We start from the raw sequence: 128,717 nt of genomic DNA, 5'->3' as shown, positions 1-128,717 counted from the left end.
CTCTGGGGTGCTGAGGGCCCGCAGGTGCCTCCGGAGCGGGATGGAACCGGGATTGACCCGTTCCGTGCTGGTTTTTGCCAGGAGATGAAATCCCGCCTGGATCCGGCCGCGCTGGGACTGCCCGAGGTGTGTGACCCGTCCGGAACCGGGACAAGGTGGGGGTTGTGGGGGGCAGCCCCTTAATTCGGGGTTCAGCCCCGTGGGATGTGGGGTTTTACCAGCTGCGGGTTGGGAAAAAATGGGAATATTCCGGGGGGGAAGAAGGAATTCTTGCCTTTGGGGCAGGGAAACTGAGGCACGGAGTGAGCGCCGCCCTGCCCTGCGGTGCTTTGGGGGTTCCCAGCTGAGTTATCCATAAATCCCATGGGAAGGATCTCGGGAAGGGAGAGTTTGACCCCGAGGGGGACGCGGGGGCTGTTCCCGATCCCTGAAAATCGCTGGGAAAGGGAATCGGGGGGTGCCGAGCGGGGAACAGGGAGCGCTTCCCGGATTTGGGGAGCGGCAGCGGCACCTGCGGGAAAAGGGTTAACAGGGCCAAGGATCCGCTCGGCCGAGTGGTTCCTGGTTCCTTTGGAGTGCGGGAGACGAGAGGGAAAGGGGGAACGGGCGCGGGGCTGGGACCCCCTCGGGAATCGCAGGGAAATTGGGAATTTCCGCCTTGCACCGAGCTCACCCCCCTCCCGTCACCCGCAGGTAGGTCCCGGGGTGACCCGGGGTGACTCGGGGTGACCTGGGGACAGCAGGACCCCTCCCCAAAGTCCCCTCTGAGCCCCCCGACCCCACCCCAGGGCCACCACCCGGCCCCTTCCCCGTGGTCCCCCCACGGCCCTCGAGGCGCTGCCGGGTCCCCCCGACACCCCCGGTTCGGGCGGGGATCCCCCGCCGATCGTTCCCCGCCGGTCCCGGACGATCCTGGGAGAACATCGGAGCCCCCACCCGGCTCCAAACCCCTCCGGGAATCCCGGAATTCCCAGCGGGAATCCCTCCCCACCCCGGACATGAGTTTGGCCGTTCCCAGCTCGGAGCAGCTCCCGAAATGCCCCGCCCGCCGTTATCCCGCTGTTCCCGCGTCCCGGTCGGGAGCCAAACCCGCCGCTCCGCCACCAACAACATTTCGGTGCTGTCCCCACGATCGGGATTTGAATGGGATTTAGGGGAATTTGTCCAGGAGGGATTTAGGGATTTGGAAGATGTCCCCAGGACCGGGATTTGAAGGGGGATCTCTCCCCAGGATTGGGATTTGGAGGGGGGATCGAGATTTGGGGCTGGAGCTGCCCCCAGGATCAGGATTTGGGGGGGGACTGTCCCCGGAACTGGGATTTGAGGGGGAGCTGCTGCAGGATCGGGATTTAGGGGTGAAGATGTCTCCACGATCGGGATTTGGAGGGGGGAATCAGGATTTGGGGCTGGAGCTGCCCCCAGGATCAGGATTTGGGGGGAACCGCTGCAGGGTCAGGATTTAGGGGGGAAGATGTCCCCAGGATCGGAATTTGAGGGGGGATCTGTCCCCAGAATTGGGATTTAGGCATGAAGATGTCCCCAGGATTGGGATTTGAGGGGGGATTTGTCCCCAGGACCGGGATTTGGGGAGAACTGTCCCCGGAACTGGAATCCTGGGGGGAGCTGCTGCCGAATTTCCCTTTCCCTGCTCCAGAGCTCGGATTTGCATCCTGAGATTCCCAGGGAAGCTCCTGCACATCCCGGTTGCTTTTCTGCCCCTGGATGAACCCGGGAACCCCAAAATCTGCGTGGGGGGAACCTCGTGTGTTCTTGGGAAGAGCCGTGCCTGTGGTTTTCCCCCGATGGCCACGCTCCTCTCTCTCCTCATTTTTTTTATGATTCCATGTTTATTATCCCACGTTTGTGGCCGATCCCCGGCAGATCCAAGGGCAGATCCACAAAGGAAAATGGTTTTTTTTGCTTTTTTTTGTTTTAAATCAGCTGACCGGGCTGGGAATGTAAAAACAGGAAAAACGGCTGAGCTCATCCCAGCTCATCCCAGCTCATCCCAGTCCTCTCCCTGTCCCCAGCGGGGTGAGTCTGCCCAGGGCAGGATGTGCCAGCCTGGGAACGGTGCTGGGATTTGGGGATTGTGGGACTGGGCTGGGGCACAGGGATCGGGGGGATCCACCAGGAGCAGCCCAGGGTCCAGGAGGGGAGCCCAGCAGGAGCAGCCGGCTCGGGGTGCTCAGGGGGTGTCGGGGTTCTGGGGTTCCCAGAGGATATCGGGGTTTTGGGAAGGGGTGTCGGGATTCCCAGGGGTTTCCCAGTCTTATGTGGCCTTTTAAGGGGCCATAGCCAGGCTGAAATCCCCCAGATCCCATCTCAGATCCCACCCCAAAACCAGCTCAGATCCCATCTCAGATCCCACCCCAAAACCCACTCAGATCCCATCTCAGATCCCATCCCAAACCTCGCCATGTTCCCATCCCACAAACTCTCCCAGCCCCATCCCAAACCCACCCCAAGATCCCACCCCAGATCCCCTGGTCCCTCTGAAGCCCCCTGGCCCCTTCTCCCCACTCTGGGGGGGTTTATCCTCCCCTCAGGGGGTGGGAATTTGGGGGCTCGGATGAGCTGCACCCTTGCGGGGTCTGCCTGGGGTGGGAGGTCCCATTCTCATTCCCAATCCCATTCCCATTCCCATTCCCAATCCCATTCCCAATCCCATTCCCATTCTCATTCCCAATCCCATTCCCATTCCCATTCCCTCTCCCATTCCCATTCCCAATCCCATTTTTCCACTTTCCCATTTCCTCTCCCATTCCCATTCCTGTTCCCATTTTCCCATTCCCATTCCCAATCCCATTTTTCCACTTGACCATTTCCTCTCCCTCTCCCTTTCCCAATCCCACTCCCATTCCCTCTCTCATTCCCATTCCCTTTCCCATTCCCATTCCCTTTCCTATTCCCATTTCCTCTCCCATTCCCATTCCCATTCCCAATCCCATTTTCCCATTTTCCCATTCCCATTTCCTCTCCCATTCCCAATCCCAATCCCATTTTCCCATTTTCCCATTCCCATTCCCATTCCCATTCCCATTCCCATTTTTCCACTTTCCCATTTCCTCTCCCATTCCCATTGCTCTTCCCATTTTCCCATTCCCACTCCCGTTCCCTCTCTCATCCCCATTCCCTTTCCCATTCCCATTTCCTCTCCCATTTCCATTCCTGTTCCCATTTTCCCATTCCCATTCCCTCTCCCTCTCCCATTCCCAACCCCATTTTTCTACTTTCCCATTTCCTCTCCCATTCCCATTGCTCTTCTCATTTTCCCATTCCCATTCCAATTCCCTCTCTCATTCCCGTTCCCATTCCCTTTCCCATTCCCTTTCCCATTCCCATTTCCTCTCCCATTCCCATTTCCTCTCCCATTCCCAATCCCAATCCCATTCCCATTTTTCCACTTTCCCATTTTCTCTCCCATTCCCATTCCTGTTCCCATTTTCCCATTCCCATTCCCTCTCCCATTCCCATTCCCATTTTTCCACTTTCCCATTCCCTCTCCCATCCCCTCCGCTCTCCTCCCGGCCGAATTCCTCCCAGTTTAATGAATAACCACGAGAGCTCAGCCTCGGCCGGGGCTGGATTTTGAGTTTCCCCCACCCCGGGGGCTTTGGGGACCCTCCAGCACCTCGGGGACACAAGAACACCCCCCTGCTCCGGCTGAGCCCTCCCAAAATCCCCTCAGGGCTGGGCTGGACCCCCCCCCGACCCCTCCACGCCCCATTCCCGCAGCGTCCGGCCCTGAGCGGCACCGGGAGCCCCCAAAAATCCTGGAACCTCCCAAAGTCCTGGAGCCCCCCCAAGCCACCCCAGAGCCCTGCGGGGGGATCCCCACGGAGCTCCCGCCCCCGAGGCGCCGCTGCGTGTCCGTCCTGGAGCCCGGCACGTTCTGGGATGAGGATGATGGGAGGATGAGGAAGGGCGAGTCCCCGGCGTGGCCCTGCGGAGATCCGGGGCGCTGCGGAGCTCCCTGGACCCTTTCCGGAGGCACAGCTGGGAGCCGGGCAAGGAGCCGCGGGGCATCGCGGGCTACGGGCAGCTCAGGTACGGGGGGACCCCCGCGCCACCGTGCCCCCCAAATCCAGACCCCAGGGGGGTCTTCCGAGCCCCCCAAACCCAGGGGTTGGGATCCATCCATGCCTGGGTAGGGACGCCCCGAATCCAGCGGGGTCGGGGGTCTTCCTGCATCCCTGAGCCCCCCAAATTTGGGGATTGGGATCCATTCCTTCCTGGGTGGGGACACCCCCAAATCCAGCGGGATTGGGGATCTTCCTGCACCTCCAAACCCCCCAAACCCAAATTGGGATCCATCCCTGCTGGGGACACCCCCAATCCCGACCCCCAAATTCAGTGGGGTCAGGATCTTCCTGCATCCCTGAGCCCCCCGAATTTGGGGATTGGGATCTATCTCTGCCTGGCTGGGGACACCCCAAATCCAGCAGGGTTGGGGGTCTTCCGCCCCCCAAACCCAAATTGGGACCCTCTGTGCATCCCTGCCTGCGTGGGGACACCCCCAACCCCGACCCCCAAATCCAGTGGGTTCAGGGACCTTCCTGCATCCCTGAGCCCCCCAAATTTGGGGATTGGGATCCATCTCTGCCTGGGAGGGGACACCCCAAATCCAGCGGGATTGGGAATCTTCCTGCACCTCCAAACCCCCCAAACCCAAATTGGGACCCTCCGTGCATCCCTTCCTGGGAGGGGACACCCCAAATTCCCTGCTCACCCTTGGGGACCCACTTTGGGGGTGCCCCCCGAGCTGATTTTCCCCGTGTCCCCCCCCAGCAGGAGCCCCGAGCTCGGTTCCAGCGCGGAGCAGCTGGGGGGGCTGTGCCAGCGCCCCCGGGACCCCCGGAGAGCCCCCCTGGTGCACAGCAGTGACGAGCTGGACTCGCTGCTCTCGCAGGACGAGGAGGACGAGGCCGACGTGAGGAGGGCGCAGGTGGGACCCTCCTGTCACCCCGGGGTCACCCAGAGCCGGGGGAGGGGAGCGCTGGGGGAAAGTCACATCCTGGGGGCTCTGCTGTCCACCCTGGGGGGATTTGGCATCGTCCTGGTGGCGTCCTGGTGGCTTTGGCAGCATTTGGGGTCAGCCTGTCACCACTTTGGGTGGCTTTGCCATCATCCCAGGTGCCTTTGCCATCATCTTGCAAGACTTTGTCACCAACTTGAGTGGCTTTGCCACAGCCCTGGTGGCTTTGCCATTGCCCAGAGTGACTTTGCCACCATCCTGAGACACTTTGTCACCACCTTGAGTGGCTTTGTCACCGTCCTTGTGCCTTTGCCATCACCCCAGGTGGCTTTGCCATCGTCCTGCTGGTTTCCCATTGCCCAGAGTGACTTTGTCACCATCCTGAGACACTTTGTCACCATCTTGAGTGGCTTTGCCACGGCCCTGGTGGCTTTGTTGTCACCCTGAGGGGTTTTGTCATTGTCCTGAGTGGCTCTGGCATCATTTGGGGTCAGCCTGTCACCGCTTTGGGTGGCTTTGCCATCATCCTGCTGGTTTGCCATTGCCCAGAGTGACTTTGTCATTGTCCTGCAAGACTTTGTCACCATCTTGAGTGGCTTTGGCAGCATTTGATGTGAGCCTGTCGTCACTTTGGGTGGCTTTGCCATCATCCTGAGAGACTTTGTCACCACCTTGAGTGGCTTTGCCACGGCCCTGGTGCCTTTGCCATTGCCCTGAGTGACTTTGCCATCATCCTGCAAGACTTTGTCACCATCTTGAGTGGCTTTGCCACTGTCCTGCTGGTTTGCCATTGTCCTGAGAGATTTTGTCACCATCTTGAGTGGCTTTGCCACAGTCCTGGTGGCTTTGTCACCGTCCTTGTGCCTTTGTCACCGTCCTTGTGCCTTTGCCACCATCCCGGGTGCCTTTGCCACCGCTCAGAGCGCACAGGACGCTCCTTCCCTCTGGCAGCCGCTTCCCTTTGGGCACCGATGTTGGGGAGGGAGGGTGGCGGTGCCACCACCACTGTCGCTGTCCCTGCCGGCAGGAGGACGCCAGGAGGCTCCCGGCGCCCCGGGCCGGGCCGCGCTCCCGGGGCTGGTCCCGTTTCAAATCCGCGTCCCTCGGTGTCATCGCCAGCGTCCCCGGCGAGGAGGGTGAGTCTGTCAGTCTGTCCGGGGGACAGACACCCTCGTGTCCCTGCTCCGACCTCCCCTCTAACGACCCAAAATCGATGGCGCCGCCGCCGCAGTTCATTAGTTAATTAGTTAATTATCACCCCCTCCATCCCCAGCTCCTCGCGACCCTTTTTAAATTCCTTTTTCGCTTTTTCCAGCGGCCGAAATTCCCCCGTTCGCCTCCCAGCAGAGCCTGCTCGGCGGGTGAGTCCCCCGAGTGTCCCCCGAGTGTCCCCCGAGTGTCCCCCGCGCTGTCCTGTCCCCTCCCCGCGCCTGTCACAGCCCATTCCCGTCCTCATTAGGGAATCGTCACAGCCGGGGCTGGCCCGGAGCCCCACAGGGACAGGGATGGCGACAGGGATGGGGACAGGGACAGGGATGGGGACAGGGACAGGGATGGGGACAGGGATGGGGATGGCGACAGGGATGGGGACAGGGACAGGGATGGGGACAGGGACAGGGATGGGGACACGCTGCCCTGCCCAAAAATGGGGCTTTTCCCCCCTTCAAAAGTGGCTCTGAAGGTGATTTGTCCCCGCCCGAGGGCATCTTGTCCCCCCCGCCTCGAGGGTGATTTATCTCCGAGGGTGGCTTGTCCCCCCCCAAATGGGGATTTGTCCCCCCCAATGGGGATTTGTCCCCCCCAATGGGATTTGTCCCCCTCAATGGGGATTTTTGTCCCCCCAAATGGGGATTTGTCCCCTCCAATGGGGATTTTTGTCCCCCCAAATGGGGATTTGTCCCCCTTCAGGGGGAATTTGTCCCCTCCAATGGGGATTTGTCCCCTCCAATGTGAATTTGTCCCCTCCAATGGAGATTTGTCCCCCCCAAAATGGGAATTTGTCCCCTCCAAAGAGGATTTGTCCCCCCCATAATATGAATTTGTCCCCTCCAATGGGGATTTGTCCCCTTCCAAGCGCGGCTTTTGTCCCCCCCCGAGGGCCGATCTGTCCCCTCCAAGAGCTCTTTGTCCCCTCCGAGGATGTCCCCAAGGAACCGGGACCCCCTCGCCGCTCCCCAAATCGGGGGGCAGAGACACGGGGGGACCCGGGAAGGGGACAGAGGGGACACAGAGGGGGCAGGGAGGGGACACAGGGGGCTCTGTGGTGGCAGCGGGGAGGGGACACGCTCGCTCCTCCCCGCTGGCGGCGGGGACAGAGCGGGATTGTCCGGCGGGATTTGTCCAGCGGGATCCTCCTCCCGCAGCACCGGGAGCCGCGAGCGGCTGGCGGGGGAGGCGGGGACCCCCCCGGGCCGGGAAGGGACCCCCCTGGACAGGACCCTCAGCTTCATCCGCAGGATGACGGGCAAGACAAAGGTAACGGGGGGAAAAACGGGAAACGGCGGCGGGATGGGCTCCCGCGGGCGCGGCGGGACAACGGAACAACGGGGGAAGGGGATAACGGGATAACGGGATAACGGGAAAATGGAATAACGGGATGGGTTCAGGGATGCTCTGCCGTGCCTCAGTTTCCCGCGTCCCGCCCGGCTCCGTTTGCCGGATTTTGGGATTTAAAAGAAAGGGAAACGCGGGATGTGCTCAGGGAAGGGATCCCGAGCGCATCCCCCCCGCTCATCCCGGCCTTTCCTGCCGCCAGCCCTTCCTCGGGAATATTCTCCTGCTGCTCCTTCCCTTCCCGTGCCTCAGTTTCCCATCTCCCGCCCCTTCCTGAGGCGCTTTGGTGACTCGGGGGATGGGGGTTCCCCCTCAATTCCTCTCTCAGGGCGGGGGAAACTGAGGCACGAGGGGACCCAGCAGCCGGCCGTGGCTTTGTCCCCGCTTTTGGGGGGGGTCAAACCCCGCTCGCCCCCCCCCTCGGGCGGCCCCGATTTGCCGCCAAGCGGAGCCGTTAATCCCTGACCTCCTCCTCCTCCTCCTCCTCCTCCCGCTCTTCCCGCCGGATCAGCCGCCAGCTGTTCCCATCTGGGGCGGGGGGGGGAACCGGGTTCCAAATCCCGCCTGGGATCCGGAACCGCCCGGGGGGAACGGCTCCAACCTCATCCCGGCATCGCAGCAGGGCCGGAACGCGCTGAAATCCGGCCTTCCCTGCCGTGTTTACTGGGATTCTTTGATTGTTTGGTTGGGATTTTTTAGCAGGGAAAAGGCCCCTGGAAGTCGGGGTGAGCTTTGGGGGGTGGGGAAGGGATCGGTCCCGGCTGGAAAAGCAAGACACGGAAGAAATATTCTTCCCAAAACGGTTGTTTTGGGGAAAAAAAAAAATAATAATTGTGAAAAACTTCACCCGTGTGGAATGGGCACCCCCGCACCCCCAGGATGTTACCGGGGATTCCCAATGGGAGGTTCTGGGGTTGGGGTCACTCCGAGGCGACCGGACCCCACAATTTCGTTTCCCCTCGGCCTCTGGGGGGGTTTTCCACAGCGGATCCCTCCCGGAGCATCCGGGGGCCTCTCCGGGGTTCCTCCGGTGGTTTTTGGGGGAAGGAGGAGGAGGAGAAGTCCCGGTGTATCCGGGAGGAAACGGGGATGGGGAATGTGGGTGAAAGGGGGACCCTGAGCACGTCCTCCCCACCACCCCGAGGGTTTGATTCCGCTTTGGTGACCAGGAGTTAATTAAAATCCGCAGTTTAATTAAAACCCGGCCTTGGCAGGCCCGGGAATGAGTCAGGAATGAGGCCCGGGAACTTCCATGGATCTGTCCCCATCCCGGCCTTGGCACGTGGGATATTTTCCTGGACCCAAAGAATATTTTCCTGAGTCCCAGAGATGTTTTCCTGAATCCCAGAGAAGTTTCCCTGGATCCCAGGAATATTTTCCTGAATCCCAGGGATATTTTCCTGGATCTCAGGGATGTTTTGAATCTCGGGGATGTTTTCCTGAATCCTATGAATGTTTCCCTGCATCCCAGGAATATTTTCCTTGATTCCAGGGAAGTTTTCCTGAATCCCAGGGATATTTTCCTGAATCCCAGAGATGTTTTCCTTGATCTCAGGGATATTTTCCTGTATCCCAGGCATATTTTCCTGTATCCCAGGCATATTTTCCTGGATCTCAGGGATGTTTCCCTGGATCCCAGGAATATTTTCCTTGATTCCAGGGAAGTTTTCATGGATCCCAAGGATATTTTCCTGAATCTCAGGGATATTTTCCTGGATCCCAGGGCTGTTTTCCTGAATCCCAGGGATTTTTCCCCAGGAATGCCCATCCCACCCTCCCGACGGTTCATCCCGCCCCCTCTCCCCGGGATTTTTGGCGCCGTTCCCGTTCCACAGCCGCTGTTTTTCCCCGGGGAAACTGAGGCAGCCGGGAGCGGTGACACCTCTCGTTGGCACCGCTGGATTTTCTTGGTTATTCATTAATCGCAGCCCTGCCGGTGGCGCTGCCGTCGCCGTCCCCTCGGTGTCCCCTCGGTGCCACCAGGCTGGGAAATGAGGGATAAAATGAAATTTAACTCCTCTGCATGCCGGAACCGCCGGGGGTGGCTTTGTCCTGGGGCTCCCCAGGTGACACTTGGGGACTTTGGGATCCCCCAAAAAAGCCACAGCTGGGATCAGGAGCGTTATCTCAGATCGATCCCATAAATCCTGGCTTATCTCGGCCGAGTTAATGTTCAACCGGGTGACGCCAGCCCGGTTCCCGCTGCCAGGGCCTCTTCCAAGCCGCTGTTTTACGGGGAAAAAGCGACATTTTCCCCAAAAATAGCACTTTTATCCCAACTTTCCATCCCCAGGGAAGCGGCAGCACCCGTGGAGGGGCTCTCCCGGGAAGGGCCCAGCCTGGAATTGCTGCAGTTGGGAGATAAGAGGCCAAAAACATGGAGGAGAGCAGGGTTGGGATTTGTGTCACCCCAAAACCGGAGCTTTGGGGCGCGCAGGGGCTTTGGGATGGGCGGAATTCCACGGGATTTGCTGCTTCCTTTTGGGATTCCTGTCCTGGGGCCGCGCTGGGGGCGTTCCCAAAGGTCGGGGCTTTCCAGAGAGTGTGCGAGGGGGGAAACTGAGGCACGGAGAGGAAGGGCTGGACTTGGGGCCGCATCCGGGCTGCTGGGGCCGGAGCAGGGGGGGCTCCGAGGGGCGACCCCGCGGGATGCTGGGGATGGTCCGAGGTGATTCCGGGCATTGATCCGAGGGATGCAGGAGCGCAGATCCCTCGGGATGCTGGATTCAGATCCCGGAGGATGCAGGAATACAGATCCCTTGGGATGTTTGATTACAAATCCCCCGGGATTTTGGATTCGGATCCCTCGGGATGTTGAATTCAGATCCCTCGGGATGTTGGGCACAGATCCCTCAGGATTTTAGATTCAGATCCCTCAGGATTTTGGATTCAGACCCCTTGGGATGCAGGATTAGAGATCCCTTGGGATGCTGGGACACAGATCCCTCGGGATGCAGGGATTCAGATCCTTTGGGATTTTGGATTCAGATCCCTCGGGATGTTTGATTACAAATCCCTCGGGATGCTGGGAATTCAGATCCCTCGGGATGTTTGGTTACAAATCCCTCGAGATTTTGAATTCAGATCTCTGGGGATGTTGGGATTCGGATCCCTCGGGATGCTGGACTACAAATCCCTTGGGATGCAGGAATTCAGATCTCTGGGGATGTTGGGATTCAGATCCCTTGAAATGTTGGATTACAAATCCCTCGGGATTTTGGATTCGGATTCCTCGGGATGTTGGATTCGGATCCCTCGGGATTTTGAATTCAGGTATCTGGGGATGTTGGGATTCAGATCCCTCGGGCTGTTGGGTTCAGCTCCCTCCAGACGCTGCTCTGCCGTGCCCGGAGCTGCGCTGGGTCCCGGCTCCGCTCCCTCGGGAGCCGATCCCGGAGGAGGGCGCGGTGCCGGTCCCGGGGGATGCGGATACCGGGGGGCGGGGGAGGCTCCGGGGCGCCGATGCCGGGAATCCCGGCCGGATCCCGGGGACCCCGCGCGAACAAAGGCCCCGCGGGCAGCACGAGGCCGGGGGGCGGCGCCACCCGCCCCCGGGAGGGCGGGACCGGCGGGGACCGGGCAGGGACCGGGAGGGGACCGGGAAGGAGCCCGGGAGGCACCGGGAAAGCACCGGGAGGGAGCCGGGAGCGCTCCCTGGATTATGTCCCGTATCGAGTCGCTGTCGCGAGTCAGGAGCAATCGCGCCAAGGTGGGTCCCGGCCAGCGCAGCCCCCCCCGAGCGGGGTCCCCCCCTCTTTTCCAGCCCCTCTTGGGGTGCGGGGGGCTCTTCCCTCCCTGCTCCTGTTTGGGGGGCAGGGAGGGGTCGCCCCATCCCTCACCCAAACTTGGGGGGCTCTGCCCTGCTCCAGGCGGCCGCGGGGATTTTTGGGGTTTTTTGGGGGGATTTTGGGGTGATGCTCGGGGTGTGGGGGTCCCGATGGAAATGGGGGGCGGAGGGCGGGGAGGGGTCGAGGGTCCCTCCAGCTGCTCCCCATTGTGCATCGGGGGGTGCTGACTGCAACAAGGACCCCCCTACAGCGCAGCTCCGGGGACCCCCATGTGTGTGTGTGTGTCCCCCTGCCGACCCCTCCCCAACTTCTCCGCCGCCCCAAACTTGGCCCCGACTCTTCCTCATCCTCCTTTCCGCTCCGGGTGACGCGAGGATGAGGATGAGGAAGTCGCCTTCCCTTCTCGCCAGGCGGCGGGGGGGGGGGGAAAGAAATTTTAGGGACCCCCCCTTCCCCTTCCGCACCCCAATTTGAGATAAATTAGAAACAAAGCCCGGCAGGAGAAGGAGGGGGGAGTTCAAGGATGGGGAAACTGAGGCACGGGAGCGTGGCCGCGGCTCCGACCCCCGTGACCGGGCATGTGGCAATGCCGGCGTGGCGAAACCTCGGGGGGGGCCCGCGGGGCTTTGTGTGCTCGGGAAAAGCATTTTTGGGGGGTTGGGGGCGATGCTTTGTGCCCCCCCCGCGCCTCAGTTTACCCCAAACCCGAGATTTTTTGGGGACTTTTTTTGGATGCTCTGAGTCGTTCGAGCAGCGGGGGGGAGGTTTGGGGGTGCCCCCACCCCCGGAAAGGGTTTTTGGGGGGGGCTCTGGGGCGGTTTTTGGGTGGTTTTGTGGAAGGGGGAAGTGGTTGTTGGTCCCTGCGCCTCCCCCGTGTGGGGTGAGGGGGGGGGGAATGATTTTTTTTGGTTTTTTGGGGTTTTTTTGTTGTTTAAAAAAAGTTTCGTCCCAGACGTTTTGGCCACACCCAAGCCCGGGGCGGGGGGGGGGGTCAGGGGTGACCCCTCAACCCCCGAGGAAAGAACGACCCCAAAAAATCAGTGGGACCCCCCGGTCTCATCTGGGAGGGGAAATTTGGGGACCCCCCGCGGCTTTCCGGGGGATCCCATTTGGGGGGGGGGCTCCTGTCAGCGACCCTGAGCCCCCCAAACATCCCAGGGAGGGTCCCCGCTACCCCAGCTCCCCCCTAAATCCTGGGGGGTTCAAATCCCCGAGGGGGAAAATTTGGGGGTTCCGGGGGTCTGGGGGTGTTTTTTTGGGGGGGGGGGAGGATTTGCTGCGAGTCCCCCCCCGTGTTTCCCATCCCGGCCCAGCGGGGTCTTTGTTGCCTCGGCCGGGGCTTTGTTCGCCGCCGCTGTCCCCAAAACGGGGGGAAGTTGTCCCTATAAAATGGGGGGAGCACCGTCCCTAAAAAGGAGGAAATTCCCCCCAAAATGCGAGGCTCGCTCCCCGCAGCTCCGTGACGCCGTTTTGGGGTTCAGCTCTATCAAATCTCGCTGAGTTTTGGGGTGGGGGCTCCTCCATTTCACCTTCCCCATAAAATCCAGGCCGGTTTTAGGGTGAGGGGTCTGAGACCACCCCGAGCTCCGCGCGGAGTTTTTGGGGCCGGAACGGGAACCCAGAAAAAGCCCCGGCTCTATTTAAAGCGCTGAAACTTCCTCCGCCCTCAGCTCTCCGGAAGAGCGGGGACCCCAAAATTCCCCGCACGGAGCAGCCGCGTGTCCCCCAAAACCCGGTTTGTGCAGCTTTTGGGGTTCGGGGGGGGCTTTTTGGGGGGTTTTGGGGGTCGTGGTCACTTCTCTTCCTCCCCCATCCCCGTGGTTTTTAGGGTTGCTCCGAGACCCCCCCAAATTTGCAACAGAAGGGATGCGGGATTAAATTATCCCAGGGTGATTTTTGGGGGTTTTTTTGGGGTTGTGCGGGTGTGACCCCCCCAGTCTGCTGAGGGTTTGGTTCGGGGGGTTCGGGGGGGTCCCGGGGCGGGCAGGAAGCGGCGGCGGCGGCTCCCGCCTTTGTCTGGCGCGGTTCGGTTTCCTCCTCGAGCCGGGGGGGGGCCCAAAATGGGGAGAAAAACACGGAAATTGGTGCGGGGAAAAAAAAGGAAGAAAAACGGTCAAAAAAAAAAATGATCGAGCTAAAAAAGTGTGGGGGAAATCGCGGAGAAAAAAAGGGAAAATAAGGTTTGAAAAAAAGGGAAAATAAGGTTAAAAAAAGGGGGAAATTAACAGCGGGGAAAGCGGTAAAGGTGGGGAAATCAGTTAAAAAGAAAAAGGCGATTAAAAGGGGGATATAGAGATAAAAAGGGGAAAAAAGGGGGGAGGTGGGATAAAAGAATGATAAAAAAAGGAAAGAAAAGCAGGAAGATAAAAGAGGAAAGTGAAGGAAAGGAGAGGGGGAAAAAAAAGGGGGAAAAGAATAAAGGGGAGCAAAGCAAAAAGCAAAAAAAATGAAAGGAAAAGAAAGGCAAGCAAATAAAGGGAGGAAAAAAAGAAAAGAAAAGAACAAAAAAAAACCAACAAAACGGAGGAAAAGAAAAGCAAAGCAAACAAAACCGGCGGAGCAAAGGGAAAAATCAAAGGAAAACAAACAAGCGGGCGGGAACAATCGCGCATGGGGCGGATGTCGCGGCCGGGCTCGGGGGGAGCGGCTCGGGGGGTCCGGGATGTGCTGCTGCTCCTGCGCCCCCTTCCCGGCCCGGGGAGAGGCGGAGGGACCCCTGAGGCCACAGCGGGTGAGACCCCCCCGCGACCCCCGCCGGGGTCTGGGGACACCGGGTGACAATGGGGTGCCCAGCGGTGGGGTGCATCTCCTGAGCCCAGGGGTCCCAGAGGCGCCCGAGGGGTCCCAGAGCGTGCCCGCGTCACTGCTGGGTCCCAGAGGTCCCATCCCTGTCCCAACCGAGGGGTCACAAAGGTGCCCTTGGGGTCCCAAAGGTGCCTGTGGGGTCCCAAAGATGCCAGTGGGGTTCCTGTCCTGATTCCCGGGGTCCCAAAGGGGCTCATGGGGTCCCTGTCCCAATCCGAGGGGTCCAAAGGTGCCCATGGGGTCCCAGAGGTGCCCATGGGGTCCCAAGGGTGCCTGTGGGGTCCCAAAGGTGCCAATGGGGTTCCTGTCCCGCTCTGAGGGGTCCCACTCCTGGCCACGGGGTCCCAGAGGTGCCCATGGAGTCCCTGTCCCAATCCGAGGGGTCCTAAAGGTGCCCATGGGGTCCCATTCCTGTCCATGGGGTCCCTCTCCTGATCCCCGGGGTCTCAGAGGTGCCAATGGGGTCCCTCTCCTGCCCAAGGGGTCCCAAAGGTGCCAATGGGGTCCTAAAGGTGCCAATGGGGTTGCTGTCCTGATCCCTGAGATCCCAAAGGTGACCAAGGGGTTCCAAAGGTGCCCTTGGGGTCTCAGAGGTGCCCTTGGGGTCCCCCCCGTTCTCCCCCCCAGGCTCCCCCCGGGGGTCCCTCAGCCCCTCCCCCGCCCTCAGAGGGGGGGGATGGGCAGCAGGGACGGACAGCGGGACCCCCCCTCGGGGATTGGAGAGCAGGACTGGGGGGTCCCGAGGCGCTTTTTGGGGGGCTGCTGGTTGGCACCGCCCGGTGCCAGGCACGGTTGGGACCGCGGGGGTGCCCGGGGAGGGGGGGGACACAAAGGCCTCTCTGTGCCCGTGGGGGGGGCCACGGGGGGGGGGGGGTCCGAGGCCAGCACGGCGACACTCGGGGGGTGGATTGGGGGGTGTGACACCCACTCGCTCCCCTTTTCCATACGGGAAAAAACCCCAAAACCGACCCCCCCCTGTCCCCAAAACCATCCCCGTCTTGGGGGGGGGTTCAGCCACCTCCTCACTTTTTTAGGGGGGAAAAAAAGGGGGTGATGGGCTAAAAATAGCTGCTGGGGGGGGCACAAGAGGGGCAGCGTCGCCCCCGCAGCCCGTCCCCATTGGGGCTGGCACCGGGGGGCGGGGGGGGGGGGATCTCACCGGCATCGCCTCCGGTTCCCGTGGCAACGGGAGATGCAGGGAAGCGGCGGCGAGCGCAGGGAGCGGGGTGGGCTCTCCCCATCCTCCGGGCTCCCCAGCGAAGGCCCGGCAAGCACGGGGGACCGGCGGCTCGCCGCGGCCATGAGCCGCGTACCGAGAGGAGCGGCGGGGCGGCCCCGGTGCCGCAGCCCCGTCAGGCGTCCGGTGCCAATGTCCGGGCAGGGCAAGGACAAGGAGAGGATGAAGGAGGGCAAGGAGAAGGACGCGCGTTACACCAACGGGCACCTGTTCACCACCATCTCCGTGTCGGGCATGACCATGTGCTTCGCCTGCAACAAGAGCATCACGGCCAAGGAAGCGCTCGTGTGCCCCAGTGAGTGCCCGGGGGCATGGCAGGGCAGAGGGAGGGGAATGCCAGCTGGGTGTGCCCTGCAGGGGTTGCCAGGGGGGATTTGCCGGGGGGGATGTGGCAGGGCAGGGTTGGCACCGTGGCATGGCTGGGGTGGCATTGCCAGGGTGGATTTGATGGGGTGGCTTTGCTGCAGTGGCACTGCCAGGTTGGATTTGGTGGGGTGGCATTGGTGGGGTGGATTTGATGGGGTGGCATTGCCAGGGTGGCATTGCTGGGGTGGCATTGCTGGGGTGGCATTGGTGGCGTGGGTGGCATTGCCAGGGTGGATTTGGTGGGGTGGCATTGCCGGGGTGGATTTGACGGGGTGGCTTTGCCAGGGTGCCATGGCTGCAGTGGCTTTGCCAGGGTGGCATTGCTGGGGTGGCTTTGCCAGGGTGGATTTGATGGGGTGGCATCACTGGGGTGGCTTTGCCAGGTTGGCTTTTCAGGGCAGAATTTCCACGGTGGCATAACTGGGGTGGCTTTGCCAGGGTTAGCATTGGCACAGTGGCTTTGCTGCAGTGGAATTGCCAGGCTGGATTTTCTGGGGTGGAATTGCCAGGATGGATTTTCTGGGGTGGAATTGCCAGGATGGATTTTCTGGGGTAGAATTGCCAGGATGGATTTTCTGGGATGGAATTGCCAGGCTGGATTTTCTGGGGTAGAATTGCCAGGATGGATTTTCTGGGGTGGAATTGCCAGGATGGATTTTCTGGGGTGGAATTGCCAGGATGGATTTTCTGGGGTGGCTTTGCCAGGATGGATTTTCTGGGATGGAATTGCCAGGCTGGATTTTCTGGGGTGGCTTTGCCAGGATGGATTTTCTGGGCTGGATTTGCCAGGATGGATTTTCTGGGATGGAATTGCCAGGATGGATTTTCTGGGGTGGAATTGCCAGGATGGATTTTCTGGGATGGAATTGCCAGGATGGATTTTCTGGGATGGAATTGCCAGGCTGGATTTTCTGGGGTGGAATTGCCAGGCTGGATTTTCTGGGGTGGCTTTGCCAGGCGTTTCTGGGGGTGCCAGGGGATTTCTGGGGTGGAGTTGCCAGGGTGGATTTTTCTGGGGTGGCTTTGCCGCAGTGGGTTGGTTTTTTTGGGTTGAGATGTTTTTTTGGGTTTCCTGAGGAGGCTTTTTTTGGGATGACTTTTTTTGGGGTGGCTTTGCTGGGGCGGAATTGCTGGGGTGGCTTTGCCAGATTGGATTTGCCGCAGTGTTGGTTTTTGGGCCTGGGGCTTTTTGGGATGACTTTTTTTGGGGTGGGATGATTTGTTTTTGGGGTGGTCTTGCCAGGACGACTGAGCCATGGTGGCTTTTTTGGGGTGGCTTTTTTGGGATGTATTTTTGGGGTGGCTTTGTCAGGATGGCTTTTTTGGGATGTATTTTTAGGGTGGCTTGGGGACCCTGCCGGTGGCGGGATGGCTTTTTGGGATGTATTTTTAGGGTGGCCTCACCAGGGTGACTCTGCCATGGTGGCTTTTTTTGGGGTGGCCTTGCCAGGATGGTTTTTTTTTTGGGATGGTTTTTTTGGGGTGGCTTTTTTGGGGTGGCTTTACCAGGATGACAGTGCCATGGTGGCTTTTTTGGGATGTATTTTTGGGGTGTATTTTTGGGGTGGCCTTGCCAGGATGTCTTTTTGGGGTGGCCTCACCAGGGTGACTCTGCCACGGTGGCTTTTTTGGGATGGCATTTTTAGGGTGGCTTTAGCAGGATGATTGTGCCATGGTGGCTTTTTGGGATGTATTTTTGGGGTGGCCTCACCAGGGTGACTCTGCCATGGTGCCTTTTCCAAGATGACTTTTTCGGGGTGGTTTTCCCGCATGGGCACCGCAGTGCCCGTTCCCAGAGCCCAGTTCCTGCCGGGTTTGCTGCCTGGAGCAGGAGACGGTTCCTCCATCTCTCCACCCTGGCACATCCCAGCTCCCCGGCGCTGGTGGCCCCGCTCTGGCGTGGTGCCCTCGGCCTCGGGGCAGCTGCTCCGTGGCAGCTGCAGCTCCGGCTGCTCCTCACCCACCCTCATTCCCACCACATCTGCTGCCGTCGCTCTGCCAGGAGCCGGGGAGGAGGGGTGGCAGGAGGGTCCCCGTGGCCTTTTTGTCACCTCTCGGTGTCCCCCAGCCTGCAACGTCACCATCCACAACCGCTGCAAGGACACGCTGCCCAACTGCACCAAGGTGAAGCAGAAGGTGAGCGCGGTGCCAGCGGGGGCTGAGGGAGCCGTGGGGAGGAGGGGACGGGGGATGTGGCACTGGGGACACGCGAGGACAGTGACAGTGACGAGGACGGTGACGCTTCTGCTCCCCCGCAGCAGCAGAAGGCGGCGCTGCTGAAGAACAGCTCAGCCCTGCAGTCGGTGTCCCTGCGCAACAAGAGTGAGTGGGGGGAGCTTTCCTTTCCTTTCCTTTCCTTTCCTTTCCTTTCCTTTCCTTTCCTTTCCTTTCCTTTCCTTTCCTTTCCTTTCCTTTCCTTTCCTTTCCTTTCCTTTCCTTTCCTTTCCTTTCCTTTCCTTTCCTTTTCCTTTCCTTTCCTTTCCTTTCCTTTCCTTTCCTTTTCCTTTCCTTTCCTTTCCTTTCCTTTCCTTTCCCCTTTTCCTTTTCCTTTCCTTTTCCTTTCCTTTCCTTTCCCCTTTTCCTTTCCTTTCCTTTCCTTTCCCCTTTTCCTCCTTACCTTACTTTTCCTTTCCCATTTCCTTTTCCTCTTTTTTTTCCTTTCTTTTTCCTTTTTTCCCCTTTCCTTCCCTTTCCTTTTTTTCCCCTCCTTACCTTACTTTTCCTTTCCCATTTCCTTTTCCTCTTTTCCTCTTTTCCTTTTTCCCCTTTCCTCCCTTTCCCTTTTCCCCTCCTTTCCCCCTCCTTTTCCTTTTCCTTTTCCTTTTCCTTTTCCTTTTCCTTTTCCTTTTCCTTTTCCTTTTCCTTTTCCTTTTCCTTTTTCCTTTTCCTTTTCCTTTTCCTTTTCCTTTTCCTTTCCCTTTCCCTTTTCCTTTCCCTTTCCCTTTCCCTTTTCCCCTTCTTTTCCCCTTCTTTTCCCCATCTTTCCTTTCCCTCCCCTCCCCTGCATCCCTGCCCAGCCTGGGGGGTGACAGGGGGGTCCCAGCACTGTCCCCCTCCCCAGATGCCATCCGGGAGCGCCCCAACTCTGCCATTTACCCCTCGGAGAGCTTCCGGCAGACGCTGCTGGGGCCGCGCCGCGGCCGCCCCTCCTTGTCGCTCTCCAAGAGCGTCTCCACCACCAACATCTCGGGGTAAGGACAGGGGGGAGCCGGGGGTGTCCCCATCGTGTCCCCAACATGACCCACCCCCTCTCCAGAACGTTCAACAATGGCTTTTTTTGGGGGGGGGCGGAATTGCCGGGGTGGCTTTGCCAGATTGGATTTGCCGCAGTGCCTTGGTCAGGGCGGCTTTTTTGGGATGACGTTTTTGGGGTGGCCTTGCCAGGACGACTGTGCCATGGTGGCTTTTTTGGGGTGGCTTTTTTTTTGCCAGGATTTCTGTGCCATGGTGGGATTTTTGGGACAGATTTTGGGATGGCTTTGCCAGGATGACCGTGCCATGGTGGCTTTTTTGGGGTGGCTTGTGATGGTGGCTTTTTGGGAGTTTGGGGGTGTGGGGGGGGGGGGGGGGGGGGGGGTTTGGGGGGGTTTTGAGGTGGCCTCACCAGGATGACTGTGCCATGGTGGCTTTTTGGGGATGAATTTTTTGGGGTGGCTTTGCCGGGATTGCTGTACCATGGTGGTTTTTTTGGGACAGATTTTGGGGTGGCTTTGCCAGGATGACCGTGCCATGGTGGCTTTTTTGGGGTGACTTTTTTTGGATGACCGAGCCATGGTGGCTTTTTTGGGATGGTTTTTCTGGGATGGCTTTGCCAGGATTGCTGTGCCATGGTGGCTTTTTTGGGATGGCTTTTCCCCATCACATCCCCATCACGTCCCACCCCCTCTCCAGGAATTTCAACGATGACTCTCCCCTGGGCATCCGGCGGATCCTGTCCCAGTCCACGGATTCCCTCAACATGCGCAACCGGACGCTCTCGGTGGAGTCGTTGATCGACGAAGGTGGGGACACCCCCGGTGACACCGTGAGGGCACAGGGGAGGGACACGGGGGCTCCATGTCCCCGCTGATGTCACCTGCAGGCCCTGACGTCATCCTGAGCCAGCTGCTGAGCGACCTGGAGGCGGATGGGAAGGAGTTTGAGGCGGATTCCTGGAGCCTGGCGGTGGACAACAGCTTCCTGCAGCAGCACCGCATGGACGTCATGAAGCGGCAGGACGTCATCTACGGTGAGGGGACAGAGGGACAGGGACACGGGGACAGGGATAAAGGCATGGGGAATGTGATATACAGGGGTGGGGATGCAGAGATGAGGGACGCGGGGACAGGGGACGCAGGAAGAGGTTGGAGAAGCGGGAATGGGGACGAAGGGACAGGGAGGTGGGAATGGGGACACAGGGCCAGGCTGGGTGGCTGTCCCTGGGGTCCTGCTCCCTCTGGGCTGCTGTTGGGGTGTTGTTCCTGTCCCTGGGGGTGTTGTTCCTGTCCCTGTCCCCATGCTGTGTCCCTGTCCCCAAGAGTGCTGTCCCTGGTGTTGTGTCCCTGTCCCCTAGAGTGCTGTCCCTGGTGTTGTGTCCCTGTCCCCAAGGGTTCTGTCCCTGGATGTGCTGTCCCTGTCCCTGAGGGTTCTGTCCATGGGGCCGTGTCCCTGTCCTTAGGGGTTTTGTCCCTGGGAGTCTGTCCCTATCCCCAGGGGTGTGTCCCTGTCCCCATGGCGTGTCCCTGTCCCTGTGGCATGTCCCTGTCCCGAGGGTTCTGTGCCCGGGGGGCGTCCCTGTCCCCGTGGCGTGTCCCTGTCCCGAGGGTTCTGTCCCCATGGTGTGTCCCTGTCCCCATGGTGTGTCCCTATCCCGAGGGTTCTGTCCCCGTGGCGTGTCCCTGTCCCCATGGCGTGTCCCTGTCCCCGTGGCATGTCCCTGTCCCGAGGGTTCTGTCCCCGTGGTGTGTCCCTGTCCCCATGGCGTGTCCCTGTCCCCATGGCGTTTCCCTGTCCCCGTGGCGTGTCCCTGTCCCGAGGGTTCTGTCCCCATGGTGTGTCCCTGTCCCCGTGGCGTGTCCCTGTCCCCATGGCGTGTCCCTGTCCCCGTGGCGTGTCCCTGTCCCCTGGTGACCCCGCCGTGCCCCCGCAGAGCTGATGCAGACGGAGCTGCACCACGTGCGGACGCTGAAGATCATGGGCGCCCTGTTCCGCAGGGCCATGCTGGAGGAGCTGCAGCTGGACCCCGGCACCGTCCAGCGCATCTTCCCCTGCCTGGACGAGCTCAGCCACATCCACGAGCGCTTCCTGGCCCAGCTCCTGGAGCGGCGCCGGGAATCGCTGGCCCAGGACAGCAACAAGAACTTCGTCATCGACCGCCTCGGCGACATCCTCGTCACCCAGGTGGGCAGAAAATCAGGATTTGGGGGGGCGGGATGCGGGGAAATGAGGGTTTTGGGGGACATGGCGGTGGGGATGGTGGAGGGGACGTGCTCACTGATGTCCCCTCGTTGTTCCCACCGCCAAGTTCTCGGGCCCGAGCGCGGAGCAGCTGCGCAAAGCCTACGCCGAGTTCTGCAGCAAGCACACCAAGGCGCTCAAGGAGTACAAGGACCTGCTGGCCCGGGACAAACGCTTCCAGCAGTTCATCAGGGTGGGCTCCCTGGGGACCCCCGGGCTGGGGAGCGGGGTCTGCATCCTCTGAGGGACCCCTGGACTGGGGATCAGGGTCTGCATCCCCCTAGGATGGGAGCTGGGGTGTCCATCCTCTGGGGGACCCTGGGATGGAGTTTGCGGTCTTCATCCTCTGGGGGATCCCCGGCATAGGGTTTGGGGTCTCCATCCTCTGAGAGACTCCTGGGATAGGGATCAGGGTCTCCATCTTCTGGGGGGACCCCTGGGATGGAGATCAGGGTCTGCATCCCCGTAGGATAGGGGTTGGGGTCTCCATCCTCTGGAGGACCCCTGGGCTGGGATTTGGGGTCTCCATCCTCTGGGGGACCCCTGGCATAGGGTTTGGGGTCTCCATCCTCTGAGGGACTCCTGGGATAGGGTTTGGGGTCTCCAAGCTGTGGAGGATCCCTGGGATGGGGATTGGGGTCTGCATCCCCCCAGGATGGGTATTGGGGTCTCCATCCTCTGGAGGACCCCCAGGATGGGGATCAGGGTCTGCATCCCCCTAGGATGGGAGTTGGGGTCTCCATCCTCTGGAGGACCCCTGGGCTGGGATTTGGGGTCTCCATCTTCTGGAGGACCCCCAGGATGGGGGTCTCCACCCCCCAGCACATTCCAGTGGAAAACCCTTCTCCCGCCTCCTTGCCTCAGTTTCCCCAACTTGCGTCCCTCCCTCACTGAGCTCCGGGGGTCTCTGCTTTGCAGAGAGGGGGGGGGTCCCTGCTGATGGGGGTCTCTGCTTTCGGGGGGGCCCTGCTGACAATGCTGACAATGTGTCCCCCTCCCTTCAGCGGGTGACACGCTCCCCCCTCCTCCGCCGCCACGGCGTCCCCGAGTGCATCCTGCTGGTGACGCAGCGCATCACCAAGTACCCGGTGCTCATCGAGCGCATCCTCAAGAATTCCAAAGGTACCTGGGAGGGGCTGGGAGGGGCTGGAACCCACCCGGAGCGTTTTGGGGTGGGGCCGGAATTCCACGATGTCAGCACCCAGGGCACCCCTCTGGCTGTCCTGAGCAGCCCAGACCCTGCCAGGGGGCTCAGGGACCGTGGCACAGAGCCCACGATGCCCCCGTGGGTTTGATTATGACCCGTGGAGCAAATTACCAACCTTGTATGAAGATCAGCAAGGCACAACAGTTTGAGTAGAATATTAGTGAAGCTATCATGGGGTGGAAAAGTAGATTTTGGGGTTTTTGGTATGGGGGGTTTAGGGGGCAAGATGGAGGGATCTGGGTGTGTCCAGCCTTTCTCTTTCTTCTTCTTGGCCTCCATCTCCTGCTGTGATTGTGGCACTTACAGATTGGTTTAGAGTAGAAGCTCACTGTCTAACACAGGTGATAGGTATTGGGAAGTAATTGTAAACATTGTATATGTAGTTTTTAGTATAAAGACATAACACAGCCCTGGGGGCAGGCAGAGTGCCTGGAACTGTCCAGCTGGACAGCCCTCGGCAGGACAGGAGTAAATTTTTTATAGCTAAGATAAAATAAACAACCTTGAGAGCGAGAAATGAAGAGCCCTGACTCCTTCTTCAAGCGCCGGGCTGGGAAAAGAGACTTTGAGACTTTTCTCGGGGTGACTCTGAGCAGCTAAAGACCCCGACCCCATCTCCCCTCCCCTTGTCGCAGACAACGAGGGCGACTGCGCGGACCTGTCGCGGGCGCTGCGCTTGGTGAAGGAGCTGCTGTCGGCCGTGGATGAGGAGGTTCACGCCTGGGAGCTCCGCGGGCGCCTCTGGGACGTTTTCCGGCGCGTGGATCCCCGTGCCAAGGTGCCGCTGTGCTGGGACAGCCGGCCCGGAGCCTTCGGGAGGGACGAGCTGCTCCGCAGGAAGCTGGTGCACAGCGGGGGGATGCTCTGGAAAACGGCGGCCGGGCGCTTCAAAGGTGGGGGAAAAACGGGATGGAGGGATGTGCAGGGAGTGGGGATGCGCGTGGAGCAGGATGGTGGCAGAGCTGCTCTCTCCATGGCTGAGTTTGGGGTCAGCCCTGGGATTTGGGGGGGCTGACAAAACCCAACCCATCCCTGTGGAGTTTTTCCTCACTCGGGGTCACCAAACGTGGGGATGTTCCTCACTCGGGGTCACCAATGGTGGTGGTGTTCGCAGGGGTCCCAGGGCAAAGGAAGGGACGAGAATCTTGGCTCCATGTTTCAAAAGGCTGATTTGTTATTTTATTATATATATATTCTATTAAAACTATACGAAAAGAATAGAAATCATCAGAAGGCTTGAGAAGGAAAGGAATGGATCCCATCCCATTGATCCCATCCCGTTCCATCCCATTGATCCCATCCCATTCCATCCCATCCCATTGATCCCATCCCATAGATCTGATCCCATGGATCCCATCCCATTCCATCCCATCCCATTGATACCATCCCACTGATCCCATCCTATCCCATCCCATCGATTCCATTGATCAGAATGCTTGAAAAGGAAAGGAATAGAATGATAATAAAATCTTGTGGCTCTCAGAGAGTCCGAGACAGCCGGACTGTGACTGGCCATTAATTAGAAACAACCACATGAGACCAATCACAGATCCGCCTGTTGCATTCCACAGCAGCAGATAATTGTTGTTTACATCTCATTCCTGAGGCCTCTCAGCTTCTCAGGAGAAAAAAAGTCCTAGCAAAAAGATTTTTCATAAAATGTGTCCATGACCCATCCCAGATGTCCTGGTGCTGCTGATGACGGACGTGCTGGTGTTCCTGCAAGAGAAGGACCAGAAATACACCTTCCCCATGCTGGTGAGCCTCCCCCTCCTCACCCTGACCCTCACCTGGGGCTTCCAGAGCACCATTCCCCAATTCCCAGCGCTCCCCAATCCCTCAGGACAAGCCTGCTGTCATCTCCCTGCAAAACCTGATCGTGAGGGACATTGCCAACCAGGAGAAGGGGATGTTCCTGATCAGCGCGGCCCCGCCCGAGATGTACGAGGTGCACGCGGCCTCACGGGACGACCGCAACCACTGGATGAAGGTCATCCAGCAGGCCGTCAGCCTGTGAGTGTCCCCGGGAACTGGGGACACCTGGGAGCCCCCCCGGGATGGCTGGGCATGGCTGGGGGGGCCATGGTTGCAGGGTGGGTGGTGGTGGGTGCGTGGATGTGGAGTGGAAAAGGGGCTGGGTGTGGGGTGAGGGGGTGGTGGGGTCTCTGGTTCTGATCCCCCTCCCCATCCTGGCTCTCCCAGCTGTCCAAGCCGCCAGGATTTTCCCCTGATTGAGACGGAGACTGAAGCATCCTTGAGGAAGCTGAAAGGTGGGGGCTCATCCCTGTTCATCCCATCCCATCCCACCCCATCTCACTGATCCCATCCCATTGATCCCATTGATCCCATGCCATTGATCCCATCCCACTGATCCCTTCCTATCCTATCCCATCCCATCCCACTGATCCCATCCCATCCCATGAATTCCATCCCATTGATCCCATCGATCTCATCCCATTGATCCCATTGATCCCTTCCCATCCCATCCCATCCCATTCCATCCCATCGATCCCATCCCATCCCATCTTCTTGATCCTACCGATCCCATTGATCATATTGATCCCATCCCATCCCATCAATCCCATCCTATCCCATCGATCCCATCCCAACCCACCCCATCCCATCCAATCCCATTGATCCCATCGATCCCATCGATCCCATCCCATCCCATCCCATCCCATCCCATCCCATTGATCCCACTGATCCCATCCTATCAATCCCACCATCCCAATCCCATTATCCCATCGACCCATCCCATCCCATCCCATCCAATCCCATTGATCCCATTGATCCCATTGATCCCATCCCATCCCATCCCATCCCATCCCATCCCATCCCATCCCATCCCATTGATCCCACTGATCCCATCGATCCCATCCCATCAATCCCATCCCATCCCATCCCATTGATCCCACTGATCCCATCCCATCAATCCCATCCCATCCCATCGATCCCATCCCACTGATCCCATCCCATCTCCTTGATCCTATTGATCCTATTGATCCCACTGATCCCATCCCATCAATCCCATCCCATCCCACTGATCCCGCTGATCCCATCCCGCGCCTCCCGCCCCGCCCCAATCCCCGCTGACCCCGATCCCTCCTCTCCCGGGCAGAGCGGATGGAGCAGCAGGACCGGCAGATCGCGGCGCTGCTGGAGGACAAGGTCGGCATTTTTGCCGACATGCTGGCGCTGGGCAGCGGCTGCTCCGAGACCCCCACAGCCCCCCGGGGCACCCCCTTCCCTGGGGACCCCACCCGGGGCCCCCGAGGGGACGTTCTGCTGCACGACGCCATCCGGGAAGGTACAACAGCGCTCTGGAATCCTTTTTTGAGTTATTTCCATAAATTTTTGGAGGTTTAAAACATATTTAATATAGCTTAGTTACTTTTGGAGGCATAAAAATAAGTGGTGTGGTTTTCGTTTGTAGAGTTGGAAGTAAAAACATAAAATAATAAATAAAAGGGGAAATAATAAGCAGAGAAAATTGAGTTGGGTCTTAGACATTTTTGGTTTTGGTAAAACATTTTATAAAAGTAGTTAGTTTCGTTATTTACTCCTTTTTCTAGGTGGGACTTTTTGGGTTTTGTCTAATTAGCTGCTTTCAAGTTTAAGGTGAAATTCTTTAGGCTTATGAGGTTGCTTTTTTCATCTAACCAAAGAGAGAAACTTCTGAGCTTCTTTCCTGTCGAAGAGAACAAAAAAGAATTTTGTCACTCCGTCAACAAAAAGCAGCTCCGGGATGGGGTGGGAAGGAGAAGTACGGGATGGGATGGAAAGTTCTGGATGCGCCGGGATGGGATGGAAAGTTCTGGATGCACCAGGATGGGGAAACTGAGGCAGGGGCCCACCCTTCCCCCCACAGTGGAGTGCCTGAAGGAGATTTTTACGGGATGCAGCCGGGATCGGGACCAGAACCAGAACCAGAACCAGAACCAGAACCAGAACCAGAACAACCCCCGAGGCCGAGAGCTGCCCCAGCCCCAGTGCCAGCAGTAAGGGGGGGACGCAGGGAGGGGTTGCTGGGTGGGGACGCAGGGAGGGGTTGCTGGGTTGGGGAGACCCCAGAGACCCCCTTGGGGCTCACCCAACCTTCCCCTGCAGACGGTGACTCCGGCAGCATCAACGGCTCCTTGGAATTCCGGGCGGATCCGGACGCTGGGCAGCGGGTGAGTTGGGGAGGGGGCACAGGGGGGACACTTGGGGGGCACAAGGGGGACAGCTGGGGACCCCCAGCCCACACTGGGACCCTCAATGTCACGCCACTCTCTTCCGCAGGACGGCAATGGGAACCAGGTCCCGCCGAGGGGATCCCAGGAGGTGAGGAAAGGGTTTTGGGGTGATGGGGTGGTGCCCACCCCGTGGTGCCTCAATGGGGTCCCCCCCACCCCAATGTGGAATTTGGGGTTCACCTCCCCTCTCCCCAATCCTGTCCCCTACAGGAGATCAACCAGCGCCTGGTGAACCTGTACGGGCTCCTGCTGCGGCTCCAGGTGGGACAGGGGGACACCGGAGGGACAAGGGGGGACCCTTGCCCTAATCGACTCTGTTCCCACATCCATTCCCTGTCCTCTTTCTCCCCCCTTGCCCCTCTTTGTCCCCTTGTCATTCCTCTCCTTATTCTCATTGCTCCCTGTTCCCTCTTGCCCTCTTCCCCCATTTTTCCCCCCTTTTTCCCCTTTCTTCCTCCTTTTCCCCATTCCCTCCTTTTCCCCCTTTCCCGCTTTGTTCCCTTCCCATTCCTCTCTTTCTCCTCATTGCCCTCTGCTCCCTCTTGCCCTCTTGCCCTATTCCCCCTTTTCCCCCCTTCTTTTCCCCCTCCCCCCCCTTCCCCCCCTTTTTCCCCTTATTTTCCCCTTTCCCCCTCTTCTTTTCCCCTTCCCCCCTTTTTTTTCCCTTTTTTCCCCCTTTTTTTTCCCCTTTCCCCCCTTCTTTTCCCCCCTTTTCCCCCGTTCCCCCTCCTTTTTTCCCTTTTTTTCCCTTTTTTCCCCCTTTTTTTCCCCCTTTCTTCCCCTTTCTTTTCCCCCCCCCCCCCTCTTTTTTTCCCCTTTTTTTCCCTTTTTCCCCCTTTCCCCTATTCTTTTCTCCTTTCCCCTGAGCCCTCTCTCCCCTCAGGTGCACCTGACCCACCAGGAGGTGCTGCTGGAGCTGCAGCTGCCGGAGGGGCTGCAGCGGCCGCGGCCCCGCCGGGGCTCCCAGCCGGCCGTGCCGGTAACCGGAGCGGCGGAACCGGCTGCCGGGGCGGAGCTGGCGCTGCTGCAGCGGCAGCACGGGCTGGTGCAGGAGGAGCTGAGCCGCTGCCGCCAGCTGTGCCAGGAACGGGCGCAGGAGGCGGCGGCGCTGGAGTCGCGCCTGCGGGACAGCGAGAGGGAGCGCTCCCGGTTGGAACGGGAGCTGCAGGAGGCGAAGGGGGCGCCGGCGGGGCCGCGGGGCCGGAGGGCGGCGGAGCCTCGGCGGAGGAGCCTCCCGGCTGGGGATGCGCTGTACCTGAGCTTCACCCCCCCGCAGGTGAGCGCGAGGGCACCGAGGGCACTGAGGGCACCGGAGGAACCGGGGGCACCAGAGGAACCGGGGGACCGAGGGCACCGGAGGGATCAGGGGCACTGAGGGCACTGGAGGGACCAGGGGGAGTGGAGGGACCGGAGGGTCCGGGAGCACCGAGGGCACTGGGGGGACCGAGGGCACTGGAGGCACAGGAGGGACCGGAGGAACCGGGAGCACCGAGGGCACCGGAGGAACCGGGGGCACCGAGAGCACTGAGGGCGCTGGAGGGAGCGGAGGGAGCAGAGGGACTGACGGTACCGGGGGACCGAGGGCACCAGAGGCACTGAGGGCACCGGAGGGACCAGAGGGACTGAAGCCACCGCGAGGGACCGAGGACACTGGAGGGACCAGGGGCACTGAGGGCACCGGGGGCACCGGAGCGACCGGGGGGCATTGGAGGCACTGAGGACACTGGAGGGACCGAGGGGACCGGAGGGACCGAGGACACCAGAGGGACCGAGGACACCAGAGGGACCGAGGGCACCGGAGGCACTGGGGGCACTGGGGGCACTGGGGGCATTGGAGGAACCGGAGGGAGCGGGGTCACCGAGGGCGCTGGAGGCACCGGGGTCACCGAGGGCACAGGAGGAACCGGGAGCACCGGGGATGGGCACAGCCCGGGGGTTTCGCTGTCAGTTCTGTCCGGGTGCAGCCCCCACGCTTCTGAGGGGGGGGCTCTGGGTGAATCCCCCTCCTCTCTGTGTCCCCCCCCCGCAGCTGAGCCACGCCAGCCCCCCCGCCGTTATCCCGTTCCACGCCCCCGCCTTCCCCGGCTCCCGGGACGAGCTGGAATTCCGAGGCACCGACCCCGAACGGCTGCGGGAGGGTGAGGACACCCTGGATGTACTCCTGGAGGACGAGGGGGGCTTGGGGGGTCGCCACTCCCCCCCCGCCAGCCCCCGAGGTGGGTCCCTGTTTTTTTGAGGGGGGTAGGGGTAGATCCCACCTTGGTATCCCGATTTTATTTTGTTAACCTGGAATTTTTCCCGTAGATTTCCTGAGGATGCAGGATATTCCCGAGGAGGTGGAGAACAGCCAGGAGCTGAAGGAGGGCGACGGGGACAGTTAGGGACCCCCGCAGCCCCCCCAGCACCCCACAATTCACCCCCCCAGGACACGCCGGGGGTTGGATCCAGCTGTGGGGAGCGTTGGGAAAAGCGGGACGGGGACGCTGCTATTCCCACGGGAGCCTTATGGGAATTGGGGGGTTGGGGGGGTCCTGTCGCCCCCTCCCCTACTCCAACCCGGGGGGGACAGGGGTGACAGCGTGTCCCTCCTCTTCCCGCTGGGATTTATTTATTTATTTGGATGTTTTGGGGTGCGGGGGGAGTGGGGGGGAACCTCCCGTTCCTGGGTCAGCGGTGACAGTGACCCACCCCCGGTATCGGGGGGCTGCCCAAGGGTGGGGCGGGGAGGGACGGGGTCCCCGCGGATTAACTGTAAAAACAAAGGATAAAAGAAATGAAAAAAAATATTAAAAAAAAAAAATTTGGAAAACGGTGAAAATGAAGAGTTTGGAGCCAAAATGAGGAGGGGAGGGGACTGGGGGCGGCACGGAGCAGCCGGGGCGGGGGTGTCTCATCAGAGCAGTGAGGGGGGTCTCAGCCGGGGGTCTGGGCCGGGTTTGGGGCGCGCCCGCAGGGCGGGGCCGCTCCCGGGGCGGTGCCGAAGCCGCCGGGCCGGGTGCGGGACCGGGCGCGGGGCGGGGCGGGCGGAGGACGCGGCCCCGGAGCGGCGGCTCCTGGGGGTCCCGCAGGAGGAGCGGGGGTCGGGGGGCCGGGAACGGAGGCGTGGGGGTCCGGGGATCCCGGGGCGGGGGTCCCGGCCATGAAGAGGATGTTCTCCTGCTCCAGCTCGCAAGTGACGGTGAGTCCCGGCAGGGAGCAGGGGGCCCGTGCCGGCTGCGACCCCAATCCCGATCCCGGCTGCGACCCCGATCCCAATGCCGATCCCAATGCCGATCCCAGCCCGTGCCAGCTGCCATCCCAATGCCGGTGCCAGCCCTGATCCCAGCCCCGACGCTGCCTCAGTCCCGACCCCAACCCAGCTCTGACGATCCCAGCTGCAATTCCATTCCCAGCCCCGATTCTGGTCCCAATCCTGGCTGCAATCTCTGTCCCAGCCCCAAATCCATCCCGATCCCAATCCCAGTTCTGATGCAGGTCCCGATGCCCTCCTGCAATCCGAGCCCTATTCCCAGCTTCCAATCCCAGTTCAACCCCAATCGCAGCCCCAATCCTGACCCCAATCCTGCCCCATTGCCTTGCCCCCAGCCCTGGCCCTGCTGCAGCTCCCGCAGCCCATCCCAGTCCCGGCTCCCGTTCTCAGACCCCGCTCCCGGTGCCGGTGCCGGTGTCACCCCTCCCGGTGCCACGCTGGAGCCCAGCCCAGCTCGGTGGCACTCGCCAAACCAGCCTGGCGGGCACAGGCCGGGACACGCTCCGGCCTCTCCGCCCCCTCCCGGTTCCGCGGGGATCCCGGATCCCTCACGGAGCCCCGCGGGGTGGGGAAACTGAGGCAGGACATGCGTGGGGGGGACCCGCACTGGGGGGGGTCCTGTCTGGGGATGGGCTTTGGGGTCCTGTCCTGGCTTTGGGGTCCTGTCCTGGATTTGGGGACCCCCCCCAGCAGATGGAGAGCTGGACGCGGCAGGACCAGAAGCTCCTGGAGGCGGTGACACGAGGGGACGTGGCCCGGGTGGCCGCCCTGGCCGCCCGCAAGGCCGCCCGCCCCGCCAAGCTCAACGCCAGGGGACAATCCGCGTATGTCACCGCCGGGGGGGGGACACGGGGGTGGCTCCGGGAGGGGGGGACACACCGGTCACGGTCACCTCTCACCCCCCCCAGGCTCCACCTGGCCGCGGCCGGGGGTCTCACCGAGTGCCTGACGCTGCTGCTGGAGCACGGGGCTCCCGTCAATGAGAGCAACGATGATGGTGGGTGGGGACACCTTGGGGACACCTTGGGGACACCTTGGGGACATCCAGGCAGGTGCCTGTGTCACTTCTGGAAGAGCCCAGAGCTGTCCCCCAAGGGAGGGACCCCCGGGAGCACCCTGGGGAGTGTCCCTGAGGAGGGGGTGTCCCCTGATGGAGGGGCGTGTCCCCTGGGGGTGTCCCCAAGGAGGGGGTGTCCCCCAGGAGTGTCCCCAGCCCGTCCTGTCCCCACAGGCAGCACCGCCCTGCACTTGGCCACCATCGCCTGCCAGCCCCAGTGCGTGAAGGTGCTGCTGCAGGTACGGGGAGGGATGGGATGGGATGGGATGGGATGGGATGGGATGGGATGGGATGGGATGGGATGGGATGGGATGGGATGGGATGGGATGGATGGAATGGGATGGGATGGGATGGGATGGGATGGGATGGGATGGGATGGGATGGGATGGGATGGGATGGGATGGGATGGGAATGGGAATGGAAACTGGAATGGGAGGGAGTGGGATGGGAGCAGGAATTGGAATGGGAAAGGGAATTGGAATTGCAATTGGAATTGGAATTGGATGGGAATAGGGTAGGAGTGGGATGGGAACAGGAACTGGATTGGGATGGAGCTGGGGGTGAAAATAGGGATGGAGATCAGGAGAGAGACAGGGATAAGGACACGGACTGGGCATGCAGAGGAGGACGAGCATGGAGGTGGGGATGGGGACAAGGACAGGGAACAAGGACGGGGATGAGGACGGGAACAGGGCTGGGATGGGGGGCCCAGTGCCATTCCCATTCCCAATCCCAATCCCATTCCCATTCCCATTCCCAATCCCAATCCCCAATCCCAATCCCAATCCCATTCCCAATCCCAATCCCACCCCCTTCCCGCTGTCCCCCCAGCACGGAGCCAACGAGCGCCACGTGGACGGGCAGAACCGGACACCGCTGCACTGGGCTGGTGAGGGGGGGGACACGGGGACACCCCGGGATTTGGGGGACACCAGAGGGGTCCCCCAGAGCCCCTGCAGTGACCCCGTCCCCCCTGCAGCCTCCTCGGGCTGCGCCTCCAGCGTCCTCCTGCTCTGCGACCACGAGGCGCCGCTGGATGTCCCCGACGCCGTGAGTGGGGACAGGGGGACAGCAGGGGGTGGCAGGGGACAGTGAGGGTTGGTGGTCACCCCACGTGTCCCCTCAGCACGGCCAGACCCCCCTGATGCTGGCAGCACAGGGGAACCACGTGGCTGTTTGTGCCCAGCTCCTGCGGCGTGGGGCCGAGCCCGGGCTGGCCGACAGGGATGGCAGGTGGGTGACAGGGGACACTGGGAACACTGGGGACACTGGGAACACTGGGGACACTGGGGACACTGGGATGCCCTGGGGACATCGCTCTGTGGTGTCACCAATGCGGGGAGGGGATGGGAGTCACCTGTGCCACCGTGTCACGGTGCCATCTTGTCACCGTGCCCGTGTGCCACCCCCTGCCATGGCTCACTGTCCCCGTGTCCCTCGGTGTCACATCCCCGTGTCCCTCCGTGTCACATCCCCGGCTCAGGACGGCGCTGGAGCTGGCCCTGGCTCACGGCAGCCTGGAAGCGGCTGAGCTGCTGCAGGGCCACAAGAAGGACAAGGACACCGGGAATGTCACCGGGAATGTCACCGGGAATGTCACCGGGGAAGCCCCGAGCTGGGCTCTCCGGAAGGTCCCAAGGAGAGGTGAGACCTCCCTCCCACAAAAAGGGAAAAAAAATGTGGGGAAATGGGAAAACAACGGGGGGAATTTGGAAAAAAATAGGGAAAAATTGGGAAAACGGGATTGTGTTTTTCCCTCCAGCAGAGAATGGTGCTGGGCGGGTGGGAATCCAGGGCGAGGAGGAGGAAGAGGAGGAAGAGGAGCAGCGGGACGGACGCGCTGCCCGGTGGCTGCGGGAGGAGCTGGAGAGGAAGACTCTGGAATGCCGGAGGCTGGAGGAAGCTGCCGAGGGCATCCGGCGGCGGCTGCGGGAGCTCGTGCGGCTCCTGCCGGGACGGGGCGCGGGTGAGGATGAGGAGGAGGATGAGGATGAGGAGGATGACGGCGCCTGCCTGGAGCTCCTGGCCCGGCGCGTGGCGGAGCTGAGGAAGAGGACGAGGGATGAAGAGTGGGAAGGAGGAGGACACGGCAGCAGCGAGGCTCCGGCGCTGCTCCCGTTCCTGGCCTGGCTGGGGGAGGAGTGCTCCAAAATGCGGGAAGCGAAGGCCGGAGCCTTCTCCCGGAGCCGGGAGCTGCGTCGGGAATCCGAGCGATCCCTCCGGGCCGAGCCCGCCTGGGAGCAGCTGGAGCAGCAGGACCAGATCCACGCCAGGATTCTCCAAGGATCCCAAATCCTCCTGGAAAAACTCCGCCGGTGCTCGGTGAACGGCGCGGAGCCGGCTGCGGGCGGGAAGCGGCGGGAGGAGATCCCGAAGGAGGGCGGGAGGATGGAGAAGGAGCTGCTGGAGCTGCGGGAGGGCAACGGGAAGCTCCTGGTGGAGCTGGCGCGGCTGGGCCGGGAGCGGGAACGGCTGCAGCAGGAGCTGCGGGAGCTGCGGGATCCCGGCAAGCGGGACGAGGCGTGGAGGCTGCGCCGGGAGCTGCGGGCGCTGCGGGACGGGCTGGGAGCGCGGGTGCGGGAGGCGGGCGGCGACAGCGGGGCCGGGATCCTGCGGGACCTGCACCGGCGGCTGGACGCGCTGGTGCGCTCCCAGCACGAGGCCCTGCAGCTCATCACGGAGATGGAGGAGGGAGAGGCCGGAGAAACCCCCGGGAGCGACGGGGAGGGCGGGAGAGCGGGAGAAGCGGGAGAGGCGCGGGGCACGGAGAGCGGCACCGCCGGTGTCCCGCCGGGCTCGGAGGCGGAGCGGTGGCGGGAGGCGGCGGCGGCGGCCGAGGAACGGGCGGCCGGGAGGGAACGGGAGCTGCGGGAGCTGCGGGAGCGCGCGGAGGGGTTGGAGCAGAGCGTGGCGGCGCTGCGGGAGCGCGCGGGGCGGCTGGAGCGCGCCTGCCGGGACAAGGACGGGAAGGTGAGCGACGGGCTGGGGACGGGGACGGGACCTTCCCAGCACCAGTCCCACTCCCGTCATCATCCTCCTGCCATCCTTCTCCCCATCGCCGACCCCTTCCCATCTTCTTCTTCCTCCCTTATCCATCCCCATGTCCCTCTATCCCCTTCCCGGTCCTCTTTCCATCATCGTCCCCTTCTCATCGTTGTTCCCATCACCATCTGCATCCCCATTCCCACCCCATCCCTATCCCCATTCCCATCCCATTGATCCCATTGATCCCATCCCATTGATCCCATCCCATCCCATCCCATTGATCCCATTGATCCCATCCCATCCCATCCCATCCCATTGATCCCATCCCATCCCATTGATCCCATCCCATCCCATCCCATTTCCACCCCATCCCTATCTCCATCCTGTTCCCCCTCCCAGCCCCATTTTGGGGACACCTCAGGGACCTCGGGGGGAACTGAGCAGGACTTTAGGGGATGACAGGGATCAAGGGGGCTCTTGGGGGATGCAGAGAGCAACCAACCCCCCCCAGCCCCCCCAATTCTGCCCCTGACTTTGCCCCCCCAGCTGAAGCAGCTGCTGGTGGAGACGGAGAAACTCTCGGCCGAGGTGTTGGGGCTGCGGGGCAGGAGCGCCCGGCTGCAGCTCCAGCTGGAGGTGAGGCCAGGCCCGGTGTCACACCGTGTCACCCTTTGTCACCTCTTGTCACTCTGAGTCACCCAGTGCCGCCCTGTGCCCCCCAGGTCCAGCAGAAGCAGCACCGGGACACTGTGGCCGTGTACCGGAGCCACCTCCTCCAGGCTGCCCAGGTGGGACCCCCCGGCCCTGTCCGGGGTCTCTGGGGGGTGGGGGCACAGTTTTGGGTGGGATCCCAGCAAAACCCACCCTCCCTCCTCCGCAGGGATTCATGGACGAGGGCGTCCACGCCGCGCTGCTGCGGATCCTGCGGGCCGAGGCGGGAGCGGGGCCGTGGCATTAAACCGGGAAATTGTGACACACACGTGGCCGTGTCCCATTCTGTGTCCCTTTCCGTGTCCCGTGTCCCCATCCTGTGTCCCTTTCCATGTCCCATCCCGTGTCCTGTGTCCCATCCCATGTCCCCATCCCGTGTCCCATGTCCCCATCCCGTGTGCCATTCCGTGTCCCATCCCCTGTCCCATTCCGTGTCCCATTCCGTGTGCCATCCCATGTCCCCATCCCATGTCCTGTGTCCCTTTCCATGTCCCATCCCGTGTCCCCATCCCGTGTCCCCATCCTGTGTCCCATCCCATGTCCCATCCCATGTCCTGAGTCCCATTCCGTGTCCCATCCCATGTCCTGTGTCCCATCCCATGTCCCATCCCATGTCCTGTGTCCCATCCCATGTCCCCATCCTGTGTCCCATCCCATGTCCCATCCCATGTCCTGTGTCCCATTCCGTGTCCCATCCCATCCTGTGTCCCATCCCATGTCCCCATCCCATCAGCCCGGGGAAGGGGTTGTACCCTCTCCATTCCCCTGGAATCCCCCCGAACCCACGCAAACCCCACTCCAGGACGGGGCTGGGATCCCGCTGGAATTTTATTCCCGCTCCTCCTCCCCCCGCGCCCGCCACCGCCCCAGCGCGAATTTGGTGCCGGTGCTGACGCGCTCCAGGTCGGGGCCGCGGGCCGGGGCGCGGCGCAGGAGGATCCCGGTGGCGATCCGGGAGCTGCGGAAGCCGTCGGGGCTCAGCTCCGTGATCCTGGACCGGGCAACGGGCTCAGCAACGGGGCCACGGCGGGGCTGGGCAGCCGCAGGGGCTCTCCAGCCTCGTGTCGCTGTCCCCAGGGTGGCGGGGGGGTCTCACCCCACGGTGGTCGGCAGCTCGCTGGGGAATGATCCTGATCCCAATCCCGGTTCCGATCCCGGTCCCGGTGCCTCGGCTCCATCCTCGGTGGCAGCGATGGCTTCCAGGACCCGAGGCTCCAGCCAGGCCACGGCGCTCACCTCACCCGGGCTCGGGCACAGCCGGGCCTGGGCATGGACCCCTCGTGGAGGGAGAGACCCCCGCGGTGGGGGGGAACCCCAACCTCCATAGGGACCCCCACCCAGAGAGGGACCCCAACCTCAGGAGGGGCTTCCAGGGGGGGGAACAGCCTGGCCGTGGAGGGACCCCCACCCTCAGAGGGACCCCCAACCCTCAGAGAGACCCCCACCCTCAGAGGGACCCCAACCCTCAGAGGGACCCCCACCCTCAGAGGGACCCCAACCCAGAGAGGGACTGCAACACCCAGAGGCGCCCCCCACCCACGAAGGACCCCCATGGAGGTGTCCCCCACCCTCGGAGGTGCCCCCCACCCATGAAGGGACCCTCTCAGAGGTGCCCCCCCCGGCCCCCGGCGGTGTCCCCACCTGCAGCCGCTGGCGGGGCTCAGCCGAGCGCAGCCCCAGGTAGGTGACAATGTGGTGGCACCGCGGTGGCCCCCAGCTCAGCGAGGGGGGGAACAGCGACTGCGGGGAGCAGGGGTGACCCGTGGGACAGAGCGGCCACCTGGGGGTGTCACCCCCTGCCCAGCTTTGAGGTTGGGGGGGTCGTTACCTCCCAGAGGCCGAGCAGGTGCCACGAGAAGGTTCCAGGCTCCAGGCGCAGCCCCGTCTCCTCTGCCAGCTCCCGCAGCCCCGCGGCCACCAGCTGGGGGGGTTCGGGGTGTCACAGGTGTCCCCACACTCACCTGAGCGCCCCCTGGCCCTCCCCGCGGTGTCACCTCACCTCTTCTCCCGGCTCCAAGTGCCCACCTGAGTGCGGGGGGGGACAGGAGTAGTCAGGGGGACCCCAAAACACCTGTGACCCCCCAGAGCTGCTGTCCCCCGTCCTCGCGCTCACCTGGTGGCACCCAAACGTTGGGGAAGTGGCGCAGGGTGCTGGCCCGGCGGGTCAGCAGCACGTGGCCGCAGGTGGCCTCCAGCAGCACGGCCACCGCTGCCGCCACCCCCGCGGGTCCACCCCGGTCACCTGGCGTGTCCCCTCGCAGCTTGGCGGGGCAGAACGGGGGTCTCTGCGGGGACAGGGGATGTCAGGGATGCCACCGGGGGTGGGGAGGGACACCGGGGCTGGTGGCGTCGCGCACCTTGAGGACGGTGACGGTGGAGCCGGGGAAGGGGACATCGGAGATGAGGAAGCGGCCGCGCTCCAGCCCGCAGCTCACCAGGGCCACGTCGGTGTGCGCGGGGCAGAACACGCCGGTGACACTCTGCGGGGACACCGCTGTCACTGTCCCCGCGCTGTCACCGCAGTGACCGCTCCCTCTGCTCTGCACTGACCCCCCCGTTACCCCCATAGTCCCCAGACCCCTCCATTGCCCCCGGTTCCCCCCGGTTCCCGCCGGTGCCCCCCGGACCTGCCCGAACGCCGCCGCCCCCCCCGCCCCCGCGCGCCGCACGTGTACGAGCACGCGCGCGCCCGCCATGACGGGGGCGGGGCCTCCTGGGGAAGGGGGCGGGGCCTGACTCCTCCCGGTGGGGGGGCGGGGCCTCACCCGAGCTGGAGATTGCGCCCCCTGCAGGAACCGCCGGGAATGGCGCCGCCCTCGGGAGGGCACCGGAGATTGGGGACAGTTTTGTGTCCCTCTGTCCTGTGTGTGTCCCTCTGTCCTGTCTGTGTCCTTCTGTCCTGTCTGTGTCCCCCGTGTGTCCTGTGGGTGTCCCATGTGTCCCCCGTGTCCCGTGTGTGTCGCCCCGTGTGTCCTGTGTGTGTCCCCCGTGTCCTGTGTATGTCCTCGTGTGTCCCTCCTGTGTCCCCCGTGTGTCCTGTGCGCGTTCCACGTGTCCTGTGTGTCCATGTCCTCCGCCTTCCCCCACTGGCGACACTGTCACCTGCCACCCCTCGGCGACACGACCATGGCTCCGGGGACACCGCCGTGTCCCCAGGGCTGCCACCATCGCTCCGGCGACACCGTGTCCCCGAGCGGTGCCATCCCAGGCCGTGCCAGCAGATGTCACCCCGTGCCCGCCCCCTCGGGGCCCCCCCGAGCCTCAGGGGTGTCCCCAGCATCCCCAGGGGTGACACTCAGGGGACACCCCGGGGGGCAGCTCAGTGCTCCCAGTATGTCCCAGTAACTCCCAGTAGCTCTCGGTGGCCACACCACGGTGCAGGTGACAGAGGGGGACACACACACGGGGTGGCCGCCACACCACGCGCGCGCCCGGCGGTTACACGCGGGAGCGCGCACCGATCTGGGGGGGGGAGAAGGGGCGGGGGTGTCACAGCCGCGCACACGCGCGTGCAAAAAACCCCCAACCCCCACCCTCGGCAGTTAATGAGGATCATCTCATTAACGGGGATTAACGCCTATCTATAGGGCGGCCGCGGGGGGAGCCCCGGGCCCGCGGCGGGGGCTCTGCGCTCCCTACGGGGGTCCCCGGTCCCGCCCCCGCTCCGGCCGGTGCCCGGTCCCGGCCCGTTCCGGGGCGGAGCCGCTCGGGACCGAGCGGGGAGCTGGAGCCGGTACCGAGCGCCGAGGGGTCGGGAGGGGAGGGGGTTGGGGGGATGTTGGGGGGGTGGTGGAGGGGTGGTGGAGGGGTGGGACGGGGTGAGTTTGGGGTGGATTTGGGATGGTTTGGGGTAGTTTGGGGTGGGTTTGGGGTAGTTTAGGGTGGTTTTGGGATGGTTTGGGGGTGGTTTTGGGGTGTAGGCTGGGTGTTGTGGGGTGCTGGGGCAGGGGGTGGGTTTGGGGTGGTTTGGAGTGGGTTTGGAGTAGTTTAGGGGTAGTTTAGGGTGGTTTCGGGTGGGTTCGGGGTGGTTGTGGGGTAGTTTTAGGGTGTAGGCTGAGTGTTGTTGGGGGGGGGTGGTGGGGTGGGGGGGTGGTTTTGGGGGTAGTTTGGTGGTTTGGGGTAGTTTTGGGGTAGTTTTGGGGTGGTTTTGGGGTGGTTTTGGGGTAGTTTTGGGGTGGTTTGAGGTGGTTTTAGGGTAGTTTTGGGGTGCAGGCTGGGTGTTGTGGGGTGCTGGGGCAGGGGGTGTGTAGGGCGCTGTACGGGGCCATGGAGCGTGGGGACGGGGCGGTTTTGGGGCGTTTTAGGGTTTTGGGTGGAAGGTGTCGTGGGGGTACTCGGGGTGCGGTTTTGGGGTGTAGGGGGGTGATGTCCCTGCACTGGTGGCACTGGGAGCACTGGGAGGAGGTTACTGGGGACTTTGGGGCAGGAACACTGAGAAATGGGAACCACTGAGAGGACTGGGGACACTGGGAACACTGTCCCCACATTGTCCCCACTCCACCCCCCCCCCATCCCCGTGCCTCAGTTTCCCCCCGCTCGCAGCCCGGGGCGGGGCGGGGGGGTCGCTCTCAGCCCCACCCGCGATGCCGGGGGTCCCGCTGCTCTTCGTCCTCCTCCTCCTCCTCCTCGTGGCCGGGACCCCCGCGCAGTCCTTCCCGCGGGACCTGGTGGCTCGGAGCACCGTGGGGCTGGCAGGTGAGCGGGGCTCGGGGGGGCGGCCCCGGGGTGCGGGTTGGGGGGGCTGGCTGCGATCCCAGCCCCAATCCCAATCCAAATTCCAGCCCCGATTCTGGTCCCGATCCTGGCTGCGATCCCTGCCCCAATCCCAATCCAAATTCCAGTCCAGATGCTGGTCCCGATCCGGGCGCGATTCCCCTGCCCCAGCCCCAATTCAACTTCAGATGCTGGCCCCAATCCGTGCCCCCAGCATCCAGCCCCAGTTCAACCCCAATCGCAGCCCCAACCCCAATCCTGCCCCATTGCCTCGCCCCCAGCCCTGGCCCCGCTGCAGCTCCCGCAGCCCATCCCAGTCCCGGTTCCCGTTCTCAGACCCCGCTCCCGGTTCCCGTTCTCAGACCCCGCTCCCGCTCCCAGTCCCGGTTCCCGCTCCCAGTCCCGGTTCCTGTTCTCAGACCCCGCTCCCAGTCCCGGTTCCCGCTCCCAGTCCCGGTTCCCGTTCTCAGACCCCGCTCCCAGTCCCGGTTCCCGCTCCCAGTCACGGTTCCCGTTCTCAGACCCCGCTCCCAGTCCCGGTTCCCGTTCTCAGCTCCCGCTCCCAGTCCCGGTTCCCGCTCCCAGTCCCGGTTCCCGTTCTCAGACGCCGCTCCCGGGGGTCACCGGGGGTCTCACCGCCCCCCCCCCCGCTCCCCGTTCCGCAGCCACCGCCGCGTACCCGCGTTTCGCGGGGCTCCGGGGGGACAACGGCACGGCCCGGCTCGGCCTGGACTTCCAGCGGATGCTGCGGCTCAACGGGACGCTCTTCGTGGCCGCCCGGTGAGCGCCCGCTGTGCCGGGGCACGGCTCCGGTGCCGAGCATCCTTAGCTGGGCTTGTGCAAGGATTTGCACGCTCCTACACCCTTGTCAGTGCGTGACCCCGCTGTCCCCCTGTGCGTGCTGTCCCAGTGTCCCCTTGCACACCCGCCGTGTCCCCTTGCACACCCCATGTCCCCTTGCACACCCCGTGTCCTTTGCACACCCCTTGTGTCCCCTTGCACACCCCCTGTGCGTGTTGTCCCCGGGTCCCTTGCACACCCCATGTCCCCTTGCACACCCCGTGTCCTTTGCACACCCCTTGTGTCCCCTTGCACACCCCCTGTGTGTGTTGTCCCCGGGTCCCTTGCACACCCTCCGTGTCCCTTTGCACACCCCGTGTCCCCTTTGCACCCCCCATGTCCCTTTGCACACCCCCCGTGCCCCCTTGCACACTCATCCCCCCCTCCAGGGACCACATCTACGCCTTCAGCCTGCGGCAGGACAAGGGGACGCTGTACCCGGAGCGGGTAAGGGGGACAGGGACAGCGACCTTGGGGACAAAGGGGACACACGGCGGGGGCGAGGGTCCCCGTGCCCACCCCCCCTTGGCACATGTCACCTGGCAGCACCTCACCTGGGAGCCGCAGGACAGGCAGAACTGCGCCATGCGGGGCCGGCGGCAGGTGAGGGGGCGTCAAGGGGACTTTGGGGTGCGGGCTTTGAGGGTGGTGACACCAGGGTCACCTGCGTGTCCCCTCCCGCCCACAGGACGAGTGTCACAACTACATCCGAGTGCTGGTGCCCCGCGACGCCGAGACCCTCCTGGCTTGTGGCACCAACGCCTTCAGCCCCCTGTGCCGCACCTACCAGGTGAGAGGGGGACCCCCGAAATGAGGGGGGGTCCTGGGGGTCTCAGCCCCAGCAGGGCAATTGCCAGAGCACGGAGGTTCTCCATGCTCTGGGGACTGCACCGGGGGCACCTCGAGTGTCACCGGGGGGACCCCGAGTGTCACCTGGGACCCTCCTGAGACCCTGAGTGTCACCTGAGACCCTCCCAGGACACCCCAAAACTGCACTGGGGGGACCACAAGTGTCACCTGGGACCCTCCTGGGACCCCGAGTGTCACCTGAGACCCTCCCAGGACCCCGAGTGTCACCTGAGACCCTCCTGAGACCCTGAGTGTCACCTGGGACCCTCCCAGGGGGACCCCAAGTGTCACCCTAGACCCTCCCGGGACACCCCAACTGCACCTGAGGGACCCCGAGTGTCACCTGAGACCCTCCTGGGACCCCGAGTGTCACCTGAGACCCTCCCAGGCCACCCCAAAACTGCACCAGAGGGGACCCCGATGGGGTTGGCGATGGCACAAGGAGGGTGCTGAGTATTTGGGGAGGGGTGTCACCGTCTCTGGATGTGTCCCCCCCCTCCCCAGGTGAGCAGCCTGGCACAGCAGGGTGACGAGGTCAGCGGCCAAGCCCGGTGTCCCTTTGATGCCAAGCAAAGCATCGTGGCTCTCTTTGTCGGTGGGTGCTGGGCAGCTGGGGGGCACGGGGGGCACGGGGGGGGCACGGGGGTGACCCGGTGTGTCCCCCCCCCGCAGATGGCAGCCTGTACTCGGCCACGGTGGCCGATTTCCAGGCGAGCGACGCCGTGATCTACCGCAGCCTGAGCCCCGGGCAGGCTCCACTGCGCACCCTCAAGTACAGCTCCCGCTGGCTGCAGGGTACCCCGAGATGGGGGGGTCTGGGGGGTCTGGGGTGGTGCGTACGGGGGTCTGGGGGGGTGGGATGGGGGTACAGGGGTGTAGGAGTGTGTGGGGTAGGGGTTACAGGTGTGGAGGGATGTGGCACAGTGGGGCAGGGGGATGTGGGGATGGGGTACAGGGGGTCTGGGGGGGTCTCTGGGGGTGGGATGGGGGGAGGGGGTCTGTGGGGGTCTGTGGGTGTAGGGGGGGTGTGTGGGGTCTTGGGGGGGGGTGGGGTACAGGGGTGGAGGGTGTGGGGTAGGGGTTACAGGTGTGGAGGGATGTGGCAGAGTGGGGCGGGGGATGTGGGGATGGGAAAGGGGTAGAGGGGGTGTGTGGGGGTCTCTGGGGGTCTGTGGGGGTGGGATGGGGGTCTCTGGGGGTCTCTGGGGGTGGGATGGGGGTCTCTGGAGGTCTGTGGGGGTGGGATGGGGTTACAGGGATGGAGGGATGTGGCAGAATGGGGCAGGGGGATGTGGGGATGGGGTCGGGGGGTGCAGGGCTGCAATCTGGGGGTACAGGGGGGCAGGATGCAGAGGAGGGGCTGAGCACAAGGCTGTGGGACAAGGACAGGAGGTGGCAGGAGCTGATGGTCCCTCTGACCTCCCCTGCCCCCCCCCCCAGAACCCCACTTTGTCCAGGTGCTGCCCTACGGCCCCTACGTCTACTTCTTCTTCAGGGAGGTGGCAGTGGAGCTCAGCGCCCTGGGCAAGGTGGGGCACAGGGGATGGGGGGCACAGGGGGGGCACCCAGGGACCCCCACCCTGGGCTCCAGCCAGGGGAGACTCCTGAACCCCTCACCAGGATGGGTGACCCCTGGGCGCCCCCTGAGGTGTCTGAGGGACAGCCACAATGCCCAGGGGTCCCAGGTGCCCTGGGTGGTGACCCTGAGGGTGTCCAGGTGCTGATGTCCAGGTGCCCAGATGCCAATGCCCACAGGTCCCCTGGGTGGTGACCCCAGGTGTTTGGGTGGTGACCCTGAGGGTGTCCAGGTGCTGACCCCACATGTCCAGGTGGTGATCCCACATCTCCAGGTGCTGAGCAGGTTCCCGTACAGGTGCTGGTGACCCTGAGGGTGTCCAGGTGCTGACCCCACATGTCCAGGTGCTGACCCGGTTCCTGCACAGGTGCTGGTGGCCCGGGTGGCCCGGGTGTGCCGCAATGACCGGGGCGGGTCCCCGCGGGTGCTGGAGCGGCGCTGGACATCCTTCCTGAAGGTGCGGCTGCAGTGCTCCGTCCCTGGGGACACCGTCTTCTACTTCGATGTCCTGGAGGCTGTGACGCCCCCCCAGACCCTGCACGGGCGCCCCGCTGTCCTCGCCCTCTTTGGCACCCAACCCAACAGGCAGGGACTCGGGGACACGGGGACATGGGGACAGAGGGACACAGGGATGTGGGGACATGTGGGGACAGAGGGACACGGGGACGTAGGGACATGGGGACATGGGATGTGGGGATGTGGGGATGTGGGGATGTGGGGATGTGGGGATGTGGGGACATGGGGACATGGGGACATGGGGACATGGGGACATTGGGACATGGGGACATGGGGGTGTGAGGACATGGTGATATGGGGACACAGGGACACAGGGACCCGGGGACACGGGGACATGGGGACATGGGGACATGGGGATGTGGGGATGTGGGGACATGGGGACATGGGAATGTGGGGTCATGGGGACCAGGGGACCTGGGGACCTGGGGACCTGGACATGGGGATGTGAAGACAGGGCGATGAGTCGGGACTCACATGTGGACATGGGGACACAGAAAGGGGCATGCCCAGGAGGACATGGGGACGGACTCAAATGGGGACATGGGGACACAGAGGGGCAGCACACGGACACACACAGAGAAACAGAGCCTGGGGACACACCAGGGACACAGAGGGGCTCAAACCAAGGCCCATCGTGTCCCCCCTGCTGTCACCGCAGCATCCCCGGCTCGGCCGTCTGCGCCTTCTACCTGGCAGACGTGGAGCGCTCCTTCGAGGGCCCCTTCGCCGAGCCCCGCGGCACCACCTGGAGCCCGGTGCCGGAGGACAGGGTCCCCCAGCCCAGGTACCAGCCCAGGCACCCCCAGGCACCCCGGGACACCCCCGGGTGCCGCAGACACCGCGTCCCCACACCAGCTGTGCCGCAGGCCGGGCTGCTGCGCCGGGATGGGACCCGCTGCTGGCGTTGTCACCTCTGGGGACTTCCCTGACGAGACGCTGGTGTTCGCCAAGGAGCACCCGCTGCTGCACGGAGCTGTGGGGCCCGCGGGAGGGAGGCCCCTCTTCACCCACACCGGCACCAGGTGCAGGGACAGGGTGGCCTCGGGGACAGGGTGGCCTCAGGAGTGGGACGGACTTAGGAAGTGAGATGCCATAAGAAGTTGGTTTCCTAAATCACCATGGTGCACTGTAAGCTGCCCCAGTATTGTCCTTTTACCTGGTATCTTTAGACATATTTATATATTTATATCGATATAAGTTTATATTTGTATATTTTACATTTTACATTTTACATTTTACATTTTACATTTCACATTTCACATTTTACATTTCACATTTCACATTTTACATTTTATATTATTTTATATTGTATATTTAGACAGTCCACTTAGCCAAGGTATCACGAGGGAACACATTTCTCTCTTTTCTTTTAAGAACGATATATTAGGTGATTTTTCCCCCCCCCCTAAACATTTACAACCAAAAAAACCAAAAAAATATTGAAAGAAAAACATCCCATCGAGAGATTTGAGCTATTTCCTCTCTGCTGTGGAAAAGGGTTATGATAAAAGTTATCACTTTTAGAAAAAGTGATGGATTTGTGGGAGGGGATGGAGCAGCCAGGGAATAATTCATGTGAGGAGGTTCGGGTGCTGCAGGGTGGGGATGCTCCTTGTGCAAGGTCCTTGTGAAGGGTGGTGGGACCACCAGGAAGCCCCTAAGCCTCAAGCCCGGCTTTACCAGGCCTGTCCCGCCGCAGGCTGACCCAGCTGGCCGCGGACACGGGCGCGGGGCCCCGCGGGAACCACACCGTGCTGTTCCTGGGCGCCGAGGACGGGCGGCTGCTCAAGGTCCTGGCAGCTGCACTGAGCCCCGAGGCCACTCAGCCCCCCGGGGGGACCCCGGCACCGAGGGACCCCCGAGAGCCGGGGGACAGCAGGGACAGCAGGGACAGGACGCTGCTGCTGGAGGAGATCAGCCTCTACGACCCCGGGCGGTGAGGGGCAGGCCCAGGGCGGGGGTCTGGGGGTCTTGGGGGGGCTGGAGGGGTCGGGGGGCATTGAGGGGTGCCTGGGGGTGCTTGGGGGTCTTGGGGGTGCTGGAGGAGGCTGGGAGGGGCCATGGGTACTGGGAGTGTTGGGGGCTGGTGGGCATTGAGGGGTGTCTGGGGGTCCTGGGGGTCTTGGGGGGTGCTGGAGGGGGCTGATGGGCACTGAGGGGTTTGGGGTGCTTGGGGGGCCTGGGGGGTGGGTTCTGGGCACTGTGGGGGCTCTTGGGCACTGTGGGGCTGTGAGTGCTGTGGGGTTTGGGGGTGTCGGGGGGGCTCTGCTGACCCCGGGTGCTGTCGTGTGCAGGTGCCACAGCCCAAGGGGGTTTGGGGGGTGTCAGGGGGGCTGTGCTGACCCCGGGTGCTCTGGGGTGCAGGTGTCACAGCCCAAGGGGGTTTGGGGTGTCAGGGGGCTCTGCTGACCCGGGTGCTGTCGGGGTGCAGGTGCCACAGCCCAAGGGGTTTGGGGGTGTCAGGGGCTGTGCTGCCCCGGGTGCTCTGGGGTGCAGGTGTCACAGCCCAAGGGGGTTTGGGGGTGTCAGGGGGGCTCTGCTGACCCCGGGTGCTGTCGTGTGCAGGTGCCACAGCCCAAGGGGATTTGGGGGTGTCAGGGGGGCTGTGCTGACCTCGGGTGCTCTGGGGTGCAGGTGTCACAGCCCAAGGGGGTTTGGGGGTGTCAGGGGGGCTCTGCTGACCCCGGGTGCTGTCGTGTGCAGGTGTCACAGCCCAAGGGGATTTGGGGGTGTCAGGGGGGCTCTGCTGACCCCGGGTGCTCTGGGGTGCAGGTGCCACAGCCCGCGGGGGTCTGGGGTCCCCAGCCGGGTGCTGGGGCTGGAGCTGCACCTGCCGGGCCGGGAGCTGCTCGTGGCCTTCGCCGGGTGCCTCCTGCGGCTGCCCCTGAGCCGCTGCAGCCGCCACGGCTCCTGCCGAGGGTGAGCGGGGCCGGGAGGGGGCTCGGGGGGCTCGGGGGGCTCGGGAGGGATGGAAAGGAGGCGGGAGGGAACGGGGATGTGCGGAATGGGAATGTGGAAAGTGTGCGAGAGAGCGGGAGTGTGCAAGGGACATGAGTGTGCAAAGGCACAGGGACACAAGGGTGTGCGAGGTCATGGAAGCGTCCGAGGGCACGAGGGCAGGGGAGGGGACACGGGCACACACGGGCACAGGGACACGGATGGCAGCTGTGTCCCCGTGTCCCCGCAGGAGCTGCCTGGCTGCCCGAGACCCCTATTGTGTCTGGCTGCCCTCCAGGGGCTGCGTCCCCTTCTCCGAGGACCTTCCGTGAGTTGTCCCTCCCATCCCCGACCTCCTGGGGCGTGTGGGGACCCGCTGGGGACAGAGGGTGATGTCCCCTCTGTGTCCCAGGAGTGGCTTCCAGCAGGACATGGAGGGGTCCCTCGGGATCAGCGGGACCTGCCAAGGTGAACTGGGGGATCACGGGGGACACTGGGAATGTTTGGGGGTTTCTGGGGGGATGCAGGTGGCACCACGGTGGCACTGGGGTGGCTCTGGCACGCGTGGCTGATGCCAGAGGATGGGGAGGATGTGGAGGGGACACGGGTGGCTCCAAGGGACACGGGGGGCCTGGCCTGAGCCTGCTGTGCTCTCACAGGGGCTGCAAGGGACGGTGACGAGGATGGAGACCTGGCGCACGGTCAGTGACATTGTCCGAGTACCCTGGGGTGGGGGGAGACCCCAGGGTTTGGGGAGGGGGACACCAAGGACTGGGGAGGGACTGTGGGGTCCCAGAGACAAGCACGAGACCCCCAGGGACAGGAGAGGGATCCCAGGCGTGGGACAACGATCCCAAGGGTGGAAGAGGAACCCCTGGGAAGGAGAAGGACCCTGGGTTGGGGGGACCCCAGGAACAGGAGAAAGGGGGGACCATGGGGACAAGGGATGGGAGGGGGAACCCCAGGAGTGTGAGCGGGACCAGGGGTCTCTGGGGGGGACACCGGGCTGACGGGAGGTCCCGCAGGGGTCCGGCACCCCGGGCCGGGTGCCGAAGCGACGGTTCCGGTGCCGGTGCTCGTGGGCTGCGTGCTGGGCGCCTTTGCCGTGGGCGCCCTGGCCACCGGGCTGCTGGCCACCTGCTGCCAGCGCCCCGCCGTCCCAAAGCCCCCGAGCCGCCGCGCCCGCGGACCCCGAGACAGCCTCCGTGCCCCGCCTGTACCCCGCGCTGCCGCCGCAGGACGGGAGCGGCACCGGCACCGAGCCCGAGCCCCCGCCGCTGCCCCCGCCCCGCGCCCCGGGACCGGAGCCTCGCGCGGCCCGCGGAGCCCCCGGGCCGGGCCCGCCGGGCAGGGCGGCCGGAAGGAGACGCTGCAGCGGCTGCCCGGGGGCGGCGTGGCCCGTGACCCCTCGGCAGCGGCTCCTTCGCCAACCGGTGCTGCCCAGCGCCGCGGCCGCGCGCCCGTTTCGCCCCCACGACCGGGCTCCGGTGCGCCTGGACGTGCCCCCCGACAGCCCCCCGGCCCCGCGGCGGCCGCTGGCACAGAGCTACTCGCTGGGGGGGACCCCCGTGAACCCCCCCGGGCCGCCCCGGGCTCTCACCCGCATGCACTCGCTGGGGACACCGGGGGGGACACCGGGGGGGACACCCTGGGGACCCCGGCCCGGTGCCCTGGAGCGCCTCGCTGTCCATGAAGCCGCCCCTGCTCCCCAAACCGCTGCTGCTGCCCGCGGCCCCGGGGCGGCCCTGAGACCCTCCCGGGAACCCCCAAACTGACGGGGCGCCCACCTGAGGCCCCCGGAGAGTGTCACCTGAGACCCTCCCGGGAACCCCCAAAACTGCACCTGGGGTACCCAAGTGTCACCTGAGACCCTCCCAGGACCCCGAGTGTCACCTCCCCCGGGGTGCAGGGTCCCCACCACCCCAGCTCTCTGTCCCCATGTCACCAGGACAGCCCCCAGCAGGGTGACAGGGATGCCCGTGTCCCCACAGTGCAGTGACAAGGTCTCCACGTCTCCCATCCCCTTGGTTTTGCTTTTTTTTTTTTAATTCTTTCTAATTTATTTTCTGTTCGTGGGGGATGGGAGTTGCTGTCACCCCCCCTTGGGGACACCAGGAAGGGGGACACATGGCCCAGCCCATCCTACTGTGTAGGAGCAGGGCTGGGCCAGGGCACTGCAACAGTGGCAGAGGATTTTAATAAAAAAATACAGAACAAAAAACCGAATTTAAATGTCGGAATTTCTGCATTCCAAAGCGTTTTCCCTTGGTGGAAAAGGGGGGGCTGAGCATTTGTGTTCTTGTCCCAGCACTCAGGGAATTTGTCCCTGATTTCTTCAGCGATCAAAACAATGGGATAAAAGTCCAAATTAATCAAATAATAATTTGATTTTGTCCCAGGAAGGGGATTGGGGTGGAAGGGAGGGTGCCCCATTCTCAGCCTGACCCCCCAGCTCTGTGCTCCCCTTTCCTGGGTGTCCCAGCAGGATTTGGGATAACTGAAACCACCCACTGCAGAAAGGAGGGAAACACGGGTCCAATTAACCCCAAAGTGTGCTAATTAACCCCAAAGTGTGCTAATTAACCCCAAAGTGTGCTGATGAGAGGGCAGACAGGCAGGGTTCTCCTCGGGAACCATGCGAGGCTGGAGGAGGCGCGGGCAGGAAAATCCCTGACACGGCACAGCCCGGCCTGGCCTCCCGTGGGAGGGAATTTACTGACCAAAAAAATGCTGCTTTTGGCTTAAAAATGCTGCTTTGGGCTTAAAAATGCTGCTTTGGGCTTAAAAAGCTCCTGGTGTTTTTCTGTGGAAGAGCTTGCGTTGGAATTCCAGGCAGAGATCAGTTTTGGTGAGCTTTGGTACATGGATATTTCCAGAAATTAAATCGGGGGATTCACCTCCAAAAGGTGACAACATCCCCTCAGCTTTATTTCCTCCAAAAATAACCCAAACCAGTTCCCATGAGCTCCATGGAGTTTTTATTTTTCATTTCCTCTTCCAAAGGGGAAGTTTTTTCCCCAGCTGAAGGGATTTTTTGGCAAAATCACCTGTTTTGGGGAGAAGGGTGGCAATAACTGAGGGACAGTGGAGAAGGCACAATACAGATCAGCTGCATGTTAAAAAAAAAGCGTTTAGTTGTTTAAAAATAGAAATTTTAGTTTTAAAAAGTGACATTTGTATCTCCAAAGACAAGCAGAATCCCAGGCTGCCATACCTGGATTTCCATGTGCCACCAGTTTACAGCACTGGCCAGTGTGGGAAGTAGAATATTTGCTTAAATATTGTAAAACCAAGGAAATTTTTATTTTGGGTGTTCTGATGAAAAACTCCTTCAAATTCTTTCTGAAACAAATAGGTGAAGGATGGTTTTCCCTGAGAGTGTGAGATGCTCCATGTGACAAACATTTGACGTTGCCTCGATCCAAAAATTACCAATTTTGGAAGAAGAAAATCATGGATAAAAGGGAAAACATCCCTTCCACACCCAAAGCAACACACCAAGAGAATATTTTTGTTGCCATTCCAGATCTGGTCCCTGGGATTTGCAGGTCCTTGCACAAGGTCTGTGTTCAGGCTGGAATTCCCAGGCAGCTCAGCACTAATCCAGCTGGGTGGGATTTCTTCCCATTCCCAACAATGCAGGTATTGACATCCCAGAATAAGCCTGGATCACCTGGCTGGGTGGAATTTTGGGGGGAAAGTTTCAGATCTCTGCAGGTCAAGGTTTCAAAGCACTTTTGGCATGGTAGGAAGTGGAGGGTGGAGGGGCACAGCAGGAACAGCCCTGGATTTAACTAAAAAGAGAGGAAAAAAGAGAAATTTTGCTTTATAAACACCAGGATTAGGAGGTGACAGTGTCATCATGGTGGGTGTTCCCACAGCACGTAGGGAAATGTGGGGAAGGCAGGTGAGATCCCACCTGGATGGATTTCAAAGGTTGGAAAGAGGTGGAACCAAGGTGCAAAGAAAATAAAAAGAGTTGCCAGCGATGAAAAGTTGGGAGGGAAATGAGAAAAATATTTTTCCTCCTGAAAGAGGGATGAGGAGCAATTCCTGCTTTATTGCTGAGACCTGGATGATGCTCAGCTCCTCCTGGGAATCCTAAATCATCCCTGAGCTCCAGGTTTGTCACAGAGAGACCCCCGGGCTCAGGAGTATCCACCTTGTGTTCCTTGGGGCATCCACTCTTTGTTCCACTCCTTGCCTCTTAGAAGACAATTCCAAGTCTGAAATATCCGAGTATTTCACCCCAATGGGGCTGATAGAATTCAAAGTCAAAAATTTTCATCTTAAAAAGAACTATGTGAGGAAAAAAAAAAAGTTTAATTTTGATGCCTCACTAATGGAATTTCCAGACAGGATGAAGGAGAGGAATAGAAAGGTCTCCTGGATAATTCCTGTCTCTAAGCTCCCAAGCAGCTTTAAGCACATGCAAGAGCTGCAAATTTCCACAGAATAAATATTTTAAATCTGCAAACATGAGTTTTTTTGCTTTGGGAAGGCAGAGTTTGGCCAAGCAGGGAGGAGAAAGCTCATGTGAGTGACTGAAGGTAGCACCACCTAAACAGTTTCCCCTTTGTCTCCCTGGTGGGTCCCCAGCCAGGAATGATTTGTAGTAATTTGGGAAATAATTCAGAATAATTAACAGCTTTAGAAAATTGTTTTTCAGCAGGGCAAGTCTGTAAACAGACAGAACTGATGTAACCCGTCTCTCAGAGCTGCTCTGCTTCCTAATCCTCTTTTCCTGCCCCCAAGTTAATCCAAATAATCGAGTATCCCTGGGACACGCTGGAAGAATTGGCGGTAGTAGGCAAGGCAGGGGAATGACATCCCTTGAGGAAACAAAGCAGAGCTCTGGAGCTGTGCCCTGCTTTGCCGGACACCATTTGTATCTGTCTCATAAAATAATGAGATTACAGGGCAGTTTAATGGCAGGACAAGGTGGACTGAGGCTGATATTAACGGGCCAGTATGAAGTTTTGGGTAAATAATGGAGTAGCAGGTTGGGGTTTCATGGGTTGGATGATTTAATCCCAGACTGGGATGTTCCCCTCAGGATAAAGGAACAGTCTCTGCCAAAGAGCCAACAGCCAAATTGGAGCATTTCTCTTCCTGAGGGCCTTGGGTTTCCAGGAAAAAACCCAAAATATTCCAGCGTGGTTTAAGTGGCCCCATGGACACTCAGCCCTCAGACCCCACGAGCTCACAGGAGCTGGAATGTTTTCTGTGTGGAATTAAACCTGGCTGCTCCTCCTGGCAGGGACAGTGGCACTCAGGAGCTGGAATTTTTTCCTTCTGGAATTGAACCTGGCTGCTCCTCACCTTGCTGCCCAGCCTGGCTCTGGGCACACTGGCACTCAGGAGCTGGAATAATTCCCTCTGGAATTAACCTCACCTTGCTGCCCAGCCTGGCTCTGGGCACACTGGCACTCGGGTGGCACAATCCACAGCTTCTGTTTCCACCACTTCCTCTCTTCTTGCCTTGGAAAATAAAGCAAAGAGCAGAGAAAAGAGTCAGGGTTTCCTTCTCTCTTCCTTGAATAGAAACTGAAGGGGAAAGGCTCGAGTGTGTGGCTTGAGACTCTTGGGATTATGGAAAACAATGTGGGAATGCAGCAGGTTTTAGCAGGAGAAAGAGAATAACACCACTGCAGCTCAGCAAAACAAAGGTTTCAGGGTAAACCCAGCGTAGCTGGGAGGTCCAAACAACCTCCATGATCATCAAGTCCATTTGAAGCTTTGATTGATGATCTTGGGGGTCTTTTCCACCTTGGATAATTTTATTTTTTGCACATTAATAAAGACCAGCACACAAATGAAAAGCTGTGGAAGTGGAGGCAGCAGCTGAGCAGCCCTGGCTCTGCAAAGCTTCCTTCCCTGCCCCTTCCCTTGGCTGCATCCTGCTCCCAGTGCAGGAAACTGGGACCTGACCTGTGCTGGGTGCCAGAGAGGAAAACACTTGAGCACCACGGGTCAACAAATCAGAGCTGTGGCACCAGCAGCTCCAAGAATTTAAATTACTTGTCTCTAGACTCGAGGAAAAAAAAAATGCTTAGCTTTGGGGAAGAGAACGGAATTGAGAAGTGAGGGGATTAGATAAACTTCCACTTTATCAAATTCCTAAATCCAAAGTTAATTAAAGGTCAAACAGCATAAAAAATGATTTTAAAAAACAACAGAAAGCTTTCTGTGAGAAGGAGTTATCAGAGCCTCAACATGGCGACAGGAAACATTTGAGACAATTTTCCTCTGAACTATTTAACCAGGTTTGTATGTGACAGTCAATCCATTTCTGCAACAGTTTTTATGTATTAAAACTGTTTTTATTTATTTTTAATATTTTATTTATTTTTAAAATAAATTATTCAAGTTTATAATTTCTGTTTCAATATTATTTATTTTTCAAATTATTATTTATTTTTTAAATAACTGTTAAAGCATATCAAGGGCTGCATATGGCAACATCAGCCATTTAAAATTTAATAAGAATTAAGTTATTTTTATTGGTATCCATCAATGTTTCTTCAATTAAGTTTGAACTGGGATTAAATCAATAAATCACCCCAAAAGCACTCGCTGCAAGGGGATATTGACTGAAATGAGATAAACAAACCTTCTCAGCCCCAAAAACAATGTTTCTTCCTGCAATTGACCATAGTAGCTCCTATTCAATGTAAGAATGGGGCAGGAAATTACCTAAATGGGCGCAAGCTCAGTGCAGAGAACCCACAATTCCTCTTTAAAAGGGGAAAAAAAGAGATCCTGTTCCTCGGAGATCAACAGATTATAGGCACACAGAGGGAAGGTCACCTAAAGTTCTTCTCATTTAACCCTTGCTACTTGTTTTTTTCTCTTCTTTTACCTGATTTAGTAAGTTTATCAAGTTTGTTTCATAGAATATTTGGGCTGGCAGGTGAAAACAGCCCAAGCCTGGAGTTTTCAGCACTTTGTAACCAGATTCCCCTTTAGCCCAGCTAAGGATCCCCCTTGTTCCCATTTAAAAACAGGAGAGAGACAAGAAAAGTCTTTTATCTGGAAGTGTTAAATTAAATGGTTTTGTTACAATTGAAGTGGTTGCTGATGCCATCTCGTGGGAAATGCCAAATTCACCTCTCAGAGCAGCAGGCAGGGCTGTTCCTGTTGCCCTTTTCTGGGTGGGAATGTCAGCATCTGGGATTTCAAAAGCACTCTCTGATTACTAAGCAAACATTCACCCAGGTGAACAGTCCCGCCTGACCAAAGAATTACTCACATGCAGAAGTGTTTGCGGGACGAGGCCAAAAAAAATCTTCCCAAAAATTTTCAGCAGCCTCAAGACTGCGGAGAAACAGCAGTTCGGGTTTCCCCAAACGCACAAAATTAACTTGATGAGTTATTAGGAAAAATTGTGATTACTCAAAAAGAATTTGCACTTAGAACCAAGTTAAATGGGTTTTCCCAGCCAAAAAAAAAAGGCTCAAGGAACAACGGGAAACCTCTTTATTTCCATCTAATGTGGGATAGAATAAATAAGAATAAATGGAGTAAATAGAATAAATAAGGAGCAACCTACACATCCCTTAGACCCGCTTATCCAGCAATTTCCTTACTCAGTGTTTACCCAGAGCAAAACACTCAACGCTGGCGGTTAAGAGCAAAGCAAACTGTTCCACTCTGGATTTGGCACAGGCAGGAGGAATTCTCATTATTCCTCTCTTGCAATCAGCCAAATCCATTTTCTTCAGACCTGGAGCAGCCCCTGGCCAAGCCACTCACACTGGAACCACCTTTTATTTATTTACTCCAGGGCTGGGATCCTCCTCCCTTATCTCGCCTGGTGAAAACATTCTGGGGCAGGAAGCAGCAGTCGGGCGTGTTTGGCCACATTTCAGCACTTTTACTTTCCTAAATACCCATCTGCCCTCTACTGGAGAGCGATCTTAGGGTTTTTTTCCCCAAGGTTTTCACACTCGAGGTCCCCTAGGACATTACCTGAGGTGGTTTTGGGGTTTGTGAAGGGAAGAGATTGAGGATTTGCCCTGGTGTAAGAATGCAGGACGAGGTGGGATGTTTGTGATGGGATTTGTTCTCTGGATGAGCGTCCACCACACGGGGGTTTCCCCTCCTCAAGACCCCCAAGATTGCCCCTGAGGCTCCTCCAGCCCATCCCCTCACTGGGCGCCCTCTGAACCCCTCATGGGGGTCCCTAAAGCCCCTCATGGGGGTCCCCCATCCTCACAACCTCAAGATCGCAGCCCTTCCCCTCACAGGGGTCCCCCCTCCTCAGACCTCCAAGATCGCCCTTCTCAGAGGCTCCTCCCTCAGTGGGAGTCCTTTGAACGCCTCACAGGGGTCCTCCCTCCTCAGACTTCCAAGATCGCAGCCCTTCCCCTCACCGGGGTCCCCCTCATCGGCCCCGGCACCGCTGAGGGCGCTCGGCCCTGCCCAGTTCCGCGTCTGCCCTGCCCCTCCCGCCGCGGCCTCACAAAATGGCGGCCCCGGCAGCGAACCCCTGAGGCGGCGGAAGGATACAGGACTTGCGACAAAAGAGTCCCCGGAGAGGGAGCAGAAAGATCGGGCTGGCCCCGCACTCACGCTCAGCGGGAACTGTGGGGAATGCGGGGTTTCTCCTTCTTTTCTCCGTCGCCCTCCTCGCCCTGGGGCCGTCGGGAGAGGCCTGGCAGGGGAGGGGTTTCCCTGGCGGAAGGATATCAATCAGTAGAGTCGGCGGACGGTGAGGGATTCCTGGAGTTAGGTCCGGCAGAGGCGTTTTTGCGCCAAGTATAAAATGGCGGCGGCGCCTCACGGAAGCCGGGTGGTTTAGATGTGCTTTGGGACTTTGTTAATTGGGATTTGTAAATGTATTTGTATTTATATATATGTATTTCAGTAGTTTGAGTATACCTGTCCCCTCTGAGCGCCTTCCAGTCCAGGTTTTAGCTCCCCTCAGGCCGCCAAACCCCCCCTCTCCAAGGTGTGTTACCCCTGACTTGCCCAAAATGTCCTTTTTTTGAGGTAAAATTGGAGTTCTGGGGGCTGTTTCTTCTCTGGAGTGTTTTCCTGTGAGGCTTGGAAAAGCTGAAGTGTAAATAATATCCTTAATGTGCTTATAATAATCTTTTAGGCTTAGTTTTTTCCATGCTTAAGTCTTCCACAGCATTTGCAAAGACATAGGGGTGAATTCCCAGCTCACTGTAAAGAGATTTGAGACATTTTCATGCCAAAAAAATTGATGTCAGTCTGCATGTCCACAGGAATGTGTATGTTTTGAGCTGATTTTATTTAAAGTTTCATAATAAATAACTTCTCCTGCAGGTTTTCCTAGCTGGGAACACAGAAGTCAAAACAGCTCTGCAGAGGAGAGTTTACATTTTTCATCTCTGGTTTTACACAGATGGTTCAAAATCAGCACAACTTGATTATTTCTGCAGATTACAGGAGAGCTGCATCCAATTTTCATAGTAGAATGCAGATTTTCCCAATTTTTTGGCTATTTCTGGCACTTTTTAAGTGCTGCCTCAGCCTGCCCCCAGCCACATACCCCCCAACTCTCAGGATGATTTTGGGATGCTCCACATCACTTCATCCCAATCAAACCCAAAAAAAAAAAAAAAAAGCACATTCAAGAAGACAAATCAATCCCAGAAAACAATATTGGAAAGGGAAAAAAATAACCCAACTGTTTAAAAGCCAAAATTATTCCAGGTTGGGTTTTTTCTTCCCGTTTTGAGATGATGCTCAGAAATAAACCTCAGCAGGTGAAAATCTCCCCGGAGAAAACTCAAAGCTTCCACTTGAATGAACGCAGCATTGTTTGTTGTTGTTTTTAAAGGGATTGAGCGAGTGGAAAACCTTAAATATTTTCATTTGGGGGTAAGATCCACCTTTCAGCTCTGCCCCATCCCCCTTCCACACCCCACAATGTACCCAGCGTCTGTCCCAGCACTGGGAATAAACCACGTGGGGCATAAAAAAGGGTGAAAAATTCAAATCTGGGGCAATAAGCACCCAGCCTTGACCCCACTAAGCAAAGTCAGAGCATTTCCATGTCTATTTACCCTCCTGGACATCATTTTTTCTGCTCGGGCTCACACCACAATGCTCAAAGTGATTCTTTTTCTCAAGAAGAAGGTTTGTGCTGATATCTTGAGCACATCCCTGCCTCTTCCACCTTTCATTCCCGAGGGGAAGGTTAAGGGACGAAGAGGAATTTTGAGAAATTGGGCCAGGGGAGCACAGAGGGTCGACGCTTTCTGCAAAACGAGGGCGATTCCCATTGCTCCTCGTTTACACAAAGGAGTTTCTTAAAAAAGCACTTGAGAAATGACCTGAGGGATTGTCACACGGGGGTGGCGCCTCCCAAACCCTCTGGGAATGGAGTGGGGCTGTTTCTGCCCCTTCCCCTCGTGTTTGCCCCCAATGCTGTTGTGATTCCAGGAGGAAAAGGGAGAGAGAGGAGTTGGAGATTTTTGGGGAGCCCATCACCATCGAGGCCGCGGTGAGCTGCTGAGTGAATGATGAATGGCAAAACCACCCAGAAACCAAAAAAAAAACAACCCAACAAACCCAACCCAACAACCTCCAAAGTGACACCAAAACCAAATCCTGGCAGAAAGAGAGAGCGGGGGGGGTGAGGAGTGACAGGGAGGGCTTCAAATTAAATCGAAATCTAAGGAGGTGATGCTGGCAATGGGAGCTCGCCAGAAATTAAAGCTGTTGAACTGCAGCAGACTGTCCTCTTCTTGGGAGAGCTCCTGGCTGCCTCGGTGGTCAGCAAGCTTGGCCAGGCCTCCCTTGGGCTTGTAGAGGGCCATGTCTGCCAGCCCCAGCCCCTCCAGCTCGGCCATGTCCAGCCGTGGGATCGGCATCCTCCAGTAGATGAACGAGTCGTACTGGCTGCTGATGGTGTCCAGCATTTTCGGGCTGCGGAGGGCACGAGGGGAAAGAAAAGGAAGAGAAAAGCTCTGCTAAAAACACGGGAGTTGTCCCAAAGTGGGTAGAAATCTCAGGTGTTGCTATGTTGATCCTGTCCCGTAGGATAACCCCCTAAAAAGGGGATATCCTTTTAGGATAACCTCCTAAAAAAGGGCTATCATTTTTAGGATAATCCCAAAATTTATTAGGATAATCACGTAAAAAGGGGAGATCCTTTTTAAGGATAATCTCCAAAAAAGAGGATATCCTTTTAGGATAATCCCCAAAAAAGGGGATATCCTTTTTAGGATAACCTTCTAGAAAGGGGCTATCATTTTTAGGATAATCCCCAAATTTATTAGGATAACCCCCAAAAAGGGGCTATCATTTTTAGGGTAATCCCCAAAACTTTTTAAGATAACCCCCTAAAAAAGAGATATCCTTTTTAGGATAGTCCCCTAAAAAGATGCTATCATTTTTTAGGATAATCCCAAAATTTATTAGGATAACCCCCTCAAAAGGGGAGATCATTTTTACGGATAATCTCCAAAAAAGGGGCTGTCATTTTTAGGATAATCCCAAAATTTATTAGGATAACCCCCTTAAAAAGGGGCTATCATTTTTAGGATAATCCCCAAAACTTTTTAGGATAACCCCCTAAAAACGGAGATATCCTTTTTAGGATAGTCCCCTAAAAAGGGGCTATCATTTTTTAGGATAATCCCAAAATTTATTAGGACAACCCCCTAAAAAGGAGCTATCATTTTTAGGATAATCCTCCCCAATTTTTTTTAGGATAACCCCCTAAAAAGGGGATATCCTTTTCAGGATAATCCCCTAAAAAGGAGTTGATGGTGGAGGAGAGCACGGCGTTGTGCGCGTTTCACTCTAGGCTGGGTCTAACCGCAGGCTCGAGCTCTGCCAGAGTTTTATCCACACCCTTCTCTGCACCGTAATTCGGGGGGGGATCCAAGGGATTTGTCACGCCGTGCCTCAGTTTCCCCAAGCAAACAGCATGGGAAGGGAGGGAGGGCAAGGTGGGGATTAACCCCTTCCCACCTGCTCCTCCTGAAATCCTTCCTGCCAGCTCTGGGGGAGCAGAGGTGGGAGAGCAGCACCTAAATAAACTCTTTTTCCACTCCTCCACACCTTTCCCTGTGCTGAATCCCCATGGAATGGGCAGTGAGGAGGGGTCCCTGTGCATCCCCCCTCCTCCCCTGATCCCACCCCATCCCTCCCTGCCCTGACCGAACCCTCTAGAAAGGGCTGGAAGGAGCCTCGCCCGGCATTCCCACGGCACCCCACCCATCCCTGCCGTGCCATCCATCCACCCATCCATCCACCCATCCATCCATCCATCATCCATCCATCCATCCATCCATCCATCCATCCATCCATCCATCCATCCATCCATCCATCCATCCATCCATCCATCCATCCATCATCCATCCACCCATCCATCCACCCATCCATCCATCCATCCATCCATCCATCCATCCATCCATCCATCCATCCATCCATCCATCCATCATCCATCATCCATCCCCGCTGCAGAATTCCCCCTGCAGCCCCACCCCGATCCGCAAAAAAAAAAAATTTGGGAAAGAGCAGGACAAGACGCGGATCAGCTTCTTCTCGGCGGAGCTGAGTCACTGCCTGGTTTCTCCCCGGCAGGGTTATGTCATTCACCTCCTCGATTGGCACCGGAGGTGGGGGAAGAAAAAAAACCAAACCAGACTAACCCAAAACATCCTCATTTTCCTGCTGGTTCCTTGTCTCAGAGCAGAATTCTCAAGGATGATTCAGGCGTATTTTGGATCGGTGCGATCAGCTGCTAAATTTAATGTTCTGGATGTCACTCGGAGGCTATGAAAGGCTCCTGTGTCACCCCCTCCGGGTAAACTGAGCCACAGGACTTTAAAATAATCTCTTCCCTGGGAATTTATCCCTGGGGGGGTCCATCCCTAGGGATGTGTCAGTGAGTTTTTTGCAGCACAACGGCAGAGAATTATTAATGGTGATGGGTGTTGTGGCCGTGGATTTTTAAGCTCCAAAAGGTGAAAAATTGGACTTTAGTGACAAGAGAGGGGGAAAGAGAGTTTAGTGACAAGTCAAATAATCAAATATCCAGTAAAAGGGAATGAATGTGGAGGGAAAACCCCTCTTCTGTGGCGTGTCACCCCCTTAAAAAGAGCATTTCCCACAGGCTCAGTGCGCTCTGGCTCATCCCATGGAAGCAAAACCACCTCTCTCCACTTAAAAATCCCCGCTGCCTTGTGGCTCATTTCCCCCCTCAAAAAGCAATTCCAACACCCTCCCTTCACCCAAATCCTCGCCGGAATAAAACGCATCCTCTCGCCGAGCATCCTCGCATCCCTTACCTGCGGAGGGCGGGCGGTGCCGGGAGCGCTGAGCTCGGGGCCGGGCCGGGCTCTTTTGTGCCGGGGAGCCGCGGGCGGAGGAGCAGCGTCGCTTTTGTCTGCCGGGTCTGCAATGCAGCCCCTCGAATTGCCCTTCCTCGTGGGGGGAGGATGATGATGGTGATGATGGCAGATGAGTCAGCGGCTCCCACCCGCGCCAGGGAGGGAGGGGAGGGAGGGGGGGAGGACGGCAGGGGCGGAGATGCTGCGTGCTGGACCCCCAGGCCGAGGTTATATTAAACCTGGTTCGCTTCTGAAGCCTTCAGCTGCGTGTCGGGGGGGATAATTTTCAGCCAGCAAGGAGCTGGGGAATATTTCTTTTACCTGCAAGTGAAGATATGGGGTGCTGTGGTACCCCCAAACTTTGGGAGAGCACTGTGCAGGTGAAACACGGGGAAATTTGGCTCAAAGAAACCCAATAAAATAAAAAAAATATTTATTTTATTTTATTTTTATTTATTTTATTTTATTTTATTTTATTTTATTTTATTTTTTTATTTTATTTTATTTTATTTTATTTTATTGATTTTTATTGATTTTATTTTTATTTTATTTTATTTTATTTTATTTTATTTTTTTATTTTTTTATTTTTATTTTATTTTATTTTATTTTTATTTTATTTTATTTTATTTTATTTTTTTTTTTTTATTTTTATTTTTATTTTATTTTATTTATTTATTTTATTTTAATTTTTAAATCTGAGACTGAGGCTATTCGGTCCTAAAGTCACACAGCAAAAATATCCCAGCTTTGTAGCCAAAGCCAGATGTGGAACTGGAAACAGAGGGAGACACCCAAAACTGGCATCAATCACTGCCAGGGCTGGGGGGGGCTTCACCCAGGGTGGGGGCACCTCACAGCCCACTTCACCCCACAGCTGACAACGAAGAAAACCCCAATGCAACCCCTCAGACCAGGGGATCTCCCCACCCCAGCACCTCTGAGACCCCAAACATCCTTTTTGGGGGGGCCACAGGCCACACCCATGCACCTGAGAGGCTCAGAGCAGCCCTTGCCTTCCTCTCCCTGGGCTTTGCCTGAGATTAACATTTTTTTGGTGCTTTAGGGATTTTTTTTTCTCTCTTTTCCTCCCTGTTCCCTGCGTGCAGCTCATTTCTGATGGTGCCAAGCTGTTCTGCCAGTGCTCGGCTTTCAGCCAGACTATTTCTGCCTCCTCCTCCTCTTCCTCCTCCTCCTCCTCCTCTCAGCACTGTCATGGGCAGAGAGGATGCTGCTCCAAAATAGACCCTTGGTCTCAGCTGGGCCTTTGCAGCACTCAGCACAGGGAAAATTCCAGTTGGGAGCCCTTTGGAGGATTCTGATCCCTCCAAGGGGTTGAGCTGCTGTGGTTTTGGGGGTCCCCCAGGCCATGGGGTGCAATTTAGCTGAGCAGCCTCATAAAAACCTGGATGTCACCCATCTCCTTGTTCTTTGGGGTGTCTGTCACCTGCTCGTGTGACAGCCCAAAGACTGTGGTGTCCCTCTCTGAGAAGGGACCTGGGGCTGAACCCCACGGCGACGCAGCAATGAGGGCACTGCTCTGGGTTTTGGGAGGGCTGCGAGGGGGACAATGTCCTCTGGCAGCACAAACACCAAAAAAAAAAGGGGCTCTTTAGCTGAAATGAGGTCACAAACACTCGGGGTATTATCAGGCAGGGCCACCCGCTGGCTGGGGACAGGCGTGGGACAGAGACCCGAGTGAGTGGGGACAGTGCTGCCTTGTTCGGGATTTCTGGAGTGGGAGCAGTGGGGATGGTTGGGATTTGGGGGCTGACACAGCAAGGGACGCTCTGAGGCTCACACTGGGGCGTCTCCTGTGTGGTGGCAGTGGCAGGACTGCAGTGGTGACAGTGGCAGGACTGTGATGGTGGCAGTGGCAGGACTGTGGTGGTGACAGTGACAAGAACTGTGGTGGTGGCAATGTCAGGACCACAGTGGTGGCAATGGCAGGACTGAAGTGGTGGCAGTGATAGGACTGTGGTGGTGGCAGTGGCAGGACCACAGTGGTGGCAGTGACAGGACAATGGTGGTGGCAGTGGCAGGACCACGGTGGTGGCAGTGACAGGACCACAGAGGTGGCAGCAGCTCACCAGATGTTGTGCAAGCGGAAGGGCGCCGAGCTGGAAATGGTGACACCACTCAACTCCAGCTGCAGGGTGTTCCCACGCCTTCGGGTGCCCCGGGGGCTCTGGGGTACCCATGGAAACAGCGGGAATAAGGCTTGGGGGCACATGGCAGCATAACTGGGACTCCCTGGGAGCCCTACCTGGTCCCCTGGCATTCCCCCAGTGCTCCTGGAAGCCCCAAGCCCCTCCACCCCCAGCTGGGGACCCTCAGCCTTAACAGGACCTCAGGAACCCCCAAGTTGCTGCTCCTGGGACCCTGGACCCCCACTCCTACCGGGACCCCCATTCCTACCGGGACCCCAGCCCCCATTCCTACCGGGACCCCAGGATCCCACTCCTACCGGGACCCCCACTCCTACCGGGACCCCAGGATCCCACTCCTACCGGGACCACCACTCCTACCGGGACCACCACTCCTGCCGGGACCCCCACTTCTACCAGGACCCCAGGATCCTATTCCTACCGGGACCCCAGCCCCATTCCTACCGGGACCCCAGCCCCATTCCTACCGGGACCCCGGGCCCCCATTCCTACCGGGACCCCAGCCCCATTCCTACCGGGACCCCAGGATCCCATTCCTACCGGGACCCCAGGACCCCATTCCTACCGGGACCCCGGGCCCCCATTCCTACCGGGACCCCAGCCCCATTCCTACCGGGACCCCGGGCCCCATTCCTACCGGGACCCCGAGCCCCATTCCTACCGGGACCCCAGCCCCCATTCCTACCGGGACCCCGGGCCCCCATTCCTACCGGGACCCCAGGATCCCATTCCTACCGGGACTGGGACCCCCATTCCTACCGGGACCCCGGGCCCCCCGTTCCTACCGGGACCCCCATTCCTACCGGGCCGCCCGTTCCTCCCGGGCCCCGGTCCCGCAGTGCCGGCGGTTCCCGGGGAGGGCGCTGTGCTGGGGCCGGGCCGGGCCGAGCCGCGCCGGGCGGCGGGAGCTGCGCCGCGTCCGCACCGGGCCACGCCTGGGGCTGCGAGCGGGGCACCGGCACCGGCACCTCCCGGCCACGCCTGGGGCTGCGAGCGGGGCACCGGCACCGGAACCCGTACCGGGACCGGGATCCCCGAGCCACGCCTGGGCTGCGAGCGGGGCACCGGCACCAGTACCGGGACCGGGGCTCGCTCAGGGATCCGGATTTGCGCTCCCGGGCCACGCTTGGGGCCGCTGCGAGCCGGACACCGGCAGCGGGACCGGGACCGGGACTTCCGAGCCACGCGTGGGGCTGCGAGCCGGACACCGGCCCCGGGAGCCGCTCCCGCGCCGGGACAGGTAATGGGGCCGCCACCGGGACGGGAACCGGCCGGGACGGGAACCCTTCCGATCCCGCGGAAGGGCCCCCGGAACCGCCGTAGGAAGGCGGAGAGGGCGCCGGGATCGGTACCGGAACGGGAGCGGGGCGGCGGGACGACCCCCCCTTGCAGCTCGCTGGTTCAACCGGGGAGCCCTCCCGGGATCCGCCGGGTCTCCCCGGCCCCACCGGGACCCCCGGGGTCCCAAGGCCTGCCCGGTCCCACCAACCCTACCAAGACCCCCGGGGTCCCAAACCCTGCTGGGACCCCCGACCTGCCGGAGCCCCGCGGAGCTGCCGCTGCCCCGGGGGTCGCAGCCGGGACGGTCCCTCACGAAGGAAACTCACCTCCCACTCTGCCGCCCATGCCGGGGGTCCCGGGCCCGCAGCCGGGGCACCCCAGAACTGTCCCCCCGCCCAGCGCTGTCCCCACACTCTGGCCTTCCCTCCGAGCTCCGGGAGACCCCCGCGGGTACCCTGGCAGTGGGTGACCCCGGTGCGGGGGGCTCGGAGCGGACCCCCCTGCCCGGAGCCCGCCGGTGACGCAGAGCCCGGCGGTGCTTTCCCAACCGGGAAGTCATTTTGCTTGTGCCGGCAGGGCCGGGCCCAAAGCCGCCCTGCCCGGGGCTACCGGGCTGCCCCGGTGGGCTGAACCCGAGCACGGCTCCTCGCAAGGGGGGCTGAGGGCGTGCGACCCCCAAAGCGGGGATCGGGGGGGGCAAGAACCGATAAGAACCGCCCGGAGCCGGCCCCGCCGTCGCCCTTTCGAGGCCGTGAGGCCCTGGCGGGTGCCGGAGGGGCTTTGGGGGCCGGAGGGGTGCGGAGCAGGGGGTCGTGGCCGTGCGGACCCCGGAGGTTTCGCTGCTGGCTCGTCCTTGGCCGAGGCTGTCCCAGCGCCCCGGGATGCGGGGCTGAGTTCGGGGGGCACCTCCCCAGCAAGGCCCGGCCGCTGCCCTGCCGGATCCCAGCGCTGATTTTGCTGAGGAAATCAGGCTGGGAAGGAAACGCAGCCCCCTCCTCATCTGCCCCGCAGCCGGGGGCAGAGGCCGGGTTTGGGTTTGGCATGGGGGGGCACGGCGTGGGCACGGAGCCGGTGTGCATTGAACGGGACGTGTCACAGCCTGCCCGATCCCAGCGCTCCCGGAGGGGCTCACCGGGGAACGGGAACGGGGACACGGCGGGGGACACAACGGGGGACACGGCGGGGGACACGGGGGTCCTCTGGTTATGGGGGAGCAGCACAGGGCGCACCCACCCCACGGGAATGCCCGGTTGGAGGGTGATTCCGTGGGATTCTCGGGGACAGATCCTGGCCGGCGGTGCTGACAGAGCCGTGCCGAGGCTGGGCTCGGAGCCCCCCGTTTCGGGGGCTGCCCCCCGGCCCCGCTCCTCCCCGCCGCGAGCAGGAAGCGCGGCCGGACTTTGGTCCATCCGGCGGCACCGGCGCAGGGGCAGAGGAAGGAACTTGTCCTGTTCTCCGGAGCCAGGGCACCCATCGGCCGTGGGGGCTCTCCCGTGGCTGATACCCAGTCACAGCCCCTCGTGGGTGGGTGAGTTCCCTGCGTGCCTCTGGCTCCTTTTTTTTTTTTTTTTTTTGAAGGAGTTATCTCTCCTTAGCATGAGGAGAAGCGCCCATTTTGGGGGTTAAACCCCCTTTGCACACCTCCTTGCCTACCCCAGGCAGTACCGTGGGAGTTTGGGATAAAATCCCAGCAGTCCCTGTTTATTTCTCCCCCGTCTGCTCTGCTCTTCAGAAGCTGGAGCGGAAGAGCTGAAGCTCCGGCCCCTTTTCGGAAAGGCCGGGATATTTTTAGCTGCCTGGCTCAGGGAGTTGGGATTTGCCATGGCTGCCTCCATCCCCCCCATCCTGCCGCAGCATCCTTCAGCTGTGTCCTGCCCTGGAGCGGGGGACACGGCCCAGCCACGGCCATGGGGACCACTCTGGGGGTCTCCGTGTGATACCCAGGTTCCCTGGGACTCCCTTTCCATAACAGGTGTCCCCTTGGATGATCTGTGTGTGACCCCGGGCTCTGCTGGGGGTTCTCTAAGTTTTTGTTGCTTGATGTGAAATTGCTTTACCATTAACCTGGAAGCATCACTCTCCCTTCCCACTCACAGCCAGCCGCTCCTCTCCACGCCGTGCCCACCCCGACCAGGTGTCCCCATGGAGTGACCCTGCAGCTGTGCCAGCCCGTGGGGACGCTGGCTGCCACCGCCGCCAGCATGAGCGACTTCTGGCACAAGCTGGGCTGCTGCGTCGTGGAGAAGCCCCAGCCCGTGAGTACCTCCCCTGCAGCCACTTTGGGGAGGGGGCCTGGGGGGGTTAAGCAGGCTTTGATGGCCTTCATCCCCTCGCAGAAGAAGAGGAGGAGACGGATCGACCGCTCCATGATCGGGGAGCCCATGAACTTCGTGCACCTGACGCACATCGGCTCCGGAGACATGGCTGCGGGAGAGGGGCTGCCCATGGTACCCTGGGGGCTGGGGGGGCTTGGCTGGGCGGCTGGGGCTTGGGGTTGGGGTGCTGGGGCTCTCACCTGGGTGATAGGTGGTGGGTTTGGGGTGCTGGGTCTGAGGGTTGGGTGCTGGGTGTTGTTTTGGGGTGCTGGGTCTCAGAGTTGGGTCCTGGGTCTCAAGTTGGTTGGTGGGTGTTGTTTTGGGGTGCTGGGTCTCAGGGTTATTTGCTGGGTGTTGTTTTGGGGTGCTGGGTGTTGTTTTGGGGTGCTGGGTGTCAGGGTTGGGTGCTGGGTGTTGTTTCAGGGTGCTGGGTGTTGTTACGGTTGGGTGCTGGGTGTTGTTTTGGAGTGCTGGGTGTTGTTTTGAGGTGCTGGGTCTCAGGGTTGGGTGCTGGGTGTTGTTTTGGGGTGCTGGGTGTTGTTTCGGGGTGCTGGGTGTTGTTACGTGGTGCTGGGTGTTGTTTTGAGGTGCTGGGTCTCAGGGTTGGGTGCTGGGTGTTGTTTCGGGGTGCTGGGTGTTGTTACGTGGTGCTGGGTGTTGTTTCGGGGTGCTGGGTGTTGTTTCGGGGTGCTGGGTGTTGTTTTGGGGTGCTGGGTCTGAGGGTTGGGTGCTGGGTGTTGTTTCGGGGTGCTGGGTGTTGTTTTGAGGTGCTGGGTCTCAGGGTTGGGTGCGTGTTGGGTGCTGGGTGTTTTTGGGTGTGTTGTTCGGGTGCTGGGTGTTGTTTTGGGGTGCTGGGTGTTGTTTCGGGGTGCTGGGTGTTGTTTCAGGGTGCTGGGTGTTGTTTTTTTATGGTGCTGGGTGTTGTTTTGAGGTGCTGGGTCTCAGGGTTGGGTGTTGTTTGGGTGCTGGGTGTTGTTTTGGGGTGCTGGGTGTTGTTTTGGGGTGCTGGGTGTTGGTGTTGGGTGCTGGGTGTTGTTTTGGGGTGCTGGGTGTTGTTTCGTGGTGCTGGGTGTTGTTTTGGGGTGCTGGGTGTTGTTTTGGGGTGCTGGGTGTTGTTTTGGGGTGCTGGGTGTTCTTTGGGGTGCTGGCTCTCCTGGCCGGCCCAGGGGGGTGGCACAGGTGGGTCACAGGCCCTCTCTGCAGACTGGTGCTGTCCAGGAGATGAGGTCCAAGGGCGGCCGGGAGCGACAGTGGAGCAACTCCCGAGTGTTGTAGCGTGTGAGTACCAGCCCATGGCGCCTTCCCCTCTGAGGAACACCCACCTCAGCCACCGCTTGGGCGCTCCCATAACCCATAACCTCTTGGATTTTACAGATTCCTGGCTTTTTCAGCCCAAACTTGAACTGCCTGATCCCCCCCCCGCTGGAGGAGAAGCCTTCCTGGAGTGCTTTAACCCCGCGGTATTTATGCAGCACCATCCTCACCCAGCAGCTCCCGGTGACTCTGGGGCTTCATCCCTCTGGAAAATCCCTCCTTGCTGGTGACATGGGGAGGGAGCCCCCATCTCCTGCCCCACCTGGAAAGGACACAGCCGCCCCCCTGAGACGTGCCAGGAGCTGCCAGGCGCAGCCCACGTGTCCCAAATCCTCCCAGGTCTCCCTTTTCCCACTCCCGTGTCTCCCGTGGTGGTGCCTCAGTTTCCCCATGGAACCAGTCATGGTGCAGAGGCAGCTTTGATGCCTCCCAGAACATCACAGAGGAGCAAAACCAGGATTCAGCCCCAATATTCTGGTGCCAAACCAGAGTTAAACCCAAGGTGTTCTGGTGTCAGACCAGGACTGGGTGTCAAACTGGGATTAAACCCCAATTCTTAGGAGCAGAACTGGGATTAAACCCCAATTTTCAGGAGCAGAAGTGGGATTAAACCCCGATATTCTGGTGCCAAACCAGTTAAACCCAAGGTGTTCTGGTATCAAACCAGGATTGGATGTCAAACTGGGATTAAACCCCAATTCTTAGGAGCAGAACTGGGATTAAACCCCAATTCTTTGGAGCAGAACTGGGATTAAACCCCAATTCTTTGGAGCAGAACTGGGATTAAACCCCAATTTTCCGGAGCAGAACTGGGATTAAACCCCGATTCTTTGGAGCAGAACTGGGATTAAACCCCAATTCTTTGGAGCAGAACTGGGATTAAACCCCGCTGCTTTGGTGCCAAACCAGGATCCAACCCCAATGCTCGGCTGTGTCCGAGCCCACAGTGCCTCCAGCTGGCATTCCACCGCCGCCAAACCCCCGCCCCCCTCCTTTTTTTAGGATCTGTTCCTATTTTTAAGCTCCCAAACCCACCTGAGCAGCCTCTGTGGCCTCGGGCAGGACCGTGGTGGGGTCCCCTCCTCCACCCGGGATTGTCCCCAGGCCGGACAGGGCCTGACCCGAGAAGGGCTCTGGAATTAGGTGCGGGTGTACATAGTTTAATTAGTGCCAGGATTAAATATTAATTAGCACGTGCTGGGTGACAGAGCCTTTCCCCTGCCCTTTTGTCTGGTGGGAGCTGGGATTTTCTAGCCCCGTGTCGTGCTCGGGGGTCAGGGTTTTTGGGAAAAAAACATTCCACCCTTGAAATAAATGCCTTGTGCTGGTCCAAGGGGTGGGTGCAGGAGCTGCCCCAGGCTCCTCGCTCCCTCCTCTGCTCCTGGAGCAGCCAAATCCACTGGGAAAAGCTGAAATTCACGACTTTTTATGGCACAACCAGTTTCCTCCCGGCCGGGCTGGACTCGGGAGTGTGGCTGCACTGACACCCCCTCCTTGGACACCCCAAAATGTTCCTCTGACCCACTGTAGAGGGGATTGCACCCCAGGGAAAGAGGGGGTGCCACCCCCAGCTCGAGTGGGGCAGCACCCCATCCCAGAATAAAAGCCAAGAGCCAAAACTGGAAGAAAAGGGAAATTTAATCCTTGGAGAAAACAGCGACGGTTCTGGACGGCTGCGTGTCCGGACCCACCCTCTGGGGCCTCCCTCTGCCCCCCAAAGGAGGAAGATCATCAAGAACTCATTAACTCCCCCACCCCAACGCCTTCATCAAGGGGGTGCAACTCCTGCCCATGGCATCCCCAAAACCCCGCCTTGGGGACCACTGGGGCACAGGGAGCCATTGGGAGGGGGGACAAACCACGAGCTGACCTCTAACAAAGGCAGCTGCCACCCCCCCACAGCCAGGCACCCCACGGGGGCCTGCTCAGGGACCCCAACTTCCTCATCCAGACCTCAAATTCCGCGGGGGTGCCTCTGTTATTTCGGGGAGCCCGGGGGCTGCCCGGCGGCGATGCGGCTGACCCGCTCCAGGACATCCTGGGGACACAGCGGGGGCACGGCCTGTGCCAGGGGACACTCCTCCACCAGGCTGTTCATGGGGGTGGGCGGCGGCACCACCTCTTCCTCGGGGCCCCCTGCAGCCCCCAGACCCCCCAGAGCTGCCCTGAGGATGGGCAGCACCTTCTTACGGTGGCCACGGTGTTGCCCTGGGCGTAGGCGGCCACGCAGGGCCAGGGGCTGGGCAGCGGCCGCAGCAGCAGCGACGGCGCCATCGCCTCCTCCAGCGCCCGGCACAGCTGTGGGGCAGTGAGCGTGGGGCTGGGACCTGCCCAGCACCCCCAAAACTGCCAGGTTCTGGGGCAAAGCGGGGCTGGATGCGCCCAAACCCGGCTCCCGGACTCACCGTGCTACGGAGGGGCTCCTGCGCGCTGTACACCGCGAGTTTTCGGGTGGGTTCGTGGCGTTCGTTAAAGGACACGGTCATGGCCACCAGCCCCGCGTAGGCACGGGCCTGGCAGAAAGCCTCCAGGTCCTGCAGCAAGCCAGGCCGGAGCAGGAAGGTCTGGGTAGAGGGGAGGGGTCTCGGTGTCACCGTGATGTCCCCGGTGTGCCACTCCCTGCCTCAGTTTCCCCCTCAGCCCCGAGTCTCACTTCCAGGTCCTCGAAGACGCCGCTGATGGCGACGACAGCCTCGTCGTTGGAGATGACTTTGAGGTCCTTCCGCAGCATCTGCTCTGTTGTCAGCCCTGGGAGGTGGCCAGGGGATGAAGCCCAGGGCACCTTCCTGTCCCCAACGAGAGGGGGGGACACACCTGGGTGCCGCTGGCCTGGCACACCCACCTGTGACATCAAACTTGGCCGCCTGCAGGGCTCCGAACACGGCGTCACGGGCCGGCAGCTCTGGGAACCTCTCCTCGAGCAGGGACACGCAGGCCACGTCCCTGGGGGTCACCTTGCCTGCAGCTGGGCTCAGGTTGATGCAGTCCAGCAGGATGGTGGCTGTGGGGACGAGCAGGGCCGTGGTGTCACCGTCCCTGGGGACAGAGCTCAGCCAGGACCCCACAGAATCCCAGAATGATGAGGTTGGGAGAGACCTCTAAGATCATCGAGTCCAACCTGTGCCCTAACACCTCAGCTCTAGCACCCAGTGCCACGTCCAGTGTTTATTTAAACACATCCAGAGATGGTGATTCTACACCTCCCTGGGAAGAGCATTCCAGTGCTTTAATATTCTTTCGGTGAAAATTTTTTCCCTGATATCCAACCTGTCCCTTCCCTGACTCGAGACTGCGTCCTCTTGTTCTGTCAGTGCTGCCTGGTGGAAGACACCGACCCCAACCTCCCTTCAAGAAGCTGTAGAGAGCAATAAGGTCACCCCTGAGCCTCCTCTTCTCCAGGCTGAACACCCCCAGCTCCTTCAAACGTTCCTCACAGGGTTTGTGTTCCAAGCCCCTCGCCAGCCTTGTGTTTGAGCATCTCCTTCCCAAACTGAGGAGCCACAGCGCACTCAAGATTTGGCCTCACCAGTGCCGAGTCCAGGGGCAGAATGACCTCCCTGCTCGTGCTGGCCACACCATTCCTGATCCAGGCCAGGAGCCATTGTCCTCCTCAGCCACCAAAGCACACTGCTGGCTCATATCCAACCAGCTGGGCACCAGGTCCCTTTGTGCCCCACTGTCCCCAGCTGTCCCCTGCTCACCGTGCAGCAGCGCGGCCGTGGTTCTGTCCAGCACTCCCGGGGGGCCCTGCAGGATCCTCTCGGTCACCAGGGTGGCACAGGAGCCCACGGGCTCCACTGTCACCTGGCACGGGGGACCTCGGGCCCGCTCCAGCGGCCGGTGATCCAGGACCTCCACCACGGCCTCCTCCAGGGCAGCGTCGGCACTGGTGGGCAACGGGAAGGGTCACCCCTGGCAGAGCCTGCCAAACCCCCTTGTTCCTTTTTTCCCCTAAAAACTCCCTGGAAATGGATCGATTTCACCCATCCTGGGCGGGAAAATCAAGCAAGGCTCTGCACGGGTTGTCCCCAAGGTGCCACCTCCCAGCTCACCCAGGCAGGATGTGGTGATCAACCAGAGTGAGAGACAGCAGCCCAGCGTGGTGCAGCCCCCCCAGGTCGATCTCATCCCGAAAGACCAGCGAGGTGGCCGGGATGCCGCGCTCCCGCAGCAGGAACGTCGTCTCCGTCCGCAGCGCCAAGTCGGCGCTGGGGATGTTCAGCACGGGCACGAAGGCGGCTCTGGGAGCCGGGCTGGTCTGCAGCAAGGAGGGTGTCACACCCAGTGAGGCGTCCCCAAGGCCATCAGCGGTCCCTGGGGTAGCGGTTCAGCCTCACCTGGGCAAGGAAATAGGCCAGGGCCAGCGCGGAGACGGTGGAGTCCAGGTCACAGGCCTCGTTGCCCATCACCACGTGGATCTCCCGCTGCTGCTGGATGTGATCCTGCAGGGATGGCACGTGTCAGGCACAGCAGCAGCAGCAACGTGGTCCTGTCCTCCAAAATGCCCCAAACTGCTCCCTTGTCCTCATCGGTGCTCCTGGAGCCACCCACCACAGGTGTCACCCACAGATTGCAGCCTCCAGATGAGCTCCTGGCACCCCTGGGATCCATTTCTGACCTCCTGATGAGCTCCTGGAACCCCTGGGGTCCATTTCTGGCACTCAATCCTCAGGGTTTTGGGGGTGTGTGTGGACTGAGGTGTGCTGGGATTCCAGGAACACTCACCTGAGCCACCAGGTGAGGCCAGGGACCATGCCAGCCCCGCAGCCCTGGGAGCACCGAGTGCTTTAACCCATTTGTTTTAGAATTTGGGGCTGCTTGTCACCCCCAAAAAAATGACGTTTCACCTTCTTTTGCTTGCCTGCAGCAGCAGGGAAAACACATCACTCCCCTGTCCCCCGCCCACAGGAGCCACCCCGTCCCCAGGCTCTGATTTTTGGGACAATTCTCTGCTGCCATAACCCAGATTTGCTAATTTTTTGGTGGAAACTGAGGGAAAAAAACAACCCGAGAGCAGCTGCAGCACAAACCCCTCAGCAGGTCCGGGCTGGGAAACGTTTCGGGGTGTCCCTGGTGTGGCTGTGCCACCTCAGTGGGGCACCACGCTCAGGCGCTCGGCTCCATCCATCGGGTGCTCATCTCCCCCTGCACCCCAGTTCTCCCCCTGCACCCCATTTGCTTGCACCCCCATTTCCCTGCACCCCCATTTGCCTGCTCCCCAGTCCCTTGAACCCCAATTCTCCCCCGGCACCCCCAATTCTCCCCCTGCCCCCCCATTTCTCTGCTCCCCAATTCTCCCCCTGCACCCCAATTCCTCCCCTGCACCCCCATTTCCCTGTGCCCCATTTCCCTGCACCCTATTTCCTCCCCCTACACCCCCATTTCCCTGCTCCCCCATTTCCCTGCTCCTCCATTTCCCTGCTCCTCCATTTCCCTGAATCCCAACTCCCCCCTGCACCCCATTTCCCTGCTCCCTCATTTTCCTGCACCCCAATTCTCCCCCTGCACCCCCATTTCCCTGCTCCCCCATTTGCCTGCTCCCCAATCCCCTGAACCCCAACTCCCCCCTGCACCCCCCATTTCCCTGCACCCCATTTCCTCCCCCTGCACCCCATTTCTCTGCTCCCCCATTTCCCTGCTCCCCATTTGCCTGCTCCCTAATCCCCCCCACCCCATTTCCCTGAACCCCAATCCCCCCCTACACCCCATTTCTGCTCCCCCATTTCTCCCCTGCTCCCCCATTTCCCTGCTCCCCATTTCCCCCCATACCTGCAGAGCTGCCCGGCTCCCCAGCACGAAGCGCTCCATGACAGCGCTGATCCACGGCCTCAAGCGCCAGGATGGCCCCAGTATAACCCAGTACAGCCCAGTACGGCCCAGTATAACCCAGTACAACCCAGTACAACCCAGTACAACCCAGTATGGCCTCCTACAGCCCAGTATAACCCAGTACAACCCAGCAGAGCCCAGCACGGCCAAGCAGGGCCCAGCACAAACCCAGGCTACCCCAGTCCAGCCCAGTATCACCCAGTCTGTCCCAGTCCAGCCCAGTATGACCCCAGACTGTCCCAGTCCAGCCTAGTTTAAGCCCAGTCCGTCCCAGTATCACCCGAGACTATCCCAGTACCACCCCAGACTGTCCCAGACCAGCCCAGTTCAAGCCCAGTCCGTCCCGGTCCAGCCCAGTATCACCCCAGACTACCCCAGTCCAGCCCAGTTCAAGCCCAGTAACACCCCAGAGTATCCCAGTATGACCCCAGTCCGTCCCAGTTTAAGCCCAATAACACCCCAGACTATCCCAGTATGACCCCAGTCCGTCCCAGTTCCGTCCCAGTCCAGCCCAGTTTAAGCCCAGTCCGTGCCAGTTTAAGCCCAGTACCACGCCAGACTATCCCAGTACCACCCCAGCCTGTCCCAGTACCGTCCCAGCCTGTCCCAGCCTGTCCCAGTCCGTCCCAGTCCGTCCCAGTCCAGCTCCGCCGCCCCTCCCCCCGCGCCGCAGGGGCCGCTGGGAGGGGGCGGGGCCATTCCCGGCATCCCCCACGCTGGGGGTGGGGGTGGGGGGGGGACCCCAAATTTCTTCTTTTCACCCCAAAACCCTCCCGGGACCCCTCAATCTCCCCCTGGACCCCCAAACATCCCCCTCAGCCCCTTCTGACACCCCCAAATTCCGTTGCGACCCCAAAACACCCCCCCCAGCCCAACCCCCACCCTGCAGAACCCCCCCTACTCCCCAAAAATTTGAGTGCGCCCCCAAAAATTTACACCTTGAATCTTCTTCTTCCTCCTCCTCTTCCTCCTCCTCCTCCTCCTCCTCCTCCCCCCGCCCTAAATCCGCCTTCCCACGGGGCAGCCGCAGCCAGGTGGAAAACAGGCCCCGGAAAAAGGGGGGAAAAGAGGGGAAAAAGAGGAAAAAAAGAAGAAAAAAAGGAGAGAAAAAAAAAAAACCAGGGAAGAGGATAAAAGAAAAGGAGAGATTAAAAAAGGAAAAATTTAAAAAAAAAAAAAAAAGGGAGGGGAAAGGAAGACGAGAGAAGCGAAAGGAGCGCGAAGGAATTAAAAAGAGGATTAAAGAGGAAAAAAGAAGGAAGAAGAAAGAAAAAGGGAATAAAGGAGGAGAGAAGAAGGAGGAAAAAGCCAGGAGAAAAGGTAAAGGGAGGTTTAAAGGGTTAAAAAGGAGGGATAAAGTAGAAAAAAAAATGAGGGGAGAGGAGGGGGGAAGAGGGAAAATTAGCAAAAGAAGGGGAAAGGAGGAAAAAAAGAAAGGAAGGAAGGGAAAAGGAGGGGAAAAAATATTCTAAAAAGCAAGGGAAAAGGAGCATAAACAAGGAATAAAGAAGAAAAAGGGGAGGAAAAACAAGGAATAAAGAAAGGAAAATGAGGAAAAAACAAGGAATAAAGAAGGAAAAACAAGGAATAAAGAAGGAAAAGGAGGAAAAACAAGTATTAGGAGGGAAAAATGAAGGAAAAGACGGAAGGGGGGACCCCGGGCCGGCCGGACCGGCCCCGCCGCGGGCTCGGGGCGGAGCCGAGAGTGGGAATTGAAATTCGCCTTCCCTTGTGCCTGTTAAACGGCACTGCGTTTTGTTTTATTTTATTTTATTTTATTTTATTTTATTTTATTTTATTTTATTTTATTTTATTTTATTTTATTTTATTTTATTTTATTTTATTTTAAATTTTTGTTTTATTTAATTTCATTCTATTCTATTCTATTCTATTCTATTTCATTTTATTTTTCATTTTATTCTATTCTGGTTGTGAATTTAATTTAATTCTATTCTGTTCTATTCTAATTTTAAATTTAATTCTATTCTATTCTATTTCATCTTATTTCATTTAATTTTTTAAATTATATTTTATTTCATTTCATTTCATTTACAGCCCCCATATACACATATGTATCTATAGATATAGACAGATATATACATATATAAAGATACATTTATATTTATATTTATACTTATATTTATGAACCTATTATATTTATGAACCTGTTATATTTATATTTATATTTATATTTATATTATTTATATTTATATTTATATTTATATTTATATTTATATTTATATTTATATTTATATTTATATTTATATTTATACTTATATTTATATTATATTATGCTTATATTTATATTTATATTTATATTTATATTTATACTTACGAACCTATTTAATTTATATTATATTTATATTTATATTGTCTCTGTATTTTCCTCACCCAGCCCAATTTTCCCTCCTCAGGCTGAGCTTTGGGATGCAGCTGCTCCTGGACAGACCCAGAGCATTCCCAGGAGCCTGATCGGAACCCGAGCAGCACCAGAGGGTCCCATGGAGCAGGAGGGGACCCCCGAGCCCCCCGAGGAGCCTGCGGGTGGGGACGGAATTCCCAACGTTGGGCACGGAATTCCCAGTGTAGGGGATGGAAATTCCAACGTTGGCGATGCAATTCCCGGCGTTGGTCGCGGAATTTCCGGTGTGGCGGATGGAATTCCCAGTGTTGGGGACAGAATTCCCAGTGTAGGGGACAGAATTCCCAATGTTGGGGATGAAGTTCCCAGTGTTGGGGATGGAATTCCCAATGTAGGGGATGAAGTTCCCAATGTTGGGGATGGAATTCCCAATGTTGGGGATGAAGTTCCCAATGTTGGGGATGGAATTCCCAGTGTAGGGGACGCAATTCCCAATGTTGGGGACGCAATTCCCAATGTTGGGGCCGGTGACGGAATTCCCGATGTCGCGGACGCAATTCCCAGCGTTGAGGATGAAATTCCCGGTGCTGGTGACAAAATTCCCAGTGTTGAGGACACAATTCCCGGTGTAGGTGACACAATTCCCAATGTTGGTGACACAATTCCCAGTGTAGGTGACACAATTCCCAGTGTTGGTGACACGATTCCCAATTTTAGGGACGGAATTCCCGGTTTAGGTGACACACTTCCCAATGTTGGGGACACAATTCCCAATTTTAGGGACGGAATTCCCGGCGCAGGGCATGGAATCCCTGATGTCGGTGACACAATTCCCGGTGCTGGTGACAGAATTCCCGGTGCGGGGAATTCCCAGGAAGGTTCTGGGGCTCCATCCGGGCAGCAGGAGGGGGGCTCCAGCCCCCAGGGACCCCCGGGGGGCTCCCCCAAGCAGCCGCAGCCCCCGCAGGACAGGGGGTCCCCCAAGGAAGGGGGGTCCCCCAAGGAGCAGCCCCCACAGGAGGGGTCCCTGAAGGAGGGGGGGCCCCCCCAGGACAGGGGGTCCCCGCCGGCCGAGCCCCCCCGGGCGCAGCCCCCCGGGGATTTTTACTTTGTCAAGTGGATCCTGTGGAAGGGGCAGCGCACGGCCCTGGTGACCCAGGGCGAGAACGGGCCCTGCCCGCTGCTGGCCATCATCAACATCCTCCTGCTGCAGTGGAAGGCAAGCTGGGGGGGGGACCCCCAAATCCCCAGGGGAGGGGTCCCAGGGGTGGGATGGGATTGATGGGATGGGATGGGGTGGGATGGATGGGATGGGATGGGATGGGATGGGATTGATGGGATTGATGGGATTGATGGGATGGGATGGGATGGGATGGGATGGGATCAATGGAATGGGATGGGATGGGATGGGATGGGATGGGATGGGATGGGATGGGATGGGATCCATGGGATGGGATGGGATGGGATCAATGGAATGGGATCAATGGAATGGGATGGGATGGGATGGGATGGGATGGGATCAATGGGATGGGATCAATGGGATGGGGTGGGATGGGATCAATGGGATGGGATGGGATGGGATGGGATGGGATCCATGGGATGGGATGCATGGGATGGGATGGGATGGGATGGGATGGGATGGGATGGGATGGGATGGGATGGTGCCCAGCCTGCTCTGGTTGCCCCCAGGTGAAGCTGCCCCCGCAGACAGAGGTGGTCACGGCCGAGGAGCTGATGGCACATTTGGGTGAGTGGGGACCCTGCTGTAGCACCAGGAATGGGGTGGGGGGCTCCAGTGGGACCCCCACATTCGCTGGGGGGGGATTCTGACCCTGCTGCCTCGCAGGGAATTGCATCCTGGCCACCCAACCCCGGGACACCTCGGAGGGGCTGCAGCTGAACTTCCAGCAGGTGAGGAGCGACCCCAGGACATCCAACCCCGCTGGCTGCAGGGTTTGGGGTGGCACCTTCAGGGGTGACCCCTCCTCGTGTTTCTGCTGCCCCCCAGAACATCAATGACACCATGACAGTCCTGCCCAAGCTCTCCACGGGGCTGGACGTCAACGTGAGGTTCACGGGGGTCTCAGATTTTGAGTACACCCCCGAGTGCATCGTCTTCGACCTCCTCAACATCCCACTGTACCACGGCTGGCTGGTGGACCCCCAGGTGAGCCCCCCTACCTGGCTGCTGGTGGCTTCTGTGGGGTCACAGAGGTGTCCCCAGGGCTGGGGCTCGTCCTGGCCAAGGTGGCCAAGCTCAGCATGGATGTCCCAACCCTGGGAGTGCTCAAGGCCAGGTTGGATGGGGCCTGGAGGAACCTGGTCTAGCAGGACTGTGGTTTGGGGGTTCCAGATGAGCCTGGTCTAGGAGAACTGTGGTTTAGGGAGGTCCAGATGATCCCAGAAATTCCCACCCCGAAGCCCTCAGTGATGTTTGGGATGGGGCTTTGAGCCTGAGGCGGTGCCTGGCTCCTCTGGCCATGGCAGGAGGTTGCACTGGGCGCTCCCTTCCCTCAGAAGGGACCCTCAGACCCCTCTGCTGTGGCTCCATGGCCACCAGGAGCTCACCCCGTGTCCCTGCCATCCCGCAGAGCCCCGAGCAGGTGCAGGCCGTGGGCAAGCTCAGCTACAACCAGCTGGTGGAGAAGATCATCACCTGCAAACACGCCAGCGACTCGCGCCTGGTGAGCGAAGGTAACGGCCCCGCTCGCTGCCCGCGCTCCCGGGGGGCACAGCCGGGCGCCCCCAGCCCCGCCACGTCCCCGTTGTCCCCTCAGGGCTGGTGGCAGAGCAGTTCCTGGAGTCCACGGCGTCCCAGCTGACCTTCCACGGGCTGTGCGAGCTCATGGCCCGCGCCCGCGAGGGAGAGCTCGGCGTCTTCTTCCGCAACAACCACTTCAGCACCATGACCAAGCACAAGGTGGGAGCCCAGAGCCCTCTGTGCGCCCCCAGACACCCACGCAGGGCTCGTTGTCACCTGTCCTGCGGGAACGTTCCTCGCTCGGCATCACCAAACGTGGCGTTCCCCAGCACGAGGGAAGGGATGAGAATCTTGAGTCCGTGTTTCAGAAGGCTGATTTATAATTTTGGTATTTTATTATATGACATTACATGATATGATATATGATATGATATAATATGATATAATATATATTATATTGCATTATTTTACATTATATATTATATTATATTATATTATATTATATTATATTATATTATATTATATCATATTATATTATATCATATTATATTATATTATATTATATTATATTATATTATATTATATTATATTATATTATATTATATTATATTATATTATATTATATTATATCATATTATATTATATCATATTATATTCATTATGATATTATTATTTTATATTATTTTATACTATTTTATATTATTTTATAATATATGATATAATATATTATATGATATATATTACATCATATCATATAATATATAATATCATATATCATGTCATTATGATATGATATTATATTATATAATCATTATATCATCATTGTATCATCATGTCAATCATCATTATATTATATTATACCATCATTACATTACGTTACATTACAATATAATGTAATATAATGTAATATAATATAATATAACATAACATAACATAACATAACATAATATAATATAACATAATATAATATAATATAATATAATATAATATAATATAACATAACATAATATAATATAATATAATATAACATAATATAACATAATATAATATAATATAATTAAAACTATAGTAAAGAATAGAAGAAAGGATTTCATCAGAAAGGAACAGAAAGGAATGGAATGATAATGAAATCTTGTGACTCTCAGAGAGTCCAACACAGCCGGACTGTGATTGGCCATTAATTAAAAACAACCACATAAGACCAATCAAAGATGCACCTGTTGCATTTTACAACAGCAGATAATTATTGTTCACATCTCATTTCTGAGGCCTCTCAGGAGAAAAAGATCCCAGCAAAAGGATTTTTCATCAAACCTGTCCCGTGCCACTGTCCCTTGTGCCCAGGGCCACCTCTACCTGCTGGTGACGGACCAGGGCTTCCTGCAGGAGGAGGGCGTGGTGTGGGAGAGCCTGCACAGCGTGGATGGGGACAGCTGCTTCTGTGACAGCGAGTTCCACCTCAGCCACCCCCTGGGCAAGGACAGGGCCAGCACGGCCCCCCCGGACCCCCGGCTGCAGCAGAGACAAGTGGACCAGGTTTGGGGACGAGTGGTGGCAGTGGCTGTGGGTTTTGTGAGGTCCCCAGGGTGAGGGAAGAGATGAAGCTGAGTCTGTATTCGCAGAAGGCTGATATTATATTCTATTATATTCTATTCTATTCTATTCTATTCTATTCTATTCTATTCTATTCTATTCTATTATTACATTACATTACATTACATATTACATCATATATATTAATATATTAATATATTATATAAGAATACTTATACTGAATATAAGAAGTTATTCTATTCAATTCATATATTTTATTATGAGAATACTATACTGAAATTATTATAATTATTATTATTATAAGAATTTTATATTATTATATTATAAGAATTATTATAAGAATACTAAAACTATACTAAAGAAATAGAGAAAGGATACAGAGAGAAGGCTTAACAAGGATGCTAAAATTGTTGTTATAATAAATAATATTATAATTATTATAAAAGAAAATATTATAATAAATGGTTTTAAATATAATACATATTTTATAAACATTATATTAATTTATTACGTTATAATATTACAAATATAGATAATTTTAATAATAGAATAATATTTTATTAAATATTATAATAAATATAATAAGAAACCTGTGACTCCTTCCAGAGTCCTGACACAGCTGGCCGTGATTGGTGATTAAGTAAAAACAATTCACGTGTTGGAAAAACAAATCTCCAAATCAAATTCCAAAGCAGCCAAACACGAGAAGCTGAGGCTTCTCAGCTTCCCAGGAGAAAATCCTGGGCAAGGGGAATGTTTTAGAAAATCTGACGGGAACAAGCGAGTCCCATCATGGATCCCACAGGGTTTGACCCCCCTCTTTTTGTGCTCCTGCCAGGATTTCATGGTGGCCCTGTCCCTGCAGCAAGGACAGGACGCCTCCTCGGTGCTCAGCGACCTGGAGCTGGCGCGGCAGCTGCAGCAGGAGGAGTACCAGCAGCACCATCCTCATCGTCATCCTCATCACCCTGCTCCTGCTCAGCTGCTCCCAGCGCAGGTAACCAGGCGGTGCTGCTGGCCCTGGGGGGGTCTCTGTGCGTCCCCCCCGAGCTCAGCCCTGTCCCTGTCCCCACAGGCGGAGCGGCGCCCGCGGCAGAGGCCGGATTCGGACTGCACCCTCCTCTAGCACCTCGTGCCTGGGCGTCCCCACGCCTGCAGCCCCCCAAAACCCCGCTCTGCGTCCTCCTGGGACATCCTGGGGGTCCCTGGGGGCTGGAGATGAGGGGTGACCGTCTGAGCACACCCCAGGAGCACCCCAAACTTCCCAGTGGCCTTAACACAGGGGGGGTCCCACACCTCCATCCACACTCTGAGACAGGGGTGGGTGTGGATGTGGGGATGGGGGGGACACCTGCACCCCCCCTGTTCAAAATGTGGCCTTAGCCCTTGGCAAGTAAAGGACTTGTCCCCCTGCACATGGATCTGACACCACTGGGGGCTTCTGTTCTCCGGGGACACGGGGGATTGGGATATTTTGGGGGTGGGGGGATTGGGGGGGAGTTTGGGGGATTTGGGGTCACGGTTTCTCCGCGGGTTTGGGGTCCCCTCCGCGGAGTGCAGTTGCGCGGCGCGGCCGCCAGGCGGCGACAGGGGGCGAGTGGGGCCTGTGGGGTTCCATAAGGGCACAAATGGGGCATAAATGGGGTGTCCGTAGGGGGTGTATGGGACACATATAGGGCTGTCTATAGGGGGTGTATATGAGGTGCACAGGGCACATACAGGGCTGTCTATAGTGGGTGTATCTAGGGTGTGTATGGGGCACATACAGGGCTGTCTATAGGGGTGTATATGGGGTGCACAGGGCACATACAGGGCTGTCTATAGTGGGTGTATCTAGGGTGTGTATGGGGCACATATAGGGCTGTCTATAGGGTGTCTATATGGGGGTGTATATGGGGCACATATAGGGCTGTCTATAGGGGGTGTATATGGGGTGCACAGGGCACATATAGGGCTGTCTATACGGAGTGTATCTTGGGTGTAAATGGGGCACATATAGGGCTGTCTATAGAGTGTCTATGGGGTGTATATGGGGCACATGCAGGGCTGTCTATAGTGGGTGTATCTAGGGTGTATATGGGGCACATATAGGGCTGTCTATAGGGGGTGTATATGAGGTGCACAGGGCACATACAGGGCTGTCTATAGGGGGTGTATATGGGGTGCACAGGGCACATACAGGGCTGTCTATAGTGGGTGTATCTAGGGTGTGTATGGGGCACATATAGGGCTGTCTATAGGGTGTCTATATGGGGGTGTATATGGGGCACATATAGGGCTGTCTATAGGGGGTGTATATGGAGCACCCCGGGGTCTACGGGGGGTGCACGGATCCCGTCTCGGCGGTCGATCGCTCATGCCTGGGCCCCGCCCCGCCCCACGGCGGGCGCCGCTCCCCGCGGCGTTGCGGTGACGTCACTCCCGGGTTCGCGGTGACGTCACTGCCGCCGCTGCCTGGCGCGGGGCGCGGGACGCAGGGGGGCGAGCGGCGGCTCCGTGAGGGCTCCGGGCGGCGGCGGCTCCGTGAGGGCTCCGGCGGCGGCTGCGGGTGAGTGCGGCCGGGGGCGCGCGGGGCCGCCCTGCTCCGGGAGGGGCCGCCCGGAGGGGCCGCGGGATGGTTCCCGCTCGCTCCCCCCGCGCCAGGCCCGCGGCCGGGCCTTTCTGCGGGCGTTGGGCGCGCACCGGAGCCATCCCGGGCCTCCATCCGCCCTCGGGCAGGGGCCGCCGGGGCTGCCCGGGCGGGGCCGGGTGAAGGCGGGGCCCCCAGGGGCCCACAGCGGCCTCGGGCCCCGGCGGGGTCGCTGCCCCCCGGCCCGGTCGGGCGCGCAGCCCCCGGGCCCGGATCCCTCCCGGTCCCGTTTTTCTGCCCGCGACTTGAAAACGTCAGGGTTTTGTCGGTTTCCAGCAGGATCGCTGCTAAAATCACCTCTGGGGAGGGGTCCGGCGTGGCGGTGCCCCCTCCTGCACCGGCTCGGTGCCCCGGTGCCGGCACATCGCGCTGTGCTGCCGGTGCCCCGGGGGAGAAGGAGCTGCCGGCCCTGACCGGGGCCTCACCCCGTCCTCCCACGCTCCCCTCCCGTTACCTGCCCGCGGCGCGGCCGCGGGAGTCGGGAATTGCGGCACGTCCCTCCCGCCCGCCCTTGCGAAACCGGCCACGGTGGTTCCTCTTCCTCCCGCAGCCGAGCGGAGCCGCCCCGGCCCTCGCCACAATCCGTGTCGGGGATTCGCTTCCCGGGGGTGCGATCCCAACCGACCCCATCCCGACCTCCCCGGGGTTCCCCAAAATCGGCCGGTGGGGAGGGCCGGGGAGCCGGGATGCGCTGACCCCGCGGCAAGGGGCCGCTCCCCCGTCCGGAGCCTTTTTAGGGCACAAAGGTGCTCATTGTGTCGCCAGCAAATCCCTAATCCCTCGCTGGGGCCGTGCCTGGCCTCGGAGGGCTGGCGGTGGGCTCCGTGCCTCCGTTTTCCACCGGGAATCGGGTTTGGATCAGCCGCGGCATGCGCACACGGGAGGGAAACCAGAGTCGGGGGTTTCTCCCTGCTCCCCATCCCGGTGTAGAGCCGGGGTTGCGATCCCGGTGCGGAGGCGGGAGCCCGGCTCTTCCCTCGGGCTGGTCGCAGGAGCCGAGCTGCCGGTTGGAAGCGGGACTGGGGCCCCTGTTAATGATCACCCTCTGACCTCCGGGCTGCAGGGAGCAAAGTCCCTCGGTGCCCGAGCCGAGCACCGCCAGGGGATTTCACCGGGGCCTCCCTGGGAGTCGAGGTGGAAATTGGGGTGCCTGGTGGGGCCGGGGTGGGATCGGCCATCTCCTCGGAGATGCCCCCCTCACCTCTCCCCCCCCCCCAGCATGTTTCAGACCTTGTACAGCTATTTTTGGTGGGAACGGCTCTGGCTCCCGGCAAACCTCACCTGGGCTGACCTGGAGGACCGGGATGGGCGAGTCTATGCCAAAGCCTCTGACCTGTACATCACCCTCCCCTTGGCCTTCCTCTTCCTCGTTGTCCGGCACCTCTTTGAGACGTGAGTCCCTTCCCTGGGGGTGGGGATGGGTCCTGAGCCCCCGATCCTGCTCTCCCCATGCCCTTGGGGCTGTGGCTGAACCCTGGGATGTGGCACCTTGTGCTCAGCCGAGCTGGGGGTCCTGATCCCCCCTGACAAACCCACGTGCTCCCTTTTCCCCGCACAAACACGATTTGTTGGGCCAACAATGGGAACAGACCCGGCTTTGTTGGGATGGCAAGAGAAGGGAGGGGCTGAGTGGGGACAGCCCGTGACAGAAGGACCCTGGGGGCTCCCCTTGGCAAAACCCACCCTGGAGGAGGCACAGCAGGATGGGGAGACCGAGGCACTGAGTGGTTGTGGGTCCCTGGGTGGCCAAATCATGCAGGTGACAGGAACCGCTTCCCCAGGTACGTGGCCACCCCCCTGGCGGGCTCCTGAACGTCAAGGAGAAGGTGCGGTTAAAAGCCACCCCCAACGCGGTGCTGGAGAAGTTTTATGCTGCCACCAGCAAACACCCCAAGCAGGTGAGGGCTCAGGGCGTCCCCAGGGGCTCAGGGTGGCAGAGGCAGGGCTGTGTGACACAGCGGGGCTGCCCTGGTGTCCCCAGGCCGACGTGGAGATGCTCTCCAAGAAGAGCGGCTGCACCGTGCGCCAGGTCGAGCGCTGGTTCCGCCGCCGCCGCAACCAGGACCGGCCCAGCCTGCTCAAGAAATTCAGGGAGGCCAGGTGAGACCCCCCCCTTTCCTGCCTGGTGTCACTGTCCCTCCACCCTGGGGGGCTCTGGGGGTCCCAGCTTGGCCAGAAGCTGCCTGGGAAGGGTGGGAGATGTGGGATCTGGGGCCATCCTCCTCCCTCCTGCTCCCCGGTGCCCGTCTGAGGAACGTCTGCTTCCTTTTTCCAGTTGGAGATTCACCTTTTACCTTATTGCTTTCATTGCTGGCATGGCTGTCATAGTGGATGTGAGTATTGCCCCCCTCCCCTTGCTCCCCCAGCCCCCCTGGCCCCTCTGACTCCTGGTGTCTCCCCATCCTGCAGAAACCTTGGTTCTACGACCTCCGGGAGGTGTGGAAGGGATACCCCATCCAGGTGAGCACAGATCCCATCCCAGCTGCCAGCCCACGGCTTCTCCTGAGCACCAGGGGGAACTGGGGGTTCAGGAGGGTTTGGGGGTCCTCAGGGCACCCGGATGGTGCTCACAGAAGGGGATCAAACCCCTCTTGGGGACACAGAGGACCCCCCAATCTGTCCCTTGCCCCCAGAGCGTGCTGCCCTCCCAGTACTGGTACTACATGATCGAGCTCTCCTTCTACTGGTCCCTGCTCTTCAGCATCGCCTCCGACGTCAAGCGCAAGGTGGGGGCTCTGGGGTGGGGTGGGGGACACTGGGACATCTCGGCAGGGTTTTCTTCACCCTGGTGGCGGGCAGGAGGGAGCGGCTGGGAGGATGTGGGCACACCCAGGGGCTGTGAGGTGGGAGTTTGCTGAAGGTGGGATCCAGGCTGCTGTAACCCCTCCCCATTGCTTTGGGCACAGGACTTCAAAGAGCAAATCATCCACCACGTTGCCACCATCATCCTCATCAGCTTCTCCTGGTTTGCCAACTACGTCCGTGCCGGGACGCTCATCATGGCCGTGCACGACTCCTCCGATTATCTGCTGGAGGTTGGTGTGTCCCCCTCCCCTGCTGCCACCACGTCCCCCATCCTGTGCCCCCTCCCCAGCTCACCCCCTCTGCCCCCCTCCCAGTCTGCCAAAATGTTTAACTACGCCGGGTGGAGGAACACCTGCAACAACATCTTCATCGTCTTTGCTGCCGTCTTCATCATCACCCGCCTGGTCATTCTGCCCTTCTGGTGAGCTCTGCTGGGGAACGGGGGGGAAACTGAGGCAGGGGCTGGGGGAGTCACAGTGACAGGAGTGGCTTTTCCTGGCAGGATCATGCACTGCACGATGGTTTATCCGCTGGATCTCTACCCTGCCTTCTTTGGCTACTACTTCTTCAACTTCATGATGGTGGTGCTGCAGTCGCTGCACATCTTCTGGGCCTACCTCATCATCCGCATGGCCCAGAAGTTCATAACTGGAAAGGTGAGAGGGGGGGCCATGGGGATGTCATGGGGAAGGACCCACTCGGGGCCCTCTGCAGGGGAGACCCCCAGATCCTGAATCCCAACTGATCTTGGCTCACCAGATCCCAGGGAGCCCTCGGTGGGGAGAAACCGCTGTGGTTGCAATGGGGAAACTGAGGCACGGCAGGAAAATGGGGGGAGCTGCTGCCTGAACCCCCTTTTCCCTCTGCCCACAGGTGGTGGAGGACGAGCGGAGTGACCGTGAGGAGACGGACAACTCTGAGGAGGAGGAGGAGGTGGCCAAGAACGGGCCCCTCTCCAATGGCCACCCTGTCCTCAACAACAACCACCGCAAAACCGACTGAGCGCCCCGGACCCGAGAGCTGCCACCTCCTGCCACCGGCCCGGCCCCTCCGGCCGCTCCACACCGGGACCCCGGAGCGCCCGCCGGGCCCCGCCCCTGCTACGGAGCGGGGCCGCAGCTCTGCCTCACACTCACCGCTGGTGCCCTTCCACCTCTCACCTGCTGCCTTAATCCACTGCGGCTCCCCGGCCAGGCGGGGACCCCTCCGGGATGGCTCCATCCCTCCGGGGCGGTTCCTTCCCGCCCCGCAGCCCCTCGGATTGGCTCTGGCCAAAGAGCTCGGCCCCAGCCCCTTGCCGGGCTCTGTGTTATTCCAATTTTCCCAACCATTCCTTCACCGGGGGAGGGGGGAAAAAATCCCCCTTTTCCTGAGCTGTATCCGGCTGGAAAAGCCGGCTCAGCCCCTGCTCCACCGAACTGGGAGGGAGGAGCAGGGAATTCCTGGGTGTTTCAGTGCCTAAATGATGGGATGACACTATGGAAGTACTTGGGGGAAGGAAGCTGCGGGGTTGAGTCACTCCTTGTGTCTCACACAGTTTAATCCTCTCATTTCTCTTCGGTAAATGGATTTTTGAGTCTCTCCCTCTCCGTGGCCTCTCCCAGCTGTAACAGGACAAATTTCCAACTTGATTTTTTTTTCCTTTTCTTTCTATTTATTTGGAAGACAGAAGGAGCCGGGCTTGGCTCTGTCTCCTGCATCCTTTGGGATGCTGTGAGACCTCCCAGCACGGAGGGGTGGGGGGGGAAAAGGACCATTAACCAATGTCAGACCAAAACGTGTTTTGTTGTTCTTGTTTTTTTTTGGTTTTTTTTTTTTTTTAATAAATAAAAGGTTAAATATATTAAAAGTTAAAAAAACTAATAAACTTGGGTAAAAAAAAAATTACAGGATTTGGGCATATTCTGTGAGTGGCACAGTGCCCCTGGGGTGGGGGGGTTATTTTGGCATAGATCCCTTAGGCAGTGCTAAAAATGGGCAGAGTTGAGGATTTTGATGGTTTTTATGGGCTTTTTTTTTTTCTCCTAAAAGTTCTCCAAGTCTTCAAGCCCAGGCTGGAGCGTGGGTTTGGGTTCCCTGGGGAGCTGCAGCCCCGTTGGGATGACAAAGCCTCCATTCAGGTGGACTCTCAGGATGGAACTGGAGCTCCAGGAGGTCCCAGAAAGGTTTTATTTTACAAAGAAAAAAAAAAAAAGAAAGGTTATATAGCAGGAGAAAAAAAAAACCCAACAAGTGTCCCTTGTGCAGGGCTGGTGTTGGTTATGGGGGGGCTGGGATGGTTGGAATCAGCTCCACCACGTCCCAGATTGGGCTTTTTCACGTCAATAATGTGAGATTTGATCCCACTTTGTCAAAGCTCACCTCTTATCCAGTTCTCAGGGTCGTTTTTTGAACTCTTTGGATCTGCCCTCCCCAAACAAAAACAACCCAAGCCTGGGACTGGTGCCACTCCCTCCCTCCCCTGCCCAGGTACCCTGGGGCTGGCCCAGCTTGGGGCTCTCTGTGACATTCTGGGAGGGCTGGAGATGGAGAGAGGCACCAGATCTCCTTCCTCAAGAACATCCCAACCCCTTCCCCTGCAATTTTCCCCAGTGGAAGGGTTTAAGGAGTGTTTGTTTTGAGGAAAGGTGAAGGAAAGGTGAAAATGTGGGAGCTCCTTATCCCTTTGCCTGGGCCCATCCACCTCTGGCATTTTTCCTGCAAACCCCACAGGAACAAGGATGATGGCAGAGGTTCAACTCTGCTTTTTCAGGGCTCTTTGCTGTGTCTCGAGATCAGGGTAGGTTGTTTATAATAGAAAAACCCACTTTTATTGCTTTTTAGCAACTAAGATTTTTTACAGCTCACAGGTGAAGACAGATACTTACTTTTTGTCTTTTTTCCCTTGAATTCTATAAATCCTGCTTGGTCCAGTCTTCCAGGGATTCTTCCCACCATCCTCCCTCCCACTTTCAAGGCCTCAGTCCCAACTGGGAAGCACTTCCAGGGAATACTGGGCAAGTGCTTGCTGCTGGAAAAATGAGGTTTTCTGCCTTAAATTTGGTGGAAAGATGGAAGAGAGCAGGAAAAGCTCATTCCTTGAAGGGAACCCATTGTCTTGTGGGATAACTGGAGCCTTTGGAAGCTGGGAGAAACCCAGGGGGTGGAAATCACCCCGAACACAACCTGAGTCCATTCCTGCTCTGTGATTTCCCAGCTGAGAAAAGGGAGAACTGAGAACCTCTGGAGAAGAAACTTCACCCTCACTGAGGGAAAGCGAGCACCAGGCCTCTGGAGAAGGGGGAGCTGCTGGGAGGGAGCTGGGCTGGCTCAGAGCAGGCGGCCCCGGCAGTCGATGGCCCCGCAGCAGCACAGCAGCTCCTTGCCCTCCACGCTGCCAACCTCGTAGTTGTAATCCCAGGTCAGCTCCGTGCCAGCTCGGATCCTCCTGGGAAGGGAAAAAAATCCACACGGGATGGGTGAGGAGATTACTCCAGAAAAGAGGAGATGAGGCTGAGGCAGCCAGGGAGAAAGGGATAAAGTTTCTCTGATGAATCATTGCCGTGAGCATTCACTGCAGGAGCACAGAGGCACACAGCAGGGGTTCAGCACGACTCAAAAGATTTGGGATTAAAACAAAAATGGAAATTGGCTGCTCCATGCCTCACTCTGCCCTTTGGGAAGGTCTAAAACTGGTGGAAATCACAGTAGGATCTCCAGCATGAGAGGATTTCACCTTCCACCAAAGTTTTCTCTGCACAGGAATGGTGAAAAATTGGGAATGGGGTTTCCAGGAGCAGGGAACACCCAGCTCAAGATTTGGGAGTAAAACAAGGAGGGAAATTGGCTGCTCCATGCCTCACTCTGTGCTTTAGGAAGGTCTAAAACTGGTGGAAATCACAGCAGGATCTCCAGCATGAGAGGATTTCACCTTCCACCAAGGTTTTCTCTGCACAGGAATGGTGGAAAATGGGAATGGGGTTTCCAGGAGCAGGGAAATGGGGTTTCCAGGAGCAGGGAACACCCAGCCCTGGCCATGGAGCCAGGTCCCACAAAGCCCAGGAACCCTCAGCCCCTCCCAGCACCCCAGGACTCACTTGCTGGCAAAGAAGGCGACCCAGGGGAAGCGAAGGTCGTGGGTGTCCACAAAAACGTTCTGCACAAACAGGTTTGGGGTGCAGCTGTGCTGTAATGGCAACAGAGAAGAGCCTGAGCTGCTGCCCAGGCAGGGAGGCCGAGCTGCCAGCACTGAACAGAGCCTTTATAAACAAGCAGCATTCCTGGTTTGCCCGTCACATCCAGCGGAATCCTGCTGGAACAGGCTGCACGCCCCGGCTGAGTCATAAGATCCACACTCAAAGGTAACGGGCTCTGGAAGGACTGACAGGGCCATTCCTGCTCCCACCAGGCTGCAGCAGCTGGTTTTTCACTCAGGAAGGTGCATCATCCTCCCAAACCTCCTCTTTCCCCACTTCTCCCGAGGCTTGGGGAGGAACAGCCCCACTGAGCAGACGGCTCAGCCCCGAGGTGTGCCCATAAACGCTCATTTTATCTTTGATATCACCTACCACCAAAGGCAAACAGTAAGTGGATTGTTTAAAACATAATCCTCACTGCAATTGGATTTATTTTTATGCTGCGAAACTGTGCAATTACTGCTTCATTCTTTAAATTGTTAATTGTCGTATTTCTCTTTATCTTTTCTTTCTAACGATAAAAGGGTGAATTGTGGTGTTGCATTTTATTTAAATGGTTTCCTCTGTCTCACCCCTCGAAAATGTTTATTCCAAGCCTGCGATCCTCCCCTGAAGTATCATGGATCTGCAATCCCATTGGCCCAAGTTTTATTCTGCACCCAATTTGAATCTCCCTGTTAAGCTGTGGGGGGGACCACAGATTCTCTCATAGCCCTTTGGTCTCTCTTGGCCCTTCTCTACCTCTCCCTCTCCCTTCCCCAGCGTCCTAGGGTGACATTATGATGCTTGTATCCCCATTTGTGTGTTCTGTTTATGCTGGACATTATGTTCTGTGCCTTCAAGACTGGCTCTGAGGAGAGAAAGTTTTGTTTTGGTTTTGCTATCAGCCGCTCCCCCACGGCTGGTGGGACACACAGACAGGGCAGTACATAGTGCTGCTTTTGCTTTTTGCTTTGCTCTTGCTCCTGCGTTTTGCTTCTGCTCATTAGTTAGTTTAGCTAAGCAGTCCAAATTTTTCCTCGACTGTTTTTCCTTTTCCTTTTTTGGGACTACTCAAACCTGCTCCGGACGGGACCTGGGAAACACCGAGAGTTTGCACTTTGTGGCTGCAGCAGCTGCCCCAGCACCGGAGGGACTGAGAACAGAGAGAGACTTTCTGAATTTGTCGTCTTTTTCAGAGCGGTGAAACAGTGGTGTCATCTGGTATTGTTCATTTTGTGGGGGGTACTTTGCCTGTTAAATAAACAGGTTCTTTCCACTTCTCTCCAAGGAATCCTCCCCAAACCAGTTGGGGGGAGGGCCTATGTGGGTTTGCTATCTGGAGGGGCCCCTTTTGGAGGTTTTCTCCCAAATTTGCCCTAAACCAGGACACCTGGGAAACACGAAGTGTTTGCACCTTGCGGCTGCAGCAGCTGCCCCAGCACCAGAGGGACTGAGAACAGAACAACCACCCCCAAGAGAGACTTTTGAATTTGTAATCCTTTTCAGAGCGGTGAAACAGTGGTGTCATCTGGTATTGTGCATTTTGTGGGGGGTGCTTTGTCTGTTAAAGAAACAGGTTCTTTCCACTTCTCTCCAAGGAATCTTTCATGAACTGGTTGGAGGGGGGCCATGTGGGTTTCCTATCTGGAGGGACCCCCTTTTGGAGGTTTTCTCCCAAATTTGCCCTAAACCAGGACACCCCCTCCTCCCTCAGAAACCATGCTGCTCCCATGGGTGAGACCCCCAATAAACTCTCCTCTAATCACCGCCCTCAAAATCCACGTGGAGCCTCCTTTCCTGCCCAAGACACCGAGCCTCAGGGGACTCCTGGGGATGTCCCAACCCAGCTGCAGCAAAGCCAGTGACTCACGTTGAGGTAGCGGCCCAGGTTGCCCTCGAGCTTGGCGTCGATGATGTAGCAGTTCTCCTCGCCATCGTAGAACTGCCGCGTGCTGCGCCGCACGGGCCCCGCGCTCTCGCCCTTGTCGGCCGCCGCCAGCGGCGTGGATTTGATGGCGATGCCGTGGGTGGATTTCAGGGCGAAGCCTCGGGTGGATTTCACAGCCACCTGCCTCTTCACGGGACCTGCTGGGAGATGGGATCACCCCTGAGCCTGCTCTGCTCAAAGGTGACAAAGCCCTCAGAGCCAAAGCAGCGCTCCAGGATGGCTCCTGGGTGTCATGGACATATCTGATGAAAAATCCTTTTGCTGGGATCTTTTCTCCTGAGAAGCTGAGAGGCCTCAGAAATGAAATGTAAACAATAATTATCTGCTGCTGTGGAATGCAACAGGTGCATCTGTGATTGGTCTCATGTGGTTGCTTTTAATTCATGGCCAATCACAGTCCAGCTGTCTCAGACTCTCTGGTCAGTCACAAGATTTTATTATCATTCCATTCCTTTTCAAGCTTTCTGATGAAATCCTATTCTTTTAGTATTGTTTTAATATAGCATTTTATTTCAATATAATATATATCATAAAATAATAAATCAGCCTTCTGAAACATGGAGTGAAGATTCTCATCTCTTCCCTTGTAGGGGTTGCCTGCAAATTCAACACTTGGGATCAACCCAGCCCAGCCTGCAGACCCACTGTAAACCTCACTGTTGCTTTTTCTTACAATACCCAAAAATATCTGCTTTTGAGGAGCAGATTTTGCAGTTTTGTCTTGCTAAACACATGGGGAAGGTTCCAACTTTCCTGGAACTGGAAGGACAATGTCCTGGAGCTGAGGGACACAGCAGGAGCAGCAGCTACAACCTCACGAGCCCTTCCTGGTGCTTTCCAACCAAAACTTCTCACCCTCAGCCCTGGTCTCCCCCCTCACCTGACCCAGATGATGGATTTTTCTTGTCCTCCCCTTCCTCCTCCTCGGATCCTGAGGAAATGGTCTGGATGTCGTCGCTGTCGTTGGCTGCGCCCGGGGCCTGCCCTGCCCTGTGCTCCTCCTCGCTGTCGGTGCTGCTCGACACCAGCAGCACGTTCTGGGGACAGGAACAGCTCCTGGAGTGCATCCCAGCCTCCCTTTTGCCCAGAATATGGTTCTCTTCTCCAGCTCACCCCCTCTGTTCCCACCCTTTGGAAGGGGATCCCCCCCTCTGGCCACCACATCCCACAGGACAGTGTTCGGAACACCTGTGGGGTTTTGGAGTTCTGCTTGAGATCCTGCAGCATTAGGTGCTCAAAAGGAAGGGAGAAGTTCCCAAAAAACACAGGATAGTTCACCAGGATGGCTTCCTGCAGATGGCTCTGCCAAGCAATGGTCCCAGGTGTGCAAACCAAAGTGCCAAATCCAACCCAAATCCCACACTCTCCTCTTTTTTCGATCGTTCAGATCCACAGAAGACCCCTAAAACCCAAAGGAAATGGAGTGCCCTCTGGGAAACCACAGCTACAACCACAACCCCTGTGCTCAAGTGGGAACCAGAGGCAGAAGAGAACCCAAACTGAGGTTAAAGAAGGGGTTTGGGGGAGGCCCCTCCAGCTGGGGGTCCCACTCACCTCTGAGGGGGGCGGTGGGGCCAGGGATCGCCGGCGGCTTTGCAGCAGCACCGTGCCGCTGATGGGCCTGCGGATCCCCTCCAGCCTGGGAGGACAGGGGTTGTAGCCGTACCTCCTTCCCAGGCTGCTCCCCCTGCAGGGACAAGGCAAGGGCAGGTCACACCTGGATCCCCAGGGAAGTTGTGCCATGGGACGGGAAAAAACGATTTAAGGAATCTTACCCAGGAATTTTGGTTGATTCTTCGGGTTCCTGCAGAGGGGAGAAGCACAGATGATTGGAATCTCTCCCTTCTCAAGCACTCTCCAGTCTTTCTATGGAATTGTTCCCCAAAATGCCAGCCCAGGAGGGAGATGCTGCCTGTCCCCACACTCAATGTGACACCCAGCATGGAGATGCCCCTCTCTGGGGGACTCCAAGTGCCCTCCCTGGAGCAGGGGGTGGACAGGGACCACCTCCACATCCCTAAGGTCCCCAGGCAGGAGGATGTTCAGCTCTGCTCGCATCAAGTGATTTCTGCAGCCTCTTGTGCCACAAACTCCCTCCCTGGGAGGGGAAAAGCCAGAGAAGCCAGGGGAGCTGAGCAGAGACATCCAACAGCCCCACAGTTCCCCCGGATGTGCTCTATGGGGAGCAAAGCCACTGGAGCAGGAGCACCTGCCTGCCTTTAACTCTCCTGTTCCCTCATCTCTCCCTCACCTCCTTCTTGGGTGCCTTTGCCTCTCCATTCAGATCTCCTGGCGTGGAAGCACAGCCCTTCTCCCTCTCTGCAGGCATCTCCATCTTCACAGCCTTGGTTTCTCCCCCTTCACCCACCCTGAAGGACGAGGCATCATTGCTGTCCTGCAAGCTCTCAGCCACGCTGTTGGAGCTCAGCCACGAGGCCACTTTGTTCTTGGAGATCTCCTCAGACACTGGCAGCTTGCAGGGGGGTGCTGTGGTGGGCTCCTCATGGCTGGGGGACCGTGTGAGCCCCGAGTCCTTGGAGGCCGTTTCCGAGGGGCCGTGGTCGCGCTGGCCGCGCGTCTGCCGGCGCGTGGCGTAGCTGCGCAGCACCGAGCTGGTGCTGAAGTTCTCGTCCTTGCAGAAGTTGTCATCAGAGCTGTCCTCGTTGGATTCCTCCAGCTCCTCCGTGCCCGTGTTCTCCTCGTCGTCGTCGTCGTCCTTGAGGTCCACACCGCTGTTGTCCGAGGAGCACTTGGCGTCGCTCTCGTAGCCCTCCTTGAAGTTCTCCACGCTCTCGATGTGGTCCAGGTTGGCAAAGTACTCATCACCCATCTCCAGCCCCTCTTTGTCAGCAAAGTCATCCGTCAGGATTTTCCCTGGGAGGGCAGAAAATGAAAGGTGAGTTTTCTCTTTTATCCTCTGCAAAGCTCACTGAGGAGAAAACAGGGATGACACCGCTTTATTCCAAAGCTGGGTTGGGAAATGACAACATAACCCCGTTTCTTGATGTAACAAAACCCTGAAGCTTGTGGTTGAGCTAAAATCAAGATTTTCAGCTCAGAAATCTCTACAGAGCAGCTCAAGCAGAGCCTTGGAAGGGCTGGAAGAGCAGAGAGGCAGCAGCTCTGGCTGTGGGTGGCTCCATTCCAGAGCCAAGGCAACCCCAGTGCAACTTCTGCATCTCGTGGGCTGGGCCGGGCCCGGCCGGTTTGCTGAGCACAGGAAGCAGGGCTGGGGTTGGGTCACCTCAAGGACAGCCTGGGGGACATCTTGTGACACTGGCACTGCCAGAACAAGGGTTCTTGCAGCATTGGGCAAGCTCATGAGCTCAGCTTGCACCCTCCAATCACCAAAACGGGCATGGCAGGAGCTTTACACCCCTTCTGCTGCACTTTGGAATCATGGAATCATTGAGGTTGGAAGAGCTTCTGAGTCCCACTGTTCCCCTCAGCACTGAGCCATGTCCCCAAGTGCCACATCCTTGTGCTTTTGAGCACTTCCAGGGACAGTGACTCCACCACCTCCCTGGGCAGCCTGACCACCCTTCCCAGGAAGAAATTTTCCTGAATGTGCAACTTAAACCTCCCCAGGGCATTGGAGAGGGCCAAAAGTTGAGCCTCTTTTTCTCCAGGATGAGCTCCTCCAGCTTCCTCAGGAGTTCTCCAGACCCTTCTCCCTGTGCTCCAACCCCTTCCCCAGCTCCATTCCCATCTCTGGCTACCCCTCTTTTCCACAGCAGAGTTTTCCACGTGCCAGGTGAGCTCCCACCTGCGTAGATGCAGACAAAGGAGCCCTTGGCGATGTCGTCGAGGCAGCGAATGCCCCAACCTTTGTTCTGGGTCTTGAAGAGCTGCAGCCGCACCTGGAGGCCGTGCTGGACCAGGCGGTTGGTGCACATGTTCACGTTGCACTTGCACCTCTTGTTGCACTCATAAACACTGGAAGAAAGGAGAAGGGTGACAACTTTCAGGATAAAGAAACATCCCAAAGTCTGTGGCTGTTGGCAGCGCTGGGGTTTATGCACAGAGATCCCAGAGGATCAGAACTCATGTTCTGGATGATCCTCAAGGCTCCTTCCAACCCAAACCATTCCACGGTTGGCAGAAGAACCAAGACCAGAGGCAGATGGTCACATCTGCCCTGGGATACCCAGGATCAACTCCCTCTCAATGGATCTGGGGCTGGTGCTTGTGAGGGCTCTGCTCACCCTGTTGGAAGACATTCCTCCAGCCGCTTGTGCTGGTAGCCTGAGTTGGGGTTGATTTGCCCTCCAGGGGTGCAGCCACTGGCCTGGATGGTCAGCTGGTGACAGGCACACCTGGATCTGCAAGGAGACACAGGAAAACCCATGAGATCAGTCTGGAGACAGGAAAACAAATCACATCTTTAGGCAGAGATGGGCACAAAGCGTCTGACTTGGAATCAAATCAAGAGAAGTGGTTTGATTCCACTCCATTCCAAGAGAAGTTGTGGATTTCTCATCCTTGCAAGTGTCCAAGGCCAGGTTGGACAGGGCTTGGAGCAACCTGGGATAGCAGAAGGTGTCCCTGCCCACGTCAAGAGTTGGAACTGGATGGTTTTTAACGTCCCTCCCAACCCTGCAACGGACTGACCTGCCTGGCTTTAAACCCCAGGCGTTCCCTCACACAGCCCCAGTGCTGTCCCCTCACCCAGGAGCAGTCACCTACTTGTCCCTGCAGCCATCCTTGCAGTCACAGCCCACGAGGAACTCCCAGCTGGTGTTGATGTACACCCCTTTCCCGGGGATCCTCTCCTTGCTGTAGGCCACCTGCGGCGGCGGCGTGCTGTCGATCTCGTTGACGCACGACAGGGGCACGTCCTCCTTGCCCTTGGTGATATCCGCGATGTAGTAGTAAGGCTTGTAGGGCTGGAACTTGCGATCCACCAGCACGTAGGGATCCAGGCAGAACATCTCCAGGAACAAGAAGTCGCAGTCCGTCTCGAAGAGGTAGCGCTCGATCTCGTGCATGGAGCGCAGGCAGAGCCCGCAGGGCGTTTTGTAGAGCACGTGGAATCCCATCTTGCGGTTGACGCGGCGCCGCGCCGTCATGCGGCGGAAGTCGTAGAGCAGCGGGATGAGCAGCGGGTTGCGGCTGCGGTACTGATCGCTGCGCACCGGCCGCACCCGCGCCAGGCACGCGTAGCTGCACACATGCGGAAGGTAGAAGAGCTTCTCCAGAGGGGCTCGGTAGGACGGCTCGTTGGGAACGCGGTCCATCATGCCGTGGAAGGGCTGGGAGGGGACGCTGCTGGGGACGCTGCTGGGGACACTGCTGGGGACGCTGCTGGGGACGCTGCGGGGAGAGATGGGGTGCTCAGGTTAGGAAGGATGTTGAGATTTTTGAGGAGGGGCTTGGAACACAAACCCTATGAGGAATGTTTGAAGGAGCTGGGGCTGTTTAGCCTGGAGGAAAAGAGGCTTAGAGGTGACCTTATGTCGGAACCCAGAAATTCCTCTCGAGATCCTGCCAAGGACTCAGAGCCCAAGACCCCTGTGCCTTTGATCTTTGTTGTCATCGTATTTCAAAAGTTCCGTATCTTCTTGGTGATTTCTCATGGGCAGCTCCTCACAGCACTGACTCCTTCTTCTTCACAGTACAGCCAACAAACTCCATCTCTCCTCACAGCACAACCAAAAAACTCCAACTCTCTTCTCAACCAGTTAACCCACTCTTTTGTAGCACTCTTCTTATTGGACACAGCTGTAGCCTATTAAGGGCAGGCCTGACTACCTTCTGCACTATCTTTATTTTCTTACATTCTATCCCTCCACAGATCTTGACCCATGGAAAAACAATTACCAACCTTTATATGAAAAATTACAAGAATCAAAAGAGTTTAAGTAGAACGATAGTGGATTTATCACAGGGTGATAAAAAAATCCAAAGGAAATCGACCGCCCTCCAGGAAATCACAGCTACTTGGCAGTGCTGGGGGGGACTCCACGAACTCAGAGGCTTTTCCAGCCTCAGTGATTCCACCACTCCACGATCTGAGCTGCTGAATCCCCACCAGAAACCCACCAGCACACTCAGGCCCCACATGTGTCCCAACATCCCAGACGGATTCACAGATGCGTCCCACCCAGAGCTCTGCTCACCGGTGCTGCGGGGCTGGGAGGGCCCTCGCGGCTGCTGGGGTGTCCCCAAGGACAGGGGAGGATGGGGACGAGTGCCCGGAGCCCACGGAGCCAGGACGGAAGGAAGTGCTTTTCTTGGCCACCTGCTTTCTGCCCTGGGCCAGCTGGGTGTCGGAGCATCTGCAGGAGGGAAGAAGAAGCTGATTTGGAACATGGAAAAACAAAATAACACTGGGAATCAAAGTAACACTGCCCCACGGAATTCAGAAACCCAGGAGAATCCCAGCGGTGGCTTTTTTCCTCCTAAGTGTGAAAATCAGCCCATTTCTGGCTATTTCTGCTACAGCAACCCCACAACCACTCCGAATTTCAGAATTCAGCTCCAGCTCCAAGTGACTTCTGATTCTGAAATGAGGCAAGGGTAACAAGGCCTTAATCCCAGGAAGCTGGACAAACCAGGCCATGAAGAAACCCCTGGCTTAGCAGAAATCAGCGTCTAGAAGCTTAACCAGGCCTGAGTAGGAGGAACAAATCCAGAGGATTCTCTTGCAAGGACTAAGGAACGAGATAAGATTGTGCAAGGGAATGTAATAACATTCCTGATGAAAGAGGTAGTTGGGGGCTCTAAAAATACAGGTTCTCAACCCATTTCAGGAGTTTTCAATCAACTGCAGGTTTCCAAACCATTCCAGGAAGTTTTCAACCCATTTACATCAATAGAACAGAAAATTACCACAAACCAGCCGCTGAAGAGGAAAAACTGTGAAGTTACTGGGGAAAAAGGCAAGAGACAAAGAGAGCAGGAAGGGACGAGGGTTTCTGCCAACAGCTGCCTGAAAGCAAAGTGTTCAAACACATCTCAAAAAGAGCAAGAGGAAAAATGGGCTTAAACCAGTCAGAAGTGGTGACAACACTGAGAAAAACTTGAAAGAAGGGGGAGAAACCCAGGCTTTCCTCAGAGGAATAAAACACCAGAGTGAGGAGACTGTTCTTAGTTTTAATAATCTGAAATCCAAGTGTTTGAACCCCACAGAATCCCCGGGATCAGCATGGACACAGCCAGGCCTGGCTGCCTCCTCCCCCTGGTCAGGGGCAGTTGGGATTTAAGGGCAGGGAAGCAGCTGCGCCAAAACCACGTCCTAAAGCCAAGCCCAAGAGGGAAAAAATTCCTTGTAAAGCACTGCAAGGCCTGAATGGGAAAGGATTTGGTGATGGCACATAGGGCTGCAGGTCCAGGTTGGTTGTCTTTGTGTTGTGACACTGCCCATGGTCCCGGGGTGTCCCAGTCCCAGCACAGCTCTTCCCTGCACATGGGGGACCTGCAGGGGTGGGAGCCCAGCTGTGCATTCCAGGACCTCCTCCAGCATCCAGGATCTCTCAGGAACTATGGCAAAGGTGATTTTCTTGTGGCTTCCACTCCCAAATCCTGGTCAGACCAGCACAGAGGGAGCATTTCTAGGGGTAAACTGGGTTATATTGCACTGCTGCTTGGAGAGGAGCCCCAAGACCCCCAGTTGGGGCAGGTGGGGTTTGAGCTGCTGCTACACCTGGAAAGCCTGTGGGGAGTAAAGATTGACCTCCTGCACAGGCTGCTCACAGCTGGGACATGTCCTGCCTCCCTGGTGCCCCACCAGCAGGGCACAGGCAGAGCAGAAAACGTGCTGGCACGGGGCCAGGCGCCCATAAATCCGGATGGGAAATCCACAGCGCTGACAAAAATGAACTGGGAGAGCCTCTCCCTCCCCTAAAAAGTCCTCGAGCACATTCCCAGGTTCCCTGGTGTCCTCCAACACACTCCCTTCATCACCAAGCCGAGTTCCTCCTTCCTCCAGGCCTCCTTCAGCCTGCAGCTCCGGGAATGTCCCCCTTGGGCCCCTGGCAGCGGCTTGGCCGTGGATTGCTCCGTGCCCACCGGGACCGACCGCTGATCCCGAATTCCCAGCGAGGTCAGCAAGCAGGTCAGTCCAAGTGGAGGGACACAAGGCAGCCGGGGGCCAGCGCCTGGATCGTGACACGAGGGAGCATTTCAGATTTTGGGAAGAGAAAGAGCAAAGGTCTCATTTGGAAAGGCAAATTGCAAAGCTTTAGCCCTGAGGAGGAATATTTGGCTCGGGGAGTTGTTGGCTCTCAGCTCCCGCCCCCAGTAATTCATCCAGCAGCTTTAGCTAGAAGTTTTTCCCCAAAATCACGGCTAAAGGCATGGAGGACACGTGCAGCTGAGGATTCCTCTGCACAGAAAAGGTGGTGCCTGAGAGAGCTGAGTGCTGGAGAGAAGCAAAGAGGTGGAAGGTGCTGGAGGTGGCTCTGGTACTTACTCCATCTCTGCAGGCTGAGGAGACGTGGGACGTGCAGCTGGCTCTGGAGTCTTGTACTGGGGACCAGCTCCTGCTAAATCCTGGGTGTACTGGACCACAGGGCCCTTGCTCCTCACAGCACCTGGTGGGGAAGGTAAAAAACCAGAGAGTCAACAGGAAAAATCCTTAATGTTATCTCAAGTTGGCTGTATGGGCCCCAAAACACTGATTTGTTCCTGGAAGGAACCAAAACAGAGGGATTTGGGATTAATGGTGGATCATTGCCAAGCTCAGAGCACAGCAATTCCCCCAAAAATTCTGGTCACTTCACCCAAGTGCAGTTTGGTTCTGTGGCATTATTGCAGGAGAAAAATCCCACTGGAAATCTAAATCTCCTACGCCAGAGGACAAAAACCCTGGAAATCTAAATCTCCTGTGCCAGGGGAAAAGACTCGCTGGAAATCTGAAATCTCCTGTCAGAAGAATAAAACCAAAACCTAGAAACCTGAAATCTCCAGGAACTCTGCTAAAAAACCCACCAAACCCAAACCACCCTGCAGTTAAATCCCAGGATCTAAATGAAACCAAAAGATGCCACCAACCAACGTTGGGACGAGTCCTGGTCTGCCCACTTTGCTTCTTTTCCTGGGTGGAAGCTGTGGAAGTTTTCATGCTGAACATGGGCTCGAGGCGTGTGGAACCTCGGTAAATCCACTCACAACGTCTGTCCTCTTGTGGGAAGGAGAAGGAAACACTTGAAGTTCCCATGGGAAGAGCTTCCTGGAGTGAGACATAGAGGAAACACAAGGAGACAACAATGAGCATTGACAAACAGCAGTCAGAACAGACAATAAATTGTCAAATGCAATTAGTGATGTTGAAATTTCTAATTAGGTATTAGGGAAAATTTCTTCCTGGGAAAGATGTTCATGCTCTGGCAGGCTGACCAGGGCAGTGATGGAGTTACTATCCCTGGAATTGTCCAAAACCCCTGTGGATATGGCCCTTGGCTCAGGGCCTCAGACTCCAAGATCTTAGAAGTTCTTCCAACCTCGATATTTCCATGATTAGCAAGAAAAACAGAACTGATCAGATCCCCAGCCTCAAATTTAATCCTAATGGGCAAAGGGAAATTCCTACCAGGAAAAGGATTTTCACCAGACTTCCATCCACTTCTTCCACTCTGGATTTCCACCAGGTGCCTTCCCACTCGGTTTTGATCAGCTGCCCATTCTTCAGCAGTACCATGGGCCGGTTGGGGTAGGCAGTGATGTATTCCTCAATGAAATCCCGACAGGAAACATCCTCAATGTCTTCCCAGGCCTTTTTTACTGTTTGGGACACGTGGGAGAAAGGGAATAAGACAAAACAGAAAGAACATTTAATTCTTTATTTTGTTTTAGGATATCCCAGGTGCATTTTTCCTAAGGTCAATCAAGGGGTGATCCCAAGGGCTGGAATGTTGGTGGTGGGACATCATGAACCCACCCTGGCAATAAACCAGGATTTCAGATGTCTTCAGGCTCAGCACCACAAGGGACACACCCGTTTTTGGACCTTCCCAAAAGCTCAGCAGGCCAGGAGGGCCAGGGATCACTCACGTGGCCGGCAGACCGGGTACAGCTCCCACTCCTTCACGTACGACGCGTAGCCATCGTCAAAGAAAATCAGGAACCTGGAAAACAAACAGGAATTAGGAATGGGAGCTGAAGAAATCGCTTCTCACACCATGGAATGGAAGTGGAGAACTTCTCCTGCTCCTCCTGGAGACAGCCCAGTCTTGGGTGAGGGCAGAATGAAGAGTTACAAATGCTCCCTGTGCTGCCCATGGCTGCTCAAACAGCACAATTCCCAGCCAGGCCATTTCCTTCTGCTCCAAATCCCCTCTGTGCCCCAGGAAAGGGAGATAAACGATAAAAAAATGTTTAATTCCTTCTGGTTTCTGCAGGGAAGATGGATAAGGCACCCACTTAATGCCTCTGAGTAAGGACTCCAAGTCCTGGAGCTGTACAAAAGCTGCAGGATGAGGGATCAGCATCACAACCAGGAGAAAAGTTGCAATTTGGCTATCAAATTCAGCTCGTTTTCAGTTATTAAACACAAATCAGATAAAATCCAACACAATTTACATCAGATCCAGAGGGATTAAATCCTTTATCAATCACTTCAGGAAAACCCCAAACATTTATTTTAATAGATCAGAGCAGCCTTGCCCTTTTTTTTATTCCCAAAAAAGCTGCTCCAAACCTGCTTCTTTCTCCTCCTGAAGAGCTTTGGCATCACCTCTGCCACTCTGCCCTCCCAGAGCTCCTATTTCCTCCCACTGTTTCATGCCTCAAGCAGCCCAGACTCAACATTTGGGTGATAATTTGAATAAATTAGCAGATCTAATTCCTGACTCAGGGCCATGAGCAAGAGTGGAAGCTCCACCCTGAGATAAGAAAGATGAAGAAAGTCAGAATGGCATTCCTGGGAAGGGCTCAATCCAGCACCTGAAGGGTATTCAAATCAATCCTTTCATTTTTCGGCCTAAAACAAACAAACAAAAAAAAAAAAACAGAGATGGGAGTGCATGACCATGGGAAATAAGGAATACCTGTCTTTATTCTTGACATTGGGGGTTTCAGCCACGATCCCAGCATAGAGCCACATCTGATTGCCATCCTTGTACCTGGCCACCACCCTCCTGCCCACGTGGTGCCTCTCAGCAGATGGGTGGTAATCGTAGGCAATGTGGTTGCCCGAGAGCAAACTCTTCCCTTTGTTATCAAATTTCACTTTGTATTTCTTGCCAGCACCTGGAAATACGTTTTAAGGCAAACAGGAGATAAATAAAGGGGAAAATAAACAAAAGCCACGTGATTTCACAGCAGAATTCCAACGCTCTGGGTCACTCTGAGATCCTTTATTCAGAATTAACTCAGAAATCATTTCAAAGCCTTTCAGGATTTAATTTGGAGGGTGAAGCAGTGGAGGTGTGCTGCTCCCACAATCCCTTCCAGGTGACATCAGGTGCTCTGACACCTTTTAACCCAGGTTTCCCACCCAAAATCCCAGGAAAGCCCCGTGCATGGCACATACCAACTGTCTGGATGGCAATCAACGTCCCCTTGTGCCACGTCTTGGTTCTTTTTTTCCCCAAAATCCTCATGCCCACTTTGAGGTCCCCATCAGTGTTGAGATCATTGCTAGGGGCTGCAGGCACAGTGACGGGCTGGGCAGTGCCAGGAGGTTCCTGAGGGGGTTGTGCATCTACCAAGGGACAACAGCAAAAAGTCAGTTCTAAATCACCCAAAGCACAGTTCTGGAAGAAGAATTCCTGCTTTTCTTCCCCTCAGTCAGCCCAAATGGCTCTTTTTTACTGAATGGAAACAGCTTGGAAAAAAAAAAAGCAGGAATTCAGAATTAATATACCCTAAATTAAAACAGTAGTTTGGGATCAATAAATATGAATGGAGATTTGTAGGAGAGAAAGCAGATCATTGTTTTCTCATTTTGGGAAGCAAAGGCCCAGGGCACACAGCTCCTGGAAGCTCCCACACCTTTCTGTGCTTCCTGCAAGTTGGTTTTCTTGTTTACAGCATCCATGAATTTTGCAACATCCCGGGCAGATTTCCTCATGGCAGCCATTGCTTCCCTCAGCTGGAGGAAAGAAAAAGGAAACACAGAAAAAACTTTTGGTTTTTTTGCACCCAGAACAATGTTGTGTCTCAGGAAAACCCCACATGAGGAAACATCTCCAGCCAGGGCCTCCCCACTCACCAGACTCTGATCCCTGGAGATTCTGGGACAGCTGCTGCCTGCGAGTGAAGAGAAAACAGTGGTTTAAAACCTTTTTATTTGTGGGAAAAAATCCATCCTAATTAAATCACAGAAAGCAGGGGGAACAGGGAAAAGTGCCCATCCCAAATCCATGGCCAGACAAGGCTTTTCCTAATGTGGGATCATTTGATGGGGGCAACAGTGAGGCAGGTGGGAAAAGGGTGAAATCCCAGTCTGGGACTCCAGGAATTCTGGAATTTTGGGAATTCTGGGACACAAACAGGATCTGGAAGATGCTCCCCTTGAGTGGTTTAAAACCTTTTTTTAGTGGAAAAAATCCATCCTAATTAAACCACAGAAAGCAGAGGGAACAGGGAAAAGTGCCCATCCAAAATCCATGCCCAGACAAGGCTTTTCCTCATCTGATGGGGACAACAGCGAGGCAGGTGGGAAAAGGGTGAAATCCCAGTCTGGGACTCCAGGAAATATGGGATTTTGGGAATTCTGGGACACAAACAGGATCTGGCAGATGTTCCCCATGAGCTAAAAGCATTCCCTTGTTCCCACCCTTCCCCTGGCCCTGCTGGGGACACTGAACTGCGTTTCCAGCCTGAGTCCACGCTCATGACATCATCATCCTCCTCGTCGGGGATCTCGATCACTTCTGTGGCTGCTGGAGCCTCGTCCTCCGAGCTGCTCTCCCGGTACTGCAGGCCCATCATGGAGTACAGCTCCTTGGCCAGCATCTCGCACTTGTCCATGGCCCTGGGGGAGGGAAACCAGCTGTGCCTCCTGAATTCCACAGGGAGTTACCCCTGACCCCTGAAGGAGTGTAGGAGAGGTCTGGAGTTTCCTTCATGTGCCTCACAAGGGCCCTGAGGACCCCTGACAGGAGCTCTGGCCTGGCTGAGGTGGATGTTTTTGGATGTTATGCCAAGTGATTTGTTGCTGTGCTTTCACAGGTTCTGATAAATGGTGGCTTGTCCTTGCACGCCTGCATCTGCCTCACAAGTTCTGACAAGAGGTGGCTTCTCCTTGCACGCTCACACCTGCCTCACAGACACCATGGCCCATGAATCGTCCCCACCTTTTGGCCAGATGTCACTTGTTTTGGATTGAGACTATATAAACTGCAACCTTCTGAGATGACTTTGGTGAACCCCCATGGACAACAGCAAATCTATGTGGCTGGACCATGAGGATTCCGTCTCGTTGGTAAATATATTCCCCTTCCCCTCTTTTCCTTTCTATCCTTTATTTCCTTTTCTGATCTCTCTATCACATTTGCTGTTGGCCCTCAATAAAGGTGCATTTGTTGTGATTAAACTGACAGCCTCCTGCTGTTTGTCTTTTGCACTTTAGGGATCTGGAAATGAACCATTGCTTGCCCTAGCAGATCAGAGGGAAGCATCCACAGGAAGGGTCTGAAGCCTTGGGGGGAAAAGTTGCCAATGTGCCTCATTAAGCAGCCACACCATAGGTCTGCCCTGAAGGGAATGGAGCAGCCCCCCACATCCCCCTCCTCAGAATTCCAGGCCCACACACCTCACAGCATCGTCAATGAGCTGGTCAACGTGGGCCACCTCCTCCTCCTTGTGCCTCATGCACTGCTCCAGCTCCTCCAGCTGCTGCTTCCGCTGCCTCACCCATTCGGAATTCTCCACTTCTTTGTCGATGATTTCCCGCAGCTCCTCCATGGAGATTCCAAGCTCCTCCATCACCTCCTGCTGCAGCTCCTTGATGTCCTGGCAATCCATCTCTGCCACACCTGAGGAAGGTGAGGTGAGGAAGGAGAGGTTGGAGAGGGAAATCATGGGAGCTCCCTCATCCTTTCTCACCTTCCCCTGCTCCAATGTCCTCTCAAAGCCTCCCCATCTCCTCACAGCCCCCTCAGTCCCCTCAGAGCCCCCTCAGTCCCCTCACAGCCCCCTCAGTCCCCTCACAGCCCCGCCATCCCCTCACAGCCCCTCCAGGTCCCCTCAGCACCCACACCGCGTCTCCCTCATCCTCCCCCAGCTCTGTCCGTCCACCCCGCCCGCTCACAGAGCCTCACAAGCCCTCCCGTTGCCCTCAGCCCCGGCCGCCCCTCCTCACTCACCGCCGCCGGTTCCGGGCAACCGGAGCAGAACCGGAGCAGAGCCCGGCGCGGCCGCCGCGTGACGTCACTTCCTGCGCGCGCCGCCCGCGCGCGGCTCCCCCTGGCGGACCCCCGGGGGTGAGAAATCCCCGAAATTCGGGAATAAATGAAATAAAATAAATGAATTCCTCTGGAAATCGGGGGATAAATCCCTCGGGGATCGGCAGTTCGGGGAATTGACCGCTGTCCAAGGGAGCTGACGTGAACGGCCGGCCCTGTTTAAGTTGTAAACATCGGGAAAGCCGCGGTCCGTTCCTGAGGCGGCCGCGGTTCGTTCCTGAGGCGGCCCCGGAGCCCCGGAGCTGTTCGGGACCGTTGGAGCCGTTACCGAACCCCCCCCACCCTCAGAACGATCCTTTAACCGCCAGCTCGGAGGGGTTTGAAACACGGAGAGGCGATGGGGGAAATGGGGGGAATGGAGGAAATGAGGGAAATAGGGGAAATTGGGAGTAATGAGGGAAATGGGGCACAGTGGGGGAAATTGGGGAGCAATGGGGGAAATGGGGAAATGGGTTACAGTGGGGGAATGGGGAAATTGGGGGGCAATGGGAGAAATGGGGGAAATGGGGTACAGTGGGGGAATGGGGGAAATTGGGGAGTGATGGGGTAAATGGGGAATTAATGGGGGAATGGGAAGCAGTGGGGGGAAATGGGGAGCAATGGGGGAATTGGGGAATTAATGGGGGAAATAGGGAGCAATGGGGGGAAATGGAAGAATTGGGGAGCAATGGGGGGAATGGGGTAAATGGGGAATCAGTGGGGGAATTGGGGAAATTGGGGAGCAATGGGGAAAATGGGAAGCAATGGGGGAAATTGGGAGTAATGGAAGAAATTGGGAGCAGTGGAGGAAATGGGGAAAATGGAGAATCAATGGGGGAAATGGGGAATCAGTGGGGGAAATGGGGAATCAATGGGGGAAATGGGGGTCCTGGAGGAAGGGGGGACCCGCAGAGGATGGGGGTGCTGGGGCCACCAGCAGCTCAGAGGCAATGGGAGCCCGGGTGGTTCTGCTGGGGCTCCTTGGAGCACCCTGTAGAGTTTGGGGGTCCCGGAGGGGGGGTTGTTTTGGGGTCAGTTGATGGGTTCCTCCTCCCAGGTGGAGGTGGGAATGGCGCTGTAGGGATCCACCACGAGGCGGGCGCAGCGCACGGTCATGGCCAGGAGGAAGAGCCCCAGCAGCACCACGAAGGCCGTGGCCACGGCTTTGTCCACGTCCATGGCGGGCAGCACCGTGGGGGTCTCCATGCAGGGACCCTCAGGTGTCTCTTTCCCAGCTCCAGAGGCTCCTCACGCGGGTATTCCTTGGTTCCAGGGTCCCTCAGGTGTCTCTTTCCCTGCTCCAGGTGTCCCTTTCTGGCTCCAGGGACCCTCAGGTGTCTCTTTCCCAGCTCCAGAGGCTCCTCAGGTGTCTCTTTCTGGCTCCAGGGACCCTCAGGTGTCTCTTTCCCAGTTCCAGGTGTCCCTTTCTGGCTCCAGAGGCTCCTCAGGTGTCTCTTTCTGGCTCCAGGGACCCTCAGGTGTCTCTTTCCCAGCTCCAGAGGCTCCTCAGGTGTTTCTTTCTGGCTCCAGGGACCCTCAGGTGTTTCTTTCCCAGCTCCAGGAACCCTCAGGTGTTTCTTCCTGACTCCAGGGACCTTCAGGTGTCTTTTTCCCCAGCTCCAGGGACCCTCAAGTGTCTCTGTTGCAGCTCCAAGTGTCCCCTCCTGTCTCCAGGGATCCTCCAGCACGTGTCCCCCAGCACTTGACTCCCATTGACATCCCTGAGGGGGCCAGAACAGGGGGGAATTAATGGGGCTGAGGGGTCAAAACCACCCAAAAAAAGGGGGAAAATGTGGCCTTGAGTCCCCTCTGCTCCTTCCTTACCTCGCTGTGGCTGGCTCTGGGTCTCAGTCCTGGCCCTGCTGGCTCCAGGCCTTCATGAATTCTGCAGGAATGTGCCGGCATCACTTTTCAGACACAAGCCACGGGATCAAATTCCCACCCCACACCCCACTTCTACCACCGGGAGAAGGCTCTGGGTCCTTTCATGAGTCTTCCTGGTGACTTGGGGTGGTTTGGGAAGCATTTAGGAGGATTTATCCCCAAAATCTAAAGGCTTTGCCAGTGAGAGGATTTCAAGGTAGTTTTTTTGCTTATGTTGGAATGGACTGGGAAAAACTCTTGGAAAATGCATTGAACTGAGCTGCCCATTTGGATTTTGCAAGACAGCCTCGTGAAAACCCCAGAACACTCAAAATATGCCAAAAATCTCCTTCAATGTCTTTATTTTCCCCCTCTGAGTGAAAAAACGATCACTGTGGGAAGACAGTGAAACTTTGGCACCCCAAGAGCTGGGCTGTAGGGGGTTTGCAGAGATGTTTCAGCAAAGGATGAGTTGTGGGGTCCTGTTGGTGGCCCCAAATCCCAGTTCTGACCAAAAAAAACCCCATTCCAATCTAAATCCCAGTTCCGACCCAATTAAAATGTGCAGTCTGCATCCGCATCTTCATTCCCTGGGGCTTAGAATCCCAACCTCACCCCAGTCTCAATTTTAACCTTAATTTTAATCTTAATTCCAATCCCTATGTTACGTGACGTCATCAACACCACCCACTATAGCCACGCCCCCTGGAAAAGCCCCGCCTCCTTTTCGGTGGGGGCGGGACCTCGTCGCCTTCGCCCCGCCCCTAGCCGTGCCCTCCCCTTGTCCCCGCCCCACCTCTCAGTTTGGACCAATAGCAGCGCTGCATCTCCCCAGTGTCCCTCCCCCCGCCCCCCGGTTGAACCAATAGAAGGCCGGCGTGGTTTTGGCTCCTCCCCCCGCGCCGGCGGGGCTGTGGGGCCGGCGGAGGTTTTCCTGCGCCGCCATCTTGGATCGGTGGAGCGGAGCGAGGAGGGGGCGGCCCGGGACCCCCGCCATGGCCGCCACCGCCGCCAGCGCGGGTGAGCCCGGCCGCGGCGGCACGAACGGGGCTGGGGAGCGGGCTGAGAGCCCCAGGGAGTGCATGAGGGGCTGAGGGGGAGCACAGGGGGTCTGAGAGGACCCAAAGCCTCTCCCGGGGCCTCCAAAGCTGAGGGCGACCCTCAGGGGCGGGGGTCGTCATGAGGGGCCCTGGAGGGGCTGACAGGGGCGTGAGGAGGCCCCTGAAGGGCTGAGGGGGAAATGGCACAGTGGGATGGGGCACCCTGGAGAGGTCAGGGCTGTGTTTATCTGGATTTGGGGTGCTGGGGGCCGGGGGTCCCCGCAGAGCCGGTGGAATGAGGGACCCTCGAGGTGGATTTGGGGTCCCTGCACTGGGTTTCCATCATCACTCCTTTGGATTTGTTTCCCTTGACGGCTTCTGCCCCTTTTTCAGCTGTGTTTCGCTGAGGTTTTTTTCTTAATTCCCCACACAAAGTGCTGGCCCGGTTTGAAGGTTTTGCACAAATGTTTCTCGGAGCTCTGTGAAGCAGGGGAGGGCCTGGAGCACAATGTTCCCTCAGCTTGGGTTCCTCAGGCTGCTCCCCAGAGTCCTCAACTCCCTGTGCTCAGGAAGCTGGGAGCTGCTGATCCCTGATTCTTGCCAGAAAAAGATCTGATTTTATCAATTTTCTGGCTGAACTCCGAACTGAGTATCCAGATGAACCCAGAGTCTGTGAAGTCGTGATGGATTTACAGTGTGGTGGCTGAGATCAGAATCTGAGCTTTGTTTGTGGTTTGGTTTTTTTGTTTTTAGTCTTAGCTTGTCCTTTGTGGCTTGAGACACACTCAGGTTTATCCAGGAGTGTTCAGTGACTGCTGAAGGATTTTGGGGTTTTATTTTAACATTTCAGGAAGGTTTTGTGGCTTTTAGTGGTGAAAAAACAAACTGGGGACTCATCCAGTAAGATACTCGTGGGTGTGGAAGTGGAGCCTTCAGGGTTCCGTGGTTTTTTGCATAAGAAAGCTTTAAATTCTGAAAGAAATGAGAAAGAATTTTCAACATCTGTGTTTAATATTTATGATCATGGGCAGAGTGACCAACTTTTACACAGAGGGAGGGAAATACACAAGCAGTAAACATGGAGATTAAATTCTGAAGAATTCTCACAATAATGTGGGTCTTCTTTTCATTAAAGTGTTAAAAAACAGATTTCAGGGCTCCAGTAAATGCTGAATAATGCCCCAGAATACCCAGAATGTCTTCATTTCAATGGAAGAAACATTCTTTTCTTAATTTCTTATATTTCTTCTTGGAGAAAGTTCCCATGGGGATGAAAGTGCTGAGCTGGCATTTCATGGGAAACTCAAACAAACTAAAAACCTCCTGCTTGCTTAAAAAAAAAAAATGGATTTAATGTACCCCAGACACAGAAATTGAGATGTTTTGTAAATAAAAAACCATAAAAGCAGAAATATCAAAGCCTTGTAGTTGTGAGTGAAATGCAGAGTACTTTTAAGGCTGCTTTATCTGCTCCCAGACATTTTGGGGAGCTCACAAATGGGTGAATTTAAAGCAAATCTTGTGAGATTTCATGTCCAAACGTGAGCCTGGCAATTAACCCCCTGCTGAAGCTTCTGCAGCAAAAAGCACCAGTTTTTGTACAATAAAAATGTACATAAAATCTGCAGCAACCCCTCTCATAAATCACAGCTGGGAATATTTGCAGCGATTTTATTTTGGAGCCTTTTTTCCCTGTTGGGATGCCAGTGGTTGCAGCAGAGCCTTTCCCAGGAGAGCTGGGCTGGGAGCCTGGAGCACTGATGGGGGTTGGGATTTACATTTGCTCTCTTCTGGCCTTAATTAGCTCCAGCACATGGTGTGGGGAAACAGGGCTTGGTTCTGGGGAGGGCTGGGACACAGACCCAGCCAGGATTTTGGAAAAATACCTGGGATTTCTTGACTGGACACGTCCAGGAATGGTGACTCCAGAGCAGCCTTTTCTGGGAAGGAATTTTCCCTCAAACCCATCCTAAACCTGCCCTGGTACAACTTGGAGCTGTTTCCTCTCATTTTGTTGTCCCTTGGGAGCAGATCCTGGCTCCATCCTCCTTCCAGGGAGTGAAAACTCCTCCAGGAATTCACCTCAGCGTTTGGAATGGGGAGAAGGCAGAAATTTTGGGAAGGAATCTTTGTGTGTTTCCTGGAAATCCCAAAGGGTGATAAAGGCAGAGCTCTTCCCTCTCGTTATTTCTGAGAATTCTTCAGAATTTATTCTTCTAACAATCTCCATGTGTATTTCCCTCCCTCTTGCTCTCCCTGCCCGTGCTGTCCCTGATTTTTGGGAGGCTGTGGCCACTCTAAAGCAGTGCCAGCTCCTGGTGCCCAACCTGGGCTTCCACCTGAGCCAGGAGAGGGAAATGTTCCTCATGGGATGCATGCTGGGCTCCTGGAAGATCTCAGAGGTTTGAAAATCAATTTTCTGTGTCTGTCCCTGCATGGAGCTGGGCCCAGAGAACAGCTCAGTGTCACTTCCTTCCCCTGCCCTGAGAGGAAATCCCTTCCCCTCAAGAAAGGGATTCTCCTCTGTGCTCCAGAAACTTCATTTCTGTTCCCACCATGTTCAGATAGGGCTGGGGAAAAGGAGGAACCCTCCTGGCTTGCTTTATTCCCACTTGAAACTTCTTTTTGTTCAACTAAATACTTGGATCTCACCTTGGGACTTCACAGCAGCATCTGAGCGATCCAGAATCGAGCAGAAAGGAGATGGGGAAGGGTTTCCACCTCTGGTTTTTTGTTCTGCAGATGTATTTTAGAGCAGCCTGGTGTTTTGTTGCTGCTGTTGGTTGGGATTGTTGTTTTTGGCTCCTTCAGCTGCCAAGCCTCGAGCTGGATGCTTATTCCATACTGTAGTCACCCCTGGGAAATACTATGGATCTGCAAGGAAAAAGCTTCCTCAGCAACACCAGCTGCTTGGAGGAAAACAAACCAGGCTGGGAATGGTATTGGGGTAAAATATGGTTAATTCTGGCAGAAATATCCGAAATTTGGGAGTGTGTTTGCTGTGAGGTCCAGGCACACCACTGAGGGATTGTACAGCTCCACTTTTAGCTGTAAATAAACCAAAATGCACCTCTGGAAGTGAAATTAAACTCTTGTTGGACTGAAATCTGGCTTTGGGCAGTGGAGAAGAATTAGGAACCCCAACTTAAAGCCCATTTTTTCCCTAATTCATCAAACCTTGACCTCAGTTCTTCACTTTGTCCCCCCAAGTTGTGGCTGTTTCTGCCCAAGCTGCTCTGGGTGCTGCTGAGGGTGGTTTGGGAAGCCCAACTTTGGGGTTTTGGGGGTGTCTGGGTAGCTTTGGGGTCCCTGCACTTTGATAAAGCAGAAGTGGTTTGGGAGCTGCATCAGGCTCAGTTTGCAAAGGGTTGTGGTGGAGATTTTTGGGCTGGAGCAACTGTTTTGGGGCAGTTTCACAGCACATTTACAAACCCACAACTGTTAAAATAAGCACAGAGCTGACTTATTTCAGCAAAAGAGGAAAAAACTGTTTGTAATGGATTTTAAAACTCATTTTCTGATGTGGAACAGACTGTTTGAATATAGGTTGGGTTCTGATGGTGATGCTGGGATGTAGATTCAGCATTAAGCCACACTGAGCAAGCTCTGAACAACTGCAGAGCATGTTAGAGATGCTCCTGAAGAAGCTGGATTACGGGAAAATACAGGAAATGGGAATATACAGGAAATATATAGGAAAATGGGAATATACAGGAAAATGGAATACAGGAAATATATAGGAAAATACAGGAGAATGGAATACAGGAAAATACAGGAGAATGGAAATACAGGAAATATATAGGAAAATAGAGGAAAATGGAAATACAGGGAAATAGAGGAAAATGGAAATATAGGAGATACGCAGGAAAATACAGGAAAATGGAACTAGAGGAAATATACAGGAAAATACAGAAAATGGAATACAGGAAAATAAAGGAAAATGGAAATGGAGGAAAATGGAAATACAGGAAATATAAAGGAAAATGGAAATACAGGAAATATAAAGGAAAATGGAATACTGGTGTTATCAGGAAGACATGATTTTATTTCAACAAAAAGTGTTTTTTAGGGTGTGGAGTGAGAGTTGTTTATGATATAATCTGTTAACATATCCCTACCTTACTCTTTGCTCTTTAGGTTTTGGAAATCAGGATTCTTTCTAAAGGATATTTTATAAAAATCTGGTTTTTGTGAGATTATGATAATGCCTGTACCACCTGGATGTCTAGTATGAAGAAACATTCATGCTGGTAGCTTGATTCTTGACCAAATGGCTCCTAGTTTTACAAATATATTGCATTTGTAACATTCTAATTATGGGCTATTTAATATATACAAACAGAGTATTCTATACAAACAGAGTATTCTATACAAACAGAGTATTCTATACAAACAGAGTATTCTATACAAACAGAATATTCTATATAAACAGAGTATTCTATACAGACAGAGTATTCTATACAAACAGCTCTGCTCCTCCTCCCTCCTTCATGGTGCGGCCTCAACCCCTTCCCTGCTCCCAGCAGGCTCCTCCTCTCTCCAAAAAAACCCAAACCACATCTTTGAATTTGGCAGCCTGAGCTCTCCAGCTGAGGAAGCAGCGTGTGCTCCTCGGTGCAGCACATGAAAGGACATTGCCCCAAATCCAGCCCCAGCAGATGCTGACACACAACTCCTTCTAACTGGGGAGTGTTCCACTGAAGCAGAGGGGTTTGGAAGTAAAACTGGTTGATTTTTCTGATTTTTTTTCCGCTCCTGTTTAGAGATGGCATCCGATGTTTCCTCGCTGGGTGCAGCCGTTGGCTCCGGGAACTCCGGCTCGGGAGCTCAGGCTGGAGGAGCTCAGAGACCCAGCAAGAGACGGCCTGGGTGAGTGAGGGAGGAGGGAGGGCTGGGGGAAAAGGGCCTTTTTGAGGAAGTTTTGTTCTCCAGAAAGAGCTGTGGCTGCTTCTGAGAAGTTTCCTGCTTCTTTCAGGTGGGCTCTGTGCAGTCCTTTCCCTTTGTGGTCAGCTACCATTTCTATATTTCTGTGCTTTATAACATACTTCAAAGTTCTGTCTTGTAATTATAGGTTAAATCTGCATTTCTCTTTGACTTAACTGCTGAATTGTGTGAGCTTGGTTATACTTGAATTTTCATTTATTCTAACTCTCTGTCCACCTTGATGTGCACTTACTGTCCCTTACACTTGTGAAGTTTGGTTTCATTTACAGCAAGAAAATTTGATCAATATATCTATAAATGTCTCCCTTCTTTCAGTATCCTGAAAAATCTGTATGTACAGATATTGTTTTGTTACTTATACCACACTTAAAGAACGGTAAGTATGGTGTCCTTACTCCTCAAAGAGGGGATTAAGTGATATATTCAGAGGGGACTAAAAACTTTGCACCTCACAGAAGGAGCAAATACACACCAAGGATTGAGAGCAAGACAGGAGTTGCTGCAAGGCCTGGGGGAACAGAGAATTTCATTTTTGGGGCCTTACTCCAACCTTTGCAGCTGTGCTGTCCCTGGGAGGGGTTGGGGGAAGCCACAATGTGCTTGTGGGAGGCTTTTTGTTTGCTAAAAATGCCTTTGCAAATTCAAAGGGAGTTGAGTGCTTGTTCCCAGATTTCTGGCACGAGAAATTGCCTCGTAATTTTCGAGCAAACTGAAATCTGTCTCTGCACCCCTCCCAGTCTCTCAAACTCTTTCCTTGAGCCCCATTTGCTGATGCTCCCACTCCCCTGCAGCTCCTCCCATGCTGCATCCACAGTTTTCCATCCTAGAAGGAAAGGTGAAAACTCTTCTGTCCTTCCACATGAGCTGGTCAGAAGTGGGGTTTTGTCCCTAAACACTGCACAAACTGAACTTTAACTCCAGGAAAATTTTACCTTCCACTTTTTTTTTGTTTGGTTTGTTTTGTTTTAATTTTAAATGCACCCAATCCAGGCTTTTAAGCTGGGAATGCTCCATCTGTAGGCTGTTGATGGTCCCTGATTCTCCTTGGAGATCCAGGCTTTTGGAACAGAAAGTTGGGATTCAGTGGATGCTCCAAGTGGGTTTTCTTCTTTTGGAACTGTTTTTCCTTGCTCTGTTCCTGTTAGACACCTAAAAAAAAGCCCTTTCCAAACTTTGTTGGTTGTTTCACACAAGGATCACTAAATTGCATTGGGATTACTTAATTTTTCCTTTCAGGAATCATCTGTGGGTACAGACAGAAAAGTAACTTAAAGGAGAAACCACTTGGTTAGCAGTTATCTTTTTTTCTGTTTTTCAGGCTCGATTTTGATGATGATGGAGAAGGGAACAGTAAATTCCTCAGGTGAGGAAGAACATGGCATCCAGAAGTTTCTGTCCTGTAGCTGTGTCTGTGTGTTTTCTCTGGAGCAAGATCTCTCTGCTCCTGTGGCTTTTCCTCTCTGGAAGCAGTGGCAATTGCTCCAGTTCCTCAATATTCAGCAATATTCCTCCATCTCTGTGGCTTTTGTTACTGCCTCAGACATTAATTAATCCTCATCTGCTGTAAGGATGCTTCAGTTCCAGAGACATCCTTATTCCTGAGGAGTTGGCAAGGCTTTGAGGATCTCCTCATGATCCATATGGAGCACAGAAGAGTTGGAATATCTTGTGTCACTTATCTGTAGCCTCACTACGTGGTTTAGGATTGAATAACTCCAGAGATACTGGAGTTAACTCCAATAAAAACTCCAAATAACTCCAATTCCAGAATTCCCTGCATTCCTGTGCTTTAAGGAATGGTTTCAGGATGATGAATGTAGGATTTTCCAAGAGAAACCCTCGGATGGAGGTCCTGATTTGGGCTGTCTTTATCTTCCAAGTGCAATTTAGTCTTTTTCTTGGTATGGGATTAAATTTTGTGTGGTCCCACCGTCCTTGATTGGGATGTGCTGTGGAAAACCCCATGGAGGTGATGCCAGTAGTTAACCCATAATGTTTGGGGTGATCAGTGAATTATCCTGCACTGCCCACAGCCAAGTTGGTCTTTTTAACCCCAGGCTTTTTTCTGTGGCAGTTATTAAACTTTGTTTTCTGTGATTTTTGGGGAAAGAAGGAAGTGCAAACACTTTAACCTCTCCCCCTTCTCCTAGATGTGATGATGACCCGATGCCAAATGATAAAGAGAGATTTGCCAGGTAAGAATTTGATGATTTAAAAGCTTTTTTGTGCCGAAAAACCTTAATATGAGAGGGATCCTGCAGCTCCCTTCTCACAACCATCTCTCTTTGAAGGGATCCACAATACTCCTTGATGATTTTTGGACCAGTTCATTGAGTGTGACGATGACATTCCTCTTTTTCACCATTCCTTTCAGCTCTGCTCTTGGACTCTCATTCTTTTCTCCTGCTCAAGAAACTTGCAGAGATTTCAAATTTCCTGCTTAGTACAAGTTTTCCTTGAACAGAGTTTCCTGGCACACACTGGGATTTGTGTGTTTTGGAGGGAATTACACAGAAGTTCTACAAATTGGGGGTTGTCTGGAGATTGTAGGGGATGCTTTGATCAGTTTTTGGTGTCTGACAGTATCTCTGAGTGTTGGGACTGTGCCCATGGGATTTTTACAGCTATTTTAAACTCCATTCCCTTCTCTGGATGCATTCCAGCCCATCAATGTCCCATTTCCCAGGAGGGGCCCAAAAATGCCCCCTGGATTTGGGGCAGTCCTGCTGTTACCTTCCAAAGGGTTACAGGGAATTCCAAGCTGGGATTCTCCAGCTTTTTAAGTGGTTTGAGTCCTTCTGAAGTCAAGCAAATCAAAAATATGTCAGAAATATCAGACTCCTTCTAATATTAGAAATAAGCAAATTAGAACTAGGTCACAGTCTCAGAAAATGTTTTGAAACTCCAACACATCAGGCACCAATTGAATGCAGAATGTTGGAAACTAATGACTGTTTTATTTTATGGAACTGCTCCTCTGCAAAACAGACCTGTCCCTAGGCTGGGTTTCCTAGTCCATCTTTCCATTTTTTTTTCCATTTCTTTCAACTTTTTTTCCATTTTTAGCTTAGCTGGCTAATTTTATTTTTAGGTCTGATGATGAGCAGAGTTCAGCGGATAAGGAGAGACTTGCCAGGTAGGAGAATGGAGATTTCAAGCATGGACAAGCAGAGTTTTTCCTTTCCTTAATGTTTCTCTAGGCATCCCTTCTCTCTCTTTTTTTTTTTTTTCCCTCCTTCCCTCATCTGCTGCAGAGGATTTAACAAACTCCTGGAAATGGCTGTGGAATTGGGATTAGGAGGGGAAAGGCATTGAGGAAAGGCACACCTCATCCTTGGAAGAACCTTTTTAGGGAATACATGAAAGGATTTCTTTACCAAAGGCCACAGGGTAGGGCTCCTGCTTTCACCTGGAGTTTTGCTAACCTGTGCTAAATTCAGTTCCTCTTGTCCTGGGTCCCAAATTGTCCATCTGGGAAGGTTTTGTGTCCTGGAAATGCTGTTGGACTCTCAGAACAGGCAGGAAAATGTGTGTTAGCTCAGGTGTTTTCCTTCCAGAAAAGGTGGTGTCACTGGAAACAGGATTTCATTTTTCCCTGAGTTTCTGTTAGTAATTTTCTATTAGTTTCTATTAGTAATTAATGAGTTTCTATTAGTAATTAATGAGTGACTGTGCCTAAAACCACCAGAACAGTCACCTGGAATCCAGGAATGAGCCCTGAGGACACCTGTGCCCTTCATTTTTCACCTTACAGACTTCAGCCAGTTTTGGGCAGTTCTGTCTTTAAACCAAAACCTGACCCCCAGCGTGCCTTCTGCTGACTGCACTGAGCTGTGCTGAGATGTTTGAGGGGGTCAGGAAGGCACAGAGGTGTCCCCCAGGATGGGCAATCCCAGTTCTCCCACCCTTTCCTCGTGGCAGAGTGAAATGGAAATGTTTGGTAGCTTCTGTAGTTGAAGGATCTTTGTTTTTCACACCTGAGCTTGTGAGTTTATAGAGAATCTGCCTGACTCAAAGGTGAGGTCACTGAATGTGTGCACACACCTTGTAGTGATAAATGCTCCATTTTTGTATTTATCCTGTTTATTCACCTGCCTTTCCTTGCTCCTTCCAACACTTCCATCTCATTTCACTTCCCACCATGTGCTTCCTTGCACATGATCCATCCTTCTGTAGAGGAAACCTGGCTTTTAAGCTCTGTTTTGGAAAACTCACCTTAGGATCCAAGTTAAATTGTGTATCCTGGATAAAAGAACCAAGTTCTGGTCTGTGGGACTGATGGGAACCAAAGGGGTACCAAGAGCCTCTTTAGGTGGCAGCAATGGTCTCAGTGCCACCACCCAGGTGTTGCCTGCTCCTGGTCTGCCCAGCTCGGTTGGCCTTGATGATGTGTGCAGAAACGAGGTGTAACCTGCTTGGGAGCTTCCCCTGCTGTGGTGGTGAGAGGGCTCTTGGTGTCACTGAGAGGTGGCTTCCCAAAGGTCAGACCCAGCTAATTCAGCTCACTCAGAATCCTGGGGTGGCTGGGGCTGGAAGGAGCCTTAGAGCTCCTTCCCACACCTCCCACCAGCCCAGCTTGCCCAGAAGAGCAGGTGCCCAAATTTTAGCTGCAGACTGGTGGGTCTGATCCACCCTCAGATGGACAGTGTTGAGGTCACCTGCAGTGAAGTGACCCCGCTTTGGGAGCAACTCCTTTGGCTTCCTGCGGCATTGTGTGGTGTTTGGGGAAGGCCAGCCCAGGTCCTCAGAGTCTCCAGGTTCCAAGGAGCTGCTGTGACTTCGAGGAAGGTCCAGGTGTAGCTTCTCCTCCTTGCCCTGTCTCCACATTCCCTGTGCACGCCCAGCATGTGAGGCTTGATCCTAATCCCGACGGCGTCTGTGTGTGTGTGTGTCTCAAAAACCTCCCACCCCTGGCAGCTTCACCTTCTCCTTTTCTCCTCCTCGACCTCTGGCAGGGAGAACCACAGCGAGATCGAGCGCAGGAGGAGGAACAAGATGACAGCCTACATCACGGAGCTGTCCGACATGGTGCCCACGTGCAGCGCCCTGGCCCGCAAGCCGGACAAACTGACCATCCTGCGCATGGCCGTGTCCCACATGAAATCCCTGCGTGGCACTGGCAACACCTCCACTGATGGCACCTACAAACCCTCCTTTCTCACTGACCAGGTCTCTGCCCATACAAAAAAGTCCCTTTTCCTCTTTTTATTAAGTCACCTTAAGGCCCTGGAAGGTCACAGTGAGGTCTTCCTGAAGCTGCTTTGTGGGAATTGCAGCCCAAACCCAGGGTGTGTTTTGGCCGTGGAGTTGAGAGGTGTCAACCTCTCCTTTCTCATTGACCAGGTCTCTGCTCATACAAAAAGTCCCTCTTTTTATTAAGTCACCTTAAGGTCCTGGAAGGTCACAGTGCGGTCTCCCTGAAGCCTTCTGATCTCGGCCTGATGCTGCTTTGTGGGAATTGCAGTAATCAGAGGGGGGAAATTAAACAGTGAGTGGGGCAAAAAGTCCAAACCCAGGGTGTGTTTTGGCCGTGGAGTTGAGAGGCGTCACTTTCTCACTGACCAGTTCTCTGCCCATCTAAAAAGTCCCTCTTCCTGTTCTTATTAAGCTGCCTTAAGGTCCTGGAAGGTTACAGTAAGGTGTCCCTGAAGGCTTCTAATCTTGGCCTGATGCTGCTTTTTGGGAATTACAGCAATCAGAGGGGGAAATTAAATGATGAGCGGGCAGAAAAAGTCCAAACATGGTGTGTGTTGTTATAGGGTATGAAATAACATGATGTGCACACACAGCTTAAGGTAAAAAAGAGTATTTTTTATTTCTGCTTCTAACATTTATAGATTTTTAAAAGTGACAGTGGATTGTCCAATGACACTGGACAAACTTAAGAGTTTATCAAATTTCTCTTCTTCTCTAAAAGAATGCAAAACAATCAGTTATTTACATAAAGCGTGTGAGAAAGTTCGTTATAAGAACATAAACATCAGAAGGCTTAGAAAAACTTTAAAAAAACAGGGTGAGGGGGATGAGTTGAGAGGTGTCTGTGTGTCTGCAGGAACTCAAACACCTGATCCTGGAGGCAGCCGATGGCTTCCTGTTCATCGTGTCGTGCGAGACGGGGCGCGTGGTTTACGTGTCGGACTCGGTGACGCCGGTGCTGAACCAGCCTCAGTCCGAGTGGTTCGGCAGCACCTTGTACGAGCAGGTGCACCCCGACGACGTGGGCAAGCTCAGGGAGCAGCTCTCCACCTCTGAGAACGCCCTCACAGGTACAGCAACCAGGGCTGGCACGTGAGGGGCTGGCAGGCTGGGACAGCCTGCAAAGGACTTGGATTAAAGCCTTCCCTTTGTAGAGGGAACCAAGCCCTGGTGCCTTTCTACCAAGGATGCTGCAGCCCCCCCCGAGAATGCATCTAAAGGTACCACCAGTGACACTCGTGTCCTGCCAGTTCCCAGTACATCACCTGGCACCACACCTGGCTTGGTGGAAGGACTCCCAGTGCAGCAGCATCTCCTTTTTATTTCTTTTTATTTAGGTCGTATCCTCGATTTGAAGACGGGGACTGTGAAGAAGGAAGGGCAGCAGTCCATGAGGATGTGCATGGGCTCCAGGAGATCTTTCATCTGCAGGATGAGGTAGGAAGGAATTCCCTGGGGAAATCTCTGAGCCTAAAGCCAAACTTGCTCCCTAAACCTGGCCCTTCCATGCTTTTATTTCAGCTTTTTGGGCTCATTTTGATGTAGGCATGATAGAACATGGCTGAGCTTTCCCTACAGTCAAGTTCTTGAGATGTTTGTTTGTGGAAGATACAATTAGTTTCGGCCCCCCCTTGAGTTCTGCAGAATGAGGGGTTTGTGTGATGGAAATTCTTCTTATTCAAGATGTCCAGATTATTTCCATGTTGATCAAGAAAGATCAAATCCTTTCTAACCCCGGTGCAGGTGTGGCAACAGCTCTGTGGATCCAGTCGCTGTCAATCGCCTGAGCTTCATGAGGAATCGCTGCAGGTAAATGACACATAAATAACATATAAATATCCAACACATAAATAACACAGCTAAACACCTTGCCTCACCTTCCCCCACTGCAGCACAACCTCTTTCTCTCTCCCAAGGAATGGTTTAGGTGCAGCCAAGGATGGAGAACCTCACTACGTCGTCGTGCACTGCACGGGCTACATCAAAGCCTGGCCCCCAGCAGGTAACAATCCACCTTGTGTTCAGCTGGGCTGGGTTTAAGAGCACATGGTCTAAAGTTGCCATTCCAGAAGCTGAATGTGCCAGGAAGTGCTTTGCAAATGTATCTGTGACTTTTATTTTAAGATTGACTTAATTTTTGCAGGTGAAGCAGCAGAGGATGAAAATAATATTGAACTGTCTGATGTGCAGCTTTTGCTGAAATTCAGAGATTTTCATTCCTTCTGGTGAAAAAAGGGAGGGGTGGACACCTTAATTTACAAAGTGTCCTCATGGGGAAGAGTATTGAGTTACAGACCAGGACAGAGAGATGTCTTGACATCCGTTCCTCTGAATTTTTTCCTGTACTAACCTTGCTGGAATTTTTGGCCCTTTCCTCCCAGGTGTTTCTCTGCCTGATGATGACCCTGACGCTGGCCAGGGCAGCAAGTTCTGCCTGGTGGCCATTGGCAGGCTCCAGGTGAGTGCCCTGTTCCCCTTTTCCAGCATTTCCCTGTCCTGGTAGTCCCCAAATTTAAACTGTTCTGTCGGAAAACATTCCCTGATGGCCACAAATCCCAGTGCAGGGCTGGCAGCTCAGGGCCAGCAAGGGTTGGTGACTGTCCCTGTGTTCCTGGCAGGTGACCAGCTCCCCCAACTGCACAGACATGAACAATGTCTGCCAGCCCACAGAATTCATCTCCCGACACAACACCGAAGGAATTTTCACCTTCATCGACCACCGGTGCGTGGCCACCGTGGGTTACCAGCCCCAGGTGAGGACTTGAGGAGCTTTTTAAGAAAACAAGTGCTCTTTAAATTTACTGTTCCTTCTACATCATGGCTCTGCTTGTCCAACAGAGCTGGTAAACCATGCCCAGGGTTTAACCCAGACATGTGTTTCTTCTCCACTGGTTGCTTTTCCATGTGTTTTTCCAAGTGCTTTGATCATGGCAAGGCTGGGTGTCTCTGGATTATGTCAAATGTCAATTAAAGTCATTTTTGCCTCAAATTGAGTTAAAGATCAAACATTAATCAACAGCTGTTGTGCTTTTCTTTTAAAAAACAGCACACCAGCTCTTGTGCTTGGGTTGTGTAACAGGGATTTGGGGGGAAGGAGCAGGAACTACCTGTCCAAAGACAGATTAATTATGGAATCTGCCTGCCAGATGAACTGACTCAATCTCTCACAATTCCTTGAAAAATAGGAACTCTTGGGGAAAGACATTGTGGATTTCTGCCATCCAGAAGACCAACAGCTTTTACGGGACAGTTTTCAACAGGTAAAAGCATCACAGCTGCCCTTTGCATGCAGGGTGGAATTCAGATTGGAGCTCGTTCCGAGACTGGAATGTCTTGGTGCTTGCAAAGCAACAAAATTGACTGGAAAACCAAGAAGAAAAACAAAGCTTAGATAATTCTCCTGTGCAAACAGTTGCAGATTTAGTCATATCATGAAATGCAAAAATGAAACAGAAGCATCTGATGTCTTAACTCCTGAATCCAGTCTTAACTCCAGCTCTGGCTGCTGGTCCAGTTGGCTTTTAGGGCCAGGGATGTGGCTCCCAAGTGCCTGCTTGACTTGGCTGAAACCCTGGTTCATCTCTAGGGCCCAGAACCCGCAGTGGAGGTGGTTTTCTTGCCCTGTTGTCGTTACTGTTATTTCTGAGGGCCTTGGACTGGTGGCAGGGCAGGTAAGGCTGCCCCTGTGGTTTCATGACTCCAAAAACCAGCTGCTCATATCCATTGCTCCAAACCGTTGGAATGGGAAGCTACAGCATGTGTTTCATTTCTTGGAGGCTTTTCCATACATCTCACCAGTGCAAAGAGATAAGAGGAGTGAAGCCAAAAAAAAGGGGATTTTAGCTTCCCCTCCTGGATCCTTTAGGAATCAAGCTGTCCCAAGGGAATAGTGCCATTCAGTTTGGGAAGGCTGAGATGTGGTGGTCCAGGTTTGAGGCAAAGGGCCATCACAGGGGTCTGGGGGGGGAACTCGTGCTCAGGTTACTCTTCCCCACCTTTGATCAGGTGCTACTGATGTGATTGCATTTTGTTTTTAGGTGGTGAAGTTAAAAGGCCAGGTGCTGTCAGTCATGTTCCGTTTCCGATCCAAGAACCGGGAGTGGCTGTGGATGAGAACCAGCTCGTTCACCTTCCAGAACCCCTACTCGGATGAGATCGAGTACATCATCTGCACCAACACCAACGTCAAGTGAGTGATGCAGAGGGGCTCTCAGTCCACAATAACCCAGAGCTGGGCAGCCTCAGCCTCTCCTCAGCTTCCCATCAATTTCCACAACCCTGGGGAAGTTCCTAAGTCCCTCCGGCTCCCATTCTCTGCTGGGCTGTGCCAGGCACTGGAGGGCTACAAGGTGCAGGAATTGTCTTGTTGTGTGGCTTAGCAAGCTGCCAAAATTCAGCTCCAGCAGTGCCTGAAATGAATGAAATCTGCTTTAAAATACTCTTGGATTGCTGTCACAGCCTTCCCATCTTTGGGAATGGTCAAAGCTCTTTCCATGAGGAAGATCCACACCCCTTGCAAGGACCAAGAAGTTGTGCCTGTGTGTGATCTAGAGCTGCAGGCTTGGCAGCTCCAGCAGACAACCAGAAGGCTGGATTGCCTGGGAAAGGGAAATCCGGGATTTTTTTGCCATGAGGCAAAGTAGCAGTGCTTCCCTGCAGAGCTGAAATCTGCTGCAAGCCTGATTTCCTGCCCCATGTCAGAGCTCTCTCTTTGAACTTCTTCATTCCACACACAGCCATTCCCACATCCAGAACCCAAAAATCCCTGTGGAAGTTCAGAGCAGAGCAGCAGTGTCTGTGTGGTTGTGTTTGAGGTGTGCAGAGACTGAGTATGGAGGAGGAGGGAGCCTCCTATTCCATGGCACCACCTTTCAAGGAAACCAGGTGGAAACTCACTCAACCCTTTCACTCAAATGGGGTTTTTGCATCTTGTCCCAGCCAGCCACACCCTGCTACACACAGGACCCAGCTTTTGCTACCAGTTGGGACTTTTTCAATCTCTTTTTTCTGTGTTTGCTTCGAAGGAACTCGAGCCAGGAGTCCCGGCCTGCCCTGGCAAACTCCATGCCAAGGCCTCAGCTGGGGCAGAGTGTCAGCCTTCCCCTGGACATGGGCACAGCCCCACTGCCCTCAAGGTCAGGAGGAGCTCAGCTCCTTTTTCCATTTCCTGCTTTCCTCACACACCCTTCATTCCCAAATTCCCCTCTCTGCAGCCAGGACCTCCAGGCTGACAAATCCCTGGTGTAACCACCCAGAGCTGTTCCCTTGGGAATTATCTTGTGTTCCCCTGTCACAGACACTTTCTATTTTAGGCAGCAGCAGCCAGCCCAGGCAGAGCTGGAAGTGGGCCCAGGAAGGGAGAGCTTGGCTGGCTATGAGCACTCACAGGTGAGTCCAAAGGGATTTGGGCACTCCCTGTTCATTGTCCTGCACTGTTTAAGTCACACTTTTGCTGGGGGTTTAAAGGTGGTGGCACCAGGTTGAGGTGAGGTTTGAAGGGAAGGTGTTTGTTGGGTGTTGCTCAATTCCAACATTTATCATATGGAATCCTAGAAACATGGAATAATTTGGGTTTGAAGGAACCTTAAAACCCATCCACTCCCACCTCCTGCTGTGGGCAGGGACACCTTCCACCAGATCAACTTTGCTTCAAGCCCTGTCCAGCCTGACTTGGACACTTCCAGGGATGTGACTGGGATTCCTGAATGGCCCTGCTATCCCAAAAAACACATCAGAATCCCAGGAGTGGCTGAGTCCTGTGCTCACCTCCTCTGTGCTGAGGTGTGAGCAGCCCCTAGGAGGTGTGAGCAGCTCCGTGTCCCTCCCCAGGTACCTGTCCAGCCCGTGAGTGCTGCTGGCCCTGAGCACAGCAAGCCCCTGGAGAAGGCTGAGAGCCTGTTCAGCCAGGAGAGGGACCCACGCTTCGGGGAGATGTTCCCTGGCATCAGCACAGGTGGGTCAGCAGCTCAGGTCAGCTCCTCCTGCCTGCCCTGGTCACATTTTTCCTGCTTGTCCCTGTGGAGCAGTTCTCCCTGCTCCCAATCTGCAGTGGATGCTCTGACTCCAGAGAACCTCCATGTGAGTTCAGTAGAAAATGGTAAAGAAATCAAATTAAACAGGATTTAACAAAATTCTCTGGAGAAGGAACCAAAGAGTCTTCCTTCACACATACACATCTCTTCCAACTGCTTCTCTCCCCGTTCCTGAGATGTCCCAGCCCAAAAATGACTCGTGCTCTCTCCACAGATGAGAGCAAAGCCATCCCTGCCAGCACCATGCCAGCCAACCCTCCCCTCTTTGCCCAGGGAAACACCTTCACTGCTGCACGGCCTGCTGAGAACTTCAGGTGAGCCTCCACCTGTCCAGCTCCTGCCCATTCCTGTTTCCTCTGCTGTGCCTTGGACGTGCCCAGGATCTGGGTGCCCACAACCCTCTCAGTTGTTTCCCAGTGTAGAATCACGGAATCATTTAGGTTGGAAAGGCCCTCTAGGATCACCAAGTCAGAGTGTTAACCCTGTGTTTGCCACTAACCTCTGTCCCCAGGTGCCACATCCACACATTCTTGGGGCACTCCAGGGGTGACCACTGGGCAGTTACCCATCAATTTTTGGGCTCATTTCCCTCCACCGATGACTTGAGCAGAAGAATTTGGTGCCTTTTCCTCCTGGAAGTGCCTCAGACACGTGTTGTGTTGCAGGAGCAGCAGCATGGTCCCTCCAGTGAACATCATCCAGCAGCAGCAGCCCTCACCCTCCGGCCGGATCCTACCCCAGATTTCCCGGCACTCCAGCCCAGCTCAGGTCAGCGGGACCACCTGGGCTCCAGGGACACGGCCGGTGTTCACACCCCAGGTAGCACAGCCCAAACCCTCAGCTGCAGGCCCTGAGTCCCTGCTGCCTTCCAGACCCTTCTCTTCCATGGGCAACCATCCTGCTTCCACTCTCTGGCGCTGCTTCCTCCTGTGGGGCTAATCCAGCAACTCCTCCCTGAGCTGAGGGTCGGGGTGAAGCCGTGCCTCCTCTTCCTCTCCTGTGTTTTTCCTCTCTTACAGCAAGTGGCATCTCAGACAGTGAAGACTCGACCTCCTTCCTTTGGCATGGGGACATTCCAGGGCACGCCGTCCTCCTTCAGCTCCATGACAGCGACCGGGATGCGACGGCGTCTCCCACCACGGCTCCGTACCCAGCCCTGGCCAGCCGTGGCACAGGCTTCAGTGAGTGGGGTTTGGGGGGTAAAACACCTCTGGGGGGAAAGCTGAGAGCATCCAGCTGTGGTGGCATGTGCTCTCCATCATTTTTGGTAGATTTTGGGAGTGTCTAAATGTGGGGAGCAGAGTTGAAGCTGTGCTTTGGCTGACACTGATCACATTCAATTATCCTCCAACCACGGAGTTAGACTTGGGGTCCTTGTGGATCATTTCCAGCTTGGGGTAATTGGGGTCCTCCCAGCAGGTGAATTTTGAGCCATTTTAAGGCTGACTGGGAGTAAAAAACCCCTTTGGGAGTCTCTTTGTTCTATCCCATGGCAAACCCCCGAATTCCTGTGGCAGGAATTCCTGTCCTGTCACCAGCAGCAGCACCACACAGAGCCCTGCCCTTCCCAATCCCATCAGAGCACTGGAGAAGCCCCATTCCCAAAGGAGGGATGATTCACTGCCTGTGTTCTCTGTCCAGCAGCCACAGAGGCAGCGCAGACCCCGGCCCCGTTCCAGCCCCGCGCCGCCGACGCCGTGGGAATGTGGCCACAGTGGCAGGGACAGCACCACGGCCCAGCATCTGGGGAGCAGCACGTGCAGCAGCCGCAGCCCGGCCAGCCTGAGGTCTTCCCAGTAAGATGGGGCTTTTTAACCTCCCAATCTGGTGGGATCCACTGGTCTTGAAGCACCCAGAGCTTGTCCCTCTGGTTCAAATCAGCTGGGGAGGTCCCAAACTCCTGGATAACCTGATGGAGCTGGAAGTGGAGAGGGCAGGACTGGCTTTGTGTCTTGGTCTGTTGCAGGATCAGTGGGAAATTCCAGTTGGATTAACCCTTCTAATTAAAAAAAAAAGCTACAGTCTAGTGAAATTAGAATAATTCCTAAGAATTCATAATCATCTCACCCCAGCTTTCCCAGCAGTTGGTGATTATAGCTTAAATTTGCTGCTCTCCTTAAATTTCCCTTGGACACAGACCCTGTGTTCTCTTGGGAAAGGAACCAGGTTGGTCCACAGTATGTGTTCCAGCAAACCCATGATTAAATTACCCACATGATCGTGGAGCCATGGAATTGCTGAGGTTGGAAAAGCCTCTGAGATGGAGCCCAGCTGTTCCCCCGTAATTTCCAATCTAAACCTCCCTTGATATTCCAGTCTGGATCCTAAACCCTCTCCTTGTATCCTCACAGGACATGCTGACCATGTTGGGAGACCAAGGCCCCAACTACAACAATGAAGAATTCCCAGAGTTGAACATATTCCCTTCTTTTTCTGAATAAAACAAGCCTTAGGGGAAACAACATAAAGCTCTCTACAATATCCACGTGTAAAGGAAAACAGCTGAGTCTTTTTCTGAAGGAACTGTCTATAAACACTTCCCACCTTCTGGAAGCAGAGCTCCGAGGAGGGATGGCCTTGGAGGACGAGGTGGTTTGGGCACCTCCTCCGTGTGGGATTGTTCTGGAAGCTTCAGGACTTGACTGCCACGAGGCTGAAGGCCCCAGAGCTGCTCCCAAGTGGATTTTTTTTGGGGGAGGGATTCCTGTCTGGATCACAGACAGCCCTTCCAAACTTTTTAAGGTGGCTTTTGACTGTTTTTATTTCATTCTCTGCCGTGACTTTTTTCTATAAAACACAAAACTATTGGAATTTTTAAATACTGGAAGGAACTCTTCCAAGTGTTATCCCTGTAAACACAATCCTGGAGGATGCTTGAGTAAGAATCCATGTCCCAAGTCAGTGTTTTTCTCCTTTTTGGAGGAATTTTGGCTGTTTTGGAGGGTTGTTACAGCGTCTCCAGTCCAGTGTGCTCCACGTGGAGATTCCTGTGTTTTTCTGGAATCTTCTCTCTCCTGTGAACTGTGCAATGAAATCAGTGTGACCCATGACCCCCCTCGTTACCCTTGGGATAATTAACAAGCCATAAAAATATTACCCATGTAGCTTTCTTCTGGATGAATCCATTTTCCAGCTGATGGTTTCTGTGCTGCCACAAATTGATGTTTCAACAGGTTTTTTTTGGGCTAAAACCTGCTCCATGGAATTTTATCACATGTAGATGAGTTCCTTGTCCTCGTTTTGGAGCTGGATGGAGGAGAATCCCTGGATTTGAGAGAATTTTCAGGGAATTGCTGAGGAACTGTGTATTTTCACTACATTTGCTCACTCACCTCCTTAAAGAAGAATTCCTGCCATGGGATGATCCTGTTGCCAAATGACAGAGAGTAAGAGCAGAGCTGGAAAAGTAGGGAACAGAATGAATTTTTTTATATATATATATATATATCTATATATATAAATTTTTAATTTTTAAACATTGACTTGGAATCTTCTGGCTTTTTCCATGGGGGAAAAAAAAAAACAACTTGTGGCCAACCCTGCTCTCCTCAGGGGCTGGAAGAACCATTTGATTCCCTCTTGCTTCAATTCCAACAGGAAAAATGAATTTCAGAGTTGGACTGGGAAGGAAATTTGGCACAACAGCAGCTGGGGAAGAATCCCAAGTGTTCCTGGTTTTGTTTTGAGTGGAATGTGGCTGTTCCCCCCTTTTCCCTGCATGTTGAGGGGGGCTCTGGGAGCCCCAGGCTGGCTGTGAGTGTTCTCTCCGCTGGTTGAGGGCAAGAATGGGGAAACTCCCCCCTTTTTCCAAGAGCTGATTCCAGAGCTGTCATTCCTGACTAAAATCTGAAACCTTTGTGTCACCAACCCAGAGAGATTCCTCTTGTAAGTGGAGCAGGAAGGTTTCTTTTTCCCTCTCCTTTCCCCTCTGGAAAATTAAGACTTGAAGGTTTTGTTTTAATTGTTTTTTTGATTTTTTTTTAAATTTTATTCCAAATTTCTCTACGGATAAGTGGGAACATCCCATTGGAAGACATCCAGGGAATCTGTTCCCAGCAATAACCTCCTCCCCAGCATCCCATCACATCCTGGGCCCTTCCCCTTCAGTTCTTCAAGGAGGAGGAGGAAAATTCCCATTTCCCTGAGCCCTTCCATGTCCTGTGGCTGTATCCCTCCCCCAAATTTTCCAGATCCTGGGAAGCTGGAGCAGCCAAATCTGTTGGGAAGGAGGATGAGGAGGGGCTGACAGGGTTCCCAGGGGTGTGGGGGGGACAGGGACAGGCTGGGCCCGTCCCCCCCTCTTTGGGAACTCCAGTGTTTGTCCTGGGATGGAATTTTATCCTCCCTGGGGAGGCAGGAGCTGAACCCCCTCAGGTGTGTCCCAGCCCCAGGTGCATCCTGGGCAGCAGAGATTTTCCAACGAGAGATTTTTCCCCTTTTTCCAACCTTTGTCTCATTTCTGCCTCTTTCTTGGAGGAATGTCCCTAAATCCCCATCCCCTCCCCGTTCTGGCCCCCAAACTCCTGTTCCCTCTCTGTTTTTTTTTTCCCTGTTTTCTCCCTCCTCTCATTTTGCCCCCCAAACCCCTCGTGCTCCCCAGTTTGTCCCCGTTTGTCCCCTCAGTTCTCGCTCACTCAGTGCCACGTCAGGGCCTCGTGCTCCAGGGGATGATTCTGCCCTGGAGCCCCGGGGTGACTCAGCCCCCTCTGTGTCCCCACAGAGGTCACAGGGGGGTGGCCCCTCTCTTGGGGACCCCCGTGGGGAAGGGGGTGACAGTGACCCACCCCCACCTTGGTGCTGCTCTGTCCCCTCCTGGTCCCTGGCATGGTCTGTCCTTGTTCCCATGGCTGGAGGGTGACAGTGACTGTGGTGGTGATGTGGTTGTCCCCAGTGTGA

General features: G+C 56.3%; 12 protein-coding genes and 1 long non-coding RNA gene across 18 annotated transcripts; 7 read left to right on the top strand and 6 right to left on the bottom strand.

Moving 5' to 3' along the window:
* Nucleotides 1-11,085: 11,085 nt before the first annotated feature.
* On the top strand, nt 11,086-29,237 carry ARHGEF2 (Rho/Rac guanine nucleotide exchange factor 2). Its single transcript, XM_030965183.1, is given in 23 exon segments — nt 11,086-11,240; nt 15,506-15,656; nt 17,796-17,863; nt 17,986-18,049; nt 18,789-18,918; nt 19,619-19,728; nt 19,809-19,955; nt 20,856-21,106; nt 21,231-21,356; nt 22,168-22,285; nt 23,006-23,263; nt 24,052-24,128; nt 24,214-24,383; nt 24,573-24,640; nt 25,489-25,677; nt 26,239-26,324; nt 26,326-26,368; nt 26,478-26,542; nt 26,652-26,693; nt 26,816-26,866; nt 27,489-27,881; nt 28,635-28,821; nt 28,910-29,237. Coding segments are annotated over 23 exon segments (2,919 nt in total). The 5' UTR covers nt 11,086-11,192; the 3' UTR covers nt 28,987-29,237.
* Nucleotides 29,238-29,738: 501 nt separating this feature from the next.
* Nucleotides 29,739-34,871, top strand: ANKRD35 (ankyrin repeat domain 35). 2 transcript variants are annotated; one of them, XM_030965184.1, is made up of 12 exons: nt 29,739-29,783; nt 30,546-30,679; nt 30,764-30,852; nt 31,087-31,151; nt 31,744-31,801; nt 31,892-31,962; nt 32,039-32,145; nt 32,396-32,556; nt 32,675-33,882; nt 34,444-34,533; nt 34,620-34,685; nt 34,778-34,871. In XM_030965184.1, exons 1-12 carry the CDS (start codon nt 29,745-29,747, stop codon nt 34,853-34,855), a joined length of 2,166 nt encoding a protein of 721 aa, XP_030821044.1. In that variant the 5' UTR covers nt 29,739-29,744; the 3' UTR covers nt 34,856-34,871. The 2 variants fall into 2 exon arrangements, with proteins under 2 accessions (XP_030821044.1, XP_030821045.1); XM_030965185.1 differs by having other exon boundaries at nt 29,742-29,783; nt 30,549-30,679.
* Nucleotides 34,872-35,429: 558 nt separating this feature from the next.
* NUDT17 (nudix hydrolase 17) lies at nt 35,430-37,304 on the bottom strand. The gene is made up of 8 exons (XM_030965144.1): nt 37,236-37,304; nt 36,966-37,088; nt 36,722-36,893; nt 36,608-36,633; nt 36,437-36,529; nt 36,250-36,348; nt 35,705-35,871; nt 35,430-35,599 (listed from the first exon to the last, which is right to left on the bottom strand). Exons 1-8 carry the CDS (start codon nt 37,302-37,304, stop codon nt 35,437-35,439), a joined length of 912 nt encoding a protein of 303 aa, XP_030821004.1. The 3' UTR covers nt 35,430-35,436.
* Nucleotides 37,305-38,967: 1,663 nt separating this feature from the next.
* SEMA6C (semaphorin 6C) lies at nt 38,968-47,732 on the top strand. The gene is made up of 17 exons (XM_030965143.1): nt 38,968-39,303; nt 39,987-40,101; nt 40,551-40,608; nt 40,708-40,764; nt 40,850-40,951; nt 41,515-41,605; nt 41,683-41,805; nt 42,451-42,539; nt 42,954-43,171; nt 43,761-43,886; nt 43,969-44,124; nt 44,802-45,038; nt 45,875-46,021; nt 46,290-46,367; nt 46,452-46,507; nt 46,699-46,740; nt 47,065-47,732. The coding sequence occupies exons 1-17, from the start codon at nt 39,192-39,194 to the stop codon at nt 47,730-47,732; spliced, it is 2,475 nt and encodes an 824-aa protein (XP_030821003.1). The 5' UTR covers nt 38,968-39,191.
* Nucleotides 47,733-49,639: 1,907 nt separating this feature from the next.
* Nucleotides 49,640-54,711, bottom strand: LOC115913277. The gene is made up of 3 exons (XR_004061379.1): nt 54,614-54,711; nt 51,435-51,520; nt 49,640-49,833 (listed from the first exon to the last, which is right to left on the bottom strand). It is a non-coding gene; the product is annotated as an uncharacterized LOC115913277 (long non-coding RNA).
* Nucleotides 54,712-55,275: 564 nt separating this feature from the next.
* MLLT11 (MLLT11 transcription factor 7 cofactor) lies at nt 55,276-59,526 on the bottom strand. The gene is made up of 2 exons (XM_030965210.1): nt 59,314-59,526; nt 55,276-56,941 (listed from the first exon to the last, which is right to left on the bottom strand). Exon 2 carries the CDS (start codon nt 56,932-56,934, stop codon nt 56,671-56,673), a length of 264 nt encoding a protein of 87 aa, XP_030821070.1. The 5' UTR covers nt 56,935-56,941; nt 59,314-59,526; the 3' UTR covers nt 55,276-56,670.
* A 2,871-nt stretch (nt 59,527-62,397) lies between these two features.
* Nucleotides 62,398-68,056, top strand: CDC42SE1 (CDC42 small effector 1). The gene is made up of 5 exons (XM_030965208.1): nt 62,398-62,761; nt 64,899-65,057; nt 65,139-65,249; nt 66,321-66,395; nt 66,492-68,056. Exons 2-4 carry the CDS (start codon nt 65,004-65,006, stop codon nt 66,390-66,392), a joined length of 237 nt encoding a protein of 78 aa, XP_030821068.1. The 5' UTR covers nt 62,398-62,761; nt 64,899-65,003; the 3' UTR covers nt 66,393-66,395; nt 66,492-68,056.
* On the bottom strand, nt 68,052-72,728 carry PRUNE1 (prune exopolyphosphatase 1). Its single transcript, XM_030965190.1, is given in 9 exon segments — nt 68,052-68,624; nt 68,627-68,729; nt 68,837-68,995; nt 69,085-69,179; nt 69,274-69,432; nt 70,133-70,317; nt 70,484-70,689; nt 70,769-70,873; nt 72,201-72,728. Coding segments are annotated over 9 exon segments (1,266 nt in total). The 5' UTR covers nt 72,240-72,728; the 3' UTR covers nt 68,052-68,409.
* Nucleotides 72,729-73,521: 793 nt separating this feature from the next.
* Nucleotides 73,522-80,285, top strand: MINDY1 (MINDY lysine 48 deubiquitinase 1). Of its 3 annotated transcripts, none has more exons than XM_030965187.1 (10): nt 73,522-73,580; nt 74,656-75,841; nt 76,312-76,369; nt 76,469-76,533; nt 76,631-76,789; nt 77,214-77,316; nt 77,400-77,542; nt 78,668-78,859; nt 79,716-79,874; nt 79,953-80,285. In XM_030965187.1, the coding sequence occupies exons 2-10, from the start codon at nt 74,762-74,764 to the stop codon at nt 80,001-80,003; spliced, it is 2,010 nt and encodes a 669-aa protein (XP_030821047.1). In that variant the 5' UTR covers nt 73,522-73,580; nt 74,656-74,761; the 3' UTR covers nt 80,004-80,285. The 3 variants fall into 3 exon arrangements, with proteins under 3 accessions (XP_030821047.1, XP_030821046.1, XP_030821048.1); XM_030965186.1 differs by having other exon boundaries at nt 73,527-73,580; nt 74,675-75,841; XM_030965188.1 differs by lacking the exon at nt 78,668-78,859 and having other exon boundaries at nt 73,527-73,580; nt 74,675-75,841.
* Nucleotides 80,286-81,311: 1,026 nt separating this feature from the next.
* On the top strand, nt 81,312-86,179 carry CERS2 (ceramide synthase 2). The gene is given in 12 exon segments (XM_030965192.1): nt 81,312-81,425; nt 82,725-82,898; nt 83,288-83,307; nt 83,310-83,404; nt 83,488-83,606; nt 83,782-83,839; nt 83,916-83,966; nt 84,140-84,232; nt 84,413-84,541; nt 84,626-84,732; nt 84,814-84,967; nt 85,185-86,179. Coding segments are annotated over 11 exon segments (1,128 nt in total). The 5' UTR covers nt 81,312-81,425; nt 82,725; the 3' UTR covers nt 85,314-86,179.
* Nucleotides 86,180-87,102: 923 nt separating this feature from the next.
* Nucleotides 87,103-104,732, bottom strand: SETDB1 (SET domain bifurcated histone lysine methyltransferase 1). Of its 3 annotated transcripts, none has more exons than XM_030965179.1 (22): nt 104,669-104,732; nt 104,116-104,338; nt 103,169-103,335; nt 102,571-102,608; nt 102,351-102,450; nt 101,890-102,060; nt 101,405-101,606; nt 100,410-100,483; nt 99,949-100,139; nt 99,411-99,588; nt 98,830-98,950; nt 96,536-96,694; nt 95,103-95,729; nt 94,622-94,738; nt 94,183-94,352; nt 92,668-93,290; nt 92,192-92,220; nt 91,971-92,103; nt 91,297-91,453; nt 90,339-90,556; nt 88,388-88,476; nt 87,103-87,738 (listed from the first exon to the last, which is right to left on the bottom strand). In XM_030965179.1, the coding sequence occupies exons 2-22, from the start codon at nt 104,325-104,327 to the stop codon at nt 87,621-87,623; spliced, it is 3,894 nt and encodes a 1,297-aa protein (XP_030821039.1). In that variant the 5' UTR covers nt 104,328-104,338; nt 104,669-104,732; the 3' UTR covers nt 87,103-87,620. The 3 variants fall into 3 exon arrangements, with proteins under 3 accessions (XP_030821039.1, XP_030821040.1, XP_030821041.1); XM_030965180.1 differs by having other exon boundaries at nt 90,339-90,553; XM_030965181.1 differs by lacking the exons at nt 87,103-87,738; nt 88,388-88,476; nt 90,339-90,556; ... (6 more) ...; nt 95,103-95,729; nt 96,536-96,694 and adding an exon at nt 97,545-98,515.
* Nucleotides 104,733-105,778: 1,046 nt separating this feature from the next.
* Nucleotides 105,779-105,952, bottom strand: LOC115913250 (cortexin domain-containing 1-like). Its single transcript, XM_030965176.1, has one exon. The coding sequence runs from the start codon at nt 105,950-105,952 to the stop codon at nt 105,779-105,781; it is 174 nt and encodes a 57-aa protein (XP_030821036.1).
* Nucleotides 105,953-107,521: 1,569 nt separating this feature from the next.
* On the top strand, nt 107,522-127,782 carry ARNT (aryl hydrocarbon receptor nuclear translocator). Its single transcript, XM_030965259.1, is given in 24 exon segments — nt 107,522-107,629; nt 112,413-112,518; nt 113,912-113,956; nt 114,744-114,788; nt 115,685-115,729; nt 117,549-117,762; nt 118,646-118,859; nt 118,944-119,009; nt 119,127-119,226; nt 119,533-119,598; nt 119,706-119,791; nt 120,171-120,247; nt 120,408-120,542; nt 120,975-121,049; nt 121,827-121,978; nt 122,814-122,924; nt 123,102-123,177; nt 123,619-123,742; nt 124,036-124,135; nt 124,487-124,640; nt 124,841-124,939; nt 124,942-125,002; nt 125,466-125,617; nt 126,173-127,782. Coding segments are annotated over 24 exon segments (2,418 nt in total). The 5' UTR covers nt 107,522-107,604; the 3' UTR covers nt 126,263-127,782.
* The last annotated feature ends 935 nt before the right edge of the window (nt 127,783-128,717 follow it).

The sequence above is a fragment of the Camarhynchus parvulus genome, chromosome 25 (genome assembly GCF_901933205.1).
Source record: "Camarhynchus parvulus chromosome 25, STF_HiC, whole genome shotgun sequence".
Lineage (NCBI taxonomy): Eukaryota > Metazoa > Chordata > Aves > Passeriformes > Thraupidae > Camarhynchus > Camarhynchus parvulus.
The sequence above is the reverse complement of the archived record's forward strand: the minus strand, read 5'-3'. Positions and strand labels throughout refer to the sequence as shown.

What these genes read in the sequence shown, in the direction of transcription:
- CDC42SE1 (XM_030965208.1), top strand. Translation starts at nt 65,004, where the DNA reads ATGAGCGACTTCTGGCACAAGCTGGGCTGCTGCGTCGTGGAGAAGCCC. An exon ending in TCGTGGAGAAGCCCCAGCCC is followed by an intron (nt 65,058 to 65,138) that starts GTGAGTACCTCC and finishes ATCCCCTCGCAG; the next exon opens with AAGAAGAGGAGGAGACGGAT. An exon ending in CGGGAGAGGGGCTGCCCATG is followed by an intron (nt 65,250 to 66,320) that starts GTACCCTGGGGG and finishes CCCTCTCTGCAG; the next exon opens with ACTGGTGCTGTCCAGGAGAT.
- NUDT17 (XM_030965144.1), bottom strand. Translation starts at nt 37,304, where the DNA reads ATGGCGGGCGCGCGCGTGCTCGTACACGTGCGGCGCGCGGGGGCGGGG. An exon ending in GGGCGGCGGCGTTCGGGCAG is followed by an intron (nt 37,089 to 37,235) that starts GTCCGGGGGGCA and finishes GTGTCCCCGCAG; the next exon opens with AGTGTCACCGGCGTGTTCTG. An exon ending in ACCTGCTCGGCCTCTGGGAG is followed by an intron (nt 36,349 to 36,436) that starts GTAACGACCCCC and finishes TGCTCCCCGCAG; the next exon opens with TCGCTGTTCCCCCCCTCGCT.
- SETDB1 (XM_030965179.1), bottom strand. Translation starts at nt 104,327, where the DNA reads ATGGATTGCCAGGACATCAAGGAGCTGCAGCAGGAGGTGATGGAGGAG. An exon ending in TGGTGAAAATCCTTTTCCTG is followed by an intron (nt 99,589 to 99,948) that starts GTAGGAATTTCC and finishes GTCTCACTCCAG; the next exon opens with GAAGCTCTTCCCATGGGAAC. An exon ending in CCTCAGCCTGCAGAGATGGA is followed by an intron (nt 96,695 to 98,829) that starts GTAAGTACCAGA and finishes TCCCTCCTGCAG; the next exon opens with ATGCTCCGACACCCAGCTGG.
- ANKRD35 (XM_030965184.1), top strand. Translation starts at nt 29,745, where the DNA reads ATGAAGAGGATGTTCTCCTGCTCCAGCTCGCAAGTGACG. An exon ending in CTGGCCGACAGGGATGGCAG is followed by an intron (nt 32,146 to 32,395) that starts GTGGGTGACAGG and finishes TCCCCGGCTCAG; the next exon opens with GACGGCGCTGGAGCTGGCCC. An exon ending in GCCGGGACAAGGACGGGAAG is followed by an intron (nt 33,883 to 34,443) that starts GTGAGCGACGGG and finishes TTGCCCCCCCAG; the next exon opens with CTGAAGCAGCTGCTGGTGGA.
- MINDY1 (XM_030965187.1), top strand. Translation starts at nt 74,762, where the DNA reads ATGGAGCAGGAGGGGACCCCCGAGCCCCCCGAGGAGCCTGCGGGTGGG. An exon ending in GCACCATGACCAAGCACAAG is followed by an intron (nt 77,543 to 78,667) that starts GTGGGAGCCCAG and finishes CCTTGTGCCCAG; the next exon opens with GGCCACCTCTACCTGCTGGT. An exon ending in AGCAGAGACAAGTGGACCAG is followed by an intron (nt 78,860 to 79,715) that starts GTTTGGGGACGA and finishes TGCTCCTGCCAG; the next exon opens with GATTTCATGGTGGCCCTGTC.
- LOC115913250 (XM_030965176.1), bottom strand. Translation starts at nt 105,952, where the DNA reads ATGGAGACCCCCACGGTGCTGCCCGCCATGGACGTGGACAAAGCCGTG.
- SEMA6C (XM_030965143.1), top strand. Translation starts at nt 39,192, where the DNA reads ATGCCGGGGGTCCCGCTGCTCTTCGTCCTCCTCCTCCTCCTCCTCGTG. An exon ending in GGACGCTGTACCCGGAGCGG is followed by an intron (nt 40,609 to 40,707) that starts GTAAGGGGGACA and finishes GTCACCTGGCAG; the next exon opens with CACCTCACCTGGGAGCCGCA. An exon ending in CCATGCGGGGCCGGCGGCAG is followed by an intron (nt 40,765 to 40,849) that starts GTGAGGGGGCGT and finishes TCCCGCCCACAG; the next exon opens with GACGAGTGTCACAACTACAT.
- MLLT11 (XM_030965210.1), bottom strand. Translation starts at nt 56,934, where the DNA reads ATGCTGGACACCATCAGCAGCCAGTACGACTCGTTCATCTACTGGAGG.